Source organism: Pararge aegeria, chromosome 3 (genome assembly GCF_905163445.1).
Source record: "Pararge aegeria chromosome 3, ilParAegt1.1, whole genome shotgun sequence".
NCBI classification, from domain to species: Eukaryota; Metazoa; Arthropoda; class Insecta; order Lepidoptera; family Nymphalidae; genus Pararge; species Pararge aegeria.
In genome coordinates, this window is record NC_053182.1 from 21273363 (window position 1) to 21417541 (window position 144179).

At 37.0% G+C, this 144179-nt stretch overlaps 2 protein-coding genes across 2 annotated transcripts; one reads left to right on the forward strand and one right to left on the reverse strand.

Annotated features, from left to right (window-relative positions):
* Window positions 1-34263: 34263 nt before the first annotated feature.
* Window positions 34264-90928, reverse strand: LOC120635907 (neuroligin-1-like). Its single transcript, XM_039907121.1, has 14 exons — window positions 90829-90928; window positions 85271-85463; window positions 80848-80966; window positions 79890-80039; window positions 78056-78250; window positions 76604-76736; window positions 75777-76028; window positions 73857-74118; window positions 72939-73176; window positions 72099-72236; window positions 44939-45128; window positions 41108-41235; window positions 39138-39220; window positions 34264-35610 (listed from the first exon to the last, which is right to left on the reverse strand). The coding sequence occupies exons 1-14, from the start codon at window positions 90926-90928 to the stop codon at window positions 35527-35529; spliced, it is 2265 nt and encodes a 754-aa protein (XP_039763055.1). The 3' UTR covers window positions 34264-35526.
* On the forward strand, window positions 63423-64713 carry LOC120635913. Its single transcript, XM_039907125.1, has one exon. The coding sequence runs from the start codon at window positions 63550-63552 to the stop codon at window positions 64567-64569; it is 1020 nt and encodes a 339-aa protein (XP_039763059.1). The 5' UTR covers window positions 63423-63549; the 3' UTR covers window positions 64570-64713.
* Window positions 90929-144179: the final 53251 nt, after the last annotated feature.

The window sequence follows — 144179 nt, forward strand, 5'->3', positions numbered from 1 at the left end:
AAGAACTTGGTCAACTTGTATCACGTTTTTATTCGTCACACTGATGCTCTCGAAACCCTCCACTGAAATTGTGGTTCATTTTGGCTATGTAAGTATAGGTACGTTGTATTAGGCAACAAATTTGGCAATCGTTATAGGCTTAATAAGGCTTTAAAGTGAGATAAAGTAGATGCTCTTACACATTTTATGTTACTCGTCTATCACTGATAGTCACCCTAAATCCAAAATAGTTCATACTTTAATTACTTCAGCGCAAATATTTCCACCAGCTCCCAGACCAGTACGAGTAGCTCGTACGCGCAAAGAATTTCAACAAACAAACCATTAACATACGAGTGAATCGAATTTAAACTCTATTGTGTAGTTCATAAGTCTTCTAGTGCTAATATTGCGTGTTAAGGAAATCTTCGTGAGCTCTCGGTCTCGAAGTGAGTGAGTCCTGCACTCATTGGCTGGTAATGAGTTTATTTCCCAGTGAAGTATGCCCAGAGAATGCACACTTGTTGTATTATTGGTTTGCATTGGAATCTGCAAGATTGTGGCGAGAAATCTCTTGGACGGTTTAACGAATTACTTCTTACCTTCAAATAGACAGTTATGGTTATTTCTGACAATGCAATTGTCCTCAGACATCTGCACTACACTCTAGTGAGCAATTTAACGTGACATGTGTTTAGGAATTTGCTGCTGGTTTCAATTCAAACCGACTATCGACAAAGACGTGCCAGCAAGGCGATTTTCCGTTTCTGCACTTAGCCGCGTAGAAACCGATAGGTGAGGTATTGGATTTAGTAAAACTGCCATACCTCTTATCACTTATACTTATTATTATTATTGTTACCTGGGTTTCGTCACACCTTCCAAATAAATACAGATACTCTCCTTTTCGGAGCAACTGGATTCGATCACAAACCTCTTTTCGGGGTTATGTGCACTTTTAAGCCACGACGCGAAAACGACGGGGTTTTATAAGTTTGACGTGCATGTGTGTGTATGTGTGTGTATGTCGTAGCACCCGAACGTATAAACCGATTTTGACTTTTATTTTAATAATGATTTTGTCGGAAGTGTTCTTAGCTATGTTTGATGAAAATCGGTCATAGATGGCCGATGGAATGGTGACTATCAAATGGCTTGACTAGTATAATAAAATGCACTTTGAAAATTTTCGAATCCATCCAGCCGCCACCACGAAACGGCGAATAACATTTTTATATTTATTCAATAGTGATATCAAATGGATTGACAGTTTGAAAAGGACCTGACTAGTGAAATAACGTACACGAAATTGAAAGAAGGAAGTTTTTAAATTTATATGCATTCAAATATCACTTTCTTTGACGGTTACAAGTGAAAACATATTGAAGAAATCACGCACAGTTCCCCATTAAGTTATCACATGAATGTGGTTGATGATCTGCAATTTGGGCAGCATGGTGGACTACGGCCTAGACCCTACTCCTTCGGAGAGGAGAAAGGAGGAGTGCGCCCATGGTTATCTTTTTCATGGGTTCATAAATCAATTGCAGACTCAATATATTAATATTATATGTAGGTGGGTACAAAACTTCTTACCGCGCGAGCTCCTGTAATTTAATATTTCGGCAAAAGAAAAGAAAGTTCCTCCGATTGAGCTTAACTTTGAGGGTTTACGGGTCCTGAATAACTTTGTAGGACGTGTTTTATTTACAATCTAGATCCTTCACGAGCCTGCGATAGAAATGTTTCACTCGATCACGTAAATTAAATAATTAGTTGTGTATGTCCTCTTTTTGATATTTTACTCGCGCTGCCCCACTACTTCACGCAACTTCACATAGGCGAGTAACTTTAGGAGGTCGCTATATAGCGATAAGGCGATAATTTGACCTTCTACCTTAGTGCTGTATTGTATTTGGCATCATCGTCATCCCATTACCGGGCTACTACATGGCACTGGTCTCCTCCAGCAATGAGAAGGGGTTAAGGCCGAAGTCCACTACGCTGGCCCAGCGCGGATTGGTGGACTCCACACAACTTTTGAGAACATTGTGGAGAGTTAGTTCCAGTTTTTATCACTATTGCGTGAAAATAATTATTTAAGCCCACCAACCCACATTCAAGCAGCGTGGTGGATCTGTACTCTAAAACGATCCCTTTTAGACGTTAACAGTCTGAAGATAATGATGACGATGTGGCCTGGAGAATACATAGACAACCAAAAACAAAATATCGTTTGCCTAGAAAGTATAATAATAGTCTCGATTTTTTCATGACAAGAAAAGAAAAATATAATTTGTCTTCTACTTTCATAATAAATTAAAAACTTCAGCAACGACAAAACATTTCTGATACAAAAATTCTAATAAATTTTAAGAATCTGCCGTAACGAGTAAAAGTTGTTTGAATAAAGAAATCCTCGTACAAAAGATATCCGCTGGTTAATTCATTGAGTTGTCGCGCACTATATCTCAAAACGCCAGGAGAAAAGCGTCCGCAAAGCTGGACCAAATGGCTGCTTTATCCTGACTACACGCTGAGGATATGGAAGTGGTGAGAGACACGAACACTAAACGTATTACAGATGGAAGCAGTTGGCCTTAGAAAGTAATAATACTGTGTCGCTTTTAAAGAACTTAAGAATGCATTTAGAGATTTTTTTCGCGACTGGAAGTTAGTTGCAGCTCATAGTATTGAAGCTTGATTTACACAAAAATGTATTTACTTTTTAGCTGTTAGTTTTTAGTAGTCTGTTATTTTTTCATTGATTTTCTATTATGTTTACTAGCACAGTTTTTTAGACTTTTTGTAGTTTCTTACTAACGAGTTAATCCTGCAAACATTCTATCTGGAATATCTTGTTTATATACTAGTCAGAAATTGGCTTCAGAGTATAAAGCACCGGGAAAGCAGTGTTACTAAGAATAAAAACTCTTTTCTTTTTGAAAAATGGCCAAGGAGGAAACATGATACAAAGTCTGAAATTGAATACTAATCCGATTACCTACCCTTTGTAAAAACTTCTTTAGCAAGGTTTACTTTCAATCATAATAAAACAAGATTTTTTGTATATACACCTGGTTTGAATAATAAGCCCGGTTGGAAAAGTTTCTATTTTAATAACGCCGAGGAAATATTATCAACCGACCATTAAGATTGCAACTACATCAAACAGAATTAGCAAATAAGGAAAGTATCACATACAAATTTTTAACGACTCTCAAAAAAAAAAATGTTTTAAGTCACTAGCAATGTACGATGAGCAAATAAAAATTATCGGTAAGCGATCTGTTTACCAAGAAAACTGCTTATCCTTTGTTTATTTTTCAAAGTTACGTTTTACGTGTGGTTTCTATGTATTCTAGCGTTCTAGCGATTATGAGTTGAAGCTTGCGTGGTTTTAAAAAAAACAAAATTTTAAATTTAATTATATTGAGATTGCTCTTTTTCGAAATCGTTTTACGATTTAACGATCTTTAGAATTTTTCTAACTTGTGAGAGATGAGAACTAAGTGGCTTACTAGATATCTGGGTCTGAAAAACTAACTTTACATAAAGAATCGTGTTTTGTGATCTTAGAGTTTTAGGCATATGACGTCCCCACAAGCTTTTGATAACGATTTGTATAAACTATAAGTTTTAGAAATTAGAGGCCAGACGAATTTCTGGTAAAAGTACAATTTTATAAAATTTGGAAACCTCGGTTTAGTCAACAACAGCCGTTTCGAAGCTTGTAAAAGGTTGATAGCCAGTTGAACTGGCTGTCCTGCTTGCTAAGTGATTAACTGGTTCCCGTTTCCCAATGCTATCAGTTCCGAATAAATCTTTAAAGATTACCTTATATTTTCGACACAAAGTTCATTTGACAAAGAATCGGATTTCGTTCGGTCTTCGTTCTCCAATTCAAAAGGTGCTCTCACAAGCTCTCCCGCTCCCAATCCCCTATTGTGGCGCGTCAAGTGGTCGCCGGGGGTTACTTCTCGACCCCAAATCAAATTCAAGCAAACAATCCGTAATCGAATAGTCATTTTCCAAATTGTGTCTGAGAACCTATTTTTTATTGCAATTCTGTATTTGATAGTAGGCATAAAGTAGCCTATACTATATTACCTGCGAAATCAACAGTTTATTTTCTAAAACAGTAATTGTATTTTTATTTTAATGAAAGATAAACCAACATATTTGTCGAAAAGTTCTCTATCTATCCATTTATAGTGCATGAAGAAACATCTTTGCAACGCATAAACAAAATTATTATTTAATTTGTCTTTCTAAGTTAGATTACCCACGTACCTGAATCAAGACACAGAATCGAAAAAAAATATTTTAAAATGTTTTTATTGTTTACCATAACTTGACACGTGGTCTTCATAGTATCTACTCAGAAGATGAGCAATTGACGGGAAATCATGAAACTAGAAAGTAGTCTTTTTTTCTTTGTTTTTTTTTAAATTCAATTTTTAATTTTTTTTAGCATTGTTATTGAAGTGTTTAATAATTTTAAATCACTTTGTAAGAAATACCAGAGCCTTAAATTTAATTCATTGTGAGGTCTACATCTGAGCACGGAGCTAACGTGCACAGAGAGTACTTCGCCGAAGGTCTGTTTGACGTAGAGTATAAAGATTGAAGAAATTATTAATTGAACCATACAAATTATCCTGCTCTTCGCGGAGTATAGCAAATGAAGTTTAATTTTCATAGTAGGCATATTATGCTATCATTAAAACAATCCTATATAATAAGTAGGTACAATGAAAGAAAATTACTTGTATTTCGTAATTATGAACAGGCACTGCAGTCATGTTTATTTGTTAAAATATAGACGCAAGTACACACTACTTTGGTTCTTATATAACCGTATAAACCATATTTTCGCAATTGTTTGTTGAGGCAGGCGAGGTAGGGTATTCGGTGAATCAAATTGGAACGTTAACTTCTTAGTACAATAAAAAGAAGCGAAACTGTAAACAAGGTACGAATCAAACGTAAATGAGTTACAAATTGAATTCTCAAACAATCCCAAAGTGATCTGCGGCGAAATTCGAATAATTCCAAGTTTAGCAGCGCCCTGTGATGAATAAGACATGGCGGGATTTGTAAATATTACGATGGAGACGAACGTTGGCGTTGAAGCTGTGATAAGCTAGTTAACGTAGCTTAGGGCTACGACCTTCCTTTTTGGGGGTCGAGTTTAGTCCCCGGCACGAACCTTCTTTAAAGGGTTTTTTAATTTATGCAATTAAATATCACTTGGTTTAGAGGTAAAGGAAATCATCGGTAGGAAATCTGTACGCCTGAGAGTTTTCAATAATTTTCTCAAAGGCGTGTTAATCAATTCGCACTTGGCCAGCGCGTCGGAGTACGGCCCAAATCATTCTGATTTTGAGAGGAGACCCGTATCCTGTAGTTTTACAATATGGCCCTTTGACATTTTGGAGATGTCTCTTAAAAAATTCAAAGGTAATGCGCCTTTAAAATTTTGATGACACATAACGTAAGCATATAGAAAAGTCATAGTATAGTATAAAAGATTACCGCTTATAAAGTAATAAAAAGCTTGGGTGTGTACTATTTCTCTAGCCAGGCTTGCTCTCCTAATAATTTTAAAAGACAGGAATACCCGCCTATGTTTGTTGTTGGCTTCTTCATAGACTCGTAGCTTTAGCTGCTAGTAAATGAATATGGTAATAGTCATAATATCATTACCATGCACACATTTTACTATACGTTACATAAATATATACATCATAAGTGCCATCTATAGGCCTACTTAAATAATATTTTTGATTTTTACTTCGACTTTGTAGCGGGTTGGTAATGATGATGTGGACGTTGGAGACACACTGTTCCGAACTAAGTTCGTGTAACATTTGCAAAATTCTAATGAAATTATCTCTATTTTTAATTTGTATCCTCGCAACTGCGCTGCGCGGTGTTAGCGCTGTAAGGAAAATACACCGCTAGACGCGAGTTATTTTATGACTAACGCCAAACTTTAAAATGCACGTACATTAAGCGTATATTTATTTTATTTCTGGGTAACGGCGCTACATTCGTTCTTTACACTTTTTTTTAAATAGGTAAGCATTCCTTCTATAAATAAAAATAACCAAACGTTTGTTCCTTATTTAGAAATCACTGCTATTTATAAAGCTTATATTTTGATTCTTTGAATAGAATAATTTCCCGAAACACAGTTTTTGGCTTGGCAATTTTTTGTAAAGGTTCAACATTTTATAAAAAGAGTTTCGAAGTATTTACCAAGTTTCGATTAAACAGATTTCGATTAAACCTTTTCAGTAATGCGGAACAAAGACTGCAATTAGCTAGATACTATAGATTGCGGACTTTATATCCTGTTTTATAAAAAAGAAACGTGGACAAAGTCGTTGAGAACAGCTAGTATGCAATAATATGGTCAAAGGATTAATGTAATATGGCTTAGTGTAGTGTAATGCCCCGTTCAACGCACCGCACTAATTATCGCAATACGATCTTAGCTTTGTCGCCATGGACAGAGGCTGAGAGCTTAATTGAGACGCTGACAGATTGAATCCAGAGCGTTGGATGCTTATAGATTGGCATGCGCGGCAATGTTATGGGTGATTAGAATATCGAGTTCAATTAACATGTTGCGGGCTTGTTATTGCTTATTAGTCTTGTAGGACGAGATAACTTGGCTCGAGCAGACGAAGTCCAGCGGGGAAGATTCTCCACCTACAAAAAGCGAAGAAGCGTCGTTTTTTTTACAGTAGTAATTGTTGTACCAAGTAAGTAAGACGTCCCATCTGACGAAAAGTTGAAAACTTAAAGCATCATCCACTGCTGGCCATATGTCTTTGTAGGTAGTTTTCAAATCTACGGTCCTGAGCCGCCTGTTTCCAACGGCTCTCAGCGACTGGCTTGATGTAATTTGTCCATGTTGTTGTGGAAGACTTACGCTGCGTTACCGGTGTGGGATCGCCATTCTTGCGCCTTAGGTACCGATACGTCCATCGGTTTTTCGAGCTATGTGCCCCGCCCATTGCCACTTCAGCTTCCCGACTCGCTGAGCAATGATTTTATGACGTCGATACACTCCTAGCATAACTCTCTCCATAGCCTGCTGAGTGACTCTGCGCCTTTCTGTGAGGCCCATAGTAAGCAATCACGTTCTAGATCCGTAATTCATCAGTTGCACGAGCACTTGTTCGAAGATTTTAGTCTTTAGGCACTGAGGGATTTTAGACGAAAATAATTTACAGTTTTTTCGGAAATACTTCTGTATTAAATTCGCAGCAGGTTAAAATTAATGCTATTAAACGTATTGTATTATTATAATAACATTCGCTAATGCTTGTTCTACTGAGCACTTGACTAAATTAAATTTACTGTATCCTCGGTCAATTGGTGATTATGTTCGACTGCAGGTGACGACTCCAAACCTCGGAGTGCACGTTAAGCAGGCGCTCCTGAGCCTGATCATTTTCCGGTCGTGTTGAATCTGCCGTCCCATCGGACTATGAGAGAGACGGAATAGAATGCCCTGGGTTTGCGCTGCCGACTGCTGCAGTGGCAGCTACCTAGCTTTCTGAATCAAGAAGGCAAACCTGTGAATTCATGTGTGATGTACATGAAAATGTTTCAGTGGCTGGGTATTTCAGTATCAGTATATTATGAGTACTATGTATATTATACTTAAAGATATTCATCAGTCGTTTAAGTACCCATACACAAGCTACGCTTACTTTGGGTGATGGCGGTGTATTGCCGTAGTATATTTATTTCTCTATTTACACTTGTGCACCATAATGTCTCCGGCTTAGTTGGAAAATCTCTCTGGAGATTGAGCACTGAGGTCGAAATCGCTCAGGGAAACCGTTTTATTAATTGACATTAGTCATTGATACCAAAAAATGTCAATTCATATACATATGAGAAGTATCCTTCATAATATGCAGCTTATAATCCAGCCTAATTTACTAAAGAATTTAGGTATTTAGGAGGCAACTTTTTCCCTCTAAAATAGTGAACCCGTCTCAACAGAACTTTTAAGTGTCGAAAATGAGTTTCCAAAGACTGCCTGTTCTTCTATTTACAGTGGAGAACTGGTCAACAGAAAACAGCGAACAAAAGTAATATTACCACTTCAAGTCTTGTTGAAAACCTGAAACATTTTATGCAAACGGCGTCTTTAATGCTGACATTCCATTACGTTCTAGTTCATAACTAGAAACTATGTTTTAAACCTAGTTTTCAAGTTGCTTTTAATAAACCAACTTCAAGAGGCATAAGTACTAGAATGCTACCGCATTAACAGTATTTACTTAATGGGTGATAACCTCGCCACACATGTTTACGTGCGGAAAAACTCTGAGTGTATCTTTACGCAACGTACTGCACACCATACTCAACTAAATTCGCGTGGGTCTGTAACCGCTGAAAATACGCCTAGTATACAATGGTTACGTAAATATCCGCACGTCATAGCTTAATTTGATTAAAGGACAAAAACGTAAACAATCAAAGTAAGATGCACTTAGCTAACCATGCTCGGTGAGGCTGCACAGCTGATATCGTAAATAGCGAATCTAAACTCGTAATGCCTGACGTGACGTAAAATGATCTGCGGGTAAATGAAAGGATACGGTAAGTGTGAGTGTGCTAAAGACGACAAGTTTAACATCAACCGTAGTCGAAAAATCGATGATAGACTAATATCGTCATAGTTTTTAAGACTATTTCGGGGTGCGAGTTCAATCCCCACATTATTTTGTATATATTAATTGCTAATGTAACGCATTGGGTGTACGAATTAATACGAACTCCCCTTTCACCCACTTTTGGGAGACGTCATCGGCTTCACAATGGTAGCTTCCCGAATTTTCAGAGCTACGTGTGTTGTCAGCAACACCATATTACTTGGTTTAATGGTCCAGGAAAACATTTTGAGGAAACTTGCATATTTGACAGTTCTCCATAATGTTTTTAAAGGCGTGTGAAGTCTATAGATCCGCATTGTAGTACTGTGATGTATTATGGCGGTAGTACACCGATAAAGTGCTGTTAATGGTTGTAATGGTGAGCGAACGTAGGATAACGCTTGTACGTAACTCCGGCACAGTGGAAACTCGCAGTAATAAAATATCAAATTCAAATTCAAAAATGTTTTATTCATGTAGACCTTATTACACTTATGAAGCGTTCATACATTTAACATGTTACACTAATTTTAGTGATGGTAAAAACTGCATTCGTTAACAGAAAACTAAAGGTAGGAAGGTTCCAAACGCGCCCTGGTCTAAGAAGAGCCCACAACAAATTTAGCCAGGTTTTTTTTTGTTATTACCATGTCACAGTCTAGTTAATATTAAGTTATCAAGTAAGAGCAATTCATACCCAAGCCTTTTTATCATACAAGTAATTCTTAATATTATAATAGGATTTTTCTATAAGCTTACGTCTTATATAAACTTTGAACTTATTGAGATACATCTCAAGGATTTTATCTGGTAATTTGTTATAAAATGATATACAATTACCCTTAAATGAATTACTAATTTTATGCAGCCTAGTAAACTGCACTACAGGTTTATATTTACTTGTAATATTAATATAATTACGACCTAGTTTTCAATTTATAATTTTAGAGATAAATTTCGCCTCGTTATAAGGCCTCCCGATTAATGTTACCTCTTTTGATATAATTTAAGAAGCACAAAGAACCAGAAGCCAGTTTATAAGCCTTATTATACTTTGGTCTCAAAGGATGTTCATAAAAACTGATACAAAAGAATATAATTCGGGCAAACATAAAAGCTTCTGTTCTAAGCGAGAAATGTCAAATAAAAATATTCCGTAAAAAAAATATGGAAGGTCTAGATTAGTATAATTTGGTCGGTGACGCGAGCTCGGTTGAATAGTTAATTTGTAAACTTTGGGAGTGTCGGAGGGGCATTAAAAGTTTACCTTGTGGCAGCAGGCAGGTATCTGGTATAAAGCCTCGGATGATCGCGGGGCATATTAAAAACACCCAACCTGTATAATAAAGGGGAGTTATGTAGGTTGACTTTGCGATGCAGAGTGTTTAACGCTTTCAAAAAGGCGGAGGTTTGGATACATATTTTTTTACCTATATAAAGTTCGATTTCTCGATTTAGTTAGTCTATAGTTGTTGTTTAATTAAGTATACAATAATTTTATCGTATCGTATTAGTTTTATATTTTTTCCTCCTAAAATTTGGTGCCGAAGCGTTCACCTTTTTTATTCATGCCTCTAATAAAAATACTTCTACCGGACGAAGTTGCGGGCAATGGCTAGTCTTATTATTAACCCGGCGAGAGTGTGGCAGGGTAAATAATACCCGGCCACTCAGTTAAACAACTATATCTTATCCATTTCGCGATGAATCCGTTTGAGGCGCTCAGTAGCTGGAGGTAGGAGTATACGGGGGGGGAAAAGTGGCGTGATCTCAGCTATGCGTGCGCCGGCACGGGAGTTATACGTGCGCAAACGTGCTCTGGGTCACCCTGCCACATAGCTGTTGAAACTTTTTTTTTTATTACATTGTTTTTATTGTAGTACGAGTACCTAAATCTTTTGTTTCTTTTAGGTTTTTTTTCAAAATGGACGACGAACGTATCATATCTATGTTAGAGGATGTACTAGACAATTCTACCGAAGAATCAAATTCTGAATTAGAGAACGATCACTGCAGTGATCATATTAGTAGCTCTGGTACGGAACAGGGAGCTAGTAGCATGGAAAGTATACTTACAATTTATATATAAGAAAAATATTAATTTAGTTTTCGTTTGTTTCTAAAGTTTAAAATTTATGGTTTCAGTTTTTTGGTTCCTATAATTTGTAATAAAAATAATAAATGTATAAGATTAAACAAATTGGTTTTTATTTAATCAATTAAACAATATAACAAACTTATGAACAGATGTTGAACTTTCAATAAATTTAATGAACTCAACAAAATAACCTTTTATATTTGGGTGAAATTTACCCTGCCACAAAGTCCGTGTAAGTTTTTTCACCACATTCTCGCCGGGTTAACGCTTAGCTGCTGTTATCGGTGTTCGGTTCAACCACAGCCCAGATTTTGAATAACTAGAGATAGCTTGCACCTTGGACAAAGACATAAGATACTTTTTATTCCGATAACAACAACATAGGAAGCAACCGGAAACCGTTCCCGCGGGATTAATAACATACCACTTGTTACGTATAAACGGCTTTACTATAAAACTCAGCTCAGCATGACTACCATAGGCAGGCATAAAACAAAAATTATCCCTCGATTATACTGACACAAGGGAAAAAATGTAGGTACTTCTCCACCTGCCAACCGCGGAGAGGAAACGTTTGCCCTGCTTTGATATTATATTATCATATCAATTATCAACTCATTACTGGCCCTCTACAGGGCACTGGTCTCCTCCCACAGTGACTAAATGTTCCTGGGACTCCGCCATTTCATTTAATATTCACTATTTCATTTTATATTCTGTTTAAAATTCATTAATATCACTTTCACAATTTATAAATATTTTAATTTTTTAAATAGAATAATTAAGAGTAGAAAATTAAAGGTTCGATCAGCACATGTCAATATAACTTTGCCATTTTTTATTATAGAATAAAAATTTATTTATAATTTATTTATTACAAAAGTAAAATATAAAAGTATATTTAGAGATTTTCAAAAAACTTTTGCAATTTAAAATATTTATTTTTAAACTTTGATCCGTTTCAAAATATTGGAAATAAATAATCCTAATTGTTTATGATATTTGCGACTAGCTGGCGTATAAGTTAAGAAGCGTGGAGTTTTAAAGTCAAATATTTCTTTATTCAAATAGGCACATGGATGGCACTTTTGATGCGTACATTACATGTAAAATATGACATAGAAGTGAGTTGATGGCGATAAATAAAGTTTAGGTTTAGTTTAGGACACACACTTACGACCAATCCAAATTATTATTTTTAAATTGCGGAAATTACGTTACTTCGGTCAGAAAAAAATCGGGGTTACTCTCTAGAGCCTAAGGAAGTTATACTTCAAAAAACTTTAAAAAAACAGACAAACTATCGAAAACAATACAATAAAATTGCACAAACAAGAGTTGTTTTGTTGAAAATCTATGCAACGATAATCCTGTGAGGTTTTGTATAGGACTTAGGCGAATGAGATGAAAGTCTCGAGTCCCCACTCGCTATTAACAGTAGGGATTGTTTTTGTAAAGAGCCCCGCTCGCGATGGCAGCGTGTTAAATTGCATTCCATTCAGCAAATAATCCCTCAAGCCGAGCGGCTGAAGAAAAACTAGCACTCGAGTGATTGAAACGCGATACAAATAGGATAAGACGAATGAGTTCGGCGGAGCGGATGGAGAATCAATACATAAGATAAATAACTAGAACGGTTTATTATCCCAGTATTGAAGGGGGTACTGCCAAAGAATTTCCATCGACCTGATTTAGGATATTGGCTTTGATCACCGGCGGGGGAAATTGCCTATTTATAATTATTCCCTTACTAGCTGTTGCCCGCGACTTCGTCTGCGTTTGATTTTGTTTTTTGATATGGCGTTCAATTTAGTTATAGTTCTAAAAAAAAAAGTATGCAGTATCGCCTTAAATCAGTAGTCCTGTCCTCTATCTCCATCCACATTAAGATCTACACAAAGTTTGGTGAAAATTAAACACATATTATAACCTCTTTAGTACAAAAATAATTATTTAAATCGGTTATAAGTGGTCGGAATTATGTTGTAAAATCTTCCAACACTTTCATCCCCTCTCCCAAAGAATCCGAGCTTACTGTCGGGATAAAAAGTATCCTATATTACTTCTACCACTTGCAAGAATATGTGTACAAATTTTCATGAGGATCGGTTCTGTAGTTTTTGCGTGAAAGCGTAACAAACAAACTTACATTCACATTTATAATATTAGTAGGGATAGACAAAAGCGTGCCGCTAAGCAATTTAGCCTTCCGGTGTCTAATATAACGCTCTAACAGGCTAGCCCGTTACCATCTTAGACTGCATCATCACTTACCACGTGTAGTTGCAGTCAAGAGCTAACTTGTAGTGAAATAAAAAAAATTAGGGCACTTTTTAATGCGTACATTACATTAAAACTTTGTACACGGTCACACAGTCCTGCGCCTAATAATACTTACTGCTAGACACAATCCAACTCTCTCTTAGGTGAAATGGTTTTAAAGCTTATACCCAACACGCTGCCCCAATGTCGCTAGGCGGGCTTTAATCTCATTTTGGATAATCACCGGGATCATGAGCATAATGTGGTAATAATCGCTATAGCCCACAAGTGTTCCTTGATGCAGCGTGGAAGATATAATCTCCAAATGGCTCTCTCCTTTGAGTAGGTATGTTCGACCCCAGCAGTGGGACACTAAAATAATAAGGATGTGAGGTTCTACACTGTGATGGCAGTCAAAAAAGTACCTATAAGAAATGGGTTCCAGATTAGATTTACAAGCAATTCTAAAACGATCTGCGACCAAACTCCCATCAAAAACTTAAACAGTGCCCGCCATGAATAAAATATGAACCACAAATGGATTTCCAGATATTATGCTAATGTGTTGTAAGACTGTCGGCGTGACTCTGGATTGTCATATTTTGTTTTTGATTTTTTTTATTATTTAATTAACTCTCAAAGCGAGAAAGAGGTTTTTTAAATTCAAATTCAAGTACAAATTCTAAAATGTTTTATTCATGTAGAGCTTATCTCAGGCACTTATGAAGCGTTCATACATTTAACATGTTACAACATGTTAGTGATGGTGATAACTGGATTCTTTTATTTAAAACTAAAACTGTTCTAAGAAAAGCCCACAACTAACTTAGCCAGGTTTTTTTTTGCTGTCACAATCTCACAGTCAAACAATTATATTATAATAGGATTTTTCTATAAGCTTATATTATTGTTGTAAGTAAGACGTTAGACTTACTTACAACAATAATTATGTAGTATCTGCTCCAACCAGTATTAGCCGACCAATACTGCTCTACACTTGAAATTGTAGAGGAGTACATAACCTAGCATAAACGATCAACTTGGGTAGGTAAGCAATTTCGAGAAAGAGGTAAAACTTTGCGGTTCCAACTCGGGTGGGCAGCGTTCGGGAAGTACGTCAAGACTAAAGTCTTCCATCAGTGCGTTTTGCCAGTGATGATTGACGGATCCAAAGTGTGGTTGCTTACTATGGGCCTCATAAAAAGGGTCAGCGGACGACAGACAGAGTATCCCTACGTGATAAATCAGAAATGACGAGATCAGTAGAAGAACTGACATAGCTCAGAGAAACACGATGCCGAAGGGCGGGGCACGTAGCTCGGCGAACTTATCTTAGCTGGGGCCACAAGGTGCTGAAATGGGACCCCGCACCGGTAAAAGTAGCGTTGATCGGCCCCCAATGAGATGGACAGACGACATCAAACGAATCGCTCGGAACAAGCAGCTCAGGGCCACGCATTATGGAACTTCCTACAAAAGACGTATGTGGACCCGCAGTGGAAAATGATATTTAGCATTTCCTTCTGGGAACGATAATTCGTCGGTCTTGGTCATCAAAATTAACACCTTTCAAAGTTTTGGTACCCAAGCCGTATTTGAGCAGCATGGTGGATGTAAACTTTACTTTCCGAATGAATTCTCTCTTCTCTTTATTAATGAAATAAACCTTGTTGATGTAGTTACGTAACAGAACTCCGTTCTGATAAAAAAGCAATACCTACTAGATGCCTCCGTCCATCCAATTAAAAGGTGAAAAAGAAAGAATCGAGGTACCTGCATAGACGAAATATGGCCCGTAGAAAACTGACACAGACACTTTACAGCGAAATCGTAGTTTGCAAATCTGTCTGTGCCCGTGATCTATCTGTGACGAGTCTTTTAGCGCGACAATCTAACAGATCCTGGGAATGCAATTTCCACCCGTTATATCTTTTGTACGTTTTCTCCGGATCTCGATTGAGTAATGGATGCAATTTTAGATTTTTTATCACTATCAAAGGACAGGGTATTGTCATCCGCTACCTGCTAAAAGTTACATTTTCAGAGGTTTTTTATAGAACTGAATTGATTTTCAAACATTAAATTCAATTTTTTTTTTACACAAATAGTAACTGGCGTCGTGGTATAGTGGTAGCTTGTATTACAACAGATGAAGATTTCCTGGGTTCAAATTCCGGGTAGGGCAAAAACAAGGTATCGGGTTTTAAATATTGGATAGAAGCAGGCGTTTTTTGCGGAAATCCATGATATATTAACAAAATTAAGCTTAATTTGCTATACTCCGCGAAAAGAGTAGTAAGTAGTAGCTTTTCGCGGAGAACAGCAAACTAATTTTGGTAAGAAGGTATCGGGTTTTGTTATAATTTTGATATAGGAAGCGGCGAAAGCTTAGTGGTCAGGGATACGGCCTCCATTTCGGGGGTTCGGAGTTTGTCACACCTCTAACTTCTTGTAGTTTACATGACAAACCTACATACTTGACAGTTCTACATAATATGTGAAGTCCATCTATGGGCACTGGGGTAGCGTGGAGAACTACGACCTAAACTATATGGGTAATGGTGTATGATGATGATTTAATGTGATGCATTGCTGCCAATGCTGACGATAAAAAGATGAGCCATTCAAGATGCCTAAGGTATATTGTTTTCTACTTACGTCTCTGCCGACTTATTTTGTAATAATACGTACGCGTGTCAGGCGATAAGGCCGCCGGAGCCCAGCGCGCCCCAAATGTCCAGGATCGCATTTATCATTCAAAAGACATCAGACCCTTCAATATTTCAGGCTAATGGTTTTGACGGAGGTCGCCGATGCTATCGAATTCCTATTAAGAACGCTTGTGCACTGCGTCCGATCTGAATCCGGGAAAATATCTACTTATCGAGAAAATTTCGTTTGAATTATATTTATTTTATTATTCCACTCAAGTTGCTCTCGACTGCAATCTCACGGCTCGTAAGTGATGATTCAAATTCAGTTTAAATACAAAAAATATTTATTCATGTAGGCCTATCAGAGGCACGATGGTCTAAGAAGAGCCCACAACAATCTTAGCCGGGTATTTTTGTTATCACCATTACAGTAAATTAATATTAAGCTATGAAGTTAGAACATTAATGTAGATTGATTGATGCAGTCTAAGTTGGTAGCGGGTAGCGGGCTTTCCTGTTAAGGAGTATGGCAGTTATACACATACCCCTAATCGGTCAAAATTCAAAATTCAAATAACTAATAAATTCCCAAATTGCCCCTGCCAGCAATCGAACTAAGGACCTTCAACTTAAAACCACGGCGTCCGCCGCTTTGCCAGGGAGATCGTCGAATCGAAATCGATATCGAACTCTAGTGTCTTAATCTGGTGTTTTGACAAGCAAGAGTTGTTTGGAGATCTGAGTAAGTTTTTGGGATTAATCTACCATATTATATGACATCCTGTGAGATAGGGCAAGTGATAAACGACTAAAATACCGGGAGGTATCTTTGCATCGTTCGAGTCCATGTAAGACTGAAGTGTATCGAAAACGCACCCGTATTTATATCAAAATACTCACCAAATTAATGTCATGAACATTGGTGGTTAATCAAACATAATTTTAATTGTTTCTTGTCAATATGAAAATATAGTTATCAAAAGTTTTCACTTTATAAAATTAATGTAACACAAGTTTTATGCCGATCAAAATCAGCAGTGTCACAGTTGAGCCATAAGAAACAAACAAACAGACGCGTTCTTGGGTTGGGTCTGACTACCTTATACCTACGCGCTATCCTTGGGTGTTTACTCAGTTGTTAAAGTCACCCCAATAGCCGCAGTGGCTAAGTTGGCAAAGTAGTTTGACGGATTGAAGTTGAATATAGTGCACAAACGCTATTGTACTTGCTATATTAGCTAGCAGTATGATAAACGTGGGCTCTAATTACATATATCATTGAATAGTGCAGGATTATCATGAACCCCGATGATATATAACGGCGTAAATTATTGTTATTGACAATTTACTATGCGTTCTCCGCGTTAATTGATTTATGATAATATGTTAATGAAATTAAATTAATTCTTCATCCTTTTGTTAACGGCCACTTTTTCACATGAAAAGCTTTAAAAATTACAAATTTACCATGTCGTTGTATCAAATACAAAAAAAGCTTTTTATGTTACATCAAATTTTCTATTCAGAAATACCCACTAACTCAATGTCATGAATATTGGATATTAACCAAATATAATTTTACTTGTTTCATGAAAACTATTTATTAATTAAATAATAATTATTAGCGTATTTTTAAAAAAAACCTATTTATTTAATAACACCTCTGGCCAATATGAATTTATACTCATCAAAATTTTAATTATTAACCCACTTTATAAAATTTCTGTAACACTATATTACACGCGGCCGGGCGGCCCGCGGCATTTTTCTTGCTTTTGGCTTTTTTAATTCGATTAATGTAAAAATAAATTTACAGGTATATAATCAATCTATATTACAAAATTTTTTTTGGAAAAGGCTAAATATCATGATATGAATAATAATAATAATAATATAATAATTAGACATATAGCCTCGCGGACTTTTTGTAGATAATTTATTTTCTATGTATCATCAATAATTTTCGCGGTGAACGCCAGTAAAAGTCCAAGTCGGTATGACATCTTTTCAGAAACATCTTTATATTTCAGCCAACATACAGAAAACCATAATGAAATATATAACACTGAAACCTGCCGCATGTGTGTCTCTGATCGTTAGTGGAACATGAATATCCGTTCGGTAGTTTTTCAGTTTTTCGCGCTCAGACAGATAGACAGACGCGGCGGGGGACTTTGTTTTATAATATATAAAGACTACTACAATTGACTGCAATCTGAACTGTTGACAAAATAAGCAGTCTAAGGTGTTACCAATTACCAATAGGTACCTATAGTAAGTAAATAAAATATAATTATACTACGAAAATACACAGATCGCTTTGTAGATCCGAAGTAAGCGTAGCTTGTGTTTTGGGCACTAAGATGACTGAGGAATATTTTTTTATGATTAATATATACAAATACCAATAAATTACAAATAAATACTCAGACAAACATTTTCCAGTTGTGGGAAGCGAACCCACAGCCTCAGACTCAGAAAGCAGGGTCACTGTGAACTGCGCCAATCGGCCATCTTTCACATTGATTCAATATGTTACTATTGTAAGCTTACTGTATAGGTATCACATGACATTATATTATTACACTATATTTCAACCTATACCTTCCTCTACTTGTTTTCGTTTCGATATCGTACCGAAACGATTAATCGCTTGGCGGCACGTCTCATCAGACCAAATAATTCTGAAATTATAAATTCCCAAATTGCTTCATCTATATCAGCGCGCACCTCTGCGACTAGGAGGTCGTCAAAACTGAACGAATCGCAACTCCGCACTAATATTACCTATAAATGTGAAAGTATGTATGTTTGTTTGTCCTTACTTTGCACCTTAAGAAACCAATCCAATTATTTCTAGCATAGAGTTAGTTGAACAAGCTAAGAGAAACATAGGGTAGTTTCATTTCAGGACAACAAACAGTTCCTACGGGATGTGTAAAAAGCCGTAATTAAAGCGGAAGAGGAACGCGGACAATAGTAGTTATGAATGAATAAATGAATACCTAAACTTTTTTATAATTTTTATTAGTGTTTTTACCTACACTTGGAGGAATTATCAATTTTTATATGCATTTTAAACCTACACCTTCGTTGAAATCAGAAAAAGTATTCCCTGTTTAATGCCTAAAATAATACACACACACACACACACACACACATATATATATACATACACACACGCACACACATATATACATATATACATACACACACACACAATAAACTGAAATATTGAAAATTATAATAAGATTAATTACAATTAGGAAATAATGTAAATAACAATACAATTAATATAAAATAAAAAGGACTTTCTTAAAGTGTTGATATTTCCAATCAGTAAACTTATCACGATGTTTAATAGGTACAATATCGCAGCCTTTTATAGCAGTTTGAGAGGGACGGATTGATGATCATCCCTCCAGGAGACGTCCCGGCAGCGCCGCCTCGCACTATTCATAGCCGTAAATAAGCTCTTCTATGCGATGTCGGTTACAATAAAGGCGTTCAAGAGCATCTGGGGTTTTCAAAGGGGGTGTTTTCTTTCTTACCCCATCAGCTTGCATGTTAGACACGCAGAGTTAGACTATAATGGCAGCATATAAGCTACTTTTTATCCTGTAAAAATGTACGGCACATGAGATATATTTGTTTTGACAGAGCAAGAGATCTATATGTTTTACTGTATAGTGGTAGTTTAGGGGTTAGAGAATAACATGAGCTGCATCAAATTCCTACCCGATTGAAGTCACGGACAACGACTAGTAGGTAAGTATATAGTAAGTAAGCTCAGCTGCCAGTCAGGGCAATGAATTGAAAGGGTGTGGTGTGAAGGGGAGCGGGTTCTCCCTCCCCCCTGCGGTAGACCATCTCGGCTTTGCGTAGGAACTTTCAATGAGTAGTTGCAAAGCACCTACAAATACCTACATATTTTTACACACTGATGTTTGACCGCGATCTTACCGGGAGACGGTACTGTAGACTTAGTTTACATTTCCTCTTATTACTTTCGACTCACCACGATTTGCAGCTCTCAGTTTCGTCTCTTTGATTTGTTTTAAGAATACTAAGTGATTAAGACCGGGATTGGGCTTACGTAATGTAAAAACCAAATTAAATTCTTCAAAATCATTTCAACTTACTTCTATCTATGTAATTTTTCTATTTAATTAATAAATTAATTCACGCTCATAGGCTACATATAGTGTTTAGCAGCCGCCATGAAATTTTCCACTAGCTCTGCGGCCATATACAATAAAACGCTCAGCGAAATCGATGAATGGAGTTATTCCACTTCGTTTTCCAGGAGGCTGTTTACGCTGGCGGCCATTGTTTGGTCGTTTGAACTCCGATCCAGTTGAATGTTTGATTAATTGCGTGCGCAATTGAGTTATTTATTTAATACGACGAAAGTAAACTTTGTCGAATCTAGGTCACTGAAATCGTGACTACACGTAAATGATTTTTATCAGCTAACTATTGAAGGTTCAGTTAGGAATATGCTCTCATTTGAAGCTCGTGAACATTCACATTACTAGCCGTGTCATGACGGCAGACTAGTATACGTTAGTCACCACCCCTACTCTACCCGTGCTACTACTACCATATACTGCGCCACAAACCCGTCTGCCCAGCTATTTATGGGCAAAGTGAAAGCTCCCAAAGCCAGGGGCTCTTAGACCAGTAGTGGACAGTTATTAGTAGCTATTGATGATCATTTACAATTACATCGTCATCATCATCACATCCCATTACCCGCCCATAACAGAGCACTTTTCACTGTGGATGGTCTCCACCCACAGTGAAAAGTGGCTAAGGTCGTAGTGCACCACGCCGGCCCAGTGCGGATTGATGGACTCCACACACCTTTGAGAACATTACTTAAAACTCTCGGTGATATTTTTAATTACTTAAAACACACAACACTTAAAAAAGTTAGAGGTGCGTGCTGGGTTTGAACTCGGGCCCCCGACAGTGAAGTTGAGCTCCTACCCAACGCGCCTACTACTATCTTATAGCGCATCCCGCTATCATCCGAGTAGTTGTTTTTGAGTTTATCTTTCCTCTTTTTAATATCTGTATAGATGATAAACAAAATCATAATCACACTCTGTGTCGTGTCTTCATTGCTGGAGGAATGAATGATCTCCTTTGGAAAAATTTTGTACCATGTCGAGCGTCATGTTTGGGAGTCGTCTTGGCGATGACATGTCAACTCAGGGTTGCTGTGCTCAACAACTATATTTTATATGGCTCTGGTGATTTGCTTCGTCGCTTATAATACGCACCACAAAGTTATGTTATACCTTTAACACTTCCTTTTTTACGACCCCTTCAAATCAATAATGAATAGGCATCTTTAAAGCAAATACATAAAGCCGTAATATCATTCGACATCATGTGGGAGTGAATCAGTCAAGCTAAATTAATACAAAATTCTTCCCCCAGAACACATTTCTATCGCGTCTATCAACACTTTTTATAGTCGTGAATGCATACCGAAATATATAAAAATATATCATGTAACAAAATCGAAAAAAAAACACAAATTCAAAAATAACTGTTTTATATCTGGCCAAGTGGCAATCTGCACTATTTAGGGTTGTTATATCTTCCAGGTCCCAAAAGCTACACCTGGCACAATAGTCAAACGCATTGGTCTCTTTTATTTTGCGGTAATAAATGTGTAAGTATTTGTGCCAGTGTGTGATACCTGATAACCATCTTAAAATAAACTTTAAAATAAATAAGATTTTATTTTGAAACTCTCATGAAATCAAATCCACGAATCCATACTGTTACTCTGCGGCAGTTGATAAAAACGTTTATGGATTGAATATCATTAAAAGAAACCATGAAATAGCGAATAACTTTTCCTCGGCTATTTGACCTGTAGCTCCCGACGCGCGAGGCTAGAGTAAGTTAAGCTAAAAACTCCATTAACTTTTTCCACCAGTTCCACTGAGCTGCGAGCTAATGAGCGCTCGCTCCAGTTCCCTCGAAGACTTGCAACAGATCGCTCTCATCAAAATCGATCACGAGTTACGAGGTTCCATCTTTTGATAAATGGATCAAGACAGTACGAATCGAATATATTTACTAAAAACCAAATACTATAAAACAAGCATTTAATAGAACTTGTGATAACTATGGACAAATTAGATTTAAAGACAACGGACATGAGTTCCTGTGATGATTTTGTGCTCAGAAACGTGGTCGCTGATGGGATGGCATAAGAAGGCTCGGATTCACTCAATTGGCGATGGAGAGAGCTATGCTTAGAATGTAGCATCGTAATCAAGTCAGGAGTGTAGTGGGCCAGTAATTGCTTGATAAGATGAATGCAAGCACCAACATTGTTTTCTGTACACTTACCAAGTTGAATGAACAAAACTTTAAGCCTGCAGTATAAGATTGTAGCGGGCATACCTGTTAGGAAGTATATTAGTCATACCCCTAATCGGTTTCTAATTTAAATTTACAAAATCTTTAGGTTCAATCTTCATACCAGCTTTATGAGACCATGTGGATGGCATGGACTTTTTTTATTTTTTGCGTGATTGCTACCAACTTAGACTGCATCATCACTTACCATCAGTTAAGTTTGCAGTCAGGGGGTATCTTGTAGTGGAATCCAAAAAGTAAATTTCTACTGAACAAACAAACAAGAAACAAGTTAAATAAAAGCATGCAGTTGTATAAAGTGTAGTGTAGTAGAAGAGTTTTTACTGAAATAAGCCAGTACAGTTGTTTCTCATTTTAGGGTATTTGTGTGTAATTTTGTCTTTGTTATTTGATAACACAAACTCGATATTTTGTTTCGGAGATAAAAACAATAATGTTACGCGTACCTCTTGGCATTTGCTTTTATTTGAGCCGCGCTCACATTATATCTGTAACTGGCAGCCGTCCTATCTTGTTGTCTCTGCAACGTTCAATTTAGGTCTCTCGCTGACCCGATACAATATATAACAGGGCGACGTAAGCCGGGATATGAGATATCTTATATCTTACTCGGATATCTGTTGCTCGTAAAATATATGTTTATTGGTATCGAAGTTTTTATTTTCTATACTTACTGTTTCTCTTGAGCGTGTAACGTTGTAACCCTATATCTTGTAAGCAGTTTTCCATTTACGGTAAATTCCCTGGAAGTAAGGAGGCGGACAGGTTGTTAATCCTATTATATAATATATAAATATATATATATATATATATATATATATATATACACATATAGTAGGATATAGTAGTTGAGTAACAAACATCCACACTTTGACATTTATAACGTTACTCAATCATGCAAAAACGGCTTGCATGTAGACTTTGACATGGAAAAGAACATAGGCTACCTTTTATCCCAGGAAATAAGAGAGTTCCCGCGGGAATAAAAAACCTTAATCCACGCGAACGAAGCCGCGGGTATCAGCTAGTATTGTAACAAGTGTATACACTATACAATAGACCGTCTCAACCTTAACAAAGCGATAGTAATATACCTACCTACGTAAAACTGAGTAACAATGCCTTGAAAACTCCTTCGTTGCAAGTACTGTTCAGTACTACAAGACGTGACATTGAAATATTTCTTTTAAACAAAAGGTTTTATTTTTAATACGCTATGTCGTAACTTAAGTACTGCTTATATGCTTCTGAATCAAACTCATCTCACTCTATTGTGCAACTTTTACCCCATTTTAAAATTCTTCACTTGGCTCCGAGTTACACCGTAATAAGATGCTTTTTTATCATATGATAAAACCTCATTTTGTGTAGCTTAATTTTCGTGGAAATTAAGGTTGTAAACTTTAAAATACCATAAAGTCGTCTGAGCTGCGTGTTAAGATAACAGGCAATGTAGAGACATCCGTAATGATATTGACGAAAGCCTCTTAACACATCAATTTCAATATTCAGCATAACACACTAATATGTTATCAACGCGATAATGCCTCGTCATTCAATGTTGTGTCTGTCAGTTAAACATTAATGGGAATCCGAAGCGACCCTTGTCGAATTGATTGAACTATTAAAGGGCTTTGGTTCTGTATGATTGATGCGTTCTTGGTCAACGGTACCTCAAAATACTTTTTAAGAAAATTCGGGAGTTACGGACAAAATACTGAATTCGAAATTTTGAACATAAAGGAGTCGAAAAGTTAAGCGGTGAGAGTGCGTTGGGAGCTCGACTTCACTTTAGAGGGACCGAGTTCGAATCCCAGCGCGCATCTCTAAATTTTTTGAGTAATGTGCGTTTTAAGTAAATAAAATATCACTTGCTTCAACGGTGTAGGAAAACATTCTGAAGAATCCTGCATGCCTGAGAGTTCTATATAATGTTCTCAAAGGTGTGCGGAGTCCACAAATACGCATTGGTCTAGCATGGTGGACTCCGGCTTTAACCCTTTCTATTTGTGGGAGGAGACTTGTGCTCTGTAGTGCACCGGTAATGGGTTGGTGTGAGGGGGCATTAATTTATGAGATTAAAAAATAAATTATAATAACTTAAAAGTTTCATCATCAATCCCAGTGTCTCGGAGAGCACATCGGCGCCCTAAATTATTAATCTAAATTGATTAATTACTACTAAATACTAAACTTAAATAATGATAAGGATGTCTGGATGTAACGGGCGATCTGTCTAAGATGGTAACGGGCTAACCTGTTAGATGTTATGGCAGTTATAAAAAATTTATAGTCCTAATCCGTTTTTACGCAACATCGTAGAAGAAGAAGAAATACTTTTTTGCAAGTATAACATACAGGAATAGAGACAGTAACTCAACTTCAGAGCTTAATATAAATTTAAAAAAAAAATTACTCGGCTAAGTTTGTTGTGGGCTCTTCTTAGACCAGGGCGTGGAACCCTCGTAGCTTTAGGTTTAAGTTGGCGAACGAAGTTATCACCATCCCCTTACAATTATGTGAACATACTCGTATATGTATGAACGCTTCATAAATGTCTGTGATAGGCCTACATGAATAAAGACATTTTGAATTTGTAAGGAGTATACAGTTAACAGTCGTACTGGAACGCTAAATCACCTAGCGGCACGTCTTTGTCGGTAGGGTAGGTAAACCATCCATGACCAAATTCAAGTAAGTTGGCATAGAACACAAAATAAAATAAATAGATAAATATATGGCATTAACACTTTCAGGTATTACTATTCACTTGTGAAAATAAGCTGCAATGATGTTATTAGAATGGGCTTTTGTGGTGAGCCGAGAGCGGCCTAATCGTGTAAGTGTAGTGGAACCAAATTAGGCTATTAAATTCCCTCCACGCCTCGCCGCGCTGCAGCGGTTCCGGTCGTTATCACACCTGATAGTAATCGGTGATGTGGCCACTGAACTGTACTAGCTGTGACGGGTTGCCGCCCCTAACGGGTTGCGGAAGTTCGATGTTAATGGATTGGTGACTGAACTGATAACTCGACAAATGTGATGTGTGTGCCACAGAATTGAGAACATTCAGAAACCGTGTACACAACTAATATAGAGGCATCAAAACCACTCCAATTTAGTAGTGTTTCTAGAACAGGCGGATTTTATGAAAATCAAGCTTAATATTCTATACTCCGCGAAAAGCAGGAGAATCTGTATGGAGTAATTTATAATTTCTTCAATCCTTATACTCCACACCAAACAGATCTTTGGCAATGTACCATCCACGCACGTTTCGCTCCGAAACCGGAGTATCCTCAGGAGATGTTCACTTTACACTGAATAATTGTTAAGATACAGCGCCTAAGTAACGCCTGCTTCTATCCAATAGTAATTATTTTACCTCTGATGTTCTAAACGTTTATCATGAAATGGGATAGTGGCGAAACTTTTAATTATATCCCGCAACATCCCGCGGTTGTGAAGTGAGACGTGTGCGGCGTATTTTCACAGTTTTTGGACACAATGCACTGCACACAATAATGGCTGAATAAGGATTCTGTATGTTCTTAATTCCTGGGCATGAGGTGCTATCAGTTACACCGATCAGAGGTTTGTGTAAGATTATCGTATTCAATTGACAGTTTCACTCACAGTTTGCACGATTTCCTAAGTTCAACAACTTCCTCTAATTGTGTATATGGTTAGTCGATGCTTTGTAATTTGGATCGGTTTAAATACACTAACCGAAAATTAACTACATCATGTCATTATAATGCCTCGTTGGTCTAGTTGTTAGCATGGTTAGCTACGGATTAATTGGATCTTGGTTCGAGTCCCGGTTCAAGCTAAAAATCGTGTAATGTGTTTTTTCTGTTTAATAGTTCTACATAATATTCACAAAGGTGTGGATCCGCACTGGGCCAGCGTGGTAGACTACGGTCTTAACCCCTTCTCATTGTGGGAGGTGACTGTGCCCTGTAAGTGGGTAATGGGTGGATATGATGATGATGTGACAATAGCTGTTAAAGCTCACGACGCTGCTCAAATCGAGTTGGTAGGCTTTAACGACTATTGCCTATCTATACCCTATAGCAGCCTCTCCTGTGAGAGAAGAGGCAAGCGCCCAACCAGGACAAAAAATGTAATTGTATTTAATTGCGTTTATTTCAAACTACAAAGGTCCATGTGTTAGTAAGTCACAATAAACTTAATATCTATCTTAGTCATCTTAATATAATAAACGTTACTACTAACTAAAGCTGACACCCAGTGCGCTTTAAATACACTACCAGTCAGCTTAAACCTTCAGAACAATATAGGAGCTGCTCTCGATCCTACGTTCGAGGGACGCCATATTTTTCCTAATAACTGCGAAGAAGCCATCAACTCGGTTCTCCGCAAACATACCAGACGCACTACAGAATCGAGGCAGTCCCAGTATTATCCTGAAGATATTATTATATTGGACTCGAAAAGCACTCACAGACCTTGAGATTTAATATATGAGATTAGAGTGCAGGTATAGAAAGACTGTGATAAAGACTGGTTATTTTTCGTTCCAGCTCAATGGTCCCAGTATTAATATTAATTTTAACGGTAAAATCGAAAGCTTGCTCGGCAGTGATACTGAAATATTTTGTTTGAATATTTAGAAATATTAGGCAAGTATTATTGATTTGTATGAGGCTTATCATCAAACATAATTGAATCTTGAACTAAAAGAACCCCGAATGAGATTTTTTCTTTTATAGTAACAATGGACGGATATTGGATAGTAGCAAGCGTTATTTTGCGGAAATCCATGATATATTATCAAAATTAAGCATAATTTGCTATACTCCGCGAAAAGCAGGAGAATCTGTGTGGTGTAATTTATAATGTCTTCAATCCTTAGACTCCACACCAAACAGATCTTCGGCAATATACCCTCTACGCTCATAGCGACGGAGACAGCAAATAGCTCACCTGATGGTAAGTGGAAAACCATCGCTCGTAAACTTCACAGGGCATGAAATGTACCGACCTGTGTCCATCAACCCGAGGTGTTAAGCCTCATGTGCCTGTAATTACACTGGAAACCACGCCCTTCAGAGCGGAACACAGCAATGCAACGCTGTTTAGCGGCATATAAAATATCGTGTTAGTACTACCCTGGAGGCGAGCGGCCCAGGGCCGTGTATTGTGGAACTCCCTACAAAAGATCTATGTCCAGCAGTGGACGTCCATTGGTTGAGGTGATGACTACCCTGGACGAGCTCTGTCACAAAAAGCTCTACTATTACTTAGATGATGGTATGCCCATTACGACATCAAATTTATGGAGTTATTATAACGGAAATAACTCCAGGGAACTCTCTGCCCGGCCGTTTCATTGTATTCGTTTTGAACGAGAGTGCAGCTAATTTATGATCGGGTATGAATAGTAAGCGGGTGCCTCCCCGGGAGTGGAGGGGTGTTGGAGGGATGATCATCAATCAGGCGTTCAAAGAGACCGCCTCAGTAGGTAGTCGCTCGGAGACGCTCGTGCGCTATTCTATTATCTAATTGAGCCGTTGAACTCACGGGCTGTCTGGATAACTTTATCAACTATTAATTAATTTTAAAAACTTTAATAAAATACGTGTGCTTTTAATGTATAGGTATCTTGTAGGTTTTAATAAAATCCCCGATCTGGTGCTACGTGCGACTAGATTTATTTATTCTTACTACTCGTACCTTTAGGGATGTTATCCGAACTTTAGTCTTCCGGTGTGGGGTCGCTATTCAAGCTTTGAAGTCATAGTTCCGCCAATTTAACATCAAATTCCCTGGTCGGGTCAGCCCATAATAATAAGTTGAGTTCAGGTTTAGTATTACGGAATTTAAAAATTGATATCCGGTGCCCGTCAGAGATTAAGTTAAGTCAGACTTCACTTGTTCTTTTTAACATGCGATAATAAACGTCCAATTTCGCCAACTCTCCTTGTAGCTTTTTGGGTTCTCTGCAACCCTATAAAATCTAATAATAACAGTTTTGCTTAGGTGTAGTCCTTACATTTTTTAAAGTATCGATTACTTCTACATTAATTGTCCGATAAGCTATTTATTTGAATAAGGATTAGGTAATACTGCTATACTAATGTTACCCACTTTTGTTTAAACGCAGTCTAATAAAATTTTAGAGAACAAAATTTTTTTGTAGGTAATTTGAGTAGATACTTTAATCATTTAGTATAATTTTTATGTATCATCAGTTGTTTTCTCAGCGCACGCCAATATATTTTATAGGCAAAATTTTGTTGCTTTGGGTATACATTATTGCAATTTGCTTGAAGAACTCCATTTTTTTAAATAAATTATATGGCCTATGTTACTTTGTGATATTTTAACTTTCTTTTGGTGAAAAAATGGCTAAATTGGTCTAGTACTTTCGTACAAACAAACAAAAAAAATTCGCCTCTTTCTAAATTTAGTATCGATATCTGAGACAGCTAATAGCACCAAATGACGTTACTAACTAACATATCAACTTAAACAACAAGAGAGGAGATGTGACGTTCAGTAAACGCATTATCTATTCCATGATAACTAATACAGCGTCGAGTCAGGGAAGCTATTAGGTTTTTACCCCCTTTTAGTGTTAACGAGCTCACGGCCCACTTCCCCGGCGAGGCGCAACGTCACTATCTGGTCCATCTTATCGGCGCTACTGAAAATCAATAATGAACTGGCAGGCTTTTAACCATGGTTATAATCATTTTTAGCACCCTACGCAAAAACGATGGCCAGTTATAAGTTTCACGTGTCTCATTGTAACTTCTGCACGGATGAACCGATATTGATTTTTTTTGTTCGATAGATGACTTAGTCGGGAATGTTCTTAGCTATGTTTAACGGTCCTAGACGGCCGCCGCCACAAAATAGCAAATACAATTTCTTTTTCACAACTCTCTTATGGGTATGAGTGAAAGGGCTTAGCCAGTAGAATAATGTACACAATATTTAAAGTCGGGAGTTTTTAAAATTTGTTGTACATATTTTATATGAATAGCTATGACCCACAACGTGGAACGTGGAACGATTTAGGGACAAAAACCAACAATATTCAAGCTGGTTTACCCCTATAAGGTAAGCTTACTACCATCTTATCTTCTATACAACATTACCACTTCACATTAGGTGAGACTGCAGTCGAAAGCTTACTTTTATTGAAATAAAACAAAATACTTAGGTACTTCAAATAACAATGGTTAATAGTATACTGAAAATGAGCGAGTTACCGCAAGCGGCATGCCACTGGTTGATCAAAACGATCTAGTTGGTGGCATAGATAGTGGCATGGCAGTTATATTAAACTTATTACCCCAATCGGTCTGGCGGTAAGTCTTAGTCAGTGGCCTCCCATTAGACCAGGGAAATTATAGAAATTTTGAGTTCTCAAATTGCTCCAGCCGGGAACCGAACACGGCACCAGTCAATAGCTTCTACACTGCGCCAAGGAGGGAGAACGACATTCATCCAAAATCTTCAGATGGCAAATTATTTCTGTTCAAGAGGCAAGGAATAGTGGGACGAAGAGGAGTACTCAATTATTTCTGCCATCTGAAGATTGGCTGGATTATTATCGATGTCTACCTCGAACGACCCGGAGATACGTAGGTATAGATGTTTTGCGTCAAAGAGAGACAACGAATCTTCAATTAAACAATGTGCTAGTGCTATAATAGTCCATAGATTGACTTAAACAGTAAAAAGCCACGAAAACAATTTATCAAAGTCTCAAAGGATGTTTTATCGCTAAACTCAAACGGCGCAGTCCAAAAAGAATTTAGATAACAAAGAGCTCCCCGGGCGCGCTTTTCAAAAGATATTTCCTCAAAAAATATGGAACAATAAAGATCAGTATAATTTTGTTGGTGAAGCGACCTCGGAGCGGCTGAATAGTTAATTTCGGAAGTTGGCGAGTGTCAGGGAGGCATTAAATTAAAAGTTTTTCTCGCGCGGCAACTTGCGGCTCGATAGTCTTTAACTTTACACTAACAAAAATGTAGCTAAGGAAATAGTCACTCATTACTTTTTTGTTTATGTTATAGAAAATTGCCAAATATAGAATCCTGCGTATCACATTTAGATTCGGACTTGCACCTTGTGCCCCTTTATATTCGTAAAAACATGGCGTTTGTTTTTTACTTAACTGTTAGAGGGTCAATAGATAGGCCGGTTATTACTTACTAAGTTAAACTTTATTGTACCCTCACGATTATCTAGATTTCCGAACCGGTGGTAGAATCACTACAAACAGACAGACTTGACGTTTTAAAAGTGCTTATATTAGGCCTACTTGAAATAAATGAATTTTGAATTTGAATTTGAATTTAAAAAGATTCTACACATACCTTTAAACACTAAAATCAGACAAAACTAAGAACAGATTTAATAATTTTAGTATTCGTATTTCTCGCCTTCTTAATTCTGTTTATAATTACCCTGACATTTATTTTATGGTAATATGAATAGTGCACAACGCATTACGAAACCTATTATATAAACTGTTGCATCTTAGGCAAACTTAATTTTTAGATATACTTTGCTGCATTCTTGCTGGGTTCTACCAGGTACGCTTTTTTATACAGAACTTATCTATGAAAAAATGTTTTAACAAATAAAATACAAACCCACTTTTAATCCACTTCATAACCGCTTCAGAGCATAACAGGTTTTCTGCATACCAGCAAATGCTCCACATTAGCTGGTCAACCGATGCACGTCTTCTGATCTATCTTAAGCAGGGATTTCAGCATTTAGTGACCTTGTGCCGCTTTTAAACAGCTCCCTGCGATCCGTAACTTTGGAGTGCTTGTGTCTGTCTAACTTTCTGCGTGGCATTTTCCTGTGCGAAGCCGTCGCTAACGTGAGAACGTAATCTTTATCGTTTACGATGTCATCTAATGCTAATGCTACAGAATTGCATACAGCGTAAACTATTGCGTAACCTTGAACTTTTAATACCTCACTTAGAATAGAATCGAAAACGGCTATTATTTACTCCATGATGGCCATTAGTGTTTTGTCAAACATAAAATTTCGGAGCGTTGATACACACAGTGCAATATAAATACTCAAATAAAACAATAATAAATATAAACACACATGTGTTGATATTTATTATGTGCTTTACTTATAAACATTATGCCATGTTGATAGTAAGGCCACATGTGTTTTAGTTTAACTAACTTTAAAGTGATCAAGGACACCGATGTTAGGATCGAATGGGGCTAAAAATTTAAATGGGATCTTTTACCAGAAAACACTACAATTTAGACAGGTTTTTATAAATATATGCAGTTATGAAAATAAAACAAAATATTACAGGAAAATGGCTTTTATTAAAACCTTTCTTTTCGTCCATGAGAAAATCATTATAGTCACAGATATTCACGAGTCCTAATATTTACAATTCTTAACACTAACATATTTTTGTATTTACAGAGATAATAAAATGAGTTAGCCCTTGTTCCCTTGAGCGTTGCGCAAACGTATATACGTATACTTATTGTTATCGACACATGACAGCGATCAGCAAAAAACAGCAATAAATTAGTATTTAATGTGAAGCTTCAATCTCAAAGCCAATCACAAAAATTTACTTTGTTGCTAAGTTTTTAGCCATACTTCATAATGAAAAGAATCGATAGCAGCAAAAAACTTTAGTAGAAACATAAATTTTTAATTAAAGATAAGTTATTTTTCATATTGTTTATGAAGTCCAGTGTTAGAAACAAGTTTCTGTGCCGGTAAACGATCATGTTGCTATGGCTGTATATAAATTGCTAGCCCAAAAGAATCTGAGTATATACTCGTAAAAAAAGAATGTTGCTAACAGGTGCTTACGTTTACGCAGAGCCATTCATATTCATTTCTTAATCGTTACCACGTTCTTACTAATCATTTTGTAACGAATGCTGAGATCTATAGAGCGTAGCTTGACTATACCCAATCAAAGTTAGCTTTTAATAAAAACAGATCTATGTCATACACATCTGGTATGTCTTGTTTCAACACTTTTTAAGTCTGTTGAAGTCCTAGTACCTACACTCTTTAGATTTCGGCCTATGTTGCAAATGATGTTGTCAAACTTGACACTTCTTACACAAAGCGATGTCGTTGATGTCGCAAATGCAAATTACGTATTCAATGCCATGGAGATACAGGGCCGAGCTTAAATTTACGTGGCTTACAGTGTATCGGAAGTATGATCAAATTCCCTCTAAAGCAAACGTTTTAATTAATCCCGCAGTAACTGTCAGCAATGTATTGAAATGATCGCCGGAGTTGTGCAATATTCCCGAATTATCTGCTGCCCGGTACGTTTGTAACATTTCCAAAGCTATGCGTATCAAATTCGAATGTACCTAGTAGTCCCATATTGTAATGTTTGTGTACCTACTAAGTAATAAATTATTTTCGTTTTCAGTATGCCAGAAAATACCGTTAAACTATTAGCTCGTTAATTACAACTTCACAATATTCATCATCTTCATCATAATCACTTCAACCGATTGTAGGGAGTTCCAAAATGCACGGACCTGAGCCGCTCGTTTCTTGCGGCTCCCAGCAATTGGTATGAACAATATTCACAGCATTATTAATTAATTGTCAATCATTTTTACGGATTGTGTTTTCTGGCCAGAGACTCGGAATTTGCCCGTAGTTAAGAAATTAATGCTATCTAATCGAGATAGATCTATAGATCGATCCGTGGCCTAGAGAGTACGTTACGACGTCGAGCTTAAAACACGCCAAAGCGCGTAAAAGACTTCCGCATCAGTAAAGTGCAGCGCGTAAGCCCCAGAGTGGGTAAACCTTAGAAGCAATGAGACATTAATAGAAAAGTCATGTATTCAATTTTAAAAAACATCCACAGAACATTCTCTGAGAAATAAGCTCTTCGAGATTTAATGTTAATCCAAAAATATAAATAATAACTCATACTCACCTTTCTATTTCAAAGTAAAACTTCCTAGACATAGGTGTGGTGCGAAAAAATGGGATTTGAAATATTATAATAATTAATATTGTAATAATTTAAATAAAGCCACGTAATACTAAGCTAATGAATTATACAGTTTTATCGTTTGTATACATATAATATAATGACAGATCTATACAGTTTATAAGAACTAACCGTAACCATTTATACAAAAGATCTAACACTCCTTAAATATGAGGTAAATGTAAAATTTTATAAATATTTACTTTACATTAACTACAGATATAATTATTATAATACAAGTATATAAAACAAGGAGTAGATAACTACAAATAGAATTGAGATATGGTCAACAGAGATACATAAAATATTAGTTAGTTGTAACAGTGTAGAATTTGTCTACAAAAACTTTCAGTAACATATTATTATTTTATATTCACGTTGAAATTTTATTATAAACTAAATTTTACATAGAAAGAAATTCAATTTAAGAAATTAAATTTTGATGAAAATACAAAATTTAATTTTTTAAATTATTATTCGAGTATATACTCTGCAATAACATCTATCGGTTTCATAGGGACAAGACGGATCTCACAAAAACGTTTTTGATTTTCGAGTCGAAATTTTTTCCTTCTATCAAAACTGCACTGAAAAGTCAATAATTAAAATTATAACGCTAAGCCATTACACGACTCTAAAAGCGTTTTAAAACTCATTTTTACCTCTACTTGCCAGTTATGCAGTTAGTTAGGTTAGTGCATTACTTTACAAATGTTTAGATATAAATGAAAATATTAAAATTAAGATCGCAAATGATTAGATTCAAATGAAAATACAAAAAGAACAACTAAGTTAACTCAAGTCACCAATTCACAAAAAAAAATGAGTAGAAAAGTTGACATCCGATTGAAATTCACAGAGTACAAAAGAAAGTTAACGGACTCGAAAACGGAACCGCATAATAATTTATCAACGCAACAATGCTCATACAGCTCAGACAAAATAATAAATGTTTGGAACCGCTCCGAAAGATGGAAGCGTTCCAACACATTCAGCGGACGTGAATTTACCAATTTACATACGCGGCACCTACTGAGGGTAATCGGCTGCAAACTTGCATTATAATTTTTTATTGGTCAGAATTGAGATACATTAGTACAACATTACTTTAGATAGGTACATATAACAGTACTTCATATTATACAAGGTTCTTTGAAATTAAGAAAATATTTAAGCTTTCGTATCTTATAAGCAACGTTTCGTTTCAGATTAACTGTCAATTACTATGAAAAATCTTTTAGGATGTATTAATTTATTTTGGGCCGAATTATAAAAAAAAGGCCTTGAATGCAACATGTTCACTGTTCCAAATGACTCCGCAGTTTCATTTGAAGTTATGCTTGAACATAACACTTCAATAACAATGTTAATCTTAAAGGAATCGGTGCCTCCTAAAGTTTGTTTTACTTCCACTAATGGTATTAGTACATTCAAATCAAAAATCAAACAGTCATTGCACGTTCCTTGACATTATTTGCCATTCAAGTTGTGACGTCCCTGAAGAACACGTGGCTTAGCAAGCGTATGATATCGGACCCACCTGTGTTTCAGTGATATGGACGTGTTGATACGTTCAAAATTGGATAAATTTTTAAAACGAAATGGTTAGTGTAGCTAGCTTTTGACAGATTTTAGTTACAATAAAACTCATCCTGTATAAGGAGAGTGAACTGTCAGAAATAAAATTGCGTTAACAACTTTTAAATTGAATGGAAAGTGGGCATCTTCCGATCTTTCGATAAATCGTTTTATTTATGTTCTCTCTTAGTAATCTTTCCTAATACCAGCGTCTAAACTATTGGCTGATCAATCCTCCGCGATCTGGTTCTAATATAGTCAAGATAGGTCTAGCGTCTCACATGCACTAGACACTGACTAGTGATGCAAGAATATTCACTGGAGCGAACATTGTTCGGACGCTCCTCCACCCGTGATCATCGATGAATCCATTCCTCGACAGAAATATTTCACTTCACTAGTTCCAATAATTCACATGTTTGTACTTCAGAACTTCTCCGCACAGAGATCTATATTTTATAACTAATGCTTCCATGGAATGTAAATTTTCAAGAAATTTTATAGTATCTATCAATTGATAGTTTTCTTCAACTAGACTTATTAATGGATCACCTGATGCTAGAATAGTAGCAGTACCTGATTGCACCGATAAATTATGGAATTAATTTTAATCCCTAATGTATGAGACTAATTTTGTTATAATTACAACCCTGACAGAATCTAGCCGCTGTATAATCAGAGAATACGTCACACATGAATACGACATAGATTATTATTAGTAAATATGTAAGAACGTTCCTCAAGTGATCGTCCATCCGTAATTCGATGAAATTTTTCCTGAAAGAAACATTTCACTCCACTAACTCCACTAGTTCACATGGATGTAGTTAAGAAGAGTTCAGAAGTCATCTACACTGAGATCTCTTGTATTTGCACACGTTTTTTCGGAGGAGCTGAGCTCGGTCTCTCTTTTAGTTCTGCCTCGCTGCTGCGCTGTGGAAGTCGAGAATTATGTTAGTGAGATGATAAGTTTATGGTTGAGAAAGAAAACTTACCTATCATTTAATATAATAACGGTTGAAAAATTGCTTTAGTCTTTTAGAGTTGAGTTGAATTAAACTTAAACGTGAACGATAAAATTTATTTATTTGTACACCACAATAAGTAAAGAACATCCAAAGAAAAGCAAAAACTTAAAGTAGTAGGATACAAAAAGCAGTATTATCGCTTAGCAGTGATCTCGGATAGGCAAACTATATGTTGTGCACATATATTGTAACCCATATATTGTGATATATTACACTGACTAATAATGTATCCACAAAATAACTTAAAAATTGACCTGGAGGGTATAAATAGATTTTTATACTCATAATATGATGCAACTAAAGCGTGCACATGAAAATAAAAACTATAGCTTAAACGTTAGTCAGTGTATATTAATGTGAAAAATACAAATGTTTTGTGGTATTTATCGCAAAATGCAAGTCTTAGGAGCCAGAAAAGTCATGCAATTATACGATACAAGTTCGCAGGTCATACAGATATTTATCGCATCATATGCGATCGTCTCTTTATGACAACATCTGTGACAATTGAGAATCTAAAAAACTATGCGTGTGTTTTTATGAATATCACAAATCTTGCGGCCGTCCGGGATTAACTCAAGTCTCTTTGTTAAAGCACCTACAGCTGAAACTGATTTTGTTTTATAAAGCCTAACTTTTTTTCTTTCCACCTGTTTATTTGACTTGGGAGTTTTGACATAAAATTACCTGAAATAGTTATTAGCACAATTTGGTAAGCGATCTCGGCTCTTTTATCAGCGGGGTGGCTAATGAACTGCTGCACATACCTTTAATCCACCATTTAATCTTGCAGACTATTTTAAGGTTCCTATATCAATTGACTACACTATCAGTCTTATCTGATGAACAGTATTTACCAGTCGCATATACTCATGGAATATTTAATAACACACATTACGCACAGGCATCCCTGTGCTATTCAGCGGAATGGAGCGATAAATTTTCTTTCGCAACAACCCAATTTGGCAGCTCCGCGCTATCTTTTGTATTACGAGCACAAATGAAGTATGAACATGGGCGAAAATTCCCCAATGTAGTCCAATCATCTGGCCGGGTACTCTGAACCTATCAGACGTCATAGCTGAGAAGTAAGTGGAAAAAATTTGGAAGGTATTCGATAAAAGCTAAATTTTGCGGACGGTGGAATGATATATATATCTTCTTTGAGTATAGCCCCAATGTTTTAATATATTATATCTCTAAGAGTATAAAAGCATACTGAACTTGAGGAACGGAGCTTTAAGATTTACGTGTGAAAAATTAAAACATAAATTTCCATATACCACCTAACTATTTTTTATGTAGAGATTAAATTAAATTTAGGCAAATGTATTTTAAATTATTAATATGAATTACAGTAACGTAAGTTCGTTACGGTGAAGGCAAACCAAATGGTACCAAAAGTCTAAGCAAACAAAATGAATGAAAAAGCAGATATCAGGTCTATGGTTCCATACTCAGGTAAAGTATAAGTTTAGTTAGTGCATGTTCTCTTCACTAGTCTCCTAATTTCTCTTTATTATTATAGAATATTGGAAACTACTTTCGAAACTATGGAAACTCTAAAGTTTTTTGCAAATCAACCTACAACAAAAACTTTTAGCCTTTACCAAGCATTACCTCAGAAATCCCTACGCGCTCGCGACCTACAACACATATTGCGATGTGCAATAATGAGCAGCAATAAGCGTAGCCGCGTCATTTTCTCCGCCATTATCCGCCATTTTGTTCGCATCAATCACTCCGATCGGTGAAATGGTGCACTCAACGCCGAGCCCTCTTGAGCAAAGCGTCGCTACATTTATAATGGCGGGCTTAATTGAACATAAATATTGTAACAATAAAAGTTCCTACATTTCGATATATTAACGTGAACGTGAATGGTTTTCATATTGGAAATGTTTGAATTGACAAAATGGAAGACAAAATTGTTAGAGATAACGATTGTCTTGAGCTTCGATTTAAGTAATGCTCTTATAAGACTGCATAGTTTGTTTTTTTATATTTTTGTTTCTGAAAGTCATAAAGCTCATAGATGTGCCATGCATTTTCATCCTTATTGTCATCCTTAGTTGACGTAGGTTTTTCAAACTAGGTCTTTGCCATATCATTAAAGGTTCTTCACACTCGCACTCGATACAGCACTGCGATCCATATTCTAGGAAAAATATCTGACTAATTGTCCAACTAAAAATCACAGATGTTACAAAAAAAACATAATAAAAAAAAATCCAGTGTCATCAATTTCGATTCCTCGAAAGACGAAAACCGAGTCCCTGTAGGGCTGATGACATACTTCTTGCCCATATTATAACTAAGCAGTTATAATATGGGCAAGAAGTTTGTCCTCAGTGTAAGTATTCAAGTTCAAAATAGGTGTCATTGACGTTGATTTGTCATTTCATATGGAACACTTAGTTATGCCTAAACGCCAAGATTTGCTGGAGCTCAAAAAGCTACAGAAATGGAGTAAAGAAATTTGGCCAACAATAGGGCATATCGGCCACTTACAAACAAATTTAAAAAGTCAGAGCCCCGGGTTTTATAAACTTCTTGAACATTTAATTTATTCATGAGGATTACATATTATTTTTATTTCATAAAACCTCTCTCAAAATCTAAAAATGATGATCTCGCAAAAGAAAATATCCAAATGAAGTTTGTTCGAAAGAAAAATAAAACTCGCGAGAGATGGTCTTATCGCTAATAGTAAACTTTTGCAGAAATGTCTTGTAGTACGAGGCATTTGCATAATTGTATCTACCTCAGTACACTGCGAGATTAGTATAGCACAAGCAATGCAGAACGTTTCAGATAGCTGAGATAATTTCATTTCGCTCGAAGGCACTAAGATAGGAGTACTGCATACTGTAGGGTTACCAATTCTTAATAACTGTAAAAATTTTTACCTATTATTTCCACTTTTTAATTTATTTTAGAAATATAGTTGAGACACATGTAGCAATTTTTCTATTAACGTAGAAACGTTTTTAATTAAGACAAAAATCCCGTCAGTTTCACTTCTAAAACCTGTAGTCCTCTGTACCTGGCTTGAAGTCAGATTATATCGGGAGGTATAAAGCATGAAAATCATCAGCAGGCCCTTTCCAATATTTTATTATTATGTAAACCATTTGACTTTATACTTATACTTTCTATATCGGGGTTGTGTGTGATAAAAGCTAAGCTTTCATTAAAAAATTAATGAAATGAATAGTAACTGTAATATATTTGAATACCATCGTTGGAACGATGGTATTTAAATATATGATGCTAAAACTCTTAATGTTAAATACTCAACCTCACACAATATTGTATGTTTTTGTATAAAAAGAGTTGTAAGAAAAACTAACAGTTTCCTCCTCTGGTAACCCTAGCATAATGCAACTGAAACTGTCTCCGAGAACAGAATGAGTCGCACAATAGTTTTACCTTTAAGGTGCTCTTTCTGGGCGAGGCGAGCGCGGTGGGCTCGCTGCGCAATGACGCCGCGCCCGCTCGGCTGCTGCCACTGCCTGTGGAGACAACATTTCAGATTGTAAGCTCTTAGCGTACAGTTACGATTTTAGGTTATATAAATGCCATACCCCTAACCGGTGTTAGCTCACTAGAATCGTGAACTGCGTTATCACTAACGATCAGGTGAGCTTGCAGTCAAGGGCTAAATGTTAGGTGGAATGATAAATGCGTGTGCAGACGAAATGTTGATATTTTCTAACATAAGATAATTCATATTTTACCTTAAGGATAATTCATTATTATTTCCAATTATTGTCATCCTGACAAATGTATGATGACTAAAGACGTAAAGTAATAAAAGTTCCTAAGTGCTGTTATATTTAACTGCAAATATTGAAAGATCTGGGGAGTGCCTTTCCTACCAGATGCATCCGTCTAGGTGGCCAATGGAGGGAACCCACAAATCAGGATCCTTTCCCTGTTGTGGCCGCTCCTTACGGAGCCAGAGACCACGGCGGCAATGATGACAACGGTCCAGTTGATGTGTTATTTTAACCAGTGGTTAAGAGATCTATAAAATGCTTGTAAATGCTCTGTGGTTCTTCTGTAGCTCTTGTCAGTAAGTCCGTCAGGGCGAAGAGCGAGTCTCCTGCACCTCTAAACAGGATAAACTGGGTAAAAAAGGCAGGTATCTAGGCTTTAAGGTAGCAGGCTTACCAGTATACTAGGGTACAAGCGGCTGTTAACCGTTTACCTGAAACTACTAAAAATATGTTACTACAAACAATATGTACGTAAATGCAAAGGAAGATTTACGGACTCACTTAAAACAAAAACTTGGCAAACGTAAAAAGGACTCCTATATCAGTGGGTACAAAATAGAGATAGGTGGAACGTGGAATCTCCGTAAGAAAACCATTGCGCCAGAAACTATTCCAAACACAACATACTCATTAGGAGCAAGTGGAGACAACATTGACATGGTTTTCTTATGCACATGAACAAGTTCATTGTCCACAGCGCAATGGATATGGAATTTATGCGCAACACAAGTTAGAGACTAGGATACCCAAGGAAGGTTGATGAAAGAAAGGCAATCTTCAAATTTGAAGAAGACATATTGTACCGACCACAAGACTGTAGTAGAAGGGCAAGAAGAACTGTAGACTGAACGAAAAACTGTAGACTGAAGAAGAACTGAAGAACTAACTGTTGGGACAAGATTGAGGAAAAGTAAGAAATTGCCCTGTTAGAAACAGCTCACGTAATGACCCAAAAACCTTGAGGCCCGCAAAAGACAGAAAGCGAAGGGAAACGCAGTGCGTTCGATGCGACAAATTTGAATGTGTCCTAATACTTTAAAGTCAAAGTTTAGTGTGCGGCGACGTCAAGTCGAACCGCACTTGCCGCTGGCGGGATAACTTCCATAACAACTTACACAAGTTTCTACTTCACTTTGACAAGTGCAAAAGTTCCCGGACATTTTCTACCAGGTTCGGGTTTAGTTTCTACGAATTTTACTTTATCATTTAGTTGAAAAATTACCTAGTTGTGGCAAAAATGTTGGCACATTTGAATACTGATCACGATTGATGTTGAGTACCTATTGAGTTTTCCTTTCAAGATATTCTAAAAAAACAACGTGTCGTCAGTTGTGAAATATCGAAACAATTTTGTGTGGACTACTTAAAAGATTGTTTGAGGAAATAAAAAGGCGAATATTAAAAAAAATATATATATGTAAATCATATTTTTTCAGAGATAAAAATATTCAGACTTATATATACGAAGGGGAAGTTCAGTTATACGCCCACTGTGCGTTGCCACGTATGCCGATCTTACTTGCTGCGTCAGATCTTTCAGATCACAAATGGTGTTTTATTATATTTAGCCTCATATTGTAAGGGAATATTAGGAACCTCAGTTAACTATTTTGAACTAACCGTCTCTTCTAGGACGTCGATGTGTCCGCCGCTTCCCACGTTGAAGGTAGATGCCTGCGAACACCAGCAGGTTCAGAGCGAGCAGGAAACAGCCCGCGCCAACCGTCACTCCAAGCGCCACTGTGTAACTGATGAAAAAATACACTGCAATATATCACCAGGTCTAACTTCCTTATCACATGTAGATTATATAAATCTGAATGTTCCATTCACTTTGCTTCCGACAATGTTATGTCCTTAAAGTCCATCGTGCTAAACCAAAGACTGAACTTAAAACTTGACCAATAAACTTCTGCCGGCAATTTTACATTTCGCCATTGTTTCTATCACATCACAATACGCACCGATGTAACAATTGAGGAACAAGCTAACACATTAGTAAGACTGATCCAGAATTATTAATATTGATCAATCATGTTTATAAACATTCGCGTGGGGGCGCGAAGTTGACGCATATTGCTGGAGCAAACATGTTTACGTTGAGCAAATTTATAAAACAAGGATGAGCGTGAACGTAAACGCTTATGGCTTTTCGCATGAGCGAAATGAATTAATTTAACGCTTTTCGTCCTTACCACCTTGTACTTTTTATTATGAAATGAAATACAAAAATGGTACCTACCTATTAATATAAAATATTGAAAAACCTATCTATTCATTATACATTATAAAGTCGGTTCAGTTAAATATTTTTGATCGAAGTATGTGTGTGCTAATAACACAGTAAACAAGGGCACGATGCTCAGGTAAAGTCTAATTGTCCTTTTTACCAGCAAGGTTCAAATTTAACGACACTAAATGCATTTTGCGCGCAGTTAAGATTTCAATGGCATAGATAATTCGAGCCCTGGGCTTGATGACGTATGCGAAAGTAAGCTTGCTGTAATAGTATCGCGCTCCTTTAACTTGCATTTGCATTCGTTCCAACTCCAAGTCAACAAGGCATTTAAGTTGAAGCTAAGCGGCGCGGGGCATGAACTTTTGGACAAATGGGTGACACATTATCTCCGTTATATCGAACACAAGACTATAATCTGCCGTGACATTCGATGATTTGTCAGGTGTGAGATCTATTTAAGTATTGAAAATACTTAATAAATTACTAGTAGTATTGAAAATACTTAATAAACTTTTAATTTTTCGTAGCATCCTTAACTGAACCCCTTCGCTCACAAACTGAGACACACATCCCAAGATTCGGTTAATTTTTAAAAAGTTAGCGTTGCTGACACACGTTCAAAATTAAGCTATTGTTATGGGTACTTAGATAACTGATGATAATTTTGAGAATAATATACATAAAAACATATAATATATAGATAAACACCCAGACACTGAAAAACATTCGTGTTCATCACACAAACAATGTCCAGTTGCGGGATTCGAACCTACGGCCTTAGACTCAGAAAGCAGGATCGCTGCCCACTGCGCCAGTCGGCTGTCAAAATGATCCTATTGATGCAAAGTACGCACCGAATAAAATTCAACAAACATGGTTATATTGAAAAGTAGTTTCAGTAAGTACATGTGAGTACTGCAGAGTAATAAATAAAATGATAATTTTGATTTTAATTCTAAGTAATATAACAATTTGAAAATTATTAAAATTTTGATTAAGAAGAAATTAAGGGGAGATAACAAATTCGTCCGTATAATTTAGTAGAATATAATTTACGAATCTTTTTTCTTAACTTTACTTTGAAAAGTTTATAGCAACTTCCATTAAGAAATAAATCTTTTTTTGTGGATAAGATAAATGTGAATGTCGTATCTTAAACTTTTGCTTTGTAATCCAATGAGTTATTACACTGATATTTATAATGTTAATATAAATATAATATAAAAATAATTTTGAATTGGAAAAAAAGAAAATCTTTTATAATATCCCACGGAAAATTTAATAAGTTTTTATTTCACAAAATGGAAAAGTTGTCAAGGGCTTATTTTTGCTCCAGGAGCAAACGATGTTCCTTTGTGATAAGAAAACGGAGGAAGTGTAACTGGTGTTCCTAATCATTAAATAGTAAGTAAGGAAGGTTACAAGGGCAAAAACTGTACCAAGTGGAGTAAAAATCGAGGATACTAGAATGAAGAACATTCTCAAAAAGCTTATGGAAGATGATGAGGAAGCTGAATATTATTGAGGCCATGCAAAGCAAAGCATAGAATGAAAAATTGAATCGAATTAGAGTATACGATAATTTAGAAATCACTTTCTATGTTAGTTCTAGCTGGAATGGATAGTACAGTTACAGAAGTAAAAAAAAAACGCTAAAAGCATAAGAAGATCAAAAATGCAAATAAAAGGAAGAAGCAACTTAAAAAAAATCTATGAACTCAACAAAGTCACACCTGTAACTAAATATCAAAGAAGAGATAACAAGATTCTAAAAATCGATGGATTGACGCGAGAAGAAAAAATGGAAATAATAAATAAATAGAACTTACCTATTGCCAAGCCTCTTTGAAATATTGTACCATTACTCGAGAGCCTAGTTAACTAAGGTAGAAGTTTGGGACATCCATTGTAACTATTATCAGCGCTACCCACTCGCAAAAAAGATCCGGAGAAATTGGTTCGCATTAGGACACGGGACAGAGACAAAAATGGTGGAAGGCAAACAGGTAAACACATTAGTGAGATTGCTGCCGGTGGATGCTGATCGATCTTGTTTATAAAAGAGCTCGGAAACGCGCCCGAATTTTTGGCAAAGGTGTCATTATGTAGTCGTTATATTACTATGAATACGACCTTAGGAATAGTCAGGCTATACAATAATTGAACCACTACGAAAACTGCAGTGGAAAATATCACCAAGTTTATAATGATTTAACCGAGTTACAAAAAAGAAGGATAATGAAGACCACGAATGGCACCCAAAATTCCACTATAATAAGTTAGTTTTTGCACGGATTGCGACTCAGTTATGGTATATGATTAATAAGCTAATGCTAATGCCGGTCACAACAAAGCTGCTGATGGTGAAGTGTTGGAAGTACTCTTCAACTTTTAACGCCCCAGGTTCGGGCAAAGAAATATTCTGTAAAAGTTTATGAGCAGTTGACATTTGGCTAATAAAATTTAAATAATTGCAAATCTAGCCACTAGAAGCGTGAATGTATGAAATGTTTTTTTGTAAAAAACCGACTTTGTAATTCAACTAAAAAGCAAGAAATAAATATTTTCTACAAAATTTTTAAGTTGGTGCCAAGTAAAACGTAAAAAAATTACTAGTAATTTCTTTGCTACTATATAAAAAGGAATATAAAGTAAACTATCTAATATTATTATCATATTATCTTTCTACATTTTACTTGGCAACGACTTAAAAATGTTATAAAATTATTAGAAAATATTTATTTCTTGCTTTTGATTAGTATAACAAAGTTTTTCGTTAAACATTTTTTTCTTTCATAGTACTCGTAGATGCTATCATAAGATATTATGAAAATAAAGCTTAATTTGCCATACTCCGCGAAAAGCAGGAGGAGTCTGTAATGGGGTAATTTATAATTTCTTCAATCCTTATACTCCACGCCAAACAGATCTTCGGCAATGTACCCTCTACGCACATTTCGCTCCGAAACCGGAGCATCCTCAGGAGATGTTGACTTTGCAATTAATATTTGTTAATTAATAATTTTAGTGCATAAATTCTCGTCGCTAGTTAAATATCAGAAAAATTCTGATGTTGAACGAGAGTTATTATTAATAAATTTTAGCATCACTGTTATTCATAAAATTATTAGTAGGTATAAACGGAACGGAAGGTGGTACCTAATTTAAAAAAAATCACAGCCAAATAAACATGTTAACAAATTTAAAAATACCTATAATATTGTGTATCGATATTCGTAAGAGAGTCCTCTTTTGGCGAAGGCTGAGGAGCGGGCAGCGCTGAAAGGGCTGGTCGCGCGGAGGGAGAAGGTTCACACTCTTCTACTTCTGGCTCCTGATCCTCTGTGCTCTCCTCTTCTTCATCCAGTGAGGGAGTTGTGTAGAGCTCGGGGAATATTTCACCTGAGAAAGAAAGAGCTGATATATATCTATATTTCCTTGTAAAAAAAGGGAAGCCTTGTACCAGTTCTGTATTTTAAAAATAATTGGCTGTTTACTATACTCATGTGTAGAACACGATATCTCCCTTATGTAGTTACGTAAAAGTGCAGAAAGCCTATTTCGACAAGGGAATTTAAATAATAGATTTTTGGATCGAAAAAAAAAATTATGTGGAATTTGAAGATAATTTGTAAATTATTTGATCATTGACATACCATCCCTATCCCTACTAATATTATAAAAGTGAATGTAAGTTTATTTGTTACGCTTTCACGCAAAAACTACTAAACCGATCCTCATGAAACTTTGTACACATATTCTTGGACGTGTTAGAAGTAATATAGGATACTTTTTATCCCGACATTAAGCTTGGTTCCTTTGGGAGAGGGACTGAGTGTTTGAAGATTTTACACCATAACTCCGACAAATTATAACCCATTTAAATAATTATTTTTGTACTATAGAGTTATAATACGTCTTTAATTTTGGCCAAACTGTGGTTGGAGATAGAGGACAGAACTCCTCAGCAGACAGCAGCAAACCCCTCATTTAAGGTTTAGCGATAATGAATACTTTAATTTTTTTTAGATCTACAACTAAACTTAATGCCACATCAAAAAACAAAATCAAACGCAGACGAAGTCGCGGGCAACAGCTAGTATATCATGCAATGGTCAGTTAGTGGGTTTAGTTTGAAAACACACTTCGAAAGGCTATACTTTTATTGTGATTTAACCAGAAAGTTAATAGAGATTTTTAATATCAATAAATAATAGCATACATTAAACTATATCTGATGCAGGCAAACGGACGGCCGCACGAATTAACTCAAATATTTTTTTATAATGGAGTTCCAACAGAAAAATATCAACTTTATTGATGCACGAATAAAGTCGAATTTTGGAAAATAGTTCTAATAGTATATAGTATTTCCAATGATAAATAAGTAGGTCACGTTCGAATTCGATAACTACAACTAGAATTCCAGTTTTCGCACGGATAATTTTCGGTATCGCTGCAGTTCAGTTAAAAAGCTTTCAGCTTCGTTTGCAAGTTAGTTTCGACGGAAACTGAAAAAATTTATTACCATAATAATGCGAGCACGGAGTTGGGGGAAGTTTAATAAATAAAAAGAGTTCTCAACAAGCAGAGATTTATACTGCGAGGTAGAAAGCTCCCACTATTTCCTTATCCTTAACGTCTTGTAAGGAATTAACTGCGATACTACGTCTCCGTATATTGTCTTTAGCTTTTTGGCAGCGGTTACTTGTTCGTTCGTAAAATAAAATTAATGGCCTTGTTTTGATGAATTTTTCACATTACTAAAATAAATCCGATATCCTGCCATGCACTATAAGCATCTTTAAAACAACAACAAAAAGTTTCATCTCACTTCCCTAAAACTAGGCGGGATATTAGATACGTACGTCATCACCGTCTTACAATGCTGATGGGACTGTGGAATGATAACTTTTAACATGCTCAGTGGGCAGAAAAAGAATTTATATTTATATAACAGTTTTATGTTTATATTTTTTAATTTTTGGCAAAGACCATGTAAAAATTTGTATATATTTTTGGAATTATTTGTATGATTTCGATAACTCGATATATAATATGATTTTCATACACCTTTATACCAATTTACTAGACTCTAGACAAATGAACACACTTTTATTGTACGCGACATAAACATACAGAAAAATTTAACACAATATTAAAAAAGTAACCTTTTTCATTGTAGGTGTAACATAAAACTTTATATAACCATTTATTTCCAAAGTAGATAAAACTCAGTATAATTCTTATACAAACAATCATTACAGTGCAATAAACCTGTGTTGATGTTATCTCGTAAGAAAGCGAAGTGGTTTTTAAGAAATAGTGGTGTAAAAATAATAACGGCAACTACTCAAAATTATTCACTATCCTGTTAATTATATGGTGTAATTGTGTAGTAAACGTGTGACAGAGTGCCCCAAAACGAATACTTGAACCGCTTAAGTTATCACTGTGAAAGTTTGTACCTTTAAAATTACTCGTGATTACTCATCAAAATTTTCTTTCATAATATTGTCATGACTACCTGCATACCATCTGTTTAAAACACACATACAGTCCAGCCAGTTGGAGTTTTTCGCAATTTAAAGAAACAAGCCAGTGGCGCAGTTTGTAAAGTACGGACTATTTATGCAGAGTCGTGCGATCGAATCCCGACCTCCTCAGTAGTTTTTTTCATCATTAAAATTTCGTTAATATTTTGATCCTCAAGCTATGGCAACTAACTTAAATGCTAAAGTATGTGCTGGATGCAGAAGTGCTTTGCCTAAAAAAGAATTTCTTAGTTGTATCACTTGCAAATCTAAGTATGATTACGAATGTGCCAACATAACTCCAAAGCAGTTTGAAGAAATGGATCAAATCAAAAGAAATAATTGGAAATGCCCTGAGTGTTGCAGTAAACAACCAAAGACTGGCAATACGCATACGCCCGTTAGATCCGCCGCCTCGTTCACTAAATTAACCAATGAGAGCTCGCCCGAGACTTATGTCACTGCTAGGAAAAAACAAAATAAGACTGCTGCTTTTCCATCTACTAGTGGTGGCGATAACTACTTGACCGAGGGTACTCTTCGTGATATTCTTCAACAAGAATTGTCTTCCACGATACAAAAACTAGTTACGGCGCAACTAAATTCAATTAATGAACAAATATCGGGATTCAGCGACTCAATGTCTTTTATAAACGCGCAGTTTGAGGAAATGAGAGTTACAATAGAAGAAAAATCGGCTATTATAAACCATTTGAAAAAAGAAAATACTCATCTCCAGACCTCGGTTAAAGACCTTACAACTAGACTGAATATTGTGGAATTGCATATGAGAGAATGCAACATTGAAATTAATGGTATTCCGGAGCATAAAACCGAAAATCTAATTAACACAGTAGTACAATTAGGACAGGCTGTAAAAAACCAAGTTTCTGTTGATGATATTCAGCTAGCTACTCGAGTAGCTAAACTGAACAAAAACACTGATAAGCCACGTTCTGTAATAGTAAAGCTCCGCACCACAAAGCACCGTGACGCTCTTCTAGCAGCTGTAGCACAATACAATAAGAAGAATCCTGAAGACAAATTAAGCACCCACCACCTAGGAATTGGAGGATCACATGCTCCTATATACGTATCAGAACATCTAACTCCGGGAAGTAAATCTCTATACGCTGCTGCACGCATAAAAGCTAAAGAAAAGAAATATCGCTTTACGTGGATTCGAAATGGGAAAATTTATGTCCGCAAAGATGAGTTTAGTCAAGCTGTAGTAATAAAGAATGAAGATAGTCTTAAGCTTTTAGTTTAGTTTAATAAATAATACTATTTATGCGAATGTTGTGGCTGTTACATATTTTTTACGGGTCTAGAGATATATTATCAAAATGTGCGAGGATTGAGAACAAAGACTAACGATGTGCTTAAGAATATCTTTATTTCAGATTATAAAATTATTGTATTTACTGAGACTTGGCTAAATTCTAGTATATTCGATAACGAATTATTTGATTCCCGTTATGTTACCTACAGAAAAGATCGTACCTGTTCCCTAGAATCTAAAAAAGATGGAGGAGGCGTTCTTATTGCGATTTCACGTGAGATTTCATCTTCTCGTGTAATCGGTTGGGAAACTGGTGAAGAGAATATATGGGTAGTCCTAGAAATATGTTGTAACCACGTTATGAAACGAATTGGTCTTTGTGTCGTTTACTTGCCTCCACCGGTTAAACTAGACATTTTGAATAAATTTTTGGAGAGTGTAGATAATGTAACCAATCACGTAGACGACATCATTCTGTTGGGAGACTTTAATATGGGTTTTATTAATTGGTCTTCTAGTGATAATTGTGCGTACACAACACCATCAAACTACAGTAATGCTCTTGGATTCTCCCTCGTCGACTTTATATGTATTCATAATTTATACCAATTTAATTGTATCAGAAACTGTGACGACAGACTTTTGGACTTGGTACTAAGTAACATGATTAACATTACTGTAACTCAACCCTCGAACCTCCTTAGCAAGCTTGATTTGTACCATCCTAGCTTGTTAATAAGTATCGAATACTCACATGTCTCGTACCTTCGCCCTAAAAGTCGTGTCGATTATAATTACTTTAAAGCTGACTATACTACCATTGTTAAAAAAACTAAAAACATTGATTGGATACATAAATTTTCTGCCTGTAAGGATGTCGATGCTATGGTTCAGACATTTCATAAATGCTTGTTTGAGATTATCGAAAATTCTGTACCGAAACGTAAGGTAAAGTCAACTAAGTACCCTACTTTTTTCAAACGCAACTTAATTAAACTCTTAACTGATAAAGACAAACTCCGAGCCAAATTTCGCAAATATAAGAACCCCAGAGATAACTTAGAATTTGAAATCATTCGGGGACGCTGTCATAAACTCTACGATTTATGCCTTAAAGAATATAAACATGATGTTGAATCAAATATCCTAATAAATCCAAAATACTTCTGGAAATATTTCAAAAATAAAAAGAAAGGTGAATCATCCCTGCCCGATTCTATGAAATTGGGAAACGTAATTGCAAAATCTGGAACGGATATAGCGAATCTTTTTGCTGACCATTTTTCTTCTATCTACAGTAATACAACTAATAACAATTCGATAGTATTGCAACAAAGTAGCAACTTTACTCATTTGGCTAAGATAAAATTACTAGAAGCTGACGTATTAAAGCAGATTAAATCATTAGATCCCCAAAAGGGTGCGGGCCCTGACGGTATTCCTCCCATATTTGTTAAGCGTTGTGGCTCAGGAATTGCTCTACCTTTGACACTCATTTATAATCGATCTCTAGAGCAAGGCATCTTTCCTGAAGAGTGGAAAAAAGCTCGAATTGTACCCGTATTTAAAAAGGGTGATCGAACTGATATCAAAAATTATCGCCCCATCTCTATCCTATCGTGCTTTTCTAAACTTTTCGAAAGTCTTGTGTACCCCATGCTTGCCAAACACTTAGATAATTTTCTGACAAGCGCGCAACATGGGTTCAGAAGCGGACTGTCCGTACAAACGAACTTATCAGATTTCACATCGGATCTTATAAAAGAACTGGATAAGGGTCAGCAGATCGATGCTATATATACAGATTTTAGCAGCGCGTTTGATAAAGTTGACCACCAACTTCTTGTCCACAAGCTTTCTCAGTACGGTATTGGGTCTTCCCTTATAAAATGGTTTAAATCGTATCTTGAGCAGAGATCCCAAATTGTTGTAGTAAATGGTTATGAATCTATCAGTTACCTAGCCCAATCGGGGGTACCTCAGGGTTCTCATTTAGGGCCTCTATTATTTCTGGTTTTTATTAACGACATAACAACTGGAGTGAAAAACTGTTCTTGCTCATTATTTGCAGATGACTTGAAAATTTATAAAACCGTAAAATCGGAAGATGACATTAATTTGATACAAGATGACCTGAATAGAATAGTTAAATGGTGTGAGGTCAATAGTATGGCTCTTAATGCTAAAAAATGTTTTCATGTAAAATATACAAGAAAGAAAAAACCACTTGTCTCTAGTTACTCAATTGGTAATGTTGTACTGCAAGATGTACCGGAGATCCAAGACTTAGGAGTCACTATTGACAACAAGCTAAATTTCAGATCACATGTGAATAATGTTGTTACTAAAGCCGCGAAGATTCTGGGGTTCTTAAAACGTAATACGAGGGGGTTTTCCATTAAGACTAAAATTATATTATATAATGCCTTAGTGAGAAGCAGCCTCGAATACGCGAGTACTATCTGGAATCCTGCTTACTGCGTGCACTCGCAGCGCCTTGAAAGTATACAGCGCGCTTTTACTCGGCACCTGGCTTTTTATGTCAGTGGCCTTTCACACAGACAGCCATATAATCAGCGATTGGCAGTATTTAAAATGACATCTCTTCGTAACAGGCGGGATATTCTTGATCTGTGTTTTTTACATAAAATATTACAAAACAAAATTAAATGTAACAACCTTCTCAATCATATATCTCTGACTGTCCCGCGCCGGTACACCAGAAGTTGCAAATCCACAAATTTTTTTCATATACCATTTACTAAATCCCATCTCGGAAAACAAGCGCCTATTATACGTATTTGTGCGAAATACAACGATTTATCTAAAAAGATACCTAGCATCGATATCTTCCATGACTCACCCACAGCTTTTAGAAAAAAACTCACCGAACATTTATCGGTGAGTTAAATTTTGTGTTAATTTTTTTTTCTTTTTTGCAAATTAAGTTTATATGACGCTTTGTCAATGCTATGTGCACTTGTTATTGACGTGCATATCAGTCCATGTGTTCGTGTGTGTCCTATGTTTAAAAAACGTGTAATATGCATGTTGTTAGTGCTCTTAAATAAATAAATAAATAAATAAATAAACCTGTGTATGATCAAGATCGAGGGGCAAGGTGGTGCCCCCGCCAAGTCGAGCGCGAAGCAAACACTGCCTTACCATCCATTACTGGAATCATTTTGCCGCATTTTCAGGCCCCTATTTTAGAACCTCTGGATAAGACCAGAACGCAGAAATTTTCATCAATGAGTTAGAATCACATACTTATAATTCAAGTCTGTAGGTCATTTAGTTCCGAAGTTAAGCGAAAGCAAAGTTTCGCATTTCTGATAAGCTTTTCACCTTAACATAATGTATCAGTCGTTATCACTGAAGTATTATCAAAGTACCGCATCACGCAGATCGTCCTGGTGATCATCGGACTATTATATAATTGATTAATCAGAAGGTACGTACAATTGAGATGGTTAGCATAAATTGGAGATATTATACATTCTACCATTTGTGTATGAATATTTAATTAACATGTAATTGAATATAGAAAGCAAGTTACGATAAATTATAGTATTAAAATTCTGAATTAATAATCCATATTAATATTATAATTTGAAAGTTTGTTTGTTTGTTTGTCCTAACTTCACGACCTAAATAATAGTAATTTTTAAGGACGGAGAGTCCCCACAGGATTTGAAATAATCGGAGAATGCGGGCATCAGCTAGTCTCACTGAGCGGTTATTTTATGCTTTATTGATTAAAATTTACGACTTCCCTAGCGCACAGGTGAGCGCTATTAATTTCAGTAGGAGGTCCAAATTAAATCAAAATACACACTATTGCAAACCATATAAAAAGATATAAAAAAAAAACACAATTGAAAGGAAAAAAGTAAAGGCACAATAGCCAGCCTTATCGCTTAAAAGCGATCTTTACCAGACCACCTACCAAAGGACATGAAGACAAGAAGAAGGTTGGAAGGTTGAAAAAGGATGTACACGAAATAATCCCGGTCCGGGGTTCGATTCCTGGCAGGGGTTATTTGGAAATTTATTGTATCTGAATTTTCTCTGGCCTGGTCTAGAAGGCTTTGGCTAGTTATCACCCTATTGACAAAGACGTGCCGACAAGCGATATGGTGTCCGATGCGATGTTGTGTAGAAACCGATTAGGGGTATGACTACCATTCTCTCTAACAGGTTAGACCCCTACCATCTTAGACTGCATCATAACTTACCACCAGATTTTATTTTGCAGTCAAGGGCTACGTTGTAGTGGAATTAAAAAATAAGATTCAAACTTTTAAATTAAAATAGGTTAATTGTTCCTAGTATAACAGGGAAAAGATGTAAAAATAATAAATTATTTTATTCTTTTAAGTTTTAGGTTTTTTCCAGGTTAGGTTCAGTTAATAAGAACAGGGCCAAAAGCAACTTATGCAAGTGCTATAAATTTTCACGACTTCCGTTTTGCATGGCAGATAATATATTATTATTCGCAGAATATCTCCAACCTGTAGATAAATGCATTGCATTGTGAGAATAATGGCGATAGATTTAACGCTTCAATACATAAAATAATGAGATCACATTCATATCCAGCGGGGTCGTTACACTCGGCCCGGGAGCCGAAATGAAATAACAATTCGGGTAAAGAATATTATGAAAAGTACGTTTATTCGGGTTAAGGTAAGGGAAGGTATCTGGACGGTATAAGTGGGTGTGACGGGATATATGTAGTATTTATTAATCCTTTAAAAGAACTAAACAATCCATGTCCTCATTCTAAATCGGTTGAAAGTAAACTATTTGAATAAGTAGCTCATGATAATCTTCGTAATACAAAATATATTCTTTGTTTCACGAAGGCTTTACAGGTTATTAAATAGTCTTTTAAAGGTTTTCTGTTGTGACGTTACTTGGATTCCATATTCTACTTAAACAAAATGAAGAGTTGTGTTTTTGATTGCATTTTTGTCGATTATTACTGGTCTCTCCTCTTCTTCGTTTTTCCTTTCTGGTATTCTTATTATATTTAAATACTCTTACAAATGAAAAAAAATATCAAGGATCTAATATAAAGAATGCATATACATCAAGACTTTTTAATCCTTTAAATAAGGAAGGGTTATCTTTTACAATTGTGTCCGTCTGTAACCCATTACGGCCCACTGCAGAATACGGGTCTCCCTCAAACATGGAGAAAGGTTTAGGCCGTAGTCCACCACATTGGCCAAGTGCGGATTGCTAGGTTTCGCATGTCCCTTTATGGAGAACTCTCAGGCATGCAAGTTTACTAACAATGATTTCGTACACCGTTTAAGCAAGTGATATTGGATCAAATTAAAAACGCATATAAATATATATACGCATATAACAGTCCGATAACATTAGTAAAACTGAATACAATGATAAATTCATTATTATTTAAAATTAGATATACTACGGCTCAGACTAACTGCAGTTAAAAGCATTGATCAGATACACTCAGCTTGGTTCAAGCCGCCTCGTGTACACTAATGTATGCGATATACTCGCTTGTATTTACATAATGCCGTTACGCTGCTATCACTCCGCTAATAGAAAAGAGGATACCTAAGTCAGTGAGTGCTGTTTAAGTATCCTACATATTGCTAAACATGTTTGCCCACATATACAATTCGCATTAAGACCTCTTATTTCAAGGAAGTTTACATTATGATCATAATAATACAAAGTTAGAAACAGTTGTTGAGATGGCATCTGAAAAACTATCATATCTAAGTTATCTCTTTCCAAGGGTACCCAAAAGTCATCATCATCATATTAAGCCATTACTACAAGGCTTTTCCTTCTGCGATAAAAGGGGTTTGAGAACATTATGAAGAGCTCTCTCAGGCATGCAGGTTTCCTCACGATGTTTTCCTTCACCAATCAAGCAATTGAAATTTGATGGCTTAAAACGTACATCACATTGAAAAGTTAGTGGTGCGTGCCGGGGTTTGAACTCAATCCTCCGAAATTGAAGCCGAAGTCCTAACCACTATGCTATCACAATACCCTGAAGTATGAGATAAAGATGAATTTCATTGGCACATGCCAATTTTTTACTTTGGCCCTAAAATAAACGTTTTATATAAAAATAGGTTTGTTGAAATATTCTTGTGAAAAAAAATATAATCTTCATATTAAAACTAAAAGCATTTTCACAAAAATAATGGAGTGCGATGGGATCTTAAAGTAAACTCTACAAAGTCCAGCAAAAACTAGATGAAGAAAATAATTTTATGGAAATTCCTACTTTTATGCAGTTTAAAGATAAAATCAATGTTACTTTCACACTAAAGGAAGTGACATTATCTTTCTTTGTGCATATTCTTGGTATTTATCAAGCTGTGTCCCCTCTTTCTCCTTGCAAGTTGGCGAAGGCAAGTGAACAACAATATGGCCTATTTTGAGGCGCCCCTGGGTGAAAAACACTTAGGAATCTTGCTCACTGCGCGTTGAATTCCCGTAGTATTCGTCAAGCTAAGTTTGTTGTGGGCTCTTCTTAAACCTCGGCGCGTTTGGAACCCTCCTAGCTTTAGTTTTAAATTAACGTCTGCAGTTATCACCATCACCTTACATTAGTGTAACATGTTATATGTATGATCGCTTCATAAGTGCTTGTGATAACGTCTACATGAATACAACATTTTTGAATTGGAATTTGACATTTCTCACAGTTGCTAACCAGTGGCGATATGTCATACTTTTAAAATTGCGGTAGAAGCTCCGAGCAACGTAAAGACTTTGGCGCGGCCAGGTCGTGATGCCTTTTTGTATCTCAATTGTAGAGTCGTTTTAAACTATGCAACTCGTCAGTTTTGTTCGAAAAATGAAGTTCGAAATATCTTTCACCAGCCAGCTTTTGTTAAATCAAAACCAGTAGAGTATTTGCGTTATTTGCATCTCTAAAAACTCTAATAATATCGGATACCTGAAATAGATCCACAATGGCAAGCGTACTCATCTTGTAGTGAGGAATATCATTAACATCCACAGCCTGCAAATGTTTTCCCGTGAGCAGAATGCTGCCCGTTCTTTGTTATATTCCCTTAGTCGCCACTTGGGAAGAGGAAAGTTGGTGACAACTATATTCTAATCAGCTGTAACCACGCGGCACGGCACTGAGTAATATACTACAATAAAATATGAGCTAGGTATTTATTTTTTAGGACTATACTCGGTCAGCGAGTAACGTGGTATGTTGGTCGTTGCAGAAAATATCGCATAACAGACCGTTATTGTGGCCGCATAGTGTATAACTTACCTTAATCTTGTGTATGGCAGGCAACGAAGGAGAAAGAATTTTTGTTGCATTGTCTTATGACAACAAAGTTTTTTTACAGCAGATGAAGAAAATATTGTAGTGGACTATGTAAGGATAGAAGTAAATGGTTCATCCGGCGAATGATTTTTAGTATTTCGTATACCACAATGGTGAAGGTCACATAATTGATAATGTACGTGCTTCATTTATGTATTCGTTATTTTTAACTTCAAAAATATTTATCATTATTTATTGCTGGGTGTACGGAAAAATTCTTTTGAGTTTATGCTTACACCTTTAAATTAAGACCTGTGATGTAAATTATGTGTAATGAGTTAATAAATAAAAAAAAACAATATCTTCGTCTTGAAAATTTAAACAGTCCAACTTTAGTGCGAACCAATATATAAATGAAACTCAAAATTGGATTAAAAAAAAGTTTTTTATTTAATTTTAACCATGAACCTGAAAAGTGTGTTTTTTAGTTTATTTATCCTTTCTTCACGCGCTAACATGACAACCAATCGACTTGGTGTTGGTAAAGAGATAGTTGAGTGAACGAAGAGTCGGATGGTTTTCATGTCTCACCTGGATATCTATAAGTGGCATGTTCGCGTGTGAATACTCGAAATGTACGTGTCTTAGCGGTTAATGGAAAGGCACACGTTTTTTTACACCAACATTGTAAATCTGCTTACTGTTCTGTATTCATGGTCGGCTATTTCTCCTGGCAAAGCTGTTTAAATGAAAATAGTATTTGGTGGTACTTTCACGCAGCAACGGAGTAACAAAATGACGTACAATTTTTCTTACAAGAAGTTAAAGAGCCTGTTACTTTTTATCTTAAATAATAAAAATTCAAATGAAAAAATCCCCAACTTCTAATAGTGTGCATTATTCTACTAGCAAGCCAGTGAAGGAATTGCATATTTCAGCATATTGAAAAAGTTGAGAAAAAATATAATACGTAATTTTTTGGTGAATGCCATTTCGGATTTCCAATTTGTCATAGTGTCAGTATTCTACTAGTCAAGACCTGTCATTTGATACCCATATTGAGGGAGTTGCGAACAAATTTGTCATCCGCCATTTGGCGGTGGCGGCCATCTTGGACGGATTTTCATTCAACATAGCTAAAACCACTCCCGACTACTTCACCTTAAACAAGAAATAACAAAATCAAAATCGGTTCATCAGTTCGACAAGTATGATGCAACAGATAGACACACGAACACACAGAGACACGTCAAATTTATTTGCTACCCCGTTGTTTTTGCGTACGGGTTAAAAAGGGATTATGAACGAAATCGCGGAAAAAATTGTTAGAGAATATGAAAGCCGAACTTGATAACTTTCCGAGGCCTTAATACAGAAAATATGATGCTGCCTACAATGTGAATCATTTGGGAGGAAAATAATGGGCAATGTAAGGAAAATATGAATGTAACTGATACGCGGTGAAGAGGAAATTGGGAAATAAAAATAAGTAATGGAGCCTTGCGGCACAGAATTGAAAACATACAGAATCCTCATTCAGCCATTATTGCATGCAGTGCATTGTGTCCAAAAAACGCGAAAACGCCCCGCGCACGTCTCACTTCACACCCGCGGAATGTTGCTTGCTCACAAACTTTTCCCATTTTCCACATTTTATGGTAAAGGTTAAATAATTACTGAAAACTGCTAGATGATATACTAACCGCCTGTTCGAGAAAAACTACCAAAGTTGAGAGGTTTTTGATGCTTCAATATATGTCGGGTATACGGTTTCTATATAGCGTATTGGGTAGAAGCTCGACTTCACTTTCGGGGGGCCGAGTTCGAATCCCAGCATGCATCTCTAACTTTTCTAAGTTATGTGCGTTTTAAGTAATTAAAATGAGACGGATAACATCGTGAGGAAACTTGAGAATTCCACATAATGTTCTCAAAGGAGTCCACCAAACTGCACTGGGCGTGCGTGATAGACTACGGCCTTAATCCCTTCTATTTGTGGGAGGAGACCCGTGCTCTGCTGTGGGTTGATGTGATAATGATTATGAATATATGGTTTCTGTATGTTCTGAATTCTGTGCCTTGCGGTTCCTTTACCAATGTGATCTGCTTGCGCTGTAATAGTCCTAAGATAACACAGCGAACGATCGGTTGTGCAAAATTGAGAGATGCATTTTATGTAGGTATAGTTAGTTTTCGCCCGCAACTTCTTCCGCTTGGATTTGCTACCTCGGAATAAAAATAAGCCTATGTCACTCTTCGGATCTATAACTCTTTTTATAGAAAATATCTCCTCGGTTTATTGAAGCAGTTAGAAGGATAAACTGAGGCCTAACCTTCGCATATGTAGGTTTAGTTTGATAAGTTCGTAGATTTATTTCGTTTTCATGCTAAGTGAAGGGTTGGCTACGATCTCACCCGATTAAAAGAGACCATAGTATAATAGGTCTATGATGAATGTATAAAAGAAATACTTTAAGCTTAAGGGGATAATGCGTTTGGGGTAAATAAACCTTTATAGGGTTATATCACCTAGCGGTAAGTGAAGTGAAGTGAAGATGTGTGAAGAGTCTAAGATGATAGCGGGCTAACCTGCTCAGTGGATTGTCGGTAGCGGTAACTAGCCGCAGCTGACATAAACTATTTTTAGAGTATTCATATCAAGGTTTTATGGGTCATGGCATTGATTCAATTCTTATAACGTTTTTTTTACAAAAAATACTACGAAATTCTAACGCACATTGTACACTGTATATTTTACGCAGTAAATTACTGAAATATGTCTTTGTATGAATAAGGGTGTAAACCCTCGGTGCCTCTCTGTTCAATGATCCCCGATCGTTCCACAGAATAGTTTATATCAAAGATTACCTAAAATTTGTCGCAGTAGATAAATACATGGTAGTATAGATATAATGCGTGGGAACGAATAAGTATGAAGTATGAAGATTTTTGTAACGATTACACTATAAACCTCATAAGTTCGTAAGTCGGACGGTGAAATGGATGATTTTAATACTCCTATTTTTAAATAATCCTTGAAAAACCAACTCCATAATCGCTAACAAGGCGGGGATAAATAATGACGTAATTATTGATTTCCCGACTTTAACATACCTGTAAAACTGTTTTTTCCTTGTCGGCACGACATAATTTAAAAATAATTTAGTGCGTATTATTTTATTTCGTGCCCACAATAACTATAAAAATGTATTGATGAATCTCCCATCTCATTCAATGGATATAATATAGAGGAACATCTAACGACTGAGAAAAATTAGCTACACCATTCCACCTGGTAACAAATAAGTGGGATTGTAAGAGAGGCTTTTAAAGATATGTTTTGATTTAAAGTACGAGCTATTTTGTATACAATATTGTGTTTAAGTCTGGAGGAAAACAAATGTTAAAGAAAACCTAGGACGGAGAAATATACGTAACGGTGAGCAACAAAAGCTTTCGTATTATGTTACAGTTTTGTTTGCGAGCAAAGAATGACGTCATACCGTGTTACCGAAATGGTAACCGGCTTGCTATTGTTTCATAGTATATGAAATCGTAACTGTCGGAGCGCTTTACAACCATAGTGTAACGTCAAGTAAGCATATAATTAATGTCAATGTCAGTGAACTTTGCGTCATCTGTCAATGTAACTTGTCACACAAAAATATGCAATATCATTCACTTCTTCAAATACAACCTTCGCTGAGGTCACGTTTTTTATTAACTCAAACCTGCATCAAGAATTAGGGTCTGCCTATCGGGCCCTATGGCGTGTCCAATCTAAGGATTGAACATATTTTGGCGACCGTAAGAGGACTCTTCAACAGAAGAGAGAGTGCCATCAGCGAAGAAGACGCAGCGCTTATCGTCGCCCGGCCAATACAAGATCGCGGCAGCCATCCACGTGTCGGACGATTCAAGATAAGTGCCCGTACATCACACCCATACAACACAATCACTTTCACCTTCATCCAATCATCCATCCATTTCATTCATCCATCTATATCCATAATCATCCAAGAATCATACACTATTTTTATAGTACTCCACTACGCATGTTTCACATCACTCATTTAAATTTGCATATCACTCATTACATTTATACATTAATCACACTCTTACGTTACCATAATTTTATAGCTCATACAACATAATTAGTACACGCGCGCCATTTAGGACAGTAAATTTGTGACTGGAGACCGATTCGCCGATACAACGCGAGCGCATCGTTGACTCATTAGTTCGTTGCATTACACGGGCGTAAGCAAAATTGTTATCGCGATTCTTTGTTTTAAAATTACTCAACCACCGTCACATTTTTAGTTTTTAGTAATTCCTGCAATTTAAGATGTCTAACCTTAAAGAATTGATTATAAAACGTAGTAGCGTGAAGGGCCGCGTGACTAAGTTTAAAAACTACATCTCAAAATTCAGCAAATCATCCAGTCTAGACTCCTTACAGATAGGTGAATTAAAGATAAAAATAAACAAATTCGAATGTTTATCTAGCGAATTCAGTGAGTTGCAAGGTCAGATCGAGACGTTAAACGCTGACGAGCTAGAAGACGAACTCGATATTCGGGAAGAGCTCGAGAATGAAATAGATTCTGCCATGTCACTCGCACAAGACATACTAACTCGGTTCTCGAAAAACTTTAATTTTGAAGATGCTCACAGCAGCTCCACGCATCAAGGGTGCGGCGGAAATTCTCAGGGATTAGGTTTTAAGCTCCCTTTAATCCAGGTTCCTCGTTTTGATGGTTCGGCATCCCGTTGGATGCAATTCAAAGAAATGTTTTCCTCTCTTATTAATGAAAATTCAAACATATTACCAATATACAAGTTTCATTATTTAGGTTCTTATTTAGAGGGAGATGCCGCGCGTGTCGTAAGCAACCTTGAAGTTTGCGCCTTAAATTATAACAAGGCCTGGAGTTTATTATGCGAGCGATATGACAACAAAAGGCAATTAATTAATAGTCACCTCAACGCCTTATTCAGCATCGAACCACTGACTCGCGAATCAGATCAAGCATTGCGTTCTTTAATTGATGGTGTTAGCAAAAATTTACGCGCATTGTCCAGTTTAGGGCAACCCACCGATCAGTGGGACACGTTAATTATTTACATGGCTAGCTCAAAATTAGATAATCAAACCAGTATGAAATGGGAGGAGCATCGCAACACCTTAAGTGACATACCTACCTTAGAACAATTTCACAAATTTCTAAAGGATCGCGCTGATGTGTTGGAATCATTTAATCAACATAAAATTCAAAACAAGCGTATCACTTCATCTCATGGAGTATCTGGCCCCAGTAGCAATATTAATTACACTAGGAATTCTAAGCAAAACAAGGTGTTTTCCTATGTTACGCAACCGAGCTCTAATAACAACACTAATAGGTATCGCACTCGCTGTATAGTTTGTAAGGGTGATCATTTTATTTACACTTGCCCTTCCTTTTTGGCCAAATCCCCTGAACTTAGGATAGCTGAAGCTCAAAGACTTCAACTTTGCATGAACTGTCTCCGATCAACCCATAAAACCCGGGACTGCTTAGGTGGAACCTGCAGGGAGTGCGGGAAACTCCATGCCACGATACTTCACAGGCCTACAAATCAAGAACCTGCTACACCTGCACAGGGTTCGAGCGACACAGTCGCAGCTCAGACCGCCGTCGAGGAAATAAGCGTGAATATTTCTAGACAGCCAATTTCTCACGTTATACTATCCACAGTTAGCATACGGGTTACGAATCCTAAGAACTCAAAATCTGAGATTATCCGAACACTTCTCGACAGCGGAAGCCAGTCCAGCTTCTTGACACAACGAGTTAAGGAGAGGTTAAATTTAGAGGCGATACCTACAGATATCAATATTATAGGTATAGGTCATAACACAAATAATTACGTCACTGAAAGATGTTTTGTTCAAGTCAGTTCATTACACAGTGACTACAATACAAATTTATCGTGTTTTATTATGCCCGAGTTGACCGGCAACATACCAAAGGCTTACATAGATCGTAAACAAATAGATATACCAAATCATATCCAACTAGCTGATCCCAATTTTTATATCTCTGGACCAGTCGATGCTATTATCGGTGCTGACCTATTTTGGGAGGTCATAGGGAACAATATTCAATCTTTAGGCAAAAATAGCCCATTCATTTATAATTCAAAATTCGGTTGGGTTATTTCAGGTCCAATTTCATTAAATAATAAAATCAAACATACACATTGCAATTTCGTATCAAGTAATTCATTAGATGATCGTTTAGAAAAACAAATATCAAAATTTTGGGAAATAGAAGAGATGCCCAAGCGGTCTCTATTGAGTGACAGCGAGAGGGCATGTGAGCAGCATTTTCAGACTCATACCACTCGCCTCGAGTCAGGTAGATTTTGTGTCAGGCTACCTCTGAAGGATTCACCCTCAGTTTTAGGAGACTCATTCAGTCAGGCAAAGAAAAGAGTCTTGAATCTTGAAAGGCGGTTTTGCAAACAACCATATTTAAAACAGGCCTACGCTGCCTTTATAAATGAATATATAGACCTAGGTCATTGCTCAGAACTTTCTAGCTTCACACCACGATCAGGCTACTTCCTGTGTCATCACCCTATTTTCAAAAAAATACAAGAAAATACAGACATATTATATTCAATGCAAATTCCGCGATATGTAATCAGCAAAGATAATGTTAAAATCGAACTTCATTCGTTCAGCGACGCATCTATGTTCGGATACGGGACATGTATCTATGTAAAAACGATCGACGCGTACGGTAGGTCGAGCGTTCAATTATTGTGCGCTAAGTCGAGGGTAGCGCCTAGCGGCAAGCCGATGACGATTCCCCGCCTCGAATTATCGGCGGCGCTCCTCGCCGCTAAGCTCTGCGCGTCCTGCCTTACGTCTATACGTGCACCTATAGCCAATTGCGTACACTGGTGCGATTCAAGCGTTGTACTCGGCTGGATTAAAACCAGTCCGACCAAACTAAAAATGTTTGTCGCGAACAGAGTTGCAGAAATATGTGAAAACACACAGAGTTCATCTTGGCGTTACGTACCTACAAATTTAAACCCGGCAGATCTTATATCTAGGGGCATAGACGCAAATCGTCTACGAGATTCCACGCTTTGGTGGAATGGTCCTGAGTTCCTACTCCAGGAGCAACATAATTGGCCTACTTTAAATTCGAATATAGTACAAGAGCTACCGGAATTAAAAGTGCACTCAAGCATTATTGAACCGAATTTAATTATATTTGAAAATCATTCAAATTTAACAAAATTAAGTCGTTCCTTTTCGTACGTATTAAGATTCATACACAACTGCACACATCCGAATTCAAGGCGTACTGGTAATTTAACTACTATAGAATTAGATGAATCATTCACAAGGCTTGTTATATTTAGTCAGCTGTGTTCCTTTCAAAGAGAATATACTTGCCTGGCAAATAAATCACCAATAAATACAAAGAGCAAGCTCTTATCACTTTCGCCATTTCTCGACGAAAATAAAGTCATGCGTGTAGGTGGACGGCTCGATTCATCTACATACAGCTACGAAAAGAGACACCCGATTGTATTAGACGGGAAACATCATTTTACCAAATTATTATTTCGCCGCGAGCACTTGCGCCTATTGCATGCCGGACCTCAGGCATTACTTTATTCGGTCAGAGAAACAGTCTGGCCACTGGGGGGAAGATGCCTGGCAAGACGCACGGTCCGCGAATGCGTACTATGCAGGCGACATCAAGGTCGAACTTTGAACCCCATGATGGGAAATTTACCATCACAGTGATGCCTGCCTTTCCATTTCATACTGTCGGTATCGACTTCGCGGATCCGTTTCAGATGCTGACTAGAAAGGGTCGAGGTGCAAAAACGATTAAATGCTATTTGTGTTTGTTTATTTGCTTCCGTTACAAATGCGTCCACTTAGAAGCCGTAACTGACCTTTCCAAGGATGCACTAATTTTAACCATGCGACGCATGATATCCAGACGCGGGAAACCAGCTCAGATTTTCAGTGACAATGGTCGAAACCTGGTTGCCGCAGCTAGGGAAATTACAGAATTTTTGAAAACAAATCCCGTCATATCGGACTTCGCAGCTGACAATCAAATTAAATTTTCTTTTTTACCGGCGTACGCCCCTCACTTCGCAGGCTTATGGGAAGCAGGTATAAAATCTGCCAAGCACCATATAAAGAGATACATAGGAAATAACAAATTAACATTTGAAGAACTGAGTACACTCTTTGCGCAAGTGGAGGCTATCTTAAATAGTCGTCCCTTGTATCCCATGTCTTCCTCTCCTAACGATATGCTCCCTCTATCCCCAGGGCACTTCTTGATCGGCCGGCCGCTGACAAGTTTGCCGTCGCCGCAGATCGAAGACAGCACCAGCACCAGCAGTCTTGACCGCTACGCGAGAATCGAGAGCATAAGGCAGCAGTTTTGGCGTCGGTGGCAAAAGGAATATATCAGCGAGCTCCAGCAGCGCACCAAATGGCGCACTAATAAGGACAAACTACACGTCGGAGACCTCGTCATTCTACAAGACGACAACCTCGCTCCACTTCACTGGCGTATGGGCAGAGTGGTAGGATTATTTCCTGGTCCTGATGGCATTTCAAGAGTGGCGGAAATAAAAACCACTAGAGGAATCGTCAGAAGAGCTTTGACTCGGATTTGCCCTCTTCTTTCGGAAACTTCATCTTAAACACCCTCGGTGTTTCAGAAGGGGGAATCATGTCGGAGCGCTTTACAACCATAGTGTAACGTTAAGTAAGCATATAATTAATGTCAATGTCAGTGAACTTTGCGTCATCTGTCAATGTAACTTGTCACACAAAAATATGCAATATCATTCACTTCTTCGAATACAACCTTCGCTGAGGTCACGTTTTTTATTAACTCAAACCTGCATCAAGAATTAGGGTCTGCCTATCGGGCCCTATGGTGTGTCCAATCTAAGGATTGAACATATTTTATAATTCGTACTTTCATAGTATCGTATAATATTATACATAAACTATAAAAAAGTTTGGAAGCTAAATATGAATAATAAATGACTATGAAATGGTGATAACAAAAAAAATAGCCGGACTAAGTTTGTTGTGGATTTTCTTAGGACAGGGCGCGTTTGGAACCCTCTTAGCTTAATATTTAAGTTAACCCACGTCGTTTTCAACATAATTTCACAATTATGTAAATACATATGTATGAACGCTTCATAAGTGCATGTGATGGGCGTACACGTAGATGTTTTGAATTTGAATGAATATTTTCTAGAATATTTAAAAGGGATAAGAATTTATTAATCCAAAACGTAGCGTAGATAGCAATTAGGACGAATATTGTTCCAGCGAATACAGACATTTGGGTAAACATTATTGGTAATTACTTTATTTGACTTTGCCAACATTCGCCGATACCGTATTTTGTTCCTAATAGATAGCGCGTATAAATTATATCCACATTTTTTGTGATCTCGCGAAAACTCTCCAATTTAGGAGATATTATATCGGTTTCAAAATACGAGTAATTCCATGTATCACTCGATATTGTATATTTTATGATGTTTATGTGTTTGTATTAACAAGAACATTTGTCTGGTAATATTTTTCCGATCGCTTTTAATATTTATTAAATTTAATAAACAAGTATCCCCTATTTATTTGGTCACTAACACTAAACAATTGAACGGTAATTCTAATAAAAAACATTAAATTACTGAATATGTTGACCTCATAGCAAAAAAATTGTAATTTTGTATCAAAAGAACTATGGCTACTTTGGAATAAACAAAAAAAATACTACATACAGAGATGAAAATCACAAAAGTAAAATTTTACACAATACCGCCTTGAAATTAAAAGTTGTACAGCATCTGCTGAGCATAAGTTGACCTTATTTTCTTTGAAATAGGAATCCGTATACTTGCCACTGATCATCCCGACTGATAAATACCTCAGAGCTGTAGAGCTGGAATATTTATTGATTTATTTATCTCAGAGCTGTTGTCAGTGTTCTTCACCCGCGGTTATTACGCTTTTTTACAAATCCGGGGATGTTTTCGTGGGATATAAAGTAGCTTATGTTACTCTCCGTCGTTTTAACTAACTCTATGCCAAATCAAGTCGATTGGTTGCTTAGTTAGGGCGTGAAGGAAGAACCAACAAACAAATACACTTTCGCATTTTTAATTTTAGTTAGGATTTTACCGTCGACAGTCATGCCAAAAAGCTAGCCCAATCCACCTACCAGTGTCTTACAATTTTTTTGGATTTTAGTTTTATCTACATTCAGCGAGCAGTTTCACTTAAGTGATACCATGATCTTGAAGCGTTCGCATGACTCAGTAAAACGATCAATAGGATGTCCTAGTGTTGGAATAAGACAGCGAAGCTTGGATAGTTGGATAAGTTTTTGCAGAGTGATGTGGCGATGTGTCATTTCATTCTTCTTTAAATATTGTTCATCTGTAGATCAAGTTAACAATAGATTGCCAAATATAGTGGCCGAAACCTTTCCTAAACTGATCCAAGCCTCGTGAACTCGTGACTTTACGCTTTTATAGATCGTTAGCGCACTACGTTACAGCAAAGAAAAGTAAATATCGCTGTTGGCGATAATTCGCCAACTGAAAGGGCTCCAATTCAAACTTCATACGCTCTCATGATTTTTGGTTTTCATCCAACCGAATATTGATAAAGCATGTTAGACACAGACATAAACCCCTTGACGCGGTATATCACATTATGCTCTAATATCTCGCGACACGCCTCATATCCCTACCCTATGATACCAGAGTGACATAAAACGAGTCGGAAGGAAATAATTCCACGCGATTAGGGAAAACATCCCTGCAACCGATACCTACTCGATGGGATCAGATATCTGGTTCGGTTAATCAGGGTTCAGTAGTTGTTTCTATTTACGCTTCCGCTGATTCATACATAAAAACATCGCAGTGTTTTGTTTCTATGTCTCACAGAATTAGAGCTCATGTTTCTGTTTAAGTAATCCAATTTTATTATCATCGGTCGTCTCAGCGATGTCTCTATTGTCGTAGTATATATATTTATATATAAGTTAATTTGAACTGAATACCTTGCTTAAATTTGCACTTCCATACACGGAAAATTGATTTGGACCACCAAAATTTTACAATTTGGTTACTGAATTCGGTAATTGTTATTTCAACTAACATTTATCCGGGATTGAAACGATCTTGTCGGTCCCAACTGTAATTCTCATTTTTGACCACACGTTTTGTCCCCGACTAAACAACAATAGAAGGAATTTCATCGTTCTTCATCCATTCTCTTCAAAGAAGCGCCCCATCTTCCTACTTCTAACTCTATTAAGAGATGCTAGTCTACTCCATTTTCCGAGACTTATGCTTGTCCCACGGACCTTTCGACTCCATCCAAACTTCCAATATCCATCGGCCATCTAAAAAATGAGACAAGCGGTTTGCTAATTTAGCCCGTTGGCGATTACTTTACTTTTTTTAAAAATTAATACATCGGGAACGTTGGCCATAAAGAAACTCGAGGATCTTTTTACACACAAAAATATTTGAAATTTGAATTGGCACATTTTTACCATATTACAGCATTGTAAGTCAGACGAAAAAAAAAACTTTTTTTCAAATATAATTTTTTTCGTAATTGCAGTAAGATGATGGTAATAACTGTTTGACTTGAAACTTAGTCAAAGCTGGAGCTACGAGGTTACCCATTTCAAGCCGAATGCTAAATGTATTCGTTGCGACAGTCAAATATAATGCATCAATCAATTGCAGCCGCAACTTAGCCAAATCAGTATACAGAATTATGGCTGTTATTAAAATTTCCACTGGGGAGAACAAGGCTATTGAGTTACCGAAGCTACAACAGTCCCCGCGGGACTCAAAAATGATGGTGGAGGTAGAAAACATCAATGAAGCCATAGTTAATTATCGGTTGGCTCAAATTTCCGTACACGAGCGAGCTTCGGAGAATAAGCGGCGCTCGCTGGTAACCGCTAATTGCTGCGACGTGTTGCCGCTCCTGTTTTCATTTTCATTTTGTATTAACCTCGATGCAATATAGGGACGTTTTATGAATTTTACTGCTTTGTCATTGTCCTGGGTGTGGGTGGGTGTCGTCGTGTTTTTTGAAGGGATGGCTTGATTTGTATGTAGATTCGTTTTGTTGATTAATGATAGGAACTCTATTATAGAATGAGTTCTGCCATGTGTGCCAGTGGCATTGGTAGATTATTATCAAAGTTGTGGTCGATGAGTTAAGTAAAATAAACTTTGCGTGGGATTTAACTAGATTCTTCTAGATTGAATTGATTTATGGTTTTGATGCTTACTAGGTTTCAACAACATGTATCATGGAGAATACTAAGTCAACGTTTTAAAGGTTAAAAGTAATGTTCCGGGGTTAGAGTAAAACTGCGATGGGTAGTGTCTTATTTTCGTACACGTGCTACGTAAACCCTTTAAATTTTGCTCCGTTCCACAAGGTACTAAATGATTGTAGTTACATAACTACTTTAAACATTTTCTTAACTTCCATTTTATCTTCGATTTAGTCTCCACTGTTGTAATTCGTCTACTGTGACTAGTGTGTGTGTATTAGTGACTATCTCGATGCAAACTAGTTACACCTAGCAAGGTTGAATAGTCCAGAACAAAATCTCTAAAATTATGACAGATTCATTCTCTCATTTTCACATAACGTGTTACTTTTTAGAGAATTTGGATCAGTAACATCTCTTATGAGGTTTGTAGATCTTAACGTCAGGCTATCAGTACACTTGTACGATCCTTATGTATTGGATAAATATTGGATAGAAGCAGGCGTTACTTTTTGGAAATCCATAATATATTATGAAAATCAAGCTTAATTTGCTATATATCGCGAACAGCAGGTTAATCAGTTATTTATAATTTCTTCAAACCGTATACTCCACAACAAACAGATCCTCGGCAATATACCTTCTACGCACGTTTCGCTCCGAAACCGCGTCGAGCATCCTCAGGAGATGTTGACTGTACAACTAATAATTTATCCTTGGGTAATTTTAGTATGTTGTTTTTACTTTACGATTATGTAAAAATATTGTATCTGTAAATAAGGGTGCTTCAATGGTTTAACAGTTTTCGGAAAACACACTGAATTCTAACCCATTAAATTTTCCGAAGCTACGAATAACTTTCTAAAACTGCTTTGCAATAAAGCGAGCTTCCATTAAATTCCCACAGCTAAAGGTTAACTATTTTTGGAGGGATACGCTTGGAAGCGGTTAATGAGGGGCGTTTCTTGTTAAGTGAGAGGAAATGGCCGTAATGGTCGCGGATAGACAACACAGCGCTAACTAGATACATCCATTAAGCTGAGTAACCCGAGGATGTAGGGTGTTGTACAACAATGTCACATCATTGATGCAAAAAAAAACATTTTTAGGTAAATGGCATTTCTTTTTTAGGTATAAAGCACGTATTACAGTATACGGTTGTTGAAAGGATCTTCGAATACACAATGAACAGAAAGATAGAGTTCCAGAAAAATCAACTAATTTTATTTCTGCAACTGAAATTACTTTAGAAAAAAGACGCGATTTAAGAGATCAAATGTTGTTATATAAAATAATACATAATTTAGTTGACTCCCCACTTCTTCTAAGTAATATAGATTTTGCATGTCGTAGGTTAAATGCAAGGCGTAAACCTCCCTTTGCGTGGGCTAGATGGAAGACAAGGTATTCGGCAAATAACTTTTTATCTCATGCGTGCAATGCTTTTAACAACAAATATTGTGAGACGGACATTTTTCATGTCAAAATTGGCACGTTTAGAAAATTTATTTTAACAAAATAAGTACTATAGCTTTAAAGTTTTCGTTTTTCATTTTTGTTTTACTTACATTATTATTATTTTTTCTTTTTTTGTATAATAATTGCTTGCTAGGTACTTACTCCTAAGCAATTGTGGTTAATGTTATCGTGTTATATGTATAACCAAGTTGTGGAAACTTTATTGGTCTATGTGATACAAAAATACGGCATTACTTTTATGTATAATTATACTGTTTGTTTCCCTTGAAAAGCTAATAAATAAATAAATAAATAAACTTTGCGTCGTATACAATGTTGCAACGTTGCAAATAGTCATGACATGAAGTTCCGCAAGATAGCGCCTGCTCGCATCCAGCTGGATCTACGGAGACAGGCGATGGAGCTTTTTAATGGACAACAAACAGCAAGTCACTTGCGAGAGTTTAGTGAACAGTTTCCTACTTTAGAATTTAAATTTCTTTACTCAGCAGTTTATATTTTTTTACTTTCATGCTAGTATTATATGTCCGAAACAGTTTATGTTGGTTTGTTTGTTCATTTTTGGGTCAATCACTGCGCTAATCTTTATGATATTTGGCACAGAGATACCTCGTAACCCGGAAACGTTTTATCATTGTTACCTATACATAGGCAGCTAAACCTATCGAAATTTTGCATGTTGAACCTTTTCCTGGTGACCTTTTTAGCCGGAGAAAAATAATATTAAGGATTTTTTTTTAATTTGAAACAAAGTAGAACCTCCTGAACCATTTATAATAAGGCGATTTCAAATAAATCACCATTTTGAAATTGTTATATTGAAGTAGTTTTTGAAATCTTTCTCAATGGCATAATTTGTGGGATTTATATGCTTTTATATGATTATTATGATATCTGATAAGATCTCTGATTCGTTGTGTTAGTAGTATAAAAAGCAACAAATGCTGAATTTCATAATGCCAAGGATGAATCATCCGACTCCACTTTCATCGCTCAAGAGAATAATAAATGTTAAATTATTGTTAATTATTGATGTTGCTGAATTTTTTGACATCTATCGGTATCTGCCTTCCAAACTGGTGATATATTTACGAATAGAAAGACTAAATATAGAATAAGCCTACGTGTAATAAATGAATTTGGATTTTGTATACCATCCGCTTTCGCTCGTATATTGTGAGGCTCTTCAAATATTTGCATCCATCGCATTAAGTTGCTCAACGTGTTTTATGAGTTTCCGCCATGAGTCAGGCTATCGGCGTAATTACTCATCGCCGTGCTCGCAAACTTGGCTACCTCATAGTGGTCGCGCAAAGAAAACAACAATTTCGAATAATGCGCAATTTATCTTCACTATTTACCAACTAACTTCATTTATTTGAAAGTTGAAGTACTCGTAAGTACTAATTGAAATTGAGTGCGGCTCTAATGTATTTACTTTTAACATTTATCACGAAAAGTATACTGTAAATTAGTTAAACTACTTCATGAAACTCAACACCGGAAACATAATATATTAATTCAATACAAAATTTAATCAATATACTTACAATGTATAATGGGAAAGTTAAATAGAATTATTTTCTTGGACTGCATTGTAAAATCATTCGTATTAATCAACTTTCCAAACTAATGAAGATAAATAATACTAAATTAAGTGTTACAAAATAAGAAAAATAAACAACGTATATCACCGTTGCGCTACATAGCGATCTCTTCCAGGCAACCAATGGCGTAAAAACACAGCTCAACAAAAGAAGCTACACGTAACCTCGTAATCGATTCCGCTATTTATAAAACGGAGTTACCATTTCAATAACAAAACTGCAACGCTGGGAACTTTACGCCATTTTTATCAATAATACTATCATATCTAGAAATAATACAAGTTAAACTGATAACAATTAAAATAACTAGACTTTAAAGCTATTGGTTCTGTAAATTTCCTTTGATTATAAAATAGTAACATTGTTTTCAACCGACTTAAAAGACAGACTAAAAGAAAGACTTTACTTTTTTTTGTATACTTGCTACTTTTTTTTTATTTGTAATACACTAGTGTTTGACCACAATCAGATTACTGATGGAAAGTGTAGATGTGGCCTAAGATGGAACGCGCTTTCCTAGTAGATGCCTATTCACTTTTGTTTTAAAGAGTTGTAAGAGTTGGGAAACACAGAACTCGCGTTCCAAATCCCAACCATGCGTATAAGAAAAGAAGATGCAAATCGCTTTGTGCGAGTTTTTGGAACATACGCACGTAAACCGCTTGGTGTCTCGCGATGGTAAAATGCTGAAGAGGGAACGAGATCGAGCAGTTATATACAATGGAGACAAGCATAGCACTATTGGAGTTAAGGTTGGCCTGGTCGGGATCATGCTATGGACTGGCCGGGATATTTTCTGCGGACTGACCTGCGAACATGTCAGGGCGCGGCGCGCGCAGGCGGTGGTGCTGCGGGGAGGCTCCGGGCCGGTGAAGCTGCGGTACCAGCTGCAGCCACAGCGACAGCTTATGCCCGCGGTAGTGGCTCTTCAGGCGCAGCTTGGAGCCTGCGCAACAAGGCCCGTGAGCACCCCAAGTACCACAGCTCGAGAATTGCGATATGGAATGCTCAAGCGTCATCCTTAGTATTAATAGATCATCATTTGTTTGGCAGAGCTCGTCCGGAGAAGTGCTAATGCCCTGCTTATTTCTGCCACTATGAGCGTCATTCTTGCAATGCTGTGTTTCGGTCTGAGGGGCGTGGTTGCCGGTGTAATTAAAGTCACATAAAGCTTAACACCTATGCCTACATTTACAGCACAAGGCGGCATGCGAAGTGTTGCTTCTTACCGTTTCCCGGTACCATACACAAAAGTTACTATTAAATATATCCCCATCAGAAGTGGGATGGGCATGTATACCCACCACGCTGATCCAGTGCGAGTTGTAATTGCCCTCACTGAGGATGGCTTACCGAGCTTTTCAACACATGCTGGTGTACGCTGATAGTTGGAACTTATTCTAGATATTTTAACGGAAAACTCAATACAAATAATTATATAGGTTATCATTCTATTTAACCAATGTAATAATATGATTAACCCATAGTTACTTAGGAGTTAACATTGATTAAATTTGCGAACATGTTGATTAATGTTACAGTTAGCATTCCATCAATTATTATATACCAGATATAATGGGTATGGGCAGTCTTCATCGTATGCTTGTCCTATTGCGTGTGTGGTAAAACTTCGTGGAATATCACTCACCTATGCTTAGATACTGTTGTGTGTTAAGGTCGTATGGCGGCCACGTGACGCCCTCGTGTCTTTCTTCACCTTTGGGTGTAGGGTCACCGGTTTTGGCGAAGGCAGCTAACAACGCGACAGTCGCTTCAGAGACCGCGACGTCGTTACGCGAGTAATTCCGCGGGGATAGGGGCAACCCGCCCACCAATGGGAGTCCGAGGAAGTAGCAAAGTGTCTCGCCGCTTACACTCCCCAGCCTCTGTGGGAATAAAACAAGATGAGATTCCCTCAACTAACTATTCAACAGCTTGATGGTATGAATGATATTTGTAACCTAACAGTGTGAATTGTTCTTTAAAAAAAATAAAAAAAAATCATTGTTGTAAAACTAAACTCTAATAGACTCAGTTTCTTTCATTCTTTTCAGTTCATAATAAAAGTAGTTTTGGTTGTGACTTAAGCAGAAATATATGAGTTTTTTATCTTATTAACATACCAAGTTTCAATAACCTGAGGCTGTTAATTAAATAACAAAATAAAGTACTCTTTAAGCTAGCAATGAATTCGATGTTGCAAGAATTCTTAATTATTGTGCCTAAAATAACTTTTCGCAGATTTTTTTTTAAGATTAACAATTAGCCCTTTTTAAATTTATTAACAAAAGGTAATTGGAATGGTTATTGTCGTCTATTTTGCTGCGAAATCAAATAATACACTTATTAATAAATAATTATTAGACAGATTGAAAATCCTGTACCGGATTGCCATATCATAATGCCAATCAGATACAAGATTTGTATTTCTATAATTGAAAATGATCAATATATTATGTATAATGATCATGGTCTTTTTTACTTTACTTATAGAATATCTAACTATCGTAGCGTAAGTCTAGTCTACACCCGAATTGAATACAAGATTATATTTAGGGTAAATTACCTGTGGGTAGTCAGCTTCCTTGCTCTGGTGAGCAAAATGCGCAAAGAAAGTCCTGGCGCCGCGACGCGCGTGTATTTGCGCCAGTCGCAGCGCCGGCGCCGCGCCGGCCGCGTCGCTCAAGGCCTCCAGGGTCGCATCGCGGATGTTGATGGGGTGTTGGATAGGTTTCTCCCAGTCCGTGTACTCGTTGCGCACCGCCGCGAATATCTCGTTGCGGTGGTACCGGTACACGTTGCGAACGTACGTGCGTAGGATTCGACTCCTGGTAGATCGAATATTAATATTATCATTGGCATGCAGATACCATCAAACTTGTGACATCTAACAAGCTATGGGCTCCCTAATTATCATGGGAATGACGTCACAGGGGTTTGATAAAACAGATTGGCCGCTTCTGCCTCATGCCAAAGTCGCGGTAGTTCACATCGGTCCGCACATTGTGTCATTTTGTTGTAAGTTAGGTTAAAACACCATTGTAGTTTTCAAATTAAAATAATTTTTTGGACAATTTTGGTTTTGTGTAGTCCTGCACTGCGGCTTATATAACTAATTTGTAAATAAATAAATAAACTAACACAATACACACATCGCCATCTAAGTAGTTCCAAAGTAGCGTAACTTGTGTTACGGGTAGGTACTAAGATAACTAATGAATAATTTTATAAATAATATACATAAACACTTATAATATACACATAAACACCCAGACACTGAAATACATTTATGTTCATCACCGAATGGGAATCGGACCCACGGCCTTGGACTCAGAAAGCAGGGTCACTGCCCACTGAGCCAGCCGCCCGTCAAATGCCAAAATATATCGTAGGGTCCAAGTCCGATTCCCACAACTAGAAAATGGTTGTGTGGATTGTTGTGGATGAATGAATGATTCTTTATTTTTCCACATTACTTATATAAGTACAATATAATGTTGCTTATGCCCATATGTTTTGTGACACAGTTATAATGTGGGGACTGAAGCTTTAACTATGTAAACCCAGTGTCTCAAGTCACCAGGCCCTTTCCCGAAGAAAAAATATCCAAGCATGAATATAATATAGTTTAATGAATATAAAATGTTATAATTACAGTCATTCGATTATATTTAAACTTACTTTAATGTTTAATATTTAAATAATAATAAACACAGGTACCCCTATCTTACAATTTCTGAATTCCTTTATTTTAATAGAAGATTTAATTATGTAGAGATTTTAGATTTTATAAGTATTAATAGTAATTATTTATTTTAAATTGTGCGTGTGTGTGTGTGTTTTGTGTTTATGTATTATGTTTATGTGTTGAACAATAATATTTTTAAGTGCCTGGGTGTCTATCTGTACATTATAAGTATTCATGTATATTATTATTTATCATTTATTTGAGTACCCATAACAAAAGCTACCTACGCTTACTTTGGGGCTAGATGGCGATGTGTGTATTGTCGCACTTTTTTATTTTTTTAAAGAATTATTTTAAGAATTCTTATGTACTGAGTACAAAGTTGCAAGGTAGCTCGTTATCATATTTTAAGTTAGCGTCCGTCTTTTATTCCACGAGGAAAGGATAATAATAGTAGCCAATGTCGAAAGCGATACCGAAATATCCAGTGATGGTCGAAGGAAACAAAAGAGCACTCGATTTACGAGGGTACTCAGAGGCATCTGATCTGACCATCTCTTCCTTTCTATAGGAAACACTCTATACTAACTCAAGTAGTTATTGCAGTATCCCCGCTTAACACAAATCACTGTCTATGATTGCATTTATTGTACTATAAAGGGGGGTATAAGACACTTGTTTCATTACTAAGTAAATAAAACCCATGTGTAAGTAAGTAAAATTTAAATTTCATCTAAACTCTGACACACCTTCACTTGTGTTTGAAAGCAGCCATAAAACTTCTAAGACGACACTTACCTATGCTCTTCCTCGAATCCATGTCTCACATCCTCTTCGCTGAAGAACTGGTAGCTCTCCGTGGTGGTGACCACAACAGCGAGGGTAACTTCCAGGAACACTTCGCTGGCGTGGAGGGCTCTAGAGGGAGCCTGGCCCGGGGCGTCCCGCGCGCGCGGTACCGATGGTGCCCAGCCCGCCAGGAAGCGCGCGCGTGGTGGGTCCACGCCCAGCAGTGCACCCAGCGGCCGGGAGCGGATGCAGGACACTAGCCTGCGCAGAACATTCGCAAATAACGGGGAACCTTCAACAACACTAACAACGCATGCAGTAGTTTGCAGAATCAAATGACACCAACGATAAGAAAATTATAACGCAGATAGTCCGTTCATCGCCACTTGGTCTTTTTATGCTCAGGAGAATATGACCAATCGGTGGGAAATCGTGACACTGTAGGTTGTTGTTATTTTTAATTCTATTTCTTTTCTGATCACATAACTGATATGGGATTTGTATCACAGATTCTATTACTACGTGGTTGTTTTTTTTATTTTATTATTTTGTTTAAGAGTTATTTTGTTATTTTAGATAGGTATAATTTATTTAATTAACAATATTTTATTTCTTTACACACTATTTTTGTAGAACATGGTATTTCTATATAATGACGGGCTATTTATTGATTTTAGTTTTCATGAATCAATAAGCCCAAGTTTAACGTAGAAGACGAATTAAAGTCTTGATAATATGTCATCGTGGGGAATGATTGCACAACAAAATGGAAACTGACATTAGTGTAGGTTCAGCCAGCGTCAGGAGTAGCGGTCAGTGGCCCACCGGATGCTTACCAGTGCTCTTCCGCCGCGTCGCGTGCGCAGCGCAGCGCCTGCGCCGTGTGCTCTCGCGCCTGCGCCGCGTCCGGCGCCAGCGACGCGGGGCCCAGCGCCGAGCCGCTGAGCAGCAGCACCCGCGACACCACACCTGACAGACACGCTGAATAGTAGCGGGGGTCTCTCTACGATACAAGCTCCATCAATAATTACATTAATCTTTGTACACTAGCACACAGATAAAGACAGCGAATTGATTGATGGTTTTGGCGGCGCAGTGGGTGGTGACCTTGCTTTCTGAGTCCAGGCTTTGGGTTCGATTGCCACAACTGGAAAATATTTGTGTGAAAATGAATGCTTTTTAGTATCTGCAGGTATAATATTAGTATTTATGTATATTATTCATATCAGTTATCTTAGCACGCTTAACGCGCTTACTTTGATGGCGATGTATGTATTGTCGTGATATATATACATTTATTTATTCAGAAATTTGGTGCTAGAGGCGCATACCGTGTACTGGAAATCGTACAAATATTCTTTGTCACTTAAAATTAAAACTTCACCTTCTACCAACTACCTTCTTCGCACCCTTTGGAACTGGTAAAACCGGTACTCGTACGTTCTTCAACGCGTTCATCGGTTCATTCAGTGACGACGATCTTCAGTCGTGAGGGAACGATTACACATATATCTTCAACATACAGTGTGTACGTTACTTCTTACGTTGAATTTCATATGCCATAAAAACCGGTTCAACTAGAACTTTAATTATTTTGATCAAAATCATGTTCGTTTGTTTATTTTTATACGCTTGTATGCATTGCTCATTCAATTTATTGTCGTGAAATATTGCATACAAGTTTTTAGGGGCGCAGAAAAAGACATGGTCCTAAGGGGGGCACAACTCGTACATGTTCATTGACAAAATGTATTTATTTATTTGTTTTATACCAGAAATTTAAAAACTAACATAAAAGTACAGTACTTGCACAATGACAACTTATCTCTAAAGAGATTTATTCCAAAAGCCCTCGAATGTGAGATACATTGAAGAGTAGAGTTGAGTAGGTACTCAAAGAAATAACTGATTAAAAAATATATACTAATAAACTAATTATATAGAGACGCCAGATAGTGCTAATTCAGCCTTGAGCCCCAACCCAAGTGTGTTAAGCACACTCGGGGATGGGTTGGGGATGATACAGAATATTGTGCAGAAGAGAATTCGATAGTCGCGCGGCAAGAAGTGCAAATGACTTTGCGGAAAAAAAGAAGTGTTATAAATGGGCAGCGCCCTCACAGTAATACATGCATTGCTCTATCTCTAGGTAGAGCTATCTGAAAGCGGTCGTGCAAGTACAAAGGTAATGAAGATTTTAACACCTTAAATAACATTGTAAGAATTAATGAATATTCCGGCGAAGACAAACAGGAAGACAATTCGTGTAAAAGCCAGTGTAGTGATACCTTTGGTCAAAGGCAGCATCAGCATGACGTTGACCAAGGCCGCGCCCGCGGAGTGGCCAACGAGCGTCAGGCGGCGCGGGTCTCCGCCGAACGCCGCGATGTTGCGCCGCACCCACGCCAGCGCCGCCGACACGTCCAACGCCGCCGCGCTGCCCGCCAGCGACACTTCGTCCGTCGCGCCGGCCGTTAAGTAACCTGCACACAAGTTTAGTGCTGCGTACCGAACTCTGCACCGTCAGCAGCTTACGCGACCGACGAGCCCAGTGGCCGTAACTAGGACGGTGTACTTCTGGTTACCCCTCGTTATCATAGGAAATGCTGCATATCTATCAATCTTTAGCAGTTCTATATCATGTACTCGACAAAGGACTTCCCCACAAGTAGTAGAGTTTTTGTGACACACGTTGCCGGTGTGTTGCAGGCGCATACATCTTAGCACCTACGCCTCAGTTTGAACACAGGGTGGCACTTTTAAAGCGTATTCTTGCTCTTGTTGCGAAATGTTGCTCTGTTATTTTTTCAACTTACCATCAGGTAGGCCACCTGCTTGGTCCGTCAATTATAAAAGAATGTCTTAAAACTGCCGATGACCTAAACCTTATTTTTTTGTTATTACTTGTAACGATAATAGCCTCAAGTTACAACGCAATGTCTTAATGTTACTAATTGGCATCGTTTTTATTATGGACTTACGGCATTGATTTACAGTGACCTGACGGAATGTAAGGGTAAAAAGATTTAAAATTAGGACATACAGGAATTAACTTTTCCCAGTTGAAAAGTAGGCCCTACAATATCCACAGCTGATAGTGGGTAACCAAGTTAAGTGATATATTTTATTAGAATCACAAGATTCTCGGGGAAATGAGGTGATTGACGGGACACGAGGGCACTTCAGAAATCGGGTCAAATGGATTTCAACTCCGGCCGTGATAGCCTAAGAGATGAGAGCGGATTTGAATACTGGGCTCTCAAAATTGGATATTCAAAAATGTATTTATAAACTTAGTAAAAGTAGCTTATTTAAGAATTTTTTGGTGGCAACCTGGGCTTTAGATTTCGAACAGTATCAAAATATTTAAATTATTATTTAATAATGCGCAGACGTTATACGAGAAGTTCATTGCCTCATCACAATTTTAAACAAATTAACGTATCAAAGGTGGTGAATAAATAAAGTTTTGGTTTGATTAGATATACCTATTACAAACAGCCAGTTAATACAAAAATAAATAGAAAACAAAAATCTTTCCTTTCGTGTTTTACACAATAATTAATGATTCATGTTGTGTAGACCTTGTTAGCGTCCAAAAATACTTATGTCATAAGGCCTCACTCTTCCATAGAGAACAACAAGAAAAGGTATATAAAATGGTTGAGTACTTTGTGCTTGTGTGCGAGTATATATGCGTGTGTGTGTGTGCTTGTAATGAAAATTAAAATAATAATAATCATTTATTGAAGCTTGGTATTTGTTGGTTACAGAAAATTTGATGCGGTAGGAAAACCTGTGTTGCAGAAGGTAGTTCCTTTCAGAGATTTAACAACAGATAAGCTTAGTGCTTAACTAAATATTTTCAAACAAACAATATTGTTATGAAAATAAAACTAAGTGTAATAAAATTTACTATGGTAAAATTTTGAGTGTCCATTAAATTCAAAATTCATCTATTTCAAGTAGGCCCAGTTTATAAGCACTTTTGAATCGACAAGTCAGTCTGTTTGTAGTGACTATAACACCAGTTCGGAAGGCAGATTCCTTAGGCAATAAAAATTAAATTTAAGTTGGAGTCTTGGTTCACTGGACTGATGATGACGAGCCTGTCGCACGCACCTAAGAGTCCTATCCTATAGTTGAGCGTGACGACCAACAGGTGAGCACGCGCCGCCAGCACGGCGCCGTCCAGCGCGTTGCCCGAGCCCCACTCGTGGGCTGCGGCCACCCACACCGCCACGGCGTACGGCGCCTCAACGCCGCGCGCACCTGCGCCATATTTAATATTCATTGGAATCCAATAAAAATGAAGACGTTCTTAACCCAAAGCATGTCATCCGACACATCGTTGCTAGAAAGCATTCTAACAACGCTTTAACAGTAAAAGGCAAGTAATAAAACGTGTAAATGAGAAACTACTACTTCACAGACTTTAGAGATTATGATGTACATCATTCAATGTCTGTAAGGCTGAAACGCTAATAGTTTTTGAGGAAACCACTGCCATTTTTTTACTGAAAGAAATCAGATATAGCCCTAACTCATGTCACTACACACGAGTAGGTACGCGTCGCGTAGCTAAGGTACTATGCACGTGTCGGTCTTTAATCATCACATTAAATACATCCATCCAGACATCCAAATATCAGATCACACAAGGGCATGGCATTTAAAAGGCTGGCGCTATAGTCTCTTTGTATGGCTAGACTTATTTAATGTGCCATGTGGTGACGGCAGATCGGCATAGTAGTGGCGTGGCGACTAAGGAAATATAACAGTCTTGGCAAACCCTCCCGTTAGGAAAAGCCTTTAGTGGATTGTTTTAAGCTATTGATTGATTGATGGCTAACCTTAGCCGTTGGACAAAATATGCTCCAGCGTTTAAGTCTCAAGACTAGTATATTAATTTTTGACAGGACATTATGAAAATGTTCTATGTACAACGACCATGGGCCCGGGCTCAAACGTTGCCCTTACTTATAACTGATCACGTGCATTGCATGAGCCTTTTAGAAGAGGTAGGAATAAAATAGCAACTTGTTATTAGAAGAAATAGAAGTTAAAGTAAAATACTCACCGCTACCGGGCACGTAGATGTTGAGGTAGAGGCAGTCTTCGCTCTGATTGGCGAGGAGAGGTATGGTAGCTTTGAGCTCGTTGTACATCCCCAGCGGCATCTTGGACAGCGCTGCACTCCTGGTAACACAATGCTAGGGTGCTAGGCCAAAATGGAAGTCTCTAGGAAGAAATCACCTGAATCTTCATGCACCTACATGAAGGATAGATTTCTTCATAGCTTAATCATCGATGTATTAAACATAAAAGACTATCATACATTATATCGATGATTAAAGACTATCCTTACTTAAATACATGTTCTTATTAAGGAAGTGTGGCTTTAATTTGGATTGTTGCATATTTATTTCCTATAGATGTTTATTTATCGAAATAAATATGCCACGATAAAGAACTGAATATTCGGTTTTTAATAAATCTTCATTTAAAAAAGGGAAACTTGGTTTTACAGTAAATGCGCGCTTCTCTAGCTAGCCTAAACCGTGACATAAGAATTTTGATATCAAGAACCTTCAATATAATGTTATGGAAGCTATACTTACGTTGAAAGAATAGCAAATACAAACGATTAACCGAGTAAAACTTAAGCATCTTATATCCTTGACACATAATGAAAGCCATGTTTACTCTCTACTACTATAAAATATATGTAAACATTCGCGGCTAGATTTAATCTAGCCCAAATTGCTTTTTGATTTTACTGAGATCCCGACATAAATCCTCCGATCTCAACATAAATCCCTATTTAGGGCAGTTAAGACCGGTTTGCTGAAAATGTACATTTTTATTAGTCTCGGCCTGTTTTTCAGCATTGCCTTGTTATGTTCAGGTCACCGATGCCAGTTGTTTGAAATTATAAGAAATCAGAATTAGAACTATAGAAATCAGAAGAGGGCAAAATGATTGGCCACCTATTAAGAAATGATGAATTTATAACAAATGTAAATGAATAAAAGTATATGCAAAGAGGGGAGGAGGATGTCCGAGACTAGGTTTTGTAGGTCACATAAAACGAAAGGTTTGGGTGAGGTCTTATAAAGAGGTAAAAGAGAGGGCCATGGATAGAGAAGGTTGGAAAAGGCTGTATTGACAAGAGCTTAGCTCTTAGTTAAGGGTTCGAATTGTTATGGTCGCTTACTACGACCCTGATGATAAGGCTGAATAAAGAAAGGTGGCGGGTGGTAAAAAAAAGTAAGAATACATTTATTCATGCTTGCAAGTATGCAAGTTTTGAAGCGGTGATAGCCTAGCGGTTAGGACTTCGGCTTCTATTTCGGGAGGCCGAGTTCGAATTTTACGCTTTTCTCAGTTATGCTTTTTAAGTAATTAAAATATCCCTTTCTTCAACGGTGAAGGAAATACATCGTCAGGAAACCTTCATGCCTGAGAGTTTTCCATAATGTTTTCGAACTTGTGGTGGACTACGGCCTGACCTACTACTCCGGGATTGTGGGGGGGGGGGGGGGGGGGGATAATGGGTTGATATGATGATGATGATAATGGAGTACTTTATAATAACATAGAAAAAGACTGTCTTTCTGTAACACCGGACAAAATGGTGTATAAAAACGCACATGCATGATGCTATGGGTTTTAGAGCAAAGACCACACTGCTTCAACGAATTGGTTGGTGGGCATAAACGCCTTATAGTTGTAACAATAAGACTAACGGTTTGATGTTCTCTCTAGTGTTGACATCACTTATTTTCAAACTTTATACTAATACTAAGAATTATTTAAGAGGAAATACCAATGCTTTGGCAATTCTACTCTGTTATAATCTGCTCGTAATCTTTTATTTAAACTAATCACTACTCTAACTTATCTTAAGTGATTAAATCAGAAACAATGTAGAACCAGAATTACCGATATAGCTAAAAATCTTAACTTATTGCACCGTGCTTACAACAATCTTTTCAATAGAGTATTGTACTGTATTTAATATAGGTGTACTTTATAATCTGTAATACTAATAGAGTACGCTAAAAAACTTGCTTTGTATGTTTAATACAATCTCAGAACTCCGTTATTTATAAACCGATTTGGAAACAGTAATTTTTTGACAGTAACTTGTGCATTTTCACACGAATTTTATTTGATCAAGTTAAACTGATGATGAATCACAGATACCACCACTAGAACTGCACAAAAATAAAAATTTCACGTACAAATCATTTGCATGCTGGACAAACGATATTTTTTATGTCTAGAAAATAAGTCAGTGTTTGCGGATAAATTTGCTGGAACCTGCTATTAATATATTACAGTACAGTACTGATTTAATACTATGGTTAATCTTTCTCTCTATAATTAATGTCGCCCATAGCGATACTAACATTATTAGTCCCAGCCACTTATCTGTAATGTACAGAGTATTACGTTAATACCAGTTGTCACTAACATCACGCGAACATTAAACCAACATCAGCGCCGAAGTAATAATTTGAACATTTTGTGCGCCAGTGATTAGCTCGTGAATTACTAATTTAAACATGTATCTGCAATCACGGTATAAACTGGGGCCATCCGCGCGGAAAATGATCTAACGGTCGCTGTGATTAAACGGAAAATATCTAAAATACAGATCCTAACCGGCGGTATTACGAAGAATAATAATAATTTTCTCTTATTATATTAATTTCCAAGATCCAGATTATCAGCCAAATAATTTTGGTAATTTTTCGTTTCAAACTCTCAATATATAAACAAAAAATTATTTCAATTCTTCTGAAAAACTAACTCGAACGCATTTCAGTTATTTAATATATTTTTATTTATTCTTTAAAATAATTGTTTTACAAATATAACCATTTCAGTTAGAAATTTTATTTCTTTCAAGGTCATTTACGACAGACTGACCGTACGCAACGTGAACGATGCAACGTTGATTATTACACGTGCCCTAAATTATTTTGTAAGAGAATCGTGTCCTGTGAGTCTCGTCCTAGAACGTTTAATGTTTTTGGGCTAAGTTTTTAGTACGAATTTAGGCGCTATGAACAGAAGATCTAGGAAACAAACTGGTAATACTGGTAATACGTAAGATTGCGTTCTGTAGCCTCTCCGGATGTTCGCGTGGGATTGCGTTACTTATACTTAGGATTTCACATTAAATTAAGTACAAAGATGTCCAAATAGGCTCGGTCTGATTGTACCTTTAAAATGCAGCTGTCGTATTTAATACAGAATGGATTCCCAATTCTTTGCAATTGTTTTATGTTGCGCTTCTAAGTAACCGAGCGTAGAGTTTTGCAGGATCTGCGCTTCTGCGTTGGTGCGGCGTGTATGGTTCGTGATTTTCATATAATTGGGAGGGTTGGAGATTCATTGTGCAAGCCTACAACGGCACCATACAAATCTATCTGTTTTTTTTAAACAGAATTAAATAAGGTTAAAGATTTCTGATAACCATATTAAAACGCAGTGTCTATATTTCACCTGTGCATTTGCAGTATTTGGGTCGTATCAATTAAAATTCAGCTGTAGCCAACTTTGTTTGATGGCCAGAAATGTCTAAAAGAGCCGGCGGCGACCGCCCTCCGGCGAACACTCAAGTCTTTAATAAAGTTATACCAATTTCAGCCCTATATGCTTGGAACACCACACCATGAATTTGAACTAGATACACTTTCTTCACTTAGCTAGATAGTCTTTGAGACCAGCAACAGTCTTAGCGTCACTTCCTTTGAGTATTTTCAAATCAAATGTACTACGATACCGCCATTCTACATTTTTAGCTTCTGCACCGCTTTCGATAATAGGCACGCGTGTCCATTTCACAAAATAAGGCAATATATAAGGGTATAGCAGTACCTGCCCACCTGGTCTTCAGTAGTGACCTAAGGTGGCACCACGGACCGGCAGCGACATGGTCTGACGTAGTTTTTGTATACTCTTTGGTAAGCTTATTGATAAGTAATGAAGATAATACAAACACCACGTCCTTTTAACCTTATTAGTTTGGAATAGTGCAATCTTATAGTATTTTAGTAAAATAGGCAAGCCCTTTCATTTGATAACCATAGATAGATAGATAGATAAATTCTTTATTGCACACAATTTATAATATAAATTAGCCTCCATACTTAGGGAGGTGTGAAAAAATAAATGTAATTCGTCAATTTGTCACCTATATCTTATGTGGCGGCGGCAATATGATTCATTGATGACACACACACACACACACACACACACGCACACACACATAAAAATCAAAAATTCAAAATTCATTTATTTCAAGTAGGCCGTCCCACAGACACGCAAAGCTTAAATCATCATCATCATATCAACCCATTACTGGCCCTCTACAGGGCACAAGTCTCCTTCAAGGAGAAGGGGCTAAGGCCGTTGTCCACCACGCTCGCCCAGTGCGGATTGCTAAACAAAGAAAAAACAGAAGAAATAAACAGAACGTCGGAGCGTACCTGTTGGACACGTCGGGATAGCGCTGCGGGCACACGGGCGCGAAGGCGTCGGCCAGGCGCGTGCCGGGCCACGCGGGCGGCGGCGGCGGCGGGCCCAGGCGCGGCGGCCGCGCGCCGTACGGCACCCCGCGGAACACCTCCACGGGCTCCAGGCGCCGCGACGCCGGCTCCACGATGATGCCGCGGATCGCTCCTGAGCACCAACGGCATACATTGAAACCATTGCATTGTTGCTGTGTTACGGTCTGAAGGTGTAATTACAGGCACTTTAGGCTTAACACCTACGTCTAATGTTCATGGACACAGGGCAACACTTCGCAGGATGTGTTTTTGCTAGCCGATGTGTTGCTCTGTTTATTACCAGATGCGATGGTTTTCAACTTTCCATCAGGTGGGCTATCTGCTTGGTCCATCAATGAATAACTATAAATAAACCGGCAAAGTGCGAGCCAGACTTGTGCACGAATGGATCCGTACCATTATCGATAAAAACGGCAACAAATCATAGCAGTTATATGGGGGCCCCGTTAAAGAATAATGTTTAGTATTTGTTGTTATAACGGCAACAGAAATACGACATCTGTGACAGTTGTCTAATTATCACATAAAAATTTAATTAATACTGTTAATATTAAAATCTTGGTATGATAGTCAGTTCGTGAACACATACCTATTATGAAATAAATAAACGATATCACAGGTCTCCTCTCAATGAGAAGGGGTTAAGGCCGTAGTACACCACGCTGGCCCAGTGCAGATTGGTGGACTCCACACACCTTGGAGAATTTTATGTTGAACACTCAGGCATGCTGTTTTTCTCACAATGGTTTCGTTCACCGCTGCTGCAAGTGATACTTTAATTCTTTAAAACGCACATAACTTATAAAAGTTAGAGGTGCGTGCTGGGATTGGAACTTGGCCCCCCGAAAGTGAAGTCGAAGTCCTACCCACTGGGTTATCACGTCAATACGCATCAAGTGGTTAACATTACTTACTCACTGCTTATACAGAAAGTCTTAGACGCGCAATCACATGTTATAATTTTAATCAAATCACTTTTTAGAAATTAGAAATGAATCTATTATAATAAAAAAAACATTTTGCTTTCGAAATTCCCCCTTCCAAATAATTTATTATTTTAAAACAGTGCTTTAAAAATTGCCTTCAGGTCGGTTGTATGCCGCCTACTTCCCGTTACATCGGCCCTGTGGACTTATACACATGACCTGATAGATATTTGACTATATGGAAACTTTTGATGTACGAACTTGGTGACCTAGAACTGAGTTAGTCGAACTTTATAGAGCATAGCACTCAACATAGCGTCCCCACATTTGAATTTGTTAGGTTGGACATAAAAAAGACAATTGTACTAAAAGTGGCTTAAACAGTCGAAAGCACAATGTCAAACTTAAAATTTAATGACACAAAATACCTAAAATACTAATTTAAGGAATAAATTGTAGATCAAACCTCTTTTCGGTTTGATCAAAGGGCAAATTTCGGGAAACCATTTCATTAACAATCCTTTCAAAGCTTTGTTATTAATTGTCGTGACGTCGACAATCCCGACTGAAAATTTATCGTTAATTAAGTTGTTGCGAGTTTATAAATTCATAATTTTACAGTTTAGTAGACATTTAGTGAATTTAATATTAATATAAACAATGTTTGACGATAAAATCAATAGAGGCTAGTTTACTAATGTTTACAAACCTAACTAACCGCAAGTACCTCAGTGCAAGATTAACATGGATATAAATAATATAGCAAATGCAACAGAATATATGTTTAGTTGATGCGGTGATAGCGCATTGGGTAGGACCTACGAGAATGGAAACATCGTGAGGAAACCTGTAAGCCTGAGAGTTCTACATAATGTTCTCAAAGGTATATATATGGAGTCAACCAATCAGCACTGGGCCAGCGTGGTGTACTGCGGCCTTTACCCCTTCTTATTGAGGGAGGAGACCCGTGCCCTACAGTGGGCCGATAATGGGTTGTTATGATGATGATACTCAGGTTCGCTTTACATACTATATGGCAGTCATACATAAGTATATACTTAAGCCGTTTACCTTTCTACTGTAAGATTTACCGAATCTTATAAGAAAATCTGTCGGAAAGTAATTGGTAATGGTAGTGATATCAAAGAAAACTTGTTTTCGCTTGTGTTAAGATTGATTTTAATTAAGTGGGAACACGTTGTTTGCGGCGTAACGGCGTGGTAATCGAAACAAGATATGTAAAGTTGAGAGCTTAAAACTAAATGAGGTAGGAAAAGTTGAGGGCTTAACATATTGTTGTTCGGGTAGATTAGATCGTTAACTGTACCCTTTTGGACACGGACTTGATGAAGAAACTGATGGAGTGTAAAGGATTGAGTATTAAGACACTTTATTAGCCAGCCGGAGTTAGGATATTCAAACTATATCTTTCTAATTTGGTCTCGTAATTTTTTTTTAGAAGATTCTATGTTCGACTCTTATTTGCTTTTTGTGTCTTTCCATCGGTTTTTCAGTGAATTATTGTAAATTGATTTTGAAAATTATTTTATTTATTGAAAAGGTATATTCTCGGGGTAGTTTCATGTTCACCAAGTCGGGATCTGACGATGGGATCCCATGGATATCAAGGGGAATCCTCCATTAAACAGTGCCTTTGTCAACTCGAATAAAATCTGTTAAGAATGCAGTTAGTTGGATCTAAAGTAATAAAGTTCGTGTCTTTTATTTGTCAAGTTTCATCGTCCTATGTTATTAACATAGATTTTTATGTAATTCAATGGTTCGAAGGTACGCGAGGTCACATTGTCAGTGATTATTCGAGATTAATCTTTACGCGGACTGGCATATTACTGTGTTTAGAAATTCGGATGTTTCTGTTTATATTCCTAATATTTTGCTGGCGTATTTGGACTACAAACCTCTCAATTAGGTCTCTTAAGATCGGTAAGATATAATTGCAACAGGTAGGTATTTAGAGAGAACAAATATGAAATATAGTTACTTTATTTTACAATTGAGATGTTGCTGAATACTGTAAATAAAAAATTACCACAAAAGTTTTCCAAATCAGCATGTTGTTCTTTCTCTAGGAGTAAGAGCCTATACTCTTACTCCATTTCCTTACACCTATTTCCTATCTTTTGACAAGTACTTTGAAAATTCTAGCATAAAAATCCAACATCTAACAGCTGGCCTGACCGGGGCTCAAACTAAGAACCTTATATAACCAACTCGTATTTGACAATGAAAAGTGTTGAACCAACGATGCAGTTTAAATAACAAATAATGTACTAATCAAGGACTAACTAAAATTGACCAACAACTTATTTAATAACATAAATACGCCTCGGTCTCATTTAGAATGTTAATTAAAATAAAAAATAAAACAAATCTGCAGAGAATTCGATTCCTCGATTCAATAGAGAATCGCGGCCAGCGGCCAATTACGTGGTCGGAGGTACCCCAACAATTATTAATTTTACCCAACGCCCGCTCTTTGTAATACGAAACGAAACGAGGCAATTTACCCGCGATATGCCCGGGTTTCTCCCTAGGACCGGGGCTTGATTGAATTGTTCCGGGATTATCCTAACCCGGATGAGCCGAAACCATCAGAGCACGGTAAACGTGAGTCTCAGGTTACCTTTCCCGTTTGCTTTCTCGTTTGATGAATTATAAAATTGGTTCAATTACGCACTTTGATATGTACATGCTGAGTTTACAACTGACTTCTGAAATAAGGTTATCGACACAGTGCTTTTTTCCTTTTTTTGAATCTATGTTATTCTTGTATAACTGTCAAATTGGTGACTTTTTACTGTTTATCTATGGGTTTTTGTACCTTGTATGAACATCTAAAACGAACTAAAAAATCTAAAACGCGATATCACTTGGGGGAAACCTAACGGACGCGTAGCGCAACAATACCTGTTGTGTAGAACAATAGGACGACGCAAAACTGATTATGCCGATGCCGCTACAATATACAACAAGCACTTGGCAATAATCTCAGAACTACGTTTGAACCAGCCTTTTATGTCACTGAAGAAGCACGTGGATCTACAACCCCTATTTAATAATATTCATCAACATCAAAGACTTACAGCCTTGTAGCAGCTTCCAAACTTCCAAAACTCTCATGTCATTCTGTACTCCATTCCCCATCTCTAAGTTACTCTCGGTCTGCAAGCCTCTCCAGTTGAAGTCTCTTGTGGCATTGTGTAGTGTTTCTTATTGCGCAATTTGCTAAACAAGTCCCACCAATCGCATTTTCAATAGCTTAGTAGTGTTGACGACGTAACGACATACAGTCAGGCAAAATTGGTAGGCTTTATTACGACATCAATTACGGAGGGACCATAATCCTGCAGGTGTCCATACAATTAACTATGTGATGTTTAGTTAGCATTGTAGTGTAATTAATAGTTTAGGTTCAATAACTTCAATTCATTATCATTATTTTCAATACTATATGGGCTATAATAAAGGAGTGTACCGCGTTCGGGTAGACGCCTGCAGAATCGGAAATCGTTTAAAATACCTTTTTGTCGGACATAGGCGAGACAACATGCGCCTGTCTTTCGGATTTACTTAATTTAAAAATGCTTACAGAAACAACTGTGATATTTTTAGTAGTTCTTTGAACTTATTCAAACAACATGTAAAACATGTACTATAGATGCCTTAATTTTTTTTATTTTCTGTTTTACTTTTGTATCATCCTTTTGCTTTGGACAGTATTCCAGGAATTCAGTTTTAAAGGTTGTTTTGTTAGTAGCTCTGTTAATGTTCAACATAAACAAAGTTCTTGTCCATATGTGTCCAACGGCACTTACAACGGAAGGTACCGGCCGACTAAGTACGTAGACAAGCCCAGGAGAATCTGTTTCGGTGCAGACTCAGCAATTCAACAGCTTATCTTCCCTCTATGTTCTATATCAGGATTATGAGATCATGCTATATTCAGTTGACATCTTGAAGATGTCCGTTAAAAAGTTCAAACTATGTATTAAACGTAAGATTATAGAAAAGTCCTAATAGTTTAAAGGATTACGTAACCGTAGCTTGCGTGTGAATTTTGTTCTAACTAGGTTGCTATTCTAATAATTTTAAATGAAAATGTAGTTGGTGGTAACAAAAAAATTCACCTGACTTGTTCTGTTGTCACCCTCTTTATAAAACCGGGCGCATTTGGAACCCTCTTAGCTTTAGTTTTAAGTTTACGAATACGGTTATCGCCATTATCTCACTACCATGTACCTACACATTTATTAAGTTAAATTAGCATAGTGTCATCTATCGGCAAAATTTGGCACCACATATTACCTATACCATCTTAAGCTAACAACTCGACTGTGCGGAGCATAACTGCACAACGCTTTCTAGTCTGCTATATTATACGGTAGTACAAGAACTGTACTTTAAAATCTGTACTGTATTCACTCGTTAACATTATTTATGAATTTGTCCGCCTTGCTGAACACTGGCACTCCGCGTGCCATCGCACTGAGCAGTAGCGCGGCTGCGACAGCACAAGCTGTCGTTAGTTACCGGCGTGCGTGTGCACGATGCGCGAGCTGTAGCGCGGGCCCGCCGCCGCCAGCACCGCCAGCGCCAGCGTCGCGCACCACGCCGTCCGCGCGCACTCCATGCGCCATCACGCGACGATTGGCTGCAACAACAAGGGAACGCTCAATAAGCCAGTATCCATAGTAAGAAAGTTGGTCGGCTCGCTTGGTTAGACCTGCATTTACTAATTCGATCACGTGAAAGCAAACTCCAATTTATAAGACATTGAAAGCGCGCCATCTAGTGAAAATACTGCGCAACAATACTGCTACTAGAGGGCGCTCTTCTGATACCACATTAATCCCAGTTAACGATCAAGCAAATGATTTCCACTGTGGAGTCGTTGTGTAGAACAGAAATCGTAACAGTGTTGAGGTTCTCTAATTCTAACGTTTAAACATATTTTTTCCAAATATAACAGCTAGTTCCTGGCATTATCTCGTTCAAACATACAAACAAACTCTTTAGCTTAGAAATCTTAGTAATAATAGCTTTAATACACAGTACCCCAGGGATCACTCCTCCTGCGGGTTATATAGTTAGGTAACAGGACATAGTTAGGGTTTCCACTAAATGGCACTATAGATGCCATCTTGTCATGTGCAGTGTTGCTAACTCCAAATCGTTTATCAAGAGCACTTCCTGCACATAATATTTATATCGTTCCATTGGAATCCTGCTACGCTACCGACCCTTTGTAGGCCCTGCCCTCCTCCACTTTTTTTGCATTTTCCCCCCTCTCCAATTGGTGTATTATTCTTTCACACATAGGTTAATTTGGTCCTACTTTAGGTATTTTCTCGTAGTCAGGATTAGTTCCAAGTGTCCCGCCCATCTTAGACGCAGTGTCGTACAGAACTTGAAAATGATTTCTCAGCCGATGTGTGCAAATAGTTCAGGGTTTTACACTGGGCTACTATAATCCTGAGCAATTCAAACAATTTCAGCATAGGAGTCAATGTACAGAGATACACTCGTTTCGAAGTTAGCAAAGAGCCGATTGGCGCAGTGGACAGCGCCCTGCTATCTGCGTCTAAAGCCGTGGGTTCGATTCCCACAACTGGTAATTTCACTGGTTACAACTGGTTTTTCAGTGTCTGGGTGTTACATAAGTATTTATGTATAATGTTCACAAAAATATTCTTCAGTTATCCTAGTACCCATAACACAAGCTACGCTTACTTTGGAGCTATATGGCGATGTGTGTATTGTCGTAGTATATTTATTTATTCATATATTACATTTTTCAAGTTCCTTATTGACGGTCAGTAATCTGCATTTCGCCTGAGGCAAACTTTAAATGTCATAAATTCCTGCTATCCATCCTAGATATTGAGACACCTCAGGCCAGGCATTGAACACACGTCCAGAAACAAGAGCAAAGAAAAACCTTCAATTAACTATATTAAAAGTGATGCCGTTGGCCGAAAATAAAATGGGGTACCCTTTCAATTGACATTGGCTCTCGGTAACTCGTTCCCTCCGATCTCATTCCGAGAGACGTCGTAACGTCTGATCCCCTCCTATGTAGATTAGGGTCTGGGAAGGACGCTATCGGAGGACGCGCGTAATGACATAGCCCGTACCTGCGGTGAAGGGTCGGCCTCCTCAATACAAGGAGATAGCCATTCGGATCCTGTCACAAACATTCTTGTATCAACGGAATATTGTATGCCGAGGAAAAGTGAATAACTAAAGTTTATTTATTTTCCGTTAAGGTCGAATTTCTGTTGTTGAAAGCGTATTTGTTATGGTCGAAGACGGGAATCTTTGCCTGTAAGGACATGAATTATTAACTTTTGAAAAAGGGTCACCGTGTCCATATTTAATGAAATACATTCATATGAATATTAATAATGTTAGTTATTTATGCGACCATCTCTTTGGTACCGCCCTGCATTCACTGAGAAATATAATTTAGGGTGACTTATTCATATGACTTATATTATTCCTGTACCACACGTAGTTACAAGTGTCAAGTATATGGGTAATCTGTTTTAATTCACGAAGTTCATGATAGTTAAAAACTTAATGCCAATCAAAAAAAGAATAAATAAATGTTTTCTACAACATTTTACGTTTTATTACCAGAGTTTTTTTTTCATAAGACAAGCAATTGGTTTGGCTTTGACCGTGGCTTGTTACCACCCTTCCAACAAAGGCGAGCCGCAAAGCGATTAAGTGTTCCGGTGCGATTTCGCGTAGAAACCGATCAGGGGTAAGACTACCGCACTCCCTAACAGGTTAGCCTGCTACCATCTTAGACTGCATCATCACTTACCACCAGATGAGATTGCAGTCAAGGGCTAACTGGTAGCGGAAATTAAAAAAGAAAATTTAGTGTGCTGTTGTATACGTTTTTGACGTCATAGGCAATTAGGGACCATTGTTGTTTTATTTATGAACAAGTATTTCTATTTTTGTCTTTTCTGACGCACAATTATCGGTGGAAGCTCTCAATGATCTGGAAATATTGGAAGGAGAACATGATTAGCTCATCTTGTGGAGTGTCTAGTCTCTCGGCCGAGCCTCTCGACATCTGCCCGTGACACGAGGTCACCATTTGTCTTCCGGAGTGCCCTCATGCCTTCTCCGGATATAACTTATCCCCAAAAGACTTATTTATTAGACACTTGGTTAAACTTAAAAGGAACATATTATTTGTAATGTCTTCCTTGTGATACAATTAATGAAATAAATGAGGCTCTTATGAACTTCGTCCGCATGGATTTGTTTTCCCTTAAATGTAAATTAGTTTATGGCAAGTTATATACTTAAAAAGATAGAGTAAATGACAGGGATAATTCAAGATATGTTCATCATAATCTAGCGGTCAAGGCCTTTCTTCAGTGAAGCTCACAAATACCAAGAGATGAACGTTCAGTAAACTGTTAGATTTTCACCACTTATTCTGTCAGTTTACTTCAAATTCTTTAAAAAATATTAGCTTTCATTTAAAAACAGGCTATGCTATGGCTTAAGCCTAATGAAAATTACTTCAATACATTTTGGGATAAACGGGTACACACTTAGTATTATATTATATGGTTGCGGTGAATATCGAAGCACCATTTTTGAACTAGAAAACTAACCTTCGAATGAAAATAATCTATATACTTATAATAAAACTGTAACTGGATAATTTCGGTACATTTAATATATTTTGAATTTTACCCGGGGGATGCTTTATAAACGATACTGAGTCCAAAACAGATTTTTATTTAATCTTTGTCTGTCTGTCTGTCTGTCTGTCTGGGCATCACGTGAAAACTACTGAACGGATTTAAATAATATTTTTTATAGTGGTAGCTGATATTCCGGGTCAACATATAGGATACTTTACGATATTTTCCGGGATAAAAAGAAGCCTATGAGCTATACCAGACTATATTGTAGGTATCTCTGCCAAATTTTAGCAAAACCATCCGTACATCTATTCTCACAAACTTTCGTTTATAATATTAGTAGGATGGTACGCATGCATTCGATCGCTGTCCCATATGCCTTGCGACTTGCTGTCGTCTGTGAAAAATTATGTCCTTGATCTCCGACAATATTTATCAGATCTTCATTAAACTTAGACTATACATGCTTAATAGTATACACTTTCAAATAAAAAAAGAATTATTGCTATCAATTTAACAGAGGTATGAAGTAATGTAGACAGACAGACAGACAGACCAAAATTAAATAAAAATCTGTTTTCAGTATCGATTATAAAGCATTCCCCTGGTCAAAATTTTCAAAATATATGAAATGTACAGAAATCTTCCAGTTACATTTTTTTTATAAGTATATATATAAGTATGAAGCAAATAATACTAATAATGTATGTTGATGTATATATTTTATCGATAACTTTAAACACGCTTCAAACGCGGGAAAACTTAAAACTTTGATGTGATATCAGGATGGCCAGCAGAGAATTTGCTGATAGCCTTTACTCAGAAATATTCTTGACTGGTTAAAGATTATAAGCGTGGGACGCATAAATTTTTAAAAATGGCGTGAAGATGAGGTCACTGATACAAAGGAAGGTGAGGTGAGGGAAACGGAAAAGCAGCTGTCACTCTAATTAAAAATAATGTATAAATGGAAATTATCTGATTGATGATAAGGAATGAATAATGTCATTTGAAAAAGTAAATACATAGTGTAAACTTTTTTAATGAATTATTAGTAATAACAATTTCCGCCTCTGTGATATCCACTATTACAGTAAACTTACATGTACCAAAAATATAATTTAACGTGGAATTGCAATAAACGAATATGAATATGAACTGTCTAATTGTGTATTCAAAATGAAATTATGAGCAATGCGGTGAGCGGTAATACAATTTCATTATATTATTGACCCATGTAAACTTTTAAATACACCTCTGTTTATTCTCTGTTAAAACACAATTAAACATGTTATCTGTATCAAATTGTATTCACAATATAATATTTGCAAATTAGTTCAATTTGTAACACAAGTTCGTTTCTGATAACAAACCAATGATAGAACCAATTTCGTATTATTTGGAATTGTGTTTATTGTTTACATTATTAACATTCATTATGCTTCATTCCGTGTTAATTCTTTACAGAGAAGAGAAGATAAAACATACATACGAGAGCGCTTAGGTATCAAAGCGTAGTGTGCATTTTAAGTGAAAGTTCCCAACTTTAACCCTCAGCTCATATTATTTCGACGACCGTTTGGCGCAGTTAGCAGCGTCCCCGCCTTTTGAGTCCAAGGCTGTGCGTTCGATTCCCACAACTGAAAAATGTTTGTGAGATGATCATGAATGTTTATATGTTCACAAAAATGCATTAGGTAATATGTGTGTGCGTAGCTAGGGTTATCAAAAGCTACGCTTAGGTACTTTGATTATAGATGGCTATGTGTGTATTGTCGTAGTATTTATTTATTGTATTTCAGTATTTTATAAGTCATTTAATGCTCAGGTACCTACCACTAACTAGCCAGCTAGCTACCTAATCCAGTAGCTCCATCTTCCGTTGTTCACTAAGCAATCCGAAATGGGTTTAATATTCTAACATAAACAAATGAAGGTCGGGAGCATGGTGAGAGCGCGTAAAGACACGAGCACAGCATTACTACCGGGACCGTTATTTTTTTTATTTTTTTTATTCATCTACATATTAGCCCTTGACTGCAATCTCACCTGGTGGTAAGTGATGATGCAGTCTGAGATGGTAGCGGGCTAACCTGTTAGGGAATATGGTAGTCATACCCCTAATCGGTTTCTACGCGATATCGCACCGGAACACTAATTCGCTTAGCAGCACGTCTTTTTCGGTAGGGTGGTAACTAGCCACGGCCAAAGTCTCCCACCAGACCAGACCAGAGAAAATTCAGAAATTAGAAATTCCCAAGCTGCCCCTGGCGGGAATCAACCCGAAACCCCCAGCTTAAATTCACAGCGCTCACCGTTATATGAAAGTTTGACCTTATGTATAGAGTTCGGTCTATATTTCTTTCCCACTTTATTTTATCCAACACAAGTGCTCTCGGCGAGCTCCAACGCCAGATCAAACAGCGTTGAAAGCAATGATTTCATATTTTCAATACCCCATATTTACTTTCCTCTTCCGGCTGTTTGTTGGGTACCTTCAACTGTTTCTACAATTGCAACTAATATTTATCTTTTGGAATTATTTTCATTTAGCCAGTCCGTATTAGTTTGCTTCCACGAAACATTTTTATAAGTTAAAAACAAGTTTTTTAACCGACTTCTAAAACAAGAGGAGCTTCTCAATTAGCTTGTTTTTTTAAAATGTTTGTTACCTCAGAAATATGTTGACTATGAAAATAGATGTTTGGTTTTAAAAAAATTGGTTCCGTTTTCATCAAACAAGGAAATGATTTTGTTTTTTGGTATAAAATGATAGGGTTTTAAATTTAACACATAGGTAGGGATATTTTCATTCCACTACAAGTTAGCCCTTGATTGCAAGCTCACCTGGTGCTAAGTGATGTTGCAGTCTAAAATGGAAGTGGGCTTAACTCATATAATAAGTAATAATAATATTATGTATCATATATATTTTTTATTAGTAAATAAACACGTAACTTCTATTTTATTAAAAGGATATAATATTTGTATCGAATCCAATCGCTGCCGCTCCAATCCCCCGCAACCTTCACATCTGCAGTCATGCTATTAATGTCGAAGGTGTGAAGTAAAAGCATCACTTCCACTTCCGCAAACATCCTTGTTGCGCTACAAACGCGGGGATCCGTCATCAACACCCTGAATATATATCAATCCGAAATTACAACTTGCAAAACTGAACTGATAGGAAAATGACTTCGAACTACTCGAAGAACTTGCACGTAACTCGGTATTAAATATTCTCTAGATTATTAAGGTGAAGCAGATTATTTATTCAGCCTCATTTACGACCCATCGTAATAATATGCCTGAAAATTACTTTCAATAATTCCTTTGAAAGCGCTTGCTTATTTGAGGCGCGCATTAAAGCGGCTAAATAATTCCCGAGTCGCGAACTTGGCCGCGGCTGTCATACTTCGATGAAGGGCGGACGCCGACGCTCGTTGTAGGAGTCTTTGAATAATTAGTTGATAGAGAAAGACTCGTCCTTGCTCCCGGTAGTAATTAAGCAGGCTTACTGAACTAATTAGACTGTCATTTGACCTCCGCGACCGGCTCACAATTTACAAATACTACGGGTTGAGAATAATCAATTCATCGTGATCACTATCATTATCAAAACATTACCGGCCCACTACCGGTCAACAGGTGTACCACGGGTCTTTTCTCATTCATCAGTTATCTTATTACCCAAAACACAAGCAATGCATATCGTCTGCGAAAGGTGCAGAAGTCATTTGTGGGATTGAGTATACGCTTTTATAATATCATTCCTAAGGTAATTTTGGGCCTACCAATGCATAAGTTTAAAGAATGTGTTAAAACACATTTATTACAGCGAGGTTATTATACAATTGATGAGTTTTTTAATGACAAGGTTGCTTGGAAGCATCCGGCTCCGCTTTCATCTCTCACAAGATATAAAAATGAATGTTAAAATGTAAAATGTAAATTTTTGATGTTGGAAAAGAGCAACTGCTGAGTTCCTGCCGGCTTCTTCTCGGTAGAATCTGCCTTCCGAACCGGTGGTAGATTCACTACACACGGACAGACTTGACATTTCAAAAGTGCTTGTATTAGGCCTACTTGAAATAAATTAATTTGAATTTTGAATGCTTACTTTTTGGCTTGCTAGCCACGAAGTAAGCAGACGATGTGTGTATTCTCGTAGTACATTTTTTTATTTCATTATGTCTATCATTTTCTCACTTCATTTTCACCTTCTTTGAAGCAACACGAAAATGGGTAAACATATATACGTCGTGGCGTACATTTTAGCCCTTAGCTTGTAGGTCAATTATTCATTAAAGTACGGAACTATCACTTTCGAGAGGTTTCCACACACCTTTTAGGAAGTGTTTGAAAGTTGCAATCTGTCAGCCGCACAAAGGCGGCCGGCCGCTGGGAGCGAGAACTGTTTTATTTTTACTGTTATTAAGAGACGGGCATCGTGTTGCGGGGAGCGGATGACAGCCTGCCGTAACAAACGGCTGTTATGGAGGCATTCTTGTTTTTGGGTTGTTTTTAAAGTACTGCCTTGTAGTGAGTCCCAACTTCCCTACTATTGTTATAAATGGGTCAGTTGCTGCGTGAAAGATAATTGACAAGCTCACTTTCACGTTATTTATAATATTAGCAGATTTCACGGAATATGAAGTACCTACTCACTCTTACACGCATTCTTTGTCCGCGTAAGAAAAAGTTTATAACTTTTTCTTACAAATCCCGTATAAACAGTTTTTTTTCCTGGGATAAAAATATGTTACAAAAATCAAGTTGATTGGTTGCTTGGTTACGGCGTAAAGGATGGACAAACAAGCAAATAAACAAATAAACAAAAAAAACACACTATCGCATTTCTGCCCGAGCTTTCGACTGTGGGAACTTCAGAAGTGAGTCTTAAACTCGTTCACAATTTTTAATCCTGCCTCGGGTGCAATTTGAGAGATCGGCATAGAAAGTAAGTACCTATGTCCTTTTCCATAGCATAGGTGACAAGCATAGAAAATTTCAAAGCCTGCGGCTTAGCTCGTAATAAATTTTCAATTTTCCTTCTTAAGGAATCGCGATAAAAGGTAGCCTATGTTTTTTTCCATGTCAAAAGCTACATGCTTGCAAAATTTCACCCATACGCGTTCAGCTGCTTTTGCGTGATTTAGTAACAAACATCAAAACTTTCACTTTCATAATATTAGATTAGTAGGATTAGTATGGATTCTTACACATCCTCCCTGGTTCAGTGGTGAGCTCTGTGGTCTTATAAGAAGGAGTTCCCAGGTTCAATACGCGACCGGCAAAATTTAGGGAGGCATTGGTCGTGGCTAGTTACCACCGTAGCGGAAAAGACGTTCCGCCAAGTGATTTAGCGTCCTATGCGATACCGCGTAGAAATTTGTTCGTAAAAAAAAATCTCAAATGAAGTAAATAAGTAGCTAAATAAGGGTTAAAGTTAAAGGTAAAAGCCTTAAAGCCAATGAATATTGATTGTGTCGAAGTTTGTCCCCAACTTTTAGGCTGCAGTGAATGGATGTCGCGAATTCATTTAATATTCAATCAATGCTAAGCCTCTTGGCCGGCTTTTTGTCGGCCATTATAGTCCCCGCGGTTTAATTATAGTTGCATATTTAAAAAATTTAATTTTTTATCATCGGCAGGGATTTACACTGGGAGGAGATAACTGAAATGCTGTCATTGTTAAATAGCAGCTTCATTTATCGCGAATAACGTTGAGGGTTTTTTTTCTACAGGTTAGCTCTAAACTGCAGTAATGTAGACTTTTCAGCTTCAGCGAACCAAACTGCCAGGGGTTGACCGCTAAAAGCAGTATTCTTTTAATATTATTAACAGTCTTGTTTTAAATCATTATTTTAGTGACGTAAAGGTATGTAAAAGACTAAGACAACGGGAGGTATCTTTGCATCGTTCGAGTCCATGTTGTACTGAACTATATCTTTTTTTTTTGCTTTTTCGGAAGGACACTTGCCGATAACCACCTAAGGGGTTGCTACGGCGTCACCGGGGGAGTGGGGCGAGCGCGAAAGCTCGCCATGAGAAGAGCCCCAGGGCTCGACGACATCGGGGGGATGAACTATATCGAAAATGCACCTGTATTTATATCAAAATACCCACCAACTCTAATGTCATGAAAATAAATTATTAATCAAATATAATTTTAAACTGTTTCTTGAAAACTATCTATTAATTAATTAATAATTATTAGGGTATTTGTGAAAATAAATGTAAAATCCTAATCAATTTAATAAAATATCTGGCAATTATGAATTTATCAAAAGGTTGGATATTTACCCACTTTATAAAATTACTGTAACATGCCATAAGTATAAAAATATTATACTTATGGCATATGATATTTCGAAATAATATTCTAAAAATTAGTCTTTGTGCAATTAATGATAGTAAGTTCCTACCCGTAGTATAATTTTAATTTACGACCTACGATACGAACGTAGTAGTATAATAAATGTTAGGATTTAAATTTAAACAGCATTATAATTTCCACTTCTTTGTTATTTTTTTAATTTAATCTTATTTTTGAACGGTTGTCATTCTCCGATTGGTTAACGCCGGTAGACGCATAACGGCGGGAACCAATCAAATTGCTTGGATTCTACCTGGACGCTATGAGTTTTGGCGGGAAATTGGGTTTTCTTCTTGGCGGGTTGGATCGTTCTTTTAGAGGGTTATGAAGTGAATTACGAGGTTGTAAACGATAAGTTCATGTTGTCATAGTTTATAAAGTAAATTAATAAAGTGATATTTGTATAGTATGTTTATTTGCATCTTTTCGTGGCCTTTTCGCTATCCTATTAGAACTGTAGTTCTAATATAAATAAACTTTAAAAATAAAATAGGTAAAACTCTTGTGTAAACAAGCTGCTGAAGAGTCTTACTTTCAAAACACATGTGGAAACTCGTGAAACTGATTCCTGAAAAGTTAATAAATGTTTTTATGCCATTTTCAAATAGCTGGTTTAATAGCAACAACACATTTGATATCTTTACTTGAAGCGTAATAGAAATTATATAAGTTAAAACGATATCGTTATAAAAATTCTTATCTTAATGATGTGAATGACTACAAAAAAATTTTAAAACTAATATTTCATAACTATTGTCCAACAAACAGAAGAGATCCCAGATCCTCTCTCGAAACAATTTAACGCGATGTTTATGAATAACACGATATTATAGTGTAGGGATTCGGCCGGGCAGACCCGATTCAGTTATCCCGAGTGTAGCCGCAGAGTCCGGACGCGGCTGGACATAAACAAATCATATGTACCTTTCAACTTTGCCCTTTCTCGGCCCTTTTTGAACGCAAACACGAACTTTCTTATCGCCCTCTGCAGCGCTCGCCGGTTTGGCCTCTAATACCCTCAACTATCCCTGTCCCATTCATTAGCCCTCAGTTTTGCTTCAGCTAACTTTTCATGTTTGCGGTTTTCAGTTTTAATTATTCAGTTTGGCCGCGCCAATATTACCTAGCTTCATCTTTCATAGTCCTTATAAATGAAGACTTTTGGCAAAAATAGTGAAATTCATATTTGTTTTATCTTTATAAATAAAAAAATCTCCTGCAAAATTTGTTCTTAGGGGTTGATTTTATATTTTAATAATCAAAACTTAAACAAGCTGTTTAGCTACTTATTAATTTTAATAAATACGCTGGCTAGGATCATTCTAATCTTTCCTAAAAGGAAGCCTGTGTTTGTCGTGTCTGTTGAGTTTGTTTTTTTTCCTTCTTAGAGGCCGAGTTGGAGCCCCGGCACGAACCTTACCTTTTCGGAGTTGTGTGCTTAGCGGTGAAGGTAAACATCGTGAGGAAATGTGCATGCCCAAGAGTTCTCCATAACCAGAGAACGGCGTCTGAAGTCTAACAATCCGCTCTGAGATGAGACCCGTGCCCTGTAGTGGACCGGTAATAGGTTGATGAGATGATCAAATTTTGACTAATAGACCTTTTTTATTAGTAAGTGTCAGGGGTTTTTTTTACCACGGTCTATATGGGGTAAACTTAGTTAAAGCTTACCCCATAGTATTGTTAGATATACAGTATCAGATAGTAAACGATGCCTTAACGTGTTCTCCCAGAGTCGGTCGTGTACAACGCCATTTTCCCAACACCGGCCTAATTCTGTGATTTTTTTAACATATCTTTAGAAAAAGTCTGCCCGGGAGACCTTACCGTAGTCGAACATGCTTACCGCTAGACTAACAAAGCAGTTCCTTAATTTTTACTAAAATAAAAGCCATTGAAATAAAACTTAAGAAAGAATTTTATGCAAGAATAAATAAAAGCCTAATGAGGTAACCTCTGGAGTACCGCAATAAAATATTAATCTGACTTTTCCATCAAAATGAACTGTAAATCTATACACATGAATTGTTTTCATAGCACGCAAGGAGCTTTCATGCAAAGCTTAGTTCATTATAGTTGGCGATTAAAATGAGAAATAATCGAAAAGTACTGCTATGAAATAGTGGTACCTAGTTTAAAAGACAAATATCTAGCAGACACCTTTAAGGAGTTATAATAAATACTTGCGGTGATAATTAATAGTAGACTAGTGAACTCTACAAACTACAACACTTACTGTACAAACTATATATATATATATATATATATATATAGTTTGTTTACTAAGTAGTGTATATACCCTTTATTGCCATTCTTGCCATGAGTTTATCTCACCGTGTGATCTTATAGAATAACACAAGTAAAGGGAAACTTTCTGGATTGACGATTTGTCGCCCTATTTGTCGTCGGCAAAGGAAAAGTCCGAGTCAACGATACTCTACGAAGTTTCCGCAATTTTGCACATATTGTACGCGTAAATGCCGATTTTCATTACCGCGTGCAGCATTCAGCGAATAAGTTTTGCAAATAGTCAATACCTAGTGATCTAGACACTGGTAGTAGCTGTTGTAAACAAACAAGCACATTTTTGCATTCATAAAATAAATAAGAAATTAGGTCACATAGCTGAGCATATACGTCCTATCTCATTAGAACCATACACAGGTAGAACCTCCACGCCAACGCTGTTTGTAACCGGAATCGAGAGTTTGGCCTGCTTCACGAGGCACGAAAGAACAAAGCTCAATGGGCTGGTAATTTTGCCTGGAAACCACTAATATTTTTGGCTGGGATCTATGAGGTATCGTCGAGCACGCTGTTAGACCAACTAGGTAAACTCTTCAGGAGAAGGATTCACATTTAAAATTTATAAACCCAAGTGAAAATTGTTTTTCCGTAGCTCAAGGGTTTAGCTTTCTTCTATGAGAGAGCATAAACTGCACGTTTTAGCAGTAGCAGAGCTTTTTGTGACAGGGTGTGAAAGGTTTTCGGTTTCCGGTGTAATGATGGGCACAAGAAACCTAAGACCTACCTACCTAGTCGGACGGACACATGGCGGCACTTGGTTGTACGTGTTTTTTGCATGACCAGCAGGTATTGCTCTATTTAAAGGCGATCGCTTTTTACTATCAGCTTGGTCCGTCACAAACCTGCGCACAGCTATGGAAAGTTCGTTAGCTTTAAACGATGATGATCCAAAAGTAACTACAATAATACTCATACGTGATATAATAGTATCTGGCAATGTGCACCCTAGCGTATCCTTCCGTGCGCGGAAAAAAGTTTAGAAAAGTTTGGCGACGGGTGATTTGCCTCTTATTTGACGTTCGAGAAAAGTCGCTATTGACGGATATTACGCCAAGTTTTCACATATTCCACGCGTCACTGCGGATTTTCATTAGCTTGTGCCATCATGTCGAAGGGAGGACTTTTATTCAACTACCGTACAAGATACACCTTATAATAGAACCTTTTTTATATTCGTGAGAGCGTGACTGGTTTTCCACCTGGCAGTACCTATACGTTTATATTGTTTTCACTGTGCTCTGCCTATGAGCGATATTTACTTGATTGGACTTAGATGCTAACATCTAATAAAATGGTCTTGGTGGATGAGGGTAGAATTTTAACACACCATGCTTTCAGAGTCCAAGGCTGTGGGTTCGATTTCCACACCTGGATAATGTTTAACATGAATGCTTTTCAGTGTCTGGGTGTTTATGTAAGTATTATAAGTATATATGTAAATTATTCAATAAAATAACCAGCCTTTATCTTAGACCCATAACACAAGTTATGCTTACTTTGGGGCTAGATGGGGCATTGTGTGTATTGTCGTAAAAAAAAAACAAAAGAATATCAAAATAAAACTGAGATATAAAATAATTTTGCAAAAGTATTATCTTGTATTGTCGTGAGTTTAGTAAAACTCTGTATTATAAATAAAATTGTATATTTTACTTTAGAAATATAATTATTTTTAAATGTCAATTACATCGCTAATCTACAGGATGAATCCTAAATAGAATCAAACGCCGCGTGTCGTAACTGCACTGTATCGTATGTAGCTTTCCTGACTCGTTTCTAGTACGCATCGCAAAGTTGTAAAAATGCCTTCTTACTTCCAATTTCCCACGGCCAATAATGAATGAGTATCTTAAAAAGTATCAAGAGTGAAGAAAATAGTGAGTAAAAAAAGTTCAATATACTTTTGAGCGTTCTGCGCGCGGGCCGGTCCGTTCACGAGTGTCCACCCTAAATATGAAACGGGACTTGATATTTGGAGTGACGTTTGTTCGGCATTCCCTGACCTCGACTTATTTAATTTATGGTATTGCGGCCGCGTACCGCCCGCAGCACATTTCTTTCCGGACCAATTTTGACATTCCTGTAGGAAAATATTTCTTATATATAAAATGGCGGCGTAAGCTTTTGCTCAACGGAGCGAGCGTTTACTGGGAATACAGCGTAATGGGATAAAGTCACGATTTTTTGGTCTGGAAAATCTGTGACAAACTACCGCGGGTGACTTTAAGGTCAGAACATACTTATACATGAAAACACGCGACGCGCGTTGAGATAAATCTAATTGTAATAATTATGCAGAGACTCCAAATAAGGAGGCGGATATTTGTGGTTAACAGCTATGAGACATAGTCGCTTATTATGGGCCTGATAAGCAAGCTCTGTGCCATAGGGGAAGATGAACAAATCAAGGTCAAGGCAACAGTTAACATTACATGTAAAATATGACATAGAAGTGAGTTGATGGCGATAATTAAATTTTTTAATTAAATTTTTTAATACTTAAGCTACGAAGAACCTTCGAAGAAGAAGCCCACAACAGACTTAGCCGGTTGTTTTTTTTAGTTATCATCATCTCACATTGTCATTTAAAACAACCTGGCGATCTGGTTAGAGCAATAATTTACACCCAAGCATTTTTATCAGTGATTTAGTCCTTAACACTCTAATAGGAATTTTCTATTAGCTTACGTTTAACACAAACTTTGAAGTTTTTAAGAGACATTTCCAAGATATCAACTGGTAGTTTAATGTAAAATTGTATACATTTTCCTTTAAATTAATTACTTTTTTTATGTAGTCTAGTATATTCCAAAGGGGCTTAGGCATATTATAGTTTACTTAACACAGTTGCTAGTTGTGACACGTTATTGTTAAATTAAGCTACAAAGTTGGAATAAATTACCCGCTCCGCGCGCCGCCGCGCTGACGCGTTATTAAATGTTTGTCATAATATTAGCACAAGATGTTTCGCCGCGTGATGTTCCCACACTTGGCAAACATGGAAGGCGGACTGCCTCCATCTAATTAAAACATCATCACCATCGTAATCATATCAACCTTATAGCAGTTGCCCGCGTTTTTTACGCGTTTATTGAAGTTTATTACAAATCCTTTTTCCTGGGATAAAAAGTTACCACCTATATTTCTTTTGCAAGCAGTGCTCATAGGACTTCGACTTCACTTTCGGGGGGTCGAGTTCGAATCCCAGCACGAACCTCTAAAAAACCTCTTGAAAAATAAAACTTGCTTCAACGGTGAAAACGTCATGTGGAAACCTGCATGCCTGTGAGTTCTCCATAATGTTCTTAACGGTGTGTGGAGTCGACCAATCAGCACTGGCCCAGAGTAGTGGACTACGATCTTAACCCCTTTTCATCGTGGGAGGAGATCCGTGCCCTGTAGTGGGCCGGTAGTGGGTTGATATGACGATTATGATGCTACTGTCCGTCCTTTCAACTCTATGCAAAAAATAAAGTGTGTTGGTTGCTTAGTTAGGGCGTAAAGGTAGGACAAACAAACAAACACACACTGGCATTTATAATATTAGTTAGGATTAATGTCTACTGCCGGACATACGAGTATATGTCTTACGTTGGGTGTTCCATCCATCCATCCGTTCCGCGGCTTTGCGACTCGTTATGTCGATTGTCTTTGGTTGGCAGTTTTCAACCTTTTTTTTCTGAGACATACAGGAACCCCATTTTAGCTTTGCAATCCATTAGTAGTAGGCAACTCTGCATCCTTCGCAAAGTGGCACTAGCTTGCTTATCAGGCCCACAATAAACGTACTGGTACGACCAATACACACATCGCCAGCTAGCCCTAAAATAAGCATAGCTTGTGTTATGGGTACTAAGTTGATTGATAAATATTTTAAAGAATAATATAAAAAATACTTATAATATCATACAAATAAACACGAAGACACTAAAAAACTTCATGTTCATCACACAAACATTTTCCAGTTCTGGGAAAATCTAACCCACAGCCCTGGGCAGGCAGAAAGCAGAGTCGCTGCCCACTGCCAGCCAACAATCAACCTGAGTCCTCATGTACCTGTAGTTACACTGACTGCACCCTTCGGAACAGAACACATCATTGCAACTATGCTGCTTGGCGGCAGAAATAAGCACGCAGTACTTTCCCGGGCGAGCTTTGTCATGCTCTACCACTACTAAAACTGTTCGGGGATTTTGGCACCCAGGGATTTTGTACGCAAATATGTCAACCATTAGAAGACTGTATTCCAATTTGCTACCACACAATATGAAACCACGCCATAGCTATTTAGTTCCAGTTTAATAACTTGGATGTTAGTGACAATTTTATTGCGTGATTAACGCGCTAAAGGTCGTTATTTGTGGAGGGGTGGTGTGGGGTAGCAGTGACCCAGTAAGAGTATAACCTAGTAGTGTAAGTGTAGAAACAAACTTTACCACGGGTTAAGCAATGTTGATTATTATTTTAGGGTCTTCCTGAGTGTCTTCCTTAAAGATTGCGTTTTCAGAGGTTGGCGTGAACTCTCTGTCTGTCTCTGTATTTGTAACTTTCTCCTAAGATACAGTCATTTTTAATCTCGCGCCCAGGCAAATGATTGATGATAAAAATATTATGCTATGTGGCCATATTATTGTTTAAAAAATTCATCATAAGATCGGCTTAGCTGTCAATTTGTGTATAGAAAACAAACCTATTTTTTAATCCCGCGAGAACTGTTCCAGCTCATCCGGGTATCCTATATCTAAATGTAAAATGTAGGATGCATTGGGTGCATTTCGCTAATGTTTTGCATGCGCAAGCAAAACATTCGCTAAATTTTATACAATTTCGAGGTTACACCAAACAAAAAATTCATTTATTACAAGTAGGCCTAATATAAGCACTTTTGAAACGTCAAGTCTGTCTGTTTGTAGTGACTCTACCACCAGTTCGGAAGGTTAGATTCTACCGAGAAAAAGCCGGCAAGAAACTCAGCAGTTGCTCTTTTCCAACATCAACATTTACAATCATTTTTCGATCTTGCGGGAGATGAGAGCGAGGCTGGCTGCTTCCAATCTACCTTGTCATTGAGGAATTCATCAAATGTATAATAACCTCGCTGTACTAGATGCGTTTTTACACATTTTTTTCTGAGATAGTGTTTACAATGACATTAAGTATACTCCGATTTAATAATAATAATACTCTAACGTAGGTACACATTCGATTTTGACGGACATTTTTGAATCATTGAAAAACTCCATCGCATTTTTGTATAAGACAATTTGTTCCCGCTGACACTTAAACGCTTACGTCGCGTTGTATGAATGAAATATCTCCTTACTATTATGTGAGATGAGACGTGGGGATGGAATGAAATACGCCCGGGGCGACGCGACGGGCTACACCGAACGTGACGTCATAAATCATTTGAGAACCGGATGCTAGATAACACGTCGAAAATGAAAATATCAAATACTTTACGCTTTATATTATATCTTCTCGACGGACATACAAAAGAAGACGGTTATCAGAGTTATTGTCTTCTCAGTCTAATGATTTGTGTCTGCTGAGATCCAACTAGAGAGCGTTCTGTCTAAGAACAATAACTCTTTACGAGCTTTCAGCATACCATTAATTGGATTAAATGTTTACCCTATTAACGATAAAATTTATGTTTTCATTTGCCGAAATAAATAAGACTAATTATTTATTTCGGCAAATGAAATGCGTCGCTGTTGTCAGGACCGGCATGGTGATTACGTCTCACGAGAGGCTTGCGACAGGGGAAAATCTTGCAACCTCTGCTGTCTAACGTATTTGTATTTTTTTGTATGCAAAAGAGACGTGTTAACTCAGCACTACTCTACTGGAAATTTTAGTAACAAGTGGGAACCAAAGCTTAACGAGCTTTCCAATTTTATCCCGACTCGGAAATTAACCTAGAACCGCGTTATCCGTTGCCGACCATTCTCACCACTAGACCACTGAGGTAAAGTGATAAAGTAATAATCAGAAATTAAATCACGTATGTTAAACGTATATTTTCATATTCAGGGCGAACGTCCAAGTTTATAATGACTTAGTTGTTTATAAGCTCCAAAGTCAAAACCATCTTCAAACGCGCCGTAATAAGTCGTTTAAACTTTACAATGTTTGTTCATTAATAACTTACCGAGCACTTGCGTAGTTGAGCCTGTAATAGGACTTGGAACATTACTTGAATGTAAACACGAACCTTTTCTATTGGTTAAAAGTATATATAGTTTTTCTTTATTATTGGAGAAACAAAATCGGCGCAACTTCGTCGGCTTCGGCACCTAGAGAGCAGTGGCGTGCATAGAGGGTATGCACAGGGTATGCAGATGATATAAAATGAAGAAAACTCTAGTACGAGTAATAAAAAACTTAAGTATAGACATTGTAAGAGGTAAAGAAAGCCGACCCTTAAGTATTTATAACTTGAACTGGAAATTTTCTTAATTTTATATAATCTGCATACCCTGAGCATACCCTCTATTCACGCCACTGCTGGAGAGGATGGGGAAAGGTCGTGCGGTGAAAATGGCATGCCAGGTATCGATGGGATGATGAAGCCTGCAAAGACTTACGTGCCCTTGGAAAAGCCGATTGGCGAGGAATGGCGCAGAATAGGAGCGAGTGGCAGCTTCTAGTGTTGGAGGCCAAGGTCCTCCTTGGGTCACTGAGCTGTCGTAGGAAGTTGTAACTTAGGTTTTAGCAATCAAACGAAAAAATCCACGAAGTGGGCTATTTAATAAAAAAAAAATCTCATACTTTTTGGTGGGTAGGTTTGCAATGATATCTAAGTTATAATAGCCAAATGACAACTGCTAATAAGCTTCTAGCTTATAACAAGGAGTTCTCCATATAATTCACCATCAGCTCCTTTATTGTGTTTACATATCTATTAAATAACATAATAAATATAAATAAATATACTACGACAATACACGCATCGCCATCTAGCCCCAAAGTAAGCATAGCTTGTGTTATGGGTACTAAGATGACTGATGAATAATTATATGAATAATATAACTAAATACTTATAATATGTAAATAAACACCCAGACACTGAAAAACATTCATGTTTATCACACAAACATCGTCCAGTTGTGGGAATCGAACCCACGGCCTTGGCTCAGAAAGCAGGGTCGCTGCCCACTGCGCCAATCGGCCGTCAAGAAGAAAGAATAATAGAAGCGTAACTAGTGTATTATTTACTATTGTATAGTTTCGGTGGTCATCCTTGGCCTTCATCGTCAGTTTGACGTGACTAAATGGTAATTTCCGAAAGAAAATGGTCAAGGTACATTAAAAAATACACAAACCTAGCTAGTTAGTTAAATGTTACCAATAAGGAAGTCTTGCGACGAGTTGGTTGTCAGCGCGAACTTTGGAAGACCGTCAAAAAGAAAAAAAGTTGCTTATCTAGGGCATGTGCTTCGGCATGATAGATACAGGCTACTGCAACTGATAATGATGGGCAAAGTTGCTGGAAAGAGACGCATCGGTCGCAAGAGGAAGTCTCGGTTGCGCAATATAAGGGAGTGGACTGGGATCGCGAGTGCCGCCCAGCTGTTTAGCCTCGCGAGAGAAAAGGAAATGTATCAAAAACTGACGGCCAACCTTCACTAGTTGGAGAGGCACCTAAAGAAGAAGAAGAGCTAGTTAGTACTTTTCTTATTAAATAAATCTGTACTTAATAAAACTACACAAAAATCCGTGAGTCAAGTGTTTCTCAATGATTAGTAGAGCTTTTTAGGACACTCCCGGTACAAACTACCGCCATGCTTATTTTTGCTGACTAGCAGCGTTGTTGCACTGCTGTGTTCCGGTCTGAAGGGTGCCGGTGTAATTACAGGGACAGTTTCAGGTTGACGGACACAGGCGGCACGTTGCAAGACGTGTTCCTAGCATGCCCCGCGAAGTGTTGCTCCGTTTACTGGTGGAAGTTTTCCACTTACGATCGTGTGGATCATTTGCTTGGTCCGAAAATTATTACTATAAAAAAAAGATTTTTGTAACATCACAGAGCCCAGACATAAGACGCGTGTTGTGACCGGTTACTTGAATAACGTTATCATTGTATTATTGCGAATCCAACTAGTTTTTTTTTATTATTACTTCTTACTATTGTAAATTTGTATATTATTTTCGAATTAAGAAAACCTTCGAATTTGAAATTTGACGTCTCTTTTAGAAATTAGGAACGCTGTACTACAAACTTATTTGAATAAAATAAACAACAAAGCCAAAAAACTTTACAGTCTCCTGATAAAGCAGTGAGGAGGTGGGAGATCGTTAGCGGTTCAATTTATTGCGGCATTCGGTCTCTTAGTGTTGTTAATTGAAACGCGTTGGAGGCTGGCGCGGTAATTGTTGCCAGGCGAGTGTGGCCTCCGAACGAACCGGGCTGTTCATTTACCCATAGCGACCCACCTCGCTACAAGACCGATGCTAAATTGATATAACAAAGAAGAAAACATCCCTTGAATTACATTCAGGATCTAGACTTTAAAAAAATGCTATGCTCATACACGACGCGCTTTGCTTCCTCGTTTCTAATTTGCACTTCAAAGATGTAGAATGCCATTCCATCTTTTGCATTCCCCTATCTCGGTCTCATTTTATCTGTATACTATATGGGTTCCTTGAAATCAAGAATCGATAAGTATCGTCAAGCAATATATCCTACATGATAACAGTGGGTTGCTGGCAATATTAAAACGATATTAACAAGAACTGAAGATTCAAAAAAAGTTTGCGTCAATTGTGACTTGAAATTACAAAATATTAAATTTCTATTGCCACAATCGCGTTTGGTGATACAGAACCAGTTGAAAATTTTAAAAAATAATTCACGATATAATCCCGAAAATAGTGCAATTCACCATGTAGAAACATCATGTGAAAGAAGCAATGAGACATGTAAATTCCATCCTATCAGCCACGACCACTTTACCAAGGTCATGTGGTTAAGGAGATCCATCAAATACGATGTTCTAACAATAATAAATAAAAACGCTTCCTGAGTCTTGCAACCCTTTTTATCGCTCTGTTCCATGATTTTATTATGTATACTGGTGGTTCTTCAGTGCTATACGCTATATAAAGGGCTACAAGGTTTTCTCTTCATGTACTAATAAAATATAGATACTGCCTCACTTCGAAAAAGGTATTTGATATTATTTTCATCCTCTTCATATTCTACTACATGTTAGCCCATTACTGCAAGATCTAGGTAGCGGGCTAACCTATTACGGAGCAAGGTAGTCATACCCCTAATAGGTTTCTACGCTTCATCGCACCGGAACACTAAATCGCTTAGCGGCGCGTCTTTGTCGGTAGGGTGGTAACTAGCTATCTCTCTATGGTCGTTCCTTCATCACTGAAGATCGTGGTCCTGGTGAGATCTCAACTTCGCGTTGGTAAACTGTCTCCATGGACTTCTGTTGGAGGCCATTTTTGCGATTTGATAGAAGCGGTCTGAATTTGATTTTTTCAGCTGGTCTGCCCATCTGGTTGGGGACCGGCCTCTAGGTCTTTTGCCTTCAGTGTTGCCCGTAACTATAATTTTTTCCAGGCTATCATTCCCCCGCCGCATTATGTGCCCGAAATAGGAAAGCAAACGTTGGTAACATATAGACGAAAGTCGAACACGAACTCCTAGCTGCGCCAGGATAGACACATTTGTGCGCTTGGCTGTCCAGGGTATTCTCAACATGCGCCTCCAACACCACATCTCGAACGCGTCTATCCTTTGCCTTTCTCTTGCTTTGATGGTCCACGTTTCAACTCCGTACATGAATATAGGAAAAATCAAGGCACGGACCAAGCGGCTCTTAGTGTTGAATGTTATGCCTCGATTTTTCCATATACTGCCAAGCCGTATCATAGCACTTTTCGCCATTGCTATGCGTCTCTTTATCTCCGGCACACAACTACCATCGTTGCATATTTGGGAGCCTAGATAGATGTAATCCTCCACGATGTCTACGGATGGTATATTGGCGGTGTCGAGTAGATTTCCGGAGCGGTCAACTATCATTAACTTGGTCTTGCTCTTATTGATGCACAGACCAAGCTCCAAACTCTCCACTTCAAGTCTTTGCAAGAGCTCTTTCATATCCTTCATTGAGGTGGTAACGAGAACTGTACCGCGTTCCGCTACCGCTGTAATCAGCGTACCTAAGGTTACATATTCGCTTCCCACCCAGTGGGAAACCCCCTTTCCACGTTTCCAGTGCTTTACGGATGATATATTCACCGTACACATTAAATAGCATTGGAGAAAGAATGCAGCCCTGTCGTACGCCTTTTTTTGTAGAGAATACATCCGAACATTCAGTATCAATTCTCACAAAAGAACGGTTGTTGCAGTAGAGATTTCGAATAAGAATGATAAGGTGTTTTGGTACTCCCATCTTTTCCAGCACTGACCACAATTTACTCCATATGACGCAATCAAAAGCCTTCGCATAATCTATGAAACAGAATACAACGGGGTTATTAAACTCCCGACTTTTTTCTATGATCTGACGTATATTAAGGATTTGTTCTCTAGTGCCTTTCCCTTTTACAAATCCTGCCTGTTCCTCCGGAATCTGTCGATCTAACAAGGTTTTGAGGCGCTTGTTGATCACATGTAGAAGGATCTTGCTTGCACGTGAAATTAAAGCTATCGTCCTATAGTTACTACACTCAGTAGTTGAACCTTTCTTGTGCAGCGGCACAAAGACGGACTCGGTCCAATCCCGATGCCAATGACCTGTCCTCCAAACTGAGTTACAGATGGCCGTGATGATATTAATGCGTGCTGAACCTATGCTTTTAATAAGCTCCGCTGGAATGGCGTCGTTTCCTGGGGATTTGCCTATCTTCAGCGATGACATTGCCAGTTCTACCTCCGATCGTAATATGTCCGGTTCCGGATCTTCCGAATTCCAGTCTTGTGTTCGTTCATCTGCGAAGTCATGTTCATACAAAGCTGAACAGTATTGCTTCCAACGCTCCAAAACTTGTTTGGTCTCCGTTACCAAAACACCCCCCTCATCCCTAACCGCGGATATTTTGACCGTGCGAGTTCTAACTAACTATATATAGCCATATATTGGTATTGTTTTTCAAACAATATATGGCTATATATAGCCATATAACTAGCTATATATAGCCATATATTGTTTGAAAATACCTTTACCAGACTACTTCTTGAGATGCAGATTCTACGCGGGCAAACCCTAGATAGATAGATATATACAGATAGTTAGTGTAGTAATGTTTATGAATTTGAGTGCTTTGTCTGCGGCGAGCGGCGGCTGGGCGGCGAATGAAGGAGGCTTTGTGGCCGTTGATTGGAAGCTGCCGGAGCATTGTGTCGCTTTCTCTCAATAATTGCTACACGGAACGCGGCGCGGATTGATACAATGTCCCTGATCAATTCTGTTTTGTTAATTTTACTTAAAAAACGAGTTTTAATTAAGAGCTGTTTAACTGTCTCGGTGGTTTAGTGGACTATAAACCTTCTCTTGCATGACACAAGAGTCCTGTGTTCAGCCGTGGGAGTTTAAGGTAGATAGGCTCACTGGTATTCCTAGGGTCTCGAGCAAGCTAAATTACTACCTCAAAATACACCTCTAAAGCGCGGTACTTATTGTACTTACTAAAATTTTAAAAACACTACGCTTATAAATGTTTAAGGCGCGAATTACGATAGGAAATATCGACTGATAATTGCATTTATTGCTAAGAATTGCTGCGCATGCGCAAAAAATATATCCTACCATACCTACAGCCGTAGTGCTTGTATACTCGTTGTCTATACACTACAGAAAGTTACTTAAGGTTAATAAATAGCGTTTAATTTGTCATTAATGAAGTATGAATTGTATTTTGTAACAGTTTAGAAGAGATATTATTTGTAAGGCAGGCCTGGCTTTTCGGCTTCTTAGGCAGTACCGCCAGTATGGGTTGATGATTAACTGCATCGGGGTAAGGGAAATTAATAAGAGTCGTGATATGACGCCTGCGAACAAAATTCGATAAATAAAGACCTCAATAAATATGGAAAATGGGAATTCCCAAATTGGCTGGCCCTAGAATCCTAACCTTAAAATTTTAAACCTAAAGAACGAAACACTCCGCGAGAAAAAGCATCAGCGTCTTTAGTATTAATGAACCGATCAGCAGCACATGATAACAAAGCCTCTAAGTGCCTCTAATTACGTGGAGAATCTGTCGCTTGATATTCCAGTTAAACCAGGGTTAAACCGGTGATTGCCCCAGTAGAAAACAATGCGCTATCAGGAAGGGGTTTGTACGGCTTTATCGTGCCACGCTGCTCGCATATCCCCCGATATTGGCAATCATGGGCGCGATTTACACATGCGAACCGTATTATTATACAAGCATGGAAATAATGTTGATGATTTTTTTGTAACTCGCCTGATAAGCAAACAACAATTTCACATGAAATATTTTATTTGATTTAAAGAAGTTAATCTTTTTCAAAGCATTTATTTCTTTACTAACCGAGCGAAGCTAGGTCTTAGTGTATAGTGGACTGCAGTTTTTTTTTCGTCCGTCTGTCTAACGATCAAAGTCTTCTTGTTTTCGATTAAAGCAGCAGCATGTAATTATTCCAGATAACAAACGGTATTTAGACATTCTGTAGCACAAAGTCTGTAAGTCGAAAATAAAATAAAATATAACGTAATTTTAAAATACAAAAATATTCATCGGGATGTCTGTCCGTATAGATCTGGCGCTCTCACGGCCGTAAAAATTAACGTATAGAAGTATTTTTTATTAAAAGCTTCTTAATCGCAGGGCGCTGTTTGCTATTGAAAATCTGTGGGTAATTCGTTGTCGTTTAATTACAATTAATTAAAAACTAAATATTTTGTTGTCTTTTATGAAAATTGGGTTCGTTCACAATGCTTGCAAGCTATTGTGTAGCTTTACGTCGAGAATGGGGTGAAATATGGAAAGTACTTTTTTTATTCCATTTCTGTCATTGACTAATAGTAAATGATATTTATAATAACAAAAAAAATAAGCGAGTAAGTATAGGTATGTATCATATCTAGATAATACCTAATATTTACCTAAGAGGTCGGTAAGAAGTTTTGTTAAAAACTTTGGCATAGTAACAAAAAGCAACAGCAAAAGAAGTAATTGCAAACGTTTTTCATGAAGGAATGATATCAATTGTTTTGCAAAATTCTTTGTTGAAGAAAAAAAGAAAGTGCCGAAGGGTGAATATTTGCACGATTAAACTGGAAAAGATTTATTTTTCATTAAACAAGTATTCGAAGGTCGATTTTTTGACAACGAACGTTATAAGAGTCAGCCTCTAGCGAGATAATAGGCACTCCGTCCGTAGAAAGGACCTCTCATTTTTTGGAGCCATCAAAACAGATTTAAGGACCTTCTTGAGAGTATTATGAAACCAACTCAAGATGGTGCTAAGTAGATTATTTGGACAAGGTTTTGCATCATTACCTATCGATTTAAAGCTTAGGAAATATGTCTCATGTAAAAGGTCCGATGAATAATGCGTAGGAATTATCAACTAGTATTTACATGAACGTATTGTAATAGTGCAATATATTACTAGTGTGTTATATTGGTAATTACAAACATGCGCGCGAGTCGTGGGCGAGTGCACACTTATTTCCACAAATGGACTATGCCCTAAATAATTACACAAAATGCTTGTATTTTTTATTGAAATAAAAGTATTCCGAGAAATAAAATCCAGCAGCATGAAATTAAGCTGAACCATATAGTGAGCTCAACATTAAGGTTTAACCTAGGTAAACTTGAAAAATCCTTTTGATTTATTTAGGAGAAAAAAATAGAGGCTAGCCTTTAGACCCTAAAATAAACAGCACTATAATAACCTGCGTTATTTTATGGTTACTCATAAACTTCCAATCCTATTTTGTATTTTTTTGCGTAATTTTCTAATTGCGAAATTATTTTCAACTAATTGTTTATCACAGTATGCAGAAATATCTTTCTCCTTCGAAAACGTTATGCTGTGTTTTATCATCTGTTTCCTATTCCTATAGCTTCTGTCGGAAATTTTTGCGAATTTCTGTGTACTTTTTCCTTACTATGGCGATAATCAAAATCACTAAAATCGCCTTGAGATTATCGCTGTTTACCCAGTTCTAATTTTCTCTAACTACACAAAAGAGAGTAATCTCATTTCGTTGCGTTCACAGGATCCAATATTGAAACTATTGAAACTGGACCTAGGACAAGAGGTAGATGAGGTTCCAGTGAGAGAGGGGGTTTGGGAGGAGTGTTATGTGCTGCAATGCACCGACATCGCATTACCAGATAGCGGTCTGTGTTAATCTGAAACGATAAACTGTGGTGCTCTCGAATACGACTCAACAATTCAACTAAATATACAGAGGCGAGTGCACTGTGCCAGCTGAAACTACAATATTCATCTTATCAGCACAATTAATGTCACACTACTGGGCATAGGTTTATAATTATAGGTATATAAATAAATACCTTGTATGAAATCCATGAAAAGAAGTCTAGGAATAAATACGTTACTTAAACGATGAAAAAGCTTAGGTGTGAATTGCTCTAGTTTTTGTGGACGTGAAGTTTGTTGTGGACTCTTAGACGAGGACGCATTTGTAACCTCGTAGCTTTAGGTTTAATTTGGCGAACGAACATAATTGTAAGGGACGGTGATTGACAATTATGTAAACATATATGTTTGAACGCTTCATAAGTGCCTGTGATAGGCCTACATGAATAACGAAATTTTTAATTTGAATTTGAATTTACGGAAGAAAAGCAGAAAGATGTAAAGAGTGACATGCTAACCACTGGACCAATGGCGCAGTTAATTGATTGGCACTGTCACAGCCACGCGATGCTCACCAGAGCGCAACAAACTCAGGCGGGTATATTTTTTTCAGATAAATAAAAACAGTTGTTGTTCCACTGGAATCCATTGGGATTCAAAATTAATCCTTTCAGTTCAATTCATTGATTTGTTAGTATTGGTTTAAATTTAATTTTGGTTAATTATTATTCTTCTCGAAATTAACTAGCTGCTGCCCGAGTTCTTCGTCCGCATTAACGGTTTTTCACAAATCCGATGGGAACCGTCAGTTTTTCTAGAATAAAAGTGTATGTAACTCTCCGTCCTTTAAACTTACTCTATATCAAAAACTAAAATTGATTGATTGCTTAGTACAGGCGCACAGTATAGAAGTATATATATTTCGCATTTATAAGATTAAATATAGTAAGGTTTAAAGTTTACACATTTAAGTTAAAAACTTTACGACTATGTTTGTGACATCAAGAGAAGGTGCGTTCGAGTGCAGCTAGGAATGGCGATAAGAAGATAATTATTGAACTTTTATTAATTAATTCATGTAGCATATTACTATATGACTTATTATAATAAACCACAGCTGTCGACGCTGATACATTTATATGAATATTAATCTAATTACAAATCCATTTGCGCTCTTTAACGTGTTTTGCAACTATTCCAGTCCAGAATTCTATGAAAAAAAATTAAACTAACGGTTGCCCGCTTTCGTCACCCGCATTTTTCCGGTGTTTGGGGTTCCATACTCAATGGGTAAAACGGGGCCCTATTAGTAAGACTCCACTGACCTACTGTCTGTCATCAGGCTGTATTTCATTAACCATGATAGTTAAGCAGTTGAAATTTTAACAGATGATGTTTTTTTGTTGCAGCTATAACAAAAAAATCGAAAAAAAGGATTAAAAAATTATTTGAATGAGAGCCACACGACAGATATGAGTTTTTTCCATTTTTATAATATCATATAATGGTACGGAACACTTCGAGTCTGTACTATACTGTGTAACTCCGTTCAACTAACTCTAAGCCAAAAATAAGTTGATTAGTTGCTTAGTTATGGCGTGAAGGAAGGACAAACAAACAAACTTTCGCATATATACTATAAGAAAGGACATTATTAAGAATTATGAAAAACAAAGTACCGAAAATATAAACTAAAAAATTAGTGCATCCAGTAAAATTGGTCCTGAAAGCCGTTTCAATCAAATTCTTTTATTGTCTCATGCACTTGTTAATATAGCTTTAGTACACTCACACGTGTTTTTAGTATAACAATGTTAGTTACGTGCCATAGGGGTTGAACATCGATCAGTCTTAGCACTGGTGACTGAAATATAAGGTGTGTCGTTTATCAAAGTTTACATTAACGCCACTTGATCTACTTATCCTCTCATTCAAGCGCGAGTGCGGGCAAGTGAAAGCTATCTGTCTCAACCCCCCTCCGCCCTCGACTGACGGATAGCGTCATCTTGTTTTACATACGGAACATTACTCCACACGTTTTTATGCGAGGACCCTACGGCGAGTGGATGTGTCGGCACCTCGCGGAAACCTTATAGGATTACAGCTTAAATTGCTTGACTCCTATTTACTTTTTTTCTTATTAACCGTGTATTTATTTTGGTATCTTAAATCCTGAGTAATATAATATCTAGTTATGTTGAAAAACTAATTGAATTTGGTTTTATTAAGGAATATCATTCGGAAAATATAGATAACAATTTATTTTTCTATTTTGCATTTGCATTGCTTATTTTATGCTATTCTAGATTGCGACAAGATATGGGAATGTTATTTTATTCAATCTTAGTTTGAATTCATAGCAAATTAAGATAAAGGACAGCAAAGTATATAGCGAGTGAGATACTCGAACTCGAGATAACGTGAAAACTTTACGATTTTCGAGTACCTACTTAGTTTAAGATAACCGCTACGGTTATCTTAAACTGCAACATAGTTTTGTGTGAAAGTAATAGTTAGATATAGTTTAAATAAGTAAGTAAGATAAGATTTTGGTAAACTTAAAATTTTTAGGATCAATTGGAATGATTAAAATTGAAATTATAATCATTCCAATTGATTCAAAAAGAAAATGAACTTTACTTTTACATTTAATAAACAGAATTACTTAAACATTTCTTTATTTACAAGTCCATAAATTGGTTGAAAATAAAGTAAATAACATTGTTTATGGCAGCCTGCCTAATCCGTTATTTATAGAAAACCGTCTTACTAACCTTTAATACAGTTGTTATGACATCTCGACAGAGATATTGCATTCTGTTAATAACTCCGGGCCTTTTATTTGCTATGTCAAATCCTTACAATCTGCTGCAACGTGTGACATCATGCTTGACAGTTGAATATGCTGAAGTGACAACTTGATGTTCAAAATGCATTCTGCACATTTCACACATAAAAATATTTCAAACAACATAGCGACTAAATTTTAGGCAAGGTAGGGTAAGAAGGGGTAAGATAGGGCTTGCCTGCTTTCACTCTAGTCGCCCCCTCTCTTCTCTAAATTACGAACTATATACTAAGACAACTAAGAGCATCTAATAGTCGCACGAGTCTTTGTGTAAGACATCAACGTATATTTTCCGACTACGAAACTACCTACTCATAAATTCTAATACTACACACATATTATATATAATATATATAATACAGTATTGTAACAGTGTTATCCTTATCTGCAGGAAAGAGTAGAAAATGGGATAGCTCTGCTAAATTCATTCTGGCCAGACTCAAAATTTGCCCTTACGTCTTTAGAAAATAATTACAAATTTCATCCTATTTTAACACCGTTAAAAATGCAAACTCTTGAAACGTATCCTATCGACTTAACTCGTGTTTTCGCTTCTCGATTACTTCGAGTCGGTAACTAATAGCAATCAACGAAAAACTTTTGTTCTATCATAGCGGAAGTTTTCGCCGATGCTACTCGTATTGGCTCGATACGGATTCTGCCTCCGCAACTCCAAACTATACAAGTACATTAGCAATTGGGCACAATCACGTTACATTCACTCCGGGGCGTCTCCGGAATCCGTAATTCCGTACCGGTGGCCTCTATTCACCTCTATGTCGTCCGGAATCTTCCCTTTGTTCCGGACAGATGTATTTCTCATGACGTATCAAAAGGAACCATTTATCAAAGGGATCGTTTAACGAATTTTGTTTTAAACGAATTTATTTACTACTGATAAAAGAAATGTATCTTTTGGGAAACTTTTACGAACGGTGGAAGATGAAAGAATACAGAAATACATGTTTATTTATTGAAGCGAGGGATATTTTATTGTTATTTACATAGCCATTTCCAGCCTCGTTTGTGCAATGGTTTGTTTGTTTAAAAACGAAGTCCTGGGTTTGACGAAAACGAAGTCCGAGTCGAGCCAAATTTTTTATTGATTATGACGAAATGAGCATTGTCTACTCCCTGCTTCAGAAAGCACGTTAGCTCCTATTTTTATGACATCTGGTTTATTAAATCACTCGTGCACGGTTTCTGCCAAAATCAGTCACAACGTGCTGGACTAAACCATCTGAAACCGAAAAAAGTGCACTGTCATTTGTTTTAAACATTTTAGTAACTAATAATCTTCCAAGTAATATTGATTTTGCATGTTGATGGTTAAATGCTAGACGTACCCACGTAGGCCACGAAAAAGGAGGTTTCCCTTTTCGTGGCCCAGATGAAACACCAGGTATTCGGCAAATAACTTTTAATCTCATGCGTGCAATGCTTTCAACAGAAAATATTGTGATAAAATATAATGGCAAAATAAGTATTATAAGCTTTTTAAAGTTTTTTATTATATTTTGTTGTATAATTTTCGCTTGGTACGTTATCGTTTATGTATAACTAAGTTGTTGAAACTTCATTGGTTTATATGATATAAAAATACGGCATTACTCTTATGTACTGTTTTATGTCTTATAGTACTGTTTATTTCCCTTGAATGGCTAATAAATAAATAAATAACAATTATGTAATTTCTTAAATTATAGAATAGGCTCTCTCGCTCGGTTTATTTTTGGCCCCCAAGGTGTTTTACCCTAGGTCAAAACGTGCTCTATGTTTCATTCCAAAAACTAAGTTGTAAAGTAAGAAACACTACACCGGAAAACGTCGCATTTGTATACCTCATGGTCTACACATACAGCAAGAGATAAAGGGTAAGCAGCGACACGAGAGGGTTTTGTGTGGCAATCTTTGCAAGAAATCTATACCCAGTAGTGAATGTCCATTGATAGAGACCACGCCAACGTAGAAAACCCTTCCTACAAGTTGACCTCTTATGTTTCCTTTCATCTCTAGATCTAGTGCTGAAAAGCTAAATGGAATTCGATTTATAGCGGGCGTATTGCCTACGTAAGACGGCGAGCAGTGAGCGGCAGTAGCGGCAATAAAAAGCGCTCCCGAACAGGTACGCGGCGATAAGCGTTTCCAATTTCAGAAAAAGGTTGGGAGCAAGTAGATTGCTCCATTTTCATATGCCATTTTTTGAAGTCATGTTTATTTTCTTCCTTCTCCCTATTTCGAGTACTTTTATTTTTGTTTCTACTGAAACCTACCAAATAAGTTGACCGTTTTGTCTTTGTTGCTCTCAAGTATCTCGTTTTTTACATATTTATTACTTCTCGACTGGTTCTTAGATTACAGATTTAGTGTTTTTTTAGTATTTATTTACGGAACAAGCGATGGACCATGACTTCTATACAGAGCTACGGTAGGGCATAGAAGGAACACGTCCTGCAATTCGCCCACCTGTGTCCATCAATCTGAGGCGTGGGCTTTAAGCTTTACGTGCCTTTAATTACACCAGCAATTGAGACTCTGGGCCCATTGTATTCGGACACGAAGAATTTTATTAACACCGTGTCCCGAAAATTGGTCTTGGCGTCTGGTGACCCAAGAGCTGGCGTTTCTTTAGCCCAACGGCAAAGTCTAGCAATTCAAACGGGCAATAGGGTCAGCATTGTGGGTTCCATGCCCATAAGTGAACAGTTAGACGACTTATATTTTTTTAAAATATTAATGTTAGTTTTTAATTATTATTATTACGTGTATTCTAACTGGAATTATGTTTAGGCCTACTTGAAATAAATGAATTTCTAACTGCAATAAATTAAGTAAGGCTTTCTTTCTTTCTTTCTTCATTGTTTTACCCTTGTACCCGGCATACGGAAGTCGGTTTTGTCTATTTTGTTAAACCCTATTATCCTTCAAAGATAAAGGCTCGGTTGCCTACCAGGATAACATAATATCACAGTACATTATTCATAGTAAAAATAATGGGCCTCAATAAAACGATCCCATACATCTCCCGGACAGGTAAGTATAAAATGTTCACATATTATTTAAACGCAGGAAGGTCCTCGGAGGAGCCTCGAGGGGCCGCCGATATTACTTTGCTAAATTATTTCCTCCCGGAGCCCGTATAAGAAGCCTTAATGCTCACAACTTATCATAACGAAAATATTACCGGGGATTCGTGATTTAATTTATCTTGATTGACGAGTGACCTTTAAAGTGGGAGGTCCCATTTTCCTTTTCTTTGAGAAACTATCCTGCGGGTTAAAAACTGGCACACCCCTCCCAGGTATACTTCCATTTAGATCACAGACTAGTTATGACTTGTAATGGGATAAAAAGCTTTTCCTACAATTTCATGTTTACTTATATTTTGTATAATACAATGTTTGTTTTGGCAATGTATCTGAATTACTGTATTATGTTCTGAGTGTGTACGGTCACCCACTACCCGTATTGTCACTGGTCATCGCATTCTCTTCATCTTGGCTGTCTGGTAGTGCTTTTGATGGCTAACAGTTGTACCGTTTTACTGTGTATGATTCCTGGTGTACAATATCCGTTTCCATCTTTAACCCGACTACGGAAAAGCAAAATATAGATGCAGTGTCTAACAGTTGTATTAAGGTTCCACTGTAATGTCGCCCCTTAAGATACGATTTCGATGAACCGTAGGTACGTGTGCTTTCTTTACTGTTCAGAGTTATTATGACGTCGTAATAAAACCTATGACGACTTTGCAAAGGGCGGATTAATATACAGGGCAAAGACCTCCCTCATAGTGAATTTTGTATATTTAAAGTGCATATAAAATGTACAATGCTTCCTACTAGATGGCGCTACAATCGCTATAAGACTGATATTAATGCATATAGTAATTTCGCTATCGGCATTTGGAGAGCCGTAGTTTAGTGTTCGAAGCGCTCAGGCCGCGATTGCCAGAGAGTCGCAGATTCAAATTCTTACGGTTCCGAACATTTGTATATGCACCTTAGTTCTCATATTTGTATTGAAGGTAACGTTACTTTGGAAGTTTAAATCGGGCGCGACATCCAGTAACCGACTTGATTCAACTTCGCTTAACTAGTGCAATCAGCCGATATCCGCTGTCTCAGTAACAGGCCACGCCATCCGCCATTAACGGCGCCGTAACCCACATTATGCCATATTTATGGACAGAGCTTATGGCACTAAATCATAAAGATCTCTCTAATGCAGTGCGCGGTAAGAATAATCTCTCGCAATAAACAGATTTGGGGTCCGTATTTTGGTTTGGATTTTTTCTAGCGAGTGATTTTCAACTGGCTCAGGGTGAATGCTAATTTCAGGCTGGCTGAACAACCACGTGACCCCTCAGCCTGTAATGAATCTCAAAGGATAATTTGATTTATTAACATGCACAATGTTTGTTACCCGTAATCTGTTCTTTTAAACTAATCTATACCTACTTATAATAAAACTGTAACTGGAAGTTTTCTGTACATTGAATATGTGGGAATGAGTGGGATACTTTATAATCGATACTGAGTCCAAAACAGATTTTTATTTAATGTTTCTCCGTCTGTCTGTCTGTATGTCCGGGCATCACGTGAAAACTACTGAACGGATTTAAATAAAATTTGGTATTGTGGTATACCGGGTCAAGTCAACATATAGATACTTTTTATCCCGATAAACAATAAGATTCCTCCGGGAAATGAGATAATTTTTTTTATCAATTTTATATAGCTCCGTTCTCGATTGACTCATACGCGGACGAAGTCGCGAGGGTCCGCTAGTAAAATATTAATGCGAAAGTTTGTATGTTTCCTTGTTATCAATGTTCGACTCAAACATTGTACCGATCTTGACGAAATTTCGTTCTGACATTTCTGGAAATTGAAAAAAAGCTATAAGCGGGGCATTCTAAATTTACTTTGTATAAACTGTGTACGGTACGGGGCAACAAAACTAATCCTGAAATGTTTCAAGCTTTCAATTTTTTAGCTCAGGAAATTAAATGGCTGTCAAAAGTTTTATAAAAAAACTAGCTGTTGCCCGCGACTTCGTCTGCGTTTGATTTTGTCTTTTGATGTGGCATTAAATTTAGTTGTAGATCTAAAAAAATTAAGTATTCAGTATCGCTAAGCCCTAAATGAGGGGTTTGCTGCGGTCCGCTGAGAAGTTCTATCCTCTATCTCCAACCACAGTTTGGGCTAAATTAAACACATATTATAACCTCTATAGTACAAAAATAATTATTTAAATCGGTTATAATTTGTCGGAGTTTTGGTGTAAAATCGTCAAACACTCATCCCCTCTCCCAAAGGAACCGAGCTTAATGTCGAGATAAAATGTATCCTATATTACTTCTAACACTTCCATAAATATGTGTACAAATTTTCATGAGGATCGATTAAGTAGTTTTGCGTGAAAGCGTAACAAACAAACTTACATTCACATTTATAATATTAGTAGGGATAGTTAATACTTTACATGAATGCCCAATCCTGATTCTAAATGATGCTCAACAGAGAGAACATTCCTGATAAGTTTGGATTTGCCACGAGCATCTTTCAATGGTAAACTAATTATACAAAAAAGCTTTAAGACAAATAAAACCTATTTTAGTAATCAATTACTCGTCAATAGTAAACAACTTTTTAATATCTCTAACAGGTTAGCCCGCTACCATTTTAGACTGCACTGCTTACTTGTAGTGCAATAAAAAAAGTTAAACCTTCAAAAAAGAAGACCACTTTTCATAAGTTATTAAACTATCTAACATTGACCTAAGTAACAATAGATGCCTACGTAACTAATTAAATATGTAAAACATAAGATAAACTCTCTCTTTTATTATGGTTTTATTAACGTCATGTCCTCTTCTCATCTCTTTTTCCAAGGAACAAAAGTGCTGTAGACCTCCATAAGTGAATGTTATTCATTTACCCCCTCCTCCCTTCCCCCTGCGACTGACGGATCACGCCATCTTGTTTTACAACCTCGCTGATTATCACACACATTTTTCCTGTGAGATTACATTTTAACTGAATAATTTTAACCTCAATGAAATGGTTTGTGTAATTTCTTTTAGAGATGTTTTCAGGTTTACTTTTTCTTTTCTTAGGTTGACTATAAATTCATGTACGCAACATTGAATTAAGAACACACGGAATTCTCATTCAGCCATTATTGTATGCAGTGCATTGTGTCCAAGAACAGTGAAAACTGCTGTTTCATCAATATTCTATCAATGTGAGGTTGATCTGATATATGCAGAGGTTTATTGATTAATGAAATAGTTATTATTTAAAAAAAAACAATATGCCTTCATGCAAGCTACAATAAAGTTTCAGACTATATGGAGTTTCTTATGCATTTATCCAGAACGCGATAGTGCGAGAGCTTCTAGCTCTAAAAAATAACATCATTATTTATTTGTGTGTCATAAGTGTTTCGTCATTTCCAGGTTCCCGCTTGGCTACGCTATACTCAACCTACATACATAATGGCAAAACCCCAAACTTTACCTTCCTACCCGATTCCTTTGTGCTCTCTGCAACAAAGTATCAGCAGCGGATCTTTGTAAATAATGTTACCGCAGTTTCGGAATTAGTTGGTGAAACAAAAAGCCTCCGCGGTATTCCGGACACACGGAGTTTTAGAGAGCAGAGACATACCTGGAACAAAAATAAAATTGCTTAATAAAATACGACAATTTCAAACAACACTAGCATTCTTTAATTTTACAAAATATACTCGTACGTACGTAAAAACTAATAATGATTAAACATAATGATTGACAAATGATTGTATTATCGTCAATAGCTTATTACAGTCCACTGCTGGACTAAAGACCTGTCTCTTGGAGGGATTTACCTATAACCACCACACTGGGCAGTCGGGTTGGAAATCGCACTGTACTCTAGTAGTAGCGCAGAGGACGCTACTACTCTGTCTCCGTTAGTGCCTTACTAACCTTGTACGACACCCTTGGGAAGAGTAGGAGTGGTGACAACATTAAGATATAATATATTGCGTTGTTTATTAAAAAAACTGATCTACCTTTTTCATATTAAAGAAGAATAGGTAATATTATTATCATCTTAACCATAGGACGTGCACTGCTAAGAGTAGGTCTTTTTTAGGGTTTTCAACACGCTACAGTTTTTTGCCGCTTGTACCCAGCCACTATCTAGGACTCGTATTAGGATGTCTGTTAACTTTATGGGGCTTCTATCAACTAAGCTGAGTAACTCTGAGCTTTATTAAAGGTCCGTAGTATCTACTACGTTTCAGAGCCATAAATCAGCATTTGCACTCTGATAAATTGGATTATAAATTTGATTTGATGAATGAGCACAGAACTGCCGTCAATATATCAACCTCAATTTTATGCATATTTTTCTCTTCACAAAACTACCAAGTAGCTCAGATTTTTTATTATTAATTGTCCTATTAAAATAATCATTATTCTAAGCCTAGCAATTATAACTTAGTATTTCTTGACAGATTAGTAAACTACATTTTGTCTATCGCAACCTCAGAACAATTTATAGTTATTATTTCTCATTTACAGGTCCTTTATCTGAGCATTATTCTGAGATCCAAGCATTGACTATACTTTGTTGGAATTTTGTTAAGATCACAATTAGACGCTCACAATTTGAGACAGTCTAGTACATATCCTTTAATAAACCTATACGAATATAGATTATTATTCTCATTGAGTTTAAAATTAATAGTTACATGGTTAAGCTGTATGGCCAAATTATACTTAAAAAACATTTTTTTTTAAATGAAATTAAGAAATTATTCATATTATTGAAAGACATCCGACGCACCGACGATTTTCCCCAGTGCGTATTTTTATACTGGCTGGCGCAGTGGGCAGCGACCCTGCTTTCTGAGTCCAAGGCCGTGGGTTCGATTCCCACAACTGGAAAATGTTTGTGTGATGAACATACGTTTTTTTCAGTGTCTGGGTGTTTATCTGTGTATAAGTATTTATGTATATTATTCTTAAAAATATTCATCAGTCATCTTAGTACCCATAACACAAGCTACGCTTACTTTGGGGCTAGATGGCGATGTGTGTATTGTCGTAGTATAATTATTTATTTATTTATATAAGGGCGTGAGATACCAAAATTATCATCCGAATTTCTACAGAGCGTAGGAATAGACACGTTCGGTATAGGGCGCTTCTAAAATCTGAATCCCTTATCTATAGCCTCAGTACACCCCTGTAGCCTCTGTGAGCCTCCGTCCGCGTCCTCGAATTGCCCCATTTGTTCCGATGAAACCGTTCCTCGTGACAAATCAAAGGAGTCAGTTTCAAAAGGACAGATTAACAGATTTCCTTTTCTGTAAGCGATATGTTTTTTGTCCAAAATACACATGGAATATCGTCCTACCCGTCCCCATCCCGTCCGGTGTTTTACTATACTCAGGCTCTATATATTCGTTAATGAAGTTTAAAGTCTTCGTAAGACTAACGCTTGAGTAGCTCAGGTATAAAATGGACTGAGGTCCAACATTTTATCTTTGGAAGTTGTGTAGGTATATGGTCATTATTTGTGAATACATCGCTATGCAGGCATTACACCGTGACACGATCCTCTTAATTCGTACTTGAGCATGCCACCAGCGGTAGGTACATCAACCGCTGTACCACGTTAGAACAACGACCACAGACATTGAACTAAAAGCTTAAATCTACACAGCGGTTTCGAACCATAATAATTCCACAGCTCCAACGAAACGCCCATAATATCCGGACTATTCATAGTGTACTTCCAGTTGGAATGAATGAAATGGTCGGAATGGTCCGGCGGCGGCGCGATAAGTCTGTTAGCACAATATTCTAAATCTGCGCATTGGTTAACGAGCTCCCCAGCGATGTGATCCCGGGGGATTAGCTCGTATTGTATTACGGCCGTAGCTATCAATAGCCGAGGATTTATGCATATTGACTTACAATTTGGCTTACATGGCATATTATTTGTAAATGACCTATTGTTTTTTTTATGGGTTTATTTAGTTAGTTTAGTAGTATTAATTTTTCACTTATTTCTTTTGTTACTCATATAAATTTAATATTAAATTAAAATATTAAAATGTGGTCAGTTTATGGCCATGCATTTACATGGTGTAACCTGGTACAAAGTGAGCTCCGGCTGGCGCATGCAGCACAATGATGAGCTGAAACCTTTTTCTAGGTGCCAAACATAACATTCGTGGTGTCGTTGATATTGTAATGAGTGGCGCAATGTAAAAATATTTTATACTTTCTTCCTTCTTTCTATTTAACTCTAGTATAATGGATTATAATGGCCAGGTTAATTTACTAATGGCCAGATATTTTGAATTATATTCTACGTGGTATTGGTGTTTGTTTTCTAGTAATAAAGCTGCAAAATCTATTGTTTTGCCATGTCAGTTGATCCACCGAACTCAAATTTTGATGTCACTTCTATATAAACATAATTTTGTGCCGCTTGAACTTATAAAATCTCTGCGCATATTAAGTATTTTGGATTTGAAACTATCTGTTGCTAAGTTTTTTGTTATTAATACCAAAATATATATAATATAAGGTAATCTTAATCTTTTTAGTAGATACTTCCGAAAATCATAGGGCAGTTTTTCAAAATTAGTCATTATGCCTATTGTAAGAGTGCTTTTTAGAAGATCTCTGTGAGTTAAAGATCAAAGAAATAGTATTGTACTACAGCAATATAAACATAATATTGTCATGTCGAATTGGCTTCTGTTAATTATAAATGACAACTTATGATAAGTATTCCTGTAGAGTACAGTATTCGTGCTGAGTTCCATTCTCGTACACACGGAAAGCAATATTAAAGAAATTATGAATAGTTACGATCGCCCACGTGGTTCGTCCGCGCTTTTTAAGCTTTTCTTGAGATAACAAGTAACCTATGTTACTATCCGTCCCTTCAACTAACTCGATGCCAACATTCAAGTTAACTAGTAGCTTAGGGCTTAAAAGTTTACTTTTGGAAAGGAATAGTAAGGATTAAATAATATAATAATCAATGGCTTCGAAAATTAGAAAAGAGCGAAACCCATACTCCAAAAATGTCTGGATCGCAATAAAAAAGGTTAGACAAGGCAACCATGGGCGTACCCGGCTTCTGGCTTAGGGGGTCAAGTGAGATTTTTTTCAGGTCAGATCGTCCGCGGCTGCTTTTTCAAAACTGACCTTTTTAGAGGGACCTCTAAAATAATCGATACTGAAGCCAAAACTATATTTTTTTTCATATTTGTCCGTCTGTATGTCTGTCTGTCTGTCCGTCTGTCTGTCTGTCTGTCTGTCTGTCTGTATCTTGGCCGCCATACATTCCACGGCAGCTGCTCTTCCCTGCCCCCTTGTACGCCCATGTAGGCAACAGTTTAATTTCGATTCCGAGGGAGTTACATTACAGCTGTAGGCAGCAGGATTTTAGTAATTTTATTCATCTTATTTAATTCGCACGTAGCATCCAGTGTAATATTCATTGAACCTCAAAGCATATTCCAGTCGGAGTGAAATGAATCCCGCCATCAAAGCGGCAAGTCGGCTCAGTGCCCCACAGTGGTCCTTAGTAGCTTGCAGTGGCCCGAAAATGCCACTGACTTTAATGCCCCTGTTGATGATAAATTCAACTGTTAGTTGAAAATAACATAATCTCAAACGATTTATTAAGACACATTGCATCGTTATCAACACATTAGAGGGCACGTCATCTCTTAGAATGAGAACGGCTGTGGTGGTGGACCGCGCTGGCCAAGAGCGTACCTTTGAGAACGACACGAAGAACTTTCAGGCAATGGTGAACATGATGCTTTTCCTTCACTGTTAAAGCAAGTGACATTGCAATTGCTTAAAATAAAAAACGTATATGCAAAGTTAGGCGTGCCGGGGAACGAAACTCGGCCTTCTCGAACCTCAGGCAGGCAAAGCTGTAAGCACTAGGCTATCACCGCTTATCTAATCACATAAATTATATTATCAGAATCATAAATCAAAGACACATTTATAATTTAACAAGCTAACTCGCGTAACTTCGTCTGCACCAAATCGTTTATTAGAGGTTTTAATATCTTAAAAAACCTAAAAACTAATTGCAGCGCTACCTACAAAATCCAGTTTTATTTCCAAACTATGTTATACTAAGATGCGGCATGCTGCATTTTTCTTGCTTTTTGCGTTTCTATACCCGTCGCAGCTACTAAGCGATATGTTCAATTTGAATAATTTAAAAATGAGTTTGCAGGTATATAATAAACTTAATATTTATATTATTTTATTTGTTTTATTTGTTTATCAAATCTCCATTAAAATTAGATAATACATGCTTGATAGTATACACATTCAAATAAAGAAATAATTATTAAAATCGGTTCAAATTTAACGGAGCTATGAAGTAAAATTGATAAAAAATTCATCTCGTTTCCCGGAGTAAACTTATAGTTTATCGGGATAAAAAGTATCCTTTATGTTGACCCGGAATACCAGCTACCACTATGCCAATTTTTTTTTTAAATCCGTTCAGTAGTTCGCATGTGATGCCCGGACAGACAGACAGCAAAAATTAAATAAAAATCTGTTTTGGGCTCAGTATCGATTATATCCCCCGGTTAAAATTTTCAAAATATATTAAACGTACAGAAAAGTTCCAGTTACAGTTTTATTATAAATATATATATAATTATATAATAATCGAGTCTTAGATTTATAAAATAACTTACTCTATTATTCATGATTTTCTAATGACAAAGTTGCTTGATGCACCCTGCTTTCCTCTCATACAACATTGAATAATTGTATTATTGTTAAATTGTAGATTAATCATTTTGTAAAAGGCCAAAGCTTCTTCTCGGAAGAATCATGCGAATCGCTAGAATCTCTTAAAAAGACTATTTGTAATTTGCAGTTACTTGGTGTGCTAGACACCCAATTTTAGAGCTTTGCTTTCCTTTCGATTTTTTCTTCAACGGAGAGCCGATATAAACTTAACAGAAAAACCCTTGATCACAGAATTTTGTATAGAGATAATTCGTAGCCTAATCACGGAATATTCCGTATAATAACTCCAAGATTTAAGAAAAACTGAAGAAAAAACAAGTTGTAGTAGAAATATTGCCTAGCTGGTTTTGTGCAGTGGGATGATTCGGCCGTGGCGAGTTGCTATTTTGCCAATGAATACATAAAGAAAACGATTCCATAATGATGGCAGCTTAATGAATATCTTAGTTTAAAAAGGGTCCACAGTGCCCGGTCTGTCTAACCAGTCAACAGATTGAAGTCTGATAGGGCTTAAATCAGTGTCCAGCAGAAGGGTCCCCGGGGATGAGCCGGGATAATGTTTAATAAAACCAATATATTGCTCGCATAAAAATGATAATGTGGATTCACAAATAATGTTATTCGTATTACAAAATTATATTTGGGTTAAACTAATCTCAAAAGATGTATGTAACTGTGATGGAAAATGTATGTATAAATCGTTTGTGAATAAAAGTTCTTCACGTCGTCAAAGAGGATATAAACACTACTTGCAGCTTGCTATTATTGCAGAACTTATTGAAAACACCCCAGGCCATCTCATGCAAAGTTTCGCGAGCGTAATCTTATTATTTCTTGAACACGTCGTTACCTGAGCAGTGGCAGCGCTAGGTTTGTTTACGTTACGTGTCCCTATAAATAAGTCACCGTGGGGTGTTGGATGTATGCTACCTTTATGTTATTGACATGTTAGGTAATAATATTATTATAGTAATATTATTCCTACCTCAGAGTAGGTAACGCGTGAACCTGGAAGAGATATGGTATTTTTATCACCTCTTATGTCTATATCTCGGATTGTTTGAAATGCAGCGCGCGTAGGTTCTTGACTTTTTTTTAACGTAAGTACTTTACGACTTTTGAGGTTTCAAATAGTATCAGCCTCAGGCACTATCATTTACACTTCATAATAATAATGGTTAAATAAGATTTGTAGTACGTTACCGCGTCAGTCAGCATAATATCCCTTTCTCATACGAGAGACATGCGCCCAGCATTGAAACATTAAACGCTAATTACCGCTAGATTTTTAGTTTTGTAGACATTCCAATGCATAAAAGACAATTTAATCTTCTTTAATAAGAATAATAATTTCTTTATTTTCAATATTACAGGTGCACAGAGCAAGATTTTATTAAAATAAAGTTAATACCAAGCCACAATCAAGAAAAAATAAATAAATATATTTAAAAAAAAACAGTTGTGCAATACAATTACAATATGAGAATGTGAATATATCAAACCTGTTTATCACAATTACAATAACATAATAAAAAATATTTCTTATAAACTACAGATCGAGTGAACTTGAACAGTTAAATTTAATGGTGTCACATACAAATTAGGTTTAGGTTTAAAGACATTTATCGCCATAAAAAGACCTAAGTCACTTACATAGGAAACTTAATTTTCTATAATAAATTAATACACTTAGCCATTAGACTAAGCTAAATTCAATTTAACTACTATCTACTCATTCAATGTATTCGTCTTTAAATTTATTACTTAATATATAAGAAGCTAATTTAGTTTTGAATACATTGAATGAGTTTACATTTATTGAAGGTATAGGTATTTTATTATATAATTTGTTCTAGTTCTAGGCAAGGTAAGGAAACAAATTAACTATTGCCATATGAATTCCCCGTGGAATATTTTAAATGTTATGTTTGATTACGACGCGTTAACTACACACCAAGACAAGCAACTTTTCTAGTAACGCGTATATTATATTATATGGTTACGAAACCGAAAATTGAGAGATAATGCAGTCGCTCTCGCAATAGTGCCAGCGTGTGGTAATCCTTAAAATTATAGTTGCAAGTTGTATCGCATGAAAGTTTTGCCGAGCGAAAAATATGAAGCGTTTAATGTGATAAAGGTGTCGGGCGATGCTCTAAACCGTTACGTGTTACAATAGCATGCGAGGATCTAAGTTTAGAGAAAGTGCAACAGTTATTGCACATATTTATTTATCGTCCATTGTAAGTTAAGTTTTAAAGAATGTCAGGTCAGAAGTTTATAGACTCCGTATTCTTCATCATCATCATATTCATTAGCCCAGTGACGGTCCACAACAGGGCATGAGTCTTTATTAAGAATCAGAAGAGTTTAGGCATTAGTCCTCAATATGCCATGTTTCGCAGCGGTGATGGATGTAGTTTGAGGTCCCGGGTTACCTAGAACTAGAACAAATTCTATAATAAAATACCTATACCTTCCATAAATGTAAACTCATTCAATGTATTCAAAACTAAATTAGCTTCTTATATATTAAGTAATACCAATAAATTTAAAGACGAATACATTGAATGAGTAGATAGTAATAAAATTGAATTTAGCTTAGTCTAATGGCGAAGTGTATTAATTTATTATAGAAAATTAAGTTTCCTATGTAAGTGACTTATGTCTTTTTATGGGGATAAATGTCTTTAAACCTAAACCTAATATGTATGTGACACCATTCAATTTAACTGTTCAAGTTCACTCGATCTGTAGTTTATAAGAAATATTTTTTATTATGTTATTGTAATTGTGATTCCATGAGGGGAGATCTGGGATTTTTTTCTGGTCTGGTGGGAGGCTTCGGCCGTGGCTAGTTACAACCCTAACAACAAAGATGTGCAGCTAAGTGATTTCGCGTTCCGGTATGATTTCCCTTAGAAACAGATTAGGGATATGGATTAAATATAACTGCCATACTCCCAAACAGGATAGCCCGACTCCATCTTAGTCCGCATTAATACTTACCACCAGGTGAGATTGCAGTCAACGACTAACGTGTAGTATAATAAAAATAAAAAATAAAGTGCGGATTGGTACTCTTAAGAACGTTTTGGAGAACTCTAAGGGATGCAGGTTTCCGCACGATGTTTTTCTGCAACGTTCAAACAACAATGGATATTTATTTGCTTAAGTTAAGTTAAAAAGCACAAACCTCCAAAAATGTTAGAGGTGCGTGCCGGGAATCAAACTCGGTCCCCCTGATCGATCACTGTTTCGACTTCTTATATGTGATAACTAAATTAGGAGACGTGCTAGTTCTCTATAACGACGACTCCCAATTTCTAGCATGTTTCCTTTGTACACTTAATGTATGTTGTTCTCACTCACAATTTATGGTACATAAATAATAAAAAATTAAATAAATAACCTACAGATATGAAGCATAGTAGATCGTTAGCCAACGATTAAGGATTATTGTTAACCCGAGTAAATAAATGTACGGCAGATTTGAATATTGCTTTCAGCGAGAAGAGTCGAGAGCTTCAAGTTCTCAGGTACACACTCCTCCGCATTTAGGAACTCGCTCTCGCTAAACCAATATTAGTTAGGAATTAGTTCGCAATAAATCATAGTGGTATCGACTACGATTCCCTCTTGATCTAGAAATTGTGAAGTTCACCAACTTCTGCAGCTCGGTAAGGTGTGAGCTGAATTATCGGATTTCGTCAAGTTCCGATGAATTGCTTCAGGTGCCGACCATGATATTAAAAGTTCAATGGAGAAATTGGGTGGTCTATTAAGAATGCAGATAAGTATGATTTGTATGTACATTTGGTTACAGATAAAAAGGTATCTTCGTTCAGACTGGTCCAAATTATGCATAATCTGTGGTCGGTATAAGTTGGAGTACAAATGACTGGAACCCAGATCAAAAGGAAAGGTCTTATAAAATGGCGGGAAAAATATAGGTACAGAGGAGTACAGACAGAAGTGTCAAGGGAATATTGAAGAAGTTATCTTTTTGTAGTTAATAAAGTGCTTTGTTGTAATTAGAAATACTAAAACGATTAAACGTTGTAAGATATTATGAATATGGGGTTTCTTTTACTTGTAATAAATACTAGTTAGAATACAATTGTGCCATTCTTATCTTGTCATGCTATTGTGCAAGTACATTGTCACAGTTGTACATTGTTTGTGCTACCGGATATTCTAAATTCACGATATAATTTGCCTCTTGTGCAGCAACTGAGCAAATCATCATGATTTTTTGCATAGAAACTGACAGTTACAAGCTCGTAGTATATATAACAAGAGTGAGAGTAGTCAACAGCGAGTGTTTTGGATCTTATTCTTCAAGCTTATGACTCAGCAACTATTTTCTTACAGGGACTTATTTTTTATAGATACTACTGAATTATTTATCTTTATGCATTAGTAAAGGGTAAACAACTCTACTTACGTACCTAAGCTACAGGCCGGTATCAAGATTTACCCGGAAGAAAAACTTAACAAGTTTAAGCCCAACGCGGGAACCAAACCCTCTCTTTTTCTACAAGTTTTGCTGCATACAGTCTAAGATGGAAGCGAGCTAACCTGTCGGAGGTATGACAGGGGAATATATTATGCTAGTATTTGTACATTATATCTTGAATTTGTCTAAAATTTTTAAGTCATTGTTAAAATAGACTATTAAAAATTAACCTTTGTTATTTAAATATAAAAATTGAAATGTAAGTACCTTCAGGTAGTGACAGCACGGGCGACGCACAGATTGATTCCAAGTCGTTGCTACTTGAACTTAAACGACGAGAACGTTTTTTGCGCCTGCGCAATTTCTTTTCTATTTTCCTCATCTTGCGTCTTATGTATTCATCACTATCCTCATCACTCTTCCTTTTTGGCATTATAGCTTTTCGTTAAATGTAGGGTAGTATAAATACAAAAACTAAATAAAATTATGACGTGTAGACTAGCGCGCAAGGTAGCATTACATTGGCGGGGAGCTTGGTAATACCAGCATAAAAATTACTTTTATATTAATTTTAATTGCTCATAAAATGCATTTTCAACTATAGTGTAAGATTAGCGACTCACTACGCGAGACTACAATTGTTCTCTTATCTCGAGGATGAAGCACGAAGTATAATGAACCATTAACCTTACTGTGTCTACACGGCATCGTACCGGAACGCTAAATCGCTTTGTCGGTAGGGTGGTAACTATCTACGGCCAAAGTCAGACTAGGCGAGAGAAAATTCATAAATTATTAATTTCAAAATTGCCCCTGCTGAAAACCCGTGGCTTCCCACTAATGAGACCCACTCTGGCCACTGTGCCGGGAGGTAGGACAAAGCTATTATTCTGAAATTGTGGTTGGCATTTCCCGTGTGTATTTATTTCTATGAATAAATTTCAGCACTGGAATGTCTCTGTAAGAGTGGCGACAAAGAGATTCACTAAGAGTTCGGCTGTTTGGAATATTTATGGCTCACGTAACATTTTAACGGTTTAATTTAATGCCCAGCTCAAGTGTTGGTGTTGTAATAATTTCGTTACATTGTTTATTTTTCTTACTGAAAATTATTTAAATATATCTTTTTAAGACATGCTAAGCTTGCGTACAGCTTGCGTCTAGCTTGATGTCGTCGGTCCACCCAGTGGGGGACGTTTCTTCTCTGGTAACTCCAGCACCTTGGAACCTGGACGTCGATCGCCCCTCTATGTTACGTGGCTCACTCACTGCCACTTCAGCTTCGCAACTCGTTGAGCTATGTCGGTTGGCTACCTTGGTTATTTCACGGATGTCCTGTTTTGTGAATTTTATCACGGAAAGATGATAAAAGACTAGAAGCTAGCTCATAGCTGTTTCGATTGCCCGATGACTCTCTATGAGCGTTCTCAATAAAAGGCTCCTACATTTTATTTGTATTATGGTTAATAACGGATTTACTAAAGTTGCTGCCATTTTGTCATAATCTTAATCTATGTAAACAGAAATGAAATGCTGTTCGTTAGCCTCACAAAAACTCAAGAACCGCTGGACTGATTTGGCTAACTTTGTTCTAGAAATATCCAGGGAATAATAATAAATAAATACTAAAAATCGCAGCAATATACACAATTCTTCGGTGATTGTTGCTTGGGCCCAGTTCTGTCTGTTCTGGGGTCAGTATTTTGTGTATTTCAATGTATGTTTGTATAGTATGTATTTTATTATTATTATATGTATGAAAAATATTATAAATAGTATCATATATAATAATTATATGTGTGGTATTAGAATTAATAAAACTTAGTTTAGTTTGCAATATTTATAGGTATACATTTTTATTGCCCCACTAACCCGTTCCTTATTACAATTACTTTTAGCGATGAGACCGCCTTTGCACACTTAAAGTAGTTTGCTTTTTACAAATTGTTAATCTTTTTATATTTTTTTTTGTGTGTGTTTATGTGTGTGCAACAGAGAATTTAATAATAATAATAATGAATGCTTTACCGGCGCTAGTGTTATACTAAAGTGTCGATTCTAAAGTTGCTGCCACCCTGTCATAAAATTACAATGGAGTTATGATTACACATTTTTCGACCAGGTTAATTATATTTCCTTTCATCACTTTGTCCTATCTGCCTCGTAACACAATGTCTAAACCTCCTCGCAGCGTGAGTCAGCGGGACCGATTTGCTTCACAAATAACTTTTTGATACACTCTCGTGGGCATTTCCCGCTACCCTTCCGCCCGGCGGACCCTCACGCTCCATTGCCCACCATCATGCCGAGGCAAAGTATCAGCGCTCGTGAAACGAAACAATAATAAGGAATTTAAATAAAATGATACTTACTTCAATTTGTTTTGTACTAAAAACCAGTAGTTCAAAAAACCATAGATACCCTGCACGACTTCGGCCACTAATCTCCAGAGGTTTTCCAACTACGCGGGAGATTTTATATTTGCGGTGCACAGTTTTGTGCGCAAACGCAGGTGCATTCTAATTTCCCACACTCTCAGTCCGGTGGGAGGGCAGATCTGACACGTCCGTAAAGAGATCAGGTGCTCTCCGAGACACGGGGGCGAATCGAAAGCATATAAAAAAGACTTTCAAATTATTTTTTGTCAACATATTGTTCTCTCTCTCCTCTTGTATTTATTTTAAATAGACAACGTACATATTTTTTGCTCAAACGGAATGAATCAAAATTAAGTTTTTTATAATGGATTTTCGCAGCGTAATGCTTGCTTCTATTGCTCGCAAATACATTATTCTTTTCATCTCAAATGTAAATGTTTAAAAACCTAACTAGATTTGACTCCTAAATATATAATATCCTAAAAGTTTTCTCGGTTCTCAACGGTGTGTGAAGTCTACCAATCCGCACTTCAAAATTAAAAATTCATTTATTTCAAGTAGGCCTAATATAAGCACTTTTGAAACGTCAAGTCTGTCTGTGTGCAGTGACTCTACCATCGGTTCGGAAGGTAGATTCTACCGAGAAGAAGCCGGCAAGAAACTCAGCAACTTAGCCAGCATAGACCGGCCTTACGGCCTCAATCCTTCTCATTCTGAAAGGAGACCCGTGCCCTGTCGTGGGCCAGTAATAGGATGTTGATGATGATGAACTATATCCTGCTGAACAGAGAGTAATCTGTGGAGTTGGAGACAGTTAGACATAAAAATAAAAGCGTAATTATAAGGTGTAACGTCAACAAACAGTATTGCCAAGATCACATTCCATACAGCTTATGTACGAAGCGCTATTGTCTATTCTATGGTATTATTTAATAGAGTAATTAATTTCCTCTCTCCAAGTAATTATTAATTCCTCCACGCCATTGAAGTATGCTGCGAAGGTATATTTTATCGCAGTTGTAAATTCCTGAGGCGCTTATAAGCCTGCGCTCAACAAAACGGGATTACTACTCAATCTCCGTGAAAGCCTCCGTGGACTTGTAATAGATTAGTATGCAAATGAGCGGCCGTGAAGCCGCCTGCCGACTGGAGGAATATAACATTACCATTATATTACTACTGCGAAGAACTACTGAGGGTACAAAACTAGCGTCTATTTTTCCGACACAAGTTCGCTCTAAAGTGATATTGAGAGTTCAGCTTGTTGTTTATGTAAATCTGGCTGATTAACTCTCGATACATCTTAATACTTACTAATACTATAAATGCAAAATTGTATTTGTTTGTTTGTCGTACCTTTACTTCCTAAATAAGATACCAATCAACTTGATTTTTGCTAGGCTCCTTTTTATCCCAAGAAAACAAACGGTTCCCACGGGATTTGTCAAAAACTTAATAAACGTAACATCTAGTTTTCTATAACAAGGCTTCTAATTTGACCCCATACATTAAGAATATTCTTCCCTGATATTTTAAGTCAGAAAGTTTCGTCTGGTTAATTCATTTGTTTTTGCGAAATAACGCAAGATTACCAAAGCGATAAGACGACTTTAGAAATATCAATCAATCAATTAAGGTGTACATATAATATAATATCAAAATAAGTCACTAGAAACACATAGGTTTACCTATATATTATATCCAACCTAAATTAATTCATACAAATTCCAAAAGTCGTCAATTTTGTTATTAATCCTTTATTAAGTTATGTTTTCGTGTTATTTTCTTAACCTGGTAAAAATTCGGTTAAAAATGTCCGCCTTAAAATAAAAGAAAACACGACTCGGTCGTTTGGTGGCAAGTATAATCGTATTTCGTCCAAAGTCACCCCTCGGCCAGCCGCGGTCACGTTCCCGCCACTCCTATTACATAACTTTGAGTAACGTTTACGTAGTTATTCTTTACCCTCGTTAATTTCAGAAATTATTGTGTACTTTGAGAACGTGCTCGAGACTGTGGTTTTAAACGATGATAACTAAACGATTGCGTATATTATCGCCTGGTTGATTTTTTTGGAAACATTATGATGATTGTGTATTATTTTATAGAAACAGACTAAATTAAATTCCTTTTTTTAATAATTATAATGTGTCAACCACCGGAACCCCTCCCTTTGACCGGAACACAGCATTGCAAAAAAGCTGATTTGGAAATAAGCGCGGTGGAAGTTCTTTTCTGGACGAGCTACTTCTATTATATCAAGAAAGCTTTTTTTAGGCACTTTTGACTGTGACTTTCTGTTAGGACGAACCTGGGCAATTGTTGTTTTCCACAACATTCCAAAGTCCTTTTACAATAATTCTATCATCTTTGTTTGTTCCAGGGATGTTCTATATATATTTTTTTTTTCAATTAATCATCTTCAGTAAATACGCGCAATTTCGAGAAGGTACTGCGTCCTAGCAGTGCTATAACATATTTAATATAAAATATAAATATATCTACATATTTATTTCTACATAGTAGAAAAACATCATAATATCATCCGACGGGGGTCCAGTGCTAGACGTATCGTTATGCCTTTGTGGGAATTTCCATATTCCATGGTCTTGCGCTGCTGTCCATGTCGTCTGTCCATCCAGTGAGGGTCTAGTAGTCTAGCACCTTTGGAACTCAGCGACAGCCGCCAATCGGATGTCCGAGCCATATGCCCCGCCATGAAATTGCTTATATTGGGCTCAAAATAATGTAGCTTGTCTCTGCACTCATTTATGATACTTTTATCCCGGACTAGCACCAAGGTTATGTTCCCAGGGGTCATAATATGTATGACTTCACAGATCAATTGATCATGGTGAAATTTTAATATATATAGACCTTGAATCCTGGAGACGGAGATTATTTTTAATATGGGAATAAAAGCGAAGCGAGCCACTTTGAGATTATATCATTAGTATGGATATCAACCTAGTTAAAGTATTCGTTAAATGCAGACAAAAATGGTAGTTGCGTCAGTCGCAAGAGTAATGTAATAGTGTCGAGTGCGGCATGCGAGCGGCGCGGCGCGGCGTTATATTTCCAAAATGAGTATGATTAAAGAGCACACGACTCACGAGGTCGACGTCGCAGTTTTTTGGCGCGTGATAAATTATGTTTCCCTTGTGGGTGGCATTTAAACTACGCTACGATGAGAATAATACTTTTTAAGCTTTGCAGGATACACTGTCGCCCGACTGCGGCCGGGATTATGGTATTACAGCGACTACCGAAAAACGGAATAGCTTATCTATTCGTCGCGAATGCTCTTTTCATGATTTCACCATATATTGCTTGCCTACTTGCCTACTGCGGTTCATTGACCTTTTATCAGAATGAGAGAGTTCACGCCGTAGTACACCATAACTAGGAAACCTTACAGGTACGTTTGCAGTTGTTGGGAATCGAACTCGGTCCCCCCGAAAGGGAGGTTATCACCGCTTTATATATTTTATTTTGTATCTCTATCAAATCATAACAGGTTAAGATGATTAAAAGTTCGTTTAAAGTAAGAAAATTAATGTTGATCTTTAGAGATTGTACTCGGAACTCCTTCAACAAACGACATTTAATAACTTACAATGGTTTTTGTACAGTAGGTCATCGTCATCATCATCATACACATTACCGGTCCACTAAAGGACACGGGTCTCCTTCCACTATGAGAAGGGGTTAAGGCCGTTGTCCACCACGCTGGCCCAGTGTGGATTGGTGGATTCCACACACCTTTGAGAACATTATATAGAACTTTCAGGCATGCGGGTTTCCTCACTATGTTTTCCTTCACCGTTGAAGAAAGGGATATTTTAATTACTTAAAACTCACATAACTTAGAAAAAGTTGAGGAGCGTGCTGAGATTCGAACTTGGCCCCGGAAAGTAAAGTCGAGCTATCGCCGCTACAAAAAGTCATTAATAGTTTCTTGGTTTTTTTAGTCTTATAAAGAAGATCCGGAATTTTAAAACTTTTAAAAGATTATTTATTTAAGGTTCATAATAGCTATGACTAACACCGTTAAAATCTTATTCCCATAGTGAAACTTAAGTGGATTCAGCGCTACTATAAGTTAAGTCTATAATCTAACTAAATCTTGCACCTAAATCTGCAGAAAACTTTGCGACTCCAGATTACGAGGAAATCCGAGTTAAACAATACCTTATCTTTCGGTTAAGCGCATAAAGCTGTTAATATTCAAAACTACTTTGTAGGTTATACTTCGTTACAACGTTGAGTTGTATTGGGCCAAAATCGATGAGCATTTTATTCCACTGCAAGTTATCTTATCGGTTTGTACGCGATACCAGACCAGACCAAAAAAAATCAAAAATTATAGATTTTTCATATTGCCTCTGCCATAGATGGAACCCAGCAGCTCCCACTTAAAACGACGCTTAAAACGCTGTGCCAAGGAGGTCGTCAAATTGTCGGATGTTTCAAAGTCGTTCAGCCATACAGTGATTTACCTCGTTCCATTCCCACAACTGGAAAATGTTTGTACGATGTACATGTGTGTTTTCAGTGCCTGGGTGTTCATTTGTATATTATAAATATAGTATGTATATCTATACTTATAATAAGACTATAACTTGAAGATTTCTGTACATTTAATACATTTTGAAAATTTTGATCGGGGGATGCTTTCTAATCGATACTGAGTCCAAAACAGATTTTTATTTAATTTTTGTCTATTTGTCTGTCTGATTTAAATAAAATTTGGTATACTAATAGCTGGTTTACCGGGTCAACATATAGAATTTTAGGGACTTTTTACCCCGATTAACAATAAGTTTCCTCCGGGAAACGGGATGAAAATTTTTATGAAAATTTTTTACTTCATAGCTCCGTTAGATTTGAACCGATTTTAATAATTATTTTTTATTTGAAAGTTTATACTTTAAGTTTAAGTTTAAGCATGTTTTGTCTCATTTTAATGAAGATCTGATAAATATTGTCGGAGATAAAGGACATAACTCTTCACAGATACCCGCAAGGCATACGGTACAACGATTGAATGTATGCGTACCATCTTACTAATATTATAAATGCTTGAGTTTGTGACGATGGATGTATGGATGGATGGCTTTAGTATATATTTTACTATGGTTTTCTGTAAATTGGCTGGAATATAACGATGTTTTCTAAAGATGTCATACCGACTTAGAGTTTGACTGGCGACAATGATTGATGATACATTAAAATAATGTACTACATGTTTGTAGTAATCATTTTTATCTTCAAAAGAATCCGCGAGGCTATATGTCTAACTGTTATGGTTAGGTCACAATAACTGCTTTTTCTATAATTTTTCATTCAAAACACGTGTATAATCGTAAGATGTTGACGTTCCTATCATGATATTAATCCTTATCCAAATAAATAGTTTTATAAATATTAATAATTGTGATTATATACCTGAAAATTCTTTTTTAAATTATTTAAATTGAACCTATCGCTTAGAAATTGTGACGGGTATAGAAAAGCAAAAAGCAAGAAAAATGCAGCGGGCCGCCCGGCCGCGAATAACATAGTTTGGAAATAAAAATGACCTGGTAGCGCTGCAATTAGTTTCTAGGTTTTTTTAAGATATTAAAACCTCTAATAACCGGTTCGGTGCAGACGCAGTTCCTTCGGTCAGCTAGTTATTAATAAATATATTA

What these genes read in the sequence shown, in the direction of transcription:
- LOC120635913 (XM_039907125.1), top strand. Translation starts at nt 63,550, where the DNA reads ATGCCTGGCAAGACGCACGGTCCGCGAATGCGTACTATGCAGGCGACA.
- LOC120635907 (XM_039907121.1), bottom strand. Translation starts at nt 90,928, where the DNA reads ATGGAGTGCGCGCGGACGGCGTGGTGCGCGACGCTGGCGCTGGCGGTG. An exon ending in CATCTACGTGCCCGGTAGCG is followed by an intron (nt 80,040 to 80,847) that starts GTGAGTATTTTA and finishes AATATGGCGCAG; the next exon opens with GTGCGCGCGGCGTTGAGGCG. An exon ending in CCAGAAAGAGCACCTTAAAG is followed by an intron (nt 35,611 to 39,137) that starts GTAAAACTATTG and finishes CGACTTCCACAG; the next exon opens with CGCAGCAGCGAGGCAGAACT.